The 107,354-nt window shown below is 40.2% G+C and overlaps 2 protein-coding genes across 2 annotated transcripts in view; both read left to right on the top strand.

Annotated features, from left to right (window-relative positions):
- PAPD4 (PAP associated domain containing 4) overlaps positions 1-346 on the top strand; it is a 69,931-nt gene extending 69,585 nt beyond the window's left edge. The window contains exon 13 of the mRNA XM_012664479.1: positions 143-346. Coding sequence (XP_012519933.1) covers positions 143-217 — 75 coding nt within the window. The 3' untranslated portion in view covers positions 218-346. The remainder of the gene's footprint in view (positions 1-142) is intronic.
- A 4,449-nt stretch (positions 347-4,795) lies between these two features.
- Positions 4,796-87,254, top strand: CMYA5 (cardiomyopathy associated 5). Its single transcript, XM_012664525.1, has 13 exons — positions 4,796-5,007; positions 30,863-41,135; positions 46,754-46,849; positions 48,163-48,396; positions 50,035-50,057; positions 55,658-55,776; positions 61,124-61,273; positions 63,805-63,951; positions 65,721-65,868; positions 78,340-78,473; positions 79,707-79,806; positions 81,763-81,936; positions 86,395-87,254. The coding sequence occupies exons 1-13, from the start codon at positions 4,862-4,864 to the stop codon at positions 86,639-86,641; spliced, it is 11,991 nt and encodes a 3,996-aa protein (XP_012519979.1). The 5' UTR covers positions 4,796-4,861; the 3' UTR covers positions 86,642-87,254.
- The last annotated feature ends 20,100 nt before the right edge of the window (positions 87,255-107,354 follow it).

The raw sequence follows: 107,354 nt of genomic DNA, 5'->3' as shown, positions 1-107,354 counted from the left end.
GAAGTAAAAACTCAAAGAAGAAAAAAATTATCCAAAATTTTATCACCCAGAGAGAACCATTGTTAACATTCTTTTAAATTCTTTCAGTCTTCTGTTCTGCATATATTTTAGGTTTTAAGGATGATTTTTCTTTCTCTCCCAGTCATGGCACAGGTTGAAAAACAAACGAGATTTGAACAGTATACTACCTTTAAGAACTGCTATCCTGAAAAGATAACTGGCCTCTATTTCTTAATAATTCTTCCAAGAAATAAGGAATCATAGTTACATTATAATGCATTTTGTTTACCTCCATCATGGTTTCTTTTTCATTGTTCTTCTTGTTTTCATGTTTTATTTTTAAAAAGACATACTTATATAAAGATTGCATATTTTATTATGACATTTCCTAATAAAACCCTTTGATTTAAAATTGTATTTTTGAAAAGGTTTACATTGATGATTAGTAGTATTATGGCATGAATTTTCAGGAGATCAGATAAATATATTTTGAGAAATTACCTGAACAAATAAAAGGTTTTTGATATAACTTCAATTAATTGTATCACATAGTGACAGGTGGAATTTTGGAAAGGATCTAATTCATACATGCTTAAAGTATAACCTATAGTAGATAGTTTTTTGTCTTAGTCTGTTCTAGTAAAGTGAAGATTCAAGTCAGTTATTCAGTTACTTGAAGCAAAATGAAATCTCTTATTTCAGTGAAATCACTGCAGAGTCATGAAATACTGGACAATTGCCTTCAGTCTTCACTTGACTCACTGGGATAGACTGAGGCTTTGGGTGTGTTTGTATTAGCATTTCATTAGTACTTCACATGCTTTTGATGTACTCTTGAGATTGCTTTAAATTTTATATTGAAACAACAATACATTTTGCACTGTAGTAATAGGAGCACTAACTATTACAGCAGTTAGTGAATTGTTTTAAAGAATCAGTTCATTGTAGACATTTTGAATAGATTAAGTCTCCTGTGCTTTATGATAGCTTAGTGCAATGTGCACTTTTGCTTTACTTCCTGTTTCCTGCTCTATTTTCCCTGTGACATGAGACAACAAACTGAAGGTCAGAGTTAGGATTATATCCTGTTTGTAGTATCAGATTTTTTTTCTGTGTACAATTATAGGATTGTAATCTAAACTGGAATTTTTAGGCAGTAAGCCACTATAAAATGTTTTAGATAAGACACAATAAAATTATTATAAATAAAAACTTAGTATTTGTAAAATTATCTTTTTTAGTATTTCTTTTCCACATGAAAGACATAGTGGTGGCTGCTAAAACTACAGTGTTGGTGAAAGTTGTTTCTGACTTATGTAAATATTTGTAAATTGGTCAGTACCTGTAAATTTAAATATAAAAAGTAATCTTGAAAACAGTTTTAACTTTTTCAAAAGGTTTATGTACAACTTCTTTTAGACCTGCTGTAGTACAGTTTGTACCTCTAATGTATTTTTTTTTTTTGCAAACCAATTCAGATGCTAAAACTTTTGCTTTTCTTTGATTTGTAAAAGGTCCACATTTTGATTTTCTTCTTTGTTTAAATTTTTGTATGATGTCAAATGGAATAAAGTTTATATACGGAAATTGTTGAAGTGTTGTTTTTTTCTGTGAAAGTCTTACTTTTGAGATGAGATTGTAGTTATCTAGAACTGAACTGAATCTAATTATTACACTTGATTATTTAGAGATTACAGAGAATCTTGGAATCAAGTTCATTTGTGGTTAAGCCAGCTAACTACGTCAATACTTATTTCTCTGGCCTTACTAGAATGAAGCTTTCCACATAGGTGAATTTTTTAGATTACTGATGTGTAACACTTTTAATGCACTTAAGCTTTTTATATTCATTTTCTTAGAAATTTTCTTAAAATTTATTATACACTCTGCAGTTCTTTATCAGAATATATTGAGTAGAATTACTATTCTAGTGATATTCTGGGTAATCATTATAAACATTAGTCATAGAACTATTCAGTAATGCTGTGCAACTCTCAGGGATGGGTAAGTGTGTGGGGCACTCTGCCACTATAGTATTAGGACATTTCCTAATAAAGCCCCAGAGACTCCTTCACTGCCACTGTTTTCTCAGCTTTCAGTGATCCACCCTTGCTACTGCTTCTTTTCTGCTGTTTTACTGTAACAAATAGATCAAGAAGATACTAAACTTAAATTTAGATTTAATTCTAAATCAGTAGACTAAAGCCTAAAATGCACCTTATGAAGGGCCATATATGTCAGATAAGTGAGCTGTTAACATATGAAAAAATTTTTTAGACATTTAAGTTATTTTCAATCTCAATTATTTAATTGTGTGGTGAATACTAAATTCTTTATTTTCTATTTTGATCTTTTGCTTTTCCTTTTTTTTTTCTTTTTGAGATAGGATTTTGCTTTCTGGCTCTGTCTCTCAGGCTGGAGTGCAGTAACATAATCATAGCTCACTGCAGCCTCGAACTCCTAGGCTCAAGCGATCTTCCTGCCTCAGCCTCCTGAGTAGCTGGGATTACAGGCATGTTGCACCACACCCGATCCAGGTGTGAGCCACCATGTCTGGCCTGTCCATTTCTATATACAGTTGTCCCTCAGTATACATGGGGGATTGGTTCCAGGAGACCCCCAACCCCCATCCCTGCAGATACCAAAATCCACAGATGCTCAGTCCCTTATATAAAATGGTATAGTATTTGCATTTAAAATATACTGCTATGTACTTTAAATCATCTCTAGATTACTTATACCTAATACAGTGTAAATGCTATGTAAATAGTTGTTATACTGTATTGTTTAGGGAATAATGACAAGAAAACAAGTCTATACATGTATAGATGCAACAACCCCCCCTCAAGTATTTTCTGTCCTTTGTTGGTTGAATCCATAGATTCAGAACCCACAGATACAGAGGGCCAACTGTATTTGCATATGTTGTTACTCAAAGTTATGTTAGTTTTAAAAATGTGCAATCTGTACTGCAGTTATAAATTTTGTATTGATTCAAACTAGGATCTTTGCAAATCTTGTAGACTTTAGTGTTCCTAGGAAATTTTGAGTTAAATGGAAGAAATATAGAATGGCTACCTGTAGTTCTGATTAGTGTTTAACAGATTCCCCCAGCTGTGATTGAATTCTTTTTGTCCTATGTGGCAAGGTCATTTGGGATTTATTAATGGAAAAAGCCTAGCTGGTGTTAAGAGAATAAATATTGCTGATGTTAAACCTGGTTTAGTGAACTCTGGAAGGCTGGACTCTGCTGTTTTCACTTCTTATGCCCCACTATCTGATGCTTCTGTACTGTCTGAACTATCTACAATTTGCTCCTTGTAGGCCTGTGCATACGAGCTAGTGTAAGTGGTAAATAATACCCAGCCTACATTCATCATACTTAACAACTCTGTGAATAGGATGTGCTGTAATTAAAAATAGATGTTCACTGTTTTAGCTATAAAATCATTGTCAGGAAATGAAGATCTTTATGTATTGTAAAGATACATTGACTTGTATGTACTCATCAGGTCTGGTGCGGGTCCCTTCAGGGAGCATTCATTATAAGTACCTGCTACATGCTAGGTCATTTGCTAGTTTATAGGCTGGTAAGGGATGGGGGTGGTGGGACAAAGATGAGTAATATAAAATTACAAAATCTGAGGAAAGAGATACAAACACAGTTGGAATATAGGATGATGTGGGAACCCAAAAAAGGGGTACCGAGTTTAACCTGGGGATTTCAGAGAAAGGTGGTAATCTTGAATGATGGGCAGCCAGGTAAATAAAGATGGAAAGAACCTTTCAGGCACAAGGAATTGTGTAAATAGAGACACTGGAGTAATCCGATACGATGTTGGGAAAGACACCAGATGGGTAAAATGTGACCTGTTAGGCAACATTTATCTTCCTAAGGGTATTGGCCTTTGGTCCTTGAGCATGGAAAGTCATTGAGGGATTTTAGGCACCCGTTTGATACGTCCAGGGAAAGTCTGGATATGATCCAGGGAAAATCTGGGGCCTTTGGGCCAAGTTTCAGACAAAACATAGCCTTTGGCTAATGTGGAGAAAACTTCCTCCTTAGGTTTAAGATGAGTGGAGATAAAGTTTCCTGACTGAACAATCAGGGGCCTCTGAGGAAGAGAATACACAATTTATTGACTTACAAATACAAAGGGAGCCAATGCTGAAGTGGTTCAAAGTTGGGCTTTTGAATAGGGCAGACCTAGCTTTGTTTCCCATTGGGTCGCTTTGCTAGCAATGAGACCTTCAGCAAGCTACTGGAGCTCTTCTGAGCCTCAGTTTCCCCACCTAAGAAACAGGCACTACAGTAAAACCTACTGCAGGTACCCGCAGAACTGAGGAGGTAATGAAAGCGAGCTCCTCTGACTGCCTGATACTAGTCAGTGCTCTGCTCAGGATGTAGTTATTGTTTGGTTGGGATAAAGGGCCTATCAAGTAGCTAAGCTCGAAACATAAAACCTGCTACACTCACTGCGGAGGAAAGACTGCGGGGCTAGGGTGCCTTTCCTCCTTTGAATCCCCTGGTGCAGCCGAAGCCCGCGCCCCTTAAAGTGATCTCCAGTTGCCCAAAAGGCCCGCCAGGGATCCGCCAAAACCGGGGCGGGAGAGGCCTGGGGGAAGTTGGCAGACGCGCGGAGAAGAGGAGAAGCTGAGCCCGGGCCCCAGAAGCCGGGTGGCGAAACATTTGACGCCTTCTATTTAAAGTCGCCGCGTTCGCCAGCCCGGGGCGGGAACCCGAGCCGCCCGGCAGGGCAGGGGAGGGCCGGGCAGGCCGGGCCAGAGCAGTCAGAGGGAGAACACCAGGCGCGGCGCGGGCGGCTCGGCTCGGCTCCGGCTCCGGCCCGGGAGAGGCGCGATGGCGAGCAGCGACAGCAACCACGCTACCGAGAGCTTCCTCGGCTCCGACGGGGACGAGGAGGCGACCCGGGGGCTGGAGACCGAGGAGTCGGAGGGCGAGGAGGACGAGACAGCGGCGGAGTCGGAGGAGGAGCCGGACGCCAGGTAGCGCGAGCCCGTCTCCTCGGCCCTCAGCCCAGCGCCGCGCGGGGCCTGGAAGTGCTGCCGGGGGCAGGTGCTCCGCAGGGCAGCCAGCCGCCCCCTTTCTTCTCTGCTTTAGCTTCTCAGCCTCGAGGGTTCATTTCCCTCGAGCTAAGCATTTTGTCTGGAGTGCGCTGCCTTTTTAAAGAACTTGAAGGTGAAGGTGCTTGCTGTCAGCTTGGAGTGACAGGCCCGCCTGCAGCAAAGCTCATCATCCCCGCCCCCCAGCTCCTTGTGACTTGCTGCTCTTGTTTATTCCTGGAGATTAATTTAGGGTCCTGCCTAACCGCACAAATGTGCTGGATCGCTTACGGCTGGCCCAAGGCACCGTAGCAATCTTGAGAGCCTGAGCTAGGGGACGAGAGTGGAGTGCAGGCAGAGTGGGGCCGCCCTGGTACCTTCCGATGAATGGCTGTCTCCTGGGGGCCTGGCTCGGGGCTAGGTTCCTATAATGGGGCCTTATTTTGGCATAAAGGGCCATACATTCTTTGGAGAAAAGAAGCATGAGTTTCAGTGACCCCTGTACTTAAAATCCTGCTTCTTTTTTCATGGTCCCAAATATCAATGTTTCAGTGAAAGGTGAGAATGATGTATCGTCATTCTTTACCCCTTCTTCTTGGTTCTTCCTTGAAAGTTTTACAGTTAAAAGTGGCTCACCCTATGCCACATACAAACAATTAAGTGTTTACATGTCGTCTCATTTTAAACCCTTGCAGCAATGCTATGAGGTCATTGTTCGGTTACAGATGAAGAAACTGAGGCTTCATATAATTTTCTGAGGTTATAAGGCAAGTAAATGTGAGAACCAAGATATGAGCCTCGGTCTGTGAACTCCAGTGCTTTTATAGTGCAGGAAAGCTCATGATATACACATACCAATATTTATGTTGGATCAGAGAACTACTCTTCTGATATATCATTCAGTGACATGAATATGGCATATGGCACCCAGAGGTCTGGGTATGAATCCTATTAGCTGTTGTATCATGGGCACATTCCATCTTCTTTGAGCCCAACTTTCTCACCTGTAAAATAATAGTAATAATTTCTAATTCATAAGGATTGAATAAACTATGAACATGTGTAGGACTGCTTGGCTCTTAGTAGGTTCCCAATAAGTTTTAGTTTCTTATATTCTTTCAGATGAATTATTATCGGCAGCAAAGCTCTACTTTGTGCCCACCATTCATCAATGAGGAGAGAGTGATGATCTCAGTTTTCAATATGAGTAATGATCCTATTCCACTTTGGCTTACCTCTATTCATTCACTAAACATTCATGGAGTGCCTGCTATCCACCATGGACCATGCAAGGTGCTGAGGACACAAAAATTACTAAGAATCTATTACTGACTTCAAAGTGTTGATATTCTAGGTGGAGAAAGAGAAAAACATAATTATGTCATTAGCTATTAGAGAAGCTTTAAGAAAGAAAATGTCTGCATGAAGCACCTCAAAGTAGGGAGAAAGTCCTGGGATCCATACTACCTGGAAGGGTTGGAAAAGTTTTCACCATTGGAGCAGGGTTTTGAATCATAATTTAATGCCCCGGAGGGCTTGTAGTTTATGGATATCAAAAAAGGTTTATTGTTGTTAAAACCTTATACAAGAGCATGATCTGTAAAACCCACAGGATTTTGGAGCTGGGAGAGGCTTTAGAAACATGTATTCCCAACCATCCTTTAACAAAAACATCTATCCCCAACCAATCCTTTAACATACTCAGAAACGGTTAGGGGACATTTGTTCAAAGTTACACAACTGGCCGGGCGCGGTGGCTCACGCCTGTAATCCTAGCTCCCTGGGAGGCCGAGGTGGGCGGATTGTTTGAGCTCAGGAGTTCGAAACCAGCCTGAGCAAGAGCGAGACCCTGTCTCTACTAAAATTAGAAAGAAATAAAAATTAGCTGCGCATGGTGGCACATGCCTGTAGTCCCAGCTATTCGGGAGGCTGAGGCAGAAGGATTGCTTGAGCCCAGGAGTTTGAGGTTGCTGTGAGCTAGGCTGACGCCACGGCACTCTAGCCCGGGCAACACAATGAGACTCTGTCTCAAAAAAAAAAAAAAAAAAAAAGTTACACAACTATTTAGCAGTAGAATTAGGAGTGGAGTAGACCCAAGGTGTCTGGACTCCAATCTAATGTTCATTAATTTAGTCATTCAACAGATATTTATTGCACTCCTGTGCCAGGCACTTCCTAGGCACGAGGGATACAGCAGTGAACAAAACAAAGTCTCTGCCCTACTAAAACTGACTTTCCAGTTTTGGGAGACGAATATATAATATGTCAGGAGGAATAAGTTATATGAGGACAAATAAAACGGAATAAACTGATTTGCTGTTTTGGATAGGGTGGTGAAGAAAGCCCCTCTGAGGTGACACTTGAGCAGAGAGTGAAGGAATGAATGTCCTAGGTGAAGGGAAGGGCATGTGCAAGGCACAGAGGCAGGAATGTGTGGCCTGTTGGAGGAGCACAAGGAGGTCAGGTTGCTGGCGCAGAGCGAGCAAGCGGGACGCTGGTCAGAGCTGAGTTTACGAGAGAGGTGGGTTGCAGATCATGGCCTTTGTAGGCCATGGTAAGGACTTCGAATTTTATTCTGAGTAAAACAGGAAGCCATGTCTATTATACCAGTCAGTATTTAAAGATAAAAACAAGAAAAACATGTCGATCACAGTATTACTTGAAATAATAAGCACCTATCCATTCATATTTTCATTTAACTATAAGAATATTTTTTTGAACACTTACCATGTGCCAAGCACTGTGCTAAATGTTTCAAACTCACGGTTTCCTGCAGGAGAGAGATACGTTATGTAAATAGAACTTGTTACTTTTGTATTTTTCTGACTGTAGACCAAAAAAGCCCAGCTCTTTCAGCCTTTCCCACGGATCCCTTAGAAACTTTTCAGCATTTTTATTTTGGATCATCTTCTGTTGGTCAATTTTAATTTCTTTATTTAAGCTCAGAGGATTTTGGCCACAGCAGTACCCAAAACTTAAAAATCACCTTCAATTGCAGCTTTGCCAGTGCCGATATAACTCTGTCTAAGCTGACAGAATTAAAATTGTTGGTGACATTCACATTGAACTAATCATTGTAGGAAACAAACCTTTTGGAAGGTGAAGGGAGTTTGTAAATGGCTTTTGTTATCAGTACGGAGCACTCTGTGTCCATATATCTATTTATATGGTGTCTCCCACTGATGTGCTTACCTAGGTGTTTTGACAAGTGTGTTATTTGAGCCAGCCCTCTTCTGAGGTCAGTGGAAAGAGCTGGGCATGGGAGGGGTGAGTGCTCAGGATGCCAGAGGCTGAGGGAGGAGAGAAGATAAAACAGGGGCACTCAAAGCCAGAAATTGAAGAGCTATTTAAGTGTTGTCTGCATGGAGATTACATGCCCTTGTTAAGACTTTGATTCAACATACAGGAATACAGCAAGAGTTGGGATTATTTATTTTTTTCTTTAAAACAGCAAACCTACTAAAGTGTAGGACATCTGACTGATAGAATTTTACAAAAAAAAAAAAAAAATCTAAAATTCCCTGTATATTCTGAGCACAGGTTTAAATGAAAGCCTTGACTCCATTCAGACATTATAACCAAATTCCCCTTCCTACCAAGAAAACTTAGAGAATCAGGTACAAGAAACTGGATGTGGTTTGTACAAGAAAATGATCTTTGATTTAGTCCAGCATTATCCAATAGAAATATAATGTGAACCACATATGTAATTTAAAATTTTCTAGTAGCCACATTAAAAAAAGTAAAAAGAAACAGATGAAATTAATTTTAATAATTATTTTATTTAACCTATTATCCAAAGTATTATTTCAACATGTAAGCAGTATAAAATTATTGATATATTTCAACATGTAATCAGCATAAAAATTATTGATATATTTTACATTATTTTGTACTAAGTCTTTGAAATTTGATGTGTGTACTTTTAGCACATATCAGTTCACCCTACCGAGCCACATGTGGCTAGTGGCTACCATATTGGACAGTGCAGGCCTGATAATACCTAGAAATCTGTTGGCGTCTTTGGAATCCAAACTACTCTGTATGCCAGGCCCTGTTCTAGGTACCAGGGGCATAAACATGATTAGATGGCAGTCGTTTCTCTCAAGAAGCTCACAGTCTGGCGAGGGGAAGCAGTTAACTCCAATGTGATGTCATGAGCAGTGCAGTAAGGAATTAACAAAGGAATAGGGAAAAGACATTCTTCCTAAAATGGGATTTAGATTTTTTTAGAGTGACACTGCCGCTGGACAGAAAGGTATTCCAAGGACAAGTCGTGGTTAGGCATTCCTTTAGTTCCTGGTTCCAGCTCTTATGCTACTAACTGCTGCTCTGTCTAAGCTTTATTTTTGTCATCCGGAATCAGGATTTTCCAGAGTCGAGAATATTTGTTGAATGAGTAAGTGAATGATGTGAATAAATGGATAGATGGATGAATGAGTGAGTGAATGTGAAGTCATCCAGACTTCTTCATGAATCAAATTTAGTTGGGATGTTAAGCCTGTTAGGTCAGGTGAGATTTTTAGTGGTTGTTGACCATTCATTTACCAGGGATTGACAATGCCCAGTGACTCTGGAAATACAGTAGCTTGGAGGGGACAGAGATAAGTACTGAAGGATTGTTCAGTTAGGATGTCTGCAGTCATCATCCCCACTTTCCGTGACTTGTCAGAATGCTGCCCCTAGACTGACCCTTGAGCCAGATCATACATGGAAGGATAAGAATAGGCTTTGCTTTTTGCCCAGAGAAAAGTCCTGGATTAAGGCAACTGGAGTGGATTCAATTCCAAAATTTCACATCCTAATCTGCTATGTCCAAAATATGTGGGAAGATTAATTGATGCCACTATTCAGACTACCAAACTCTAAATACTCAAAGCCCTCTCATGGAGCTGTTACTATGTTTTCTTCACTTGAGTATGCTTCTCTTAAAGAAAAATCCACATGCTAAAGAGAAATTTACATTCACTGTTGTACACCACGAATACATACAATTTTTGTCAATTAGAAAAATTTTTAAAAAGAAATTTACATTTACCACAGATTTCCTGATAATGGCTGACTTCACTAAGGCACTTAAAATTATTGATTGTAAATAAACTTAATTTTTTCCATGTAAAGAAATGTATCTACTGTAAGAAAATAAGCTTATTCATTCAACATTATCGTGTAGCCAGGTGACACTACTGTGTGCCAGACAATGGAAACATGGGGTGAACCAAATAGGTAAAGGTCATAATCTTCAGAGTTTGCCTCTGGGGAGGGAAGACTTTAACAAATAATCTCACAAGTAAAATGAATTGGTCCTAGGAGCTGAGGTAGGGGTCTCCTAGGACCCTGGCCCTTCAAGCCCCAGTCCCTGAAGCCTCCTAATTCATTCTCCTTGGAGTTTTCTGTCAGTCTCTAAGTCCTTCTTGTTAGTCCTTCTCCATCTACCTACAGCCTACACAGGCTTCACTGTACTGTGGTGCGCATCTGGCAGGAGAGCCTGGCTGCTGCCAACACTTACCTAGAAGAGACCTTAGATATCATCTCTCTGAGTCTCTTATGCTTCTGACGAGTGAATAAACAGAAGTTCAGAGAAGAAGAGGAAACCAACACTTACTCAAGGAACCTGCAGCCTTCTGGATCCTTGAGTGAATCCAAATTATACAGAATAAAGGGATTTGTTCTGTGAAATTTGGATTTCGTCAAGGGGCTGCACGGGGATCTGAAGGGCCACAGGTTCCCCACCCACCCGGGGAGTTATTTTTACAGTAGCTCTATGCTATAGGCATTGTTTTCATCCTCATTTTATGGAAGAGAAAAATGGAGGCTTAGCGATATTGAGTAATTTACCTAATTTCAAACAGTTGGTAAGCGTGCTAGCTAGGTTCTAATCCTAGTCTAATGGCAGGGCCAGTGCAGGAATGCTCATGAGTTTGGTTTTTATCTCGAGATGATATAACATAATATAATATAACATATATAAAATACACACATCAGGTTTTCTTTTCTTTTCTTTTTTTTTTTTAGGGACAGGGTCTCACTCGGTAGCCCAGGTTGGAGTGCAGTGGCACCATCATAGCTCACTGCAGCCTCCAACTCCTGGGCTTAAGGGGTCCTCCTGCCTCAGCCTCCCCAGTAGCTGGGACTACAGGCACACACTACCATGCCCGGCTTCACGCATCTATTCTTTATTAGCCAATTTCTTTCTTTTTTATTTGAGTAGAATTTTACTATTTTAAAATAATTATTTCAATTTACTTCAAACTTTTTAAAAAGCAACAGCATAGAAGATGCAGAAAATCTACATGGTAGCTAATCTTGACCAGCACTTTAGCTATATTGAGTTTGCTAATGTAGATCTTATGTTTAAAAATAGACATTAGGCAATCCAGTGTGATTGCATTTTCATAAGGCCAAAGATAGTAACACCAAAATAACTTCCTTATATGCTGTTTGGGATCATGTGATAAACCTTCAGTAGGTATTTACCATAATATGTAAAAAATTCAGATCCTCTGTTTAAAAGACAGAATTTATATTAGTTTGTGGTAGCAAACTTTGAAGTTTTTATATCTAGGTTCCCCCCACCCAAGAGGCATGAGGAGAAGGAAGTGAGATAATGTCTTTGGCTCTTAGAGTTTTGGGATCTCCGATAAGGGCTTCAATAAATCCCTTTTCATCCAGCACCATTTTGGCCATAAACCAGGTTATATTGCATTTTTTAAAACCCCACCTGATAGTATTGAAAAGACTTGGATTATCATCCTGGCTCTGCCACTTGCTGGCTGTGTAATTTGGGGCAAATACTTCCCCAAGTCTTTACCATGGCCTTCAAATCCAGCCTGACCTGGCCCCTGCTTACCTCTCTCAGCTTATCTGCTGTGGCTCTGTGTGTTCCCTACACTCCAGCCAGCTGCCTGAGCCTGTCCCTGCATCCGGGCCTTTGTGCTCACTGCCTGCTCTCCCAGTCTGTTTCTCCCCCAAATCCACCATTCACGTTTCAGTGCAAATGTCACTTTCCTAAAAAGGCCTTCCTCAATCACCCTGCCTAATGGGCTTAGTTCACTCCTTTCCTGCCTTTTACCATCACAATATATACAATTTCACATTGCTCTTCATTGCACCTATCACCGTCTGAAATTGTGATTTTTGGTTTATTTATTGTTTCTTGCCACCACTGAGTGTAAACTCCATGAGGGGAGGGGCCTTGCTGCTTCTCTCTTGCATTGCCAACAGCTAGAACACAGTGTCTGGTACACAGTAGGTGCTTAAGAAATGGTTGTTGAATGAATAAGTGCTTGGATTTCACCAAAACTTTTCACCCCCAGGATCTCAGCTCCTTCTCTCTAACACCATTCATATCATCACCCCCCTAACAAATCATCTATCTCTTAGGTGCCAAACTAATAAAGGGCACAGAGAATCAAAACTGAGAATTAGTCATTGAATCCGGCAAAATTAAGTCAATAGGGAGAGATTAATAACTTAAAGAAATGCAGACATCTTTGGGAGGATTAATAGTTTAAACCTATTTAAACCCATCTGCTTTAGGTTGGATTTACTTTTGAACAGATCCTTCCAAATACATGATGTAGGATACTCTTCTGGGAGAAGAGGGCACTAGAAAGGGAAAAATGGAAAGTGGGTGCTTAGAAGAGGAGTGAGAGGGCACCCAAAGCAGACTGAGTGCTACGGTTGGGTCTCAGTCTATCTGCTCACTGGAGAGAGCCTGGGGCATCGCCCAGGAACCTGCAGAAAACAACTGACCCCAAACCCTGGGCCTCAGTCACTGATAACTCCCAGCGGAGTGACATTCTTATTTCCCCAACTCCTTAGAGAATCCGGACTACAGAAAGGGGAGGGGGAGCGTATATAAAGTAAGTAGTGTTGACGTATAAACTGAAATTGCCTGATAACCAAATGTGTAGTTGAATCATCTGATAGAATCAGGACCCCTACTTAATTTCCATACTTGGCTTCTTGGAAGAAAATTCTGTTCCTCGACACCAACCTACGTGGGGAGGGAGATGCAGCCACTGTGGCTGCAGGTCCAAGGCAGAGAGAGGCCTGCTGGCATCAGAAAAATCAGGCCTCATCATCTGAATAGCTTACTGGAATCAGTAGTCTATTTCATCTTAAAGGAAAATGGCAAGAAGTGGCAACAATTTCTTAGAATTTTCTTTCTACTTATTTCTGTTCCAGTTCATACTTGCTGCTCAGCCTGCCAGTTTTCACTTGTCAATCCCGCAAGTTTCTTTAGACTGAGTTTGCATAGTTTAACAGTTGAGAATCGTGAATTCAGATACCCAGACTTTAGTAGCAACACTACCACTGAACAGGTTTCAGTTTGCCAGTAAAGCAGAGTTATGTAAGTTATTTTCTGTAGGTGAGGAGGTGCTGCTGTGGGTTCCAGAATCTTCAGCAATTAGGATTTTGAGTTGCAATAGAAGCTAACTGTGATCAATTTAAGCAGAAAATGACTTAGTGGCTCATAGGATCATGAGAAGGTTGGATAACTAGTCTTTAAAATCCAGGAACAGCTCCTGAAACCATGCCTTAAAACTGGTCTGATGAATCATTACAACTAAATTATAAAAAGACAAGTAACCCAATTTAAAAGGGGGAAAGGATCTGAGTAGACAGTTCTCCACAGAAAATATACAAATGTCCATTGAGCACATGAAAAGATGCTCAACCTCATTAACCATCAGAGAAATGCAAATTAAAACCATCAGATGGGATGGCAATAATTAAAAAGACAATAATAAAAAGTGTTGGTGAGGATGTAGAAAAATGAGAATCCTCATACAGTACTGATGGGAATATAAAATGGTGCGACCACTTTAGAAAACAGTCTGGCAGTTCCTTGAACAGTTAAACACAGAGTTACCATATGACCCAGCAATTCCACTCCTAGGTATATACCCAAGAGAAACGAACACATGGGTCCACATAAAAACTTGTACATGAATGTTCACGGCAAACTATTCATAATATTAATAGCCAAAAATGGAAACAACTCAAACGTTCATAAACTAATGAATAGTTAAAGAAAATGTGGTATATTCATACAATGGAATATTATTTGTCCATAAAAAGGAATGAAGTACTGAGACCTGCTACAACATAGATGAACCTTGAAGACATTATGTTAAGTGAATAAGCCAGACACAAAGGACCACATATTGTATGATTCCATTTATATGAAATGTTTAGAACAGGTGCATCTATAGAGATAGGAAGTAGATTAGTGGTTGCCTAGAGCTGGGAGGGAGATGTGAAGGGCATTGGGAGGTGATACTTAAGGAGTGTGGAATTTCTTTTTGGGGTGAAGAAAGTGGTCTAAAATTGATTGTGTTGGTGGTTGCACAACTCTGTGAAAAGCCATTGAATAGTACACTTTAAATGGGTGCATTGTATAGTATGTGAATTATACTACAATAAAGCAGCTTTTTTTTTTTTAAGTTGTCTAGTGAGGAAACCGTTGCTGTGATATAGGGCAGTAGATGTCGCAATATGTAATGTGCTCAGTAGTGCAGCAGCTGTAACGCAGAGAGAACAAGGAGCTCCACCGTCTGTTTCTTTCATCAGTCTCTCCTAAGTCAGTCTGGAACACGTGGGAAGGTCATGGTTAGGAGAGTATCTACATTGTCACCTCTGGCTCCCCAGGACCCCCAAGGTGGGGAATTCGCCAAATGGGAAGAGAGATCAGTTGCTGGATGGTCAAAAAGGATGTCAGACGTCTACTGAATCAGCACAGGGCACTGGGCTAGGCTTTCTTCAGGTTTTGTTCCCTGATCCTCAGATCATTTAACACAGATGCAGTAGATTTTGTTTTTCCTATGGCTAGACAACACTTTATTTGAAAGTAGAAGAAATTAATGGAATTAGTTAATATTAATGGAACGAGTTAATATTTTCCTAAGACATTTAATTGCAAATACAATATAGAGCAGTGAACAGATACAACCGTATGAGGTTGAAGTAGGTTTTGCATTAAATAATCAGTTGAATCTATTTGCTGTTTATTCTAGCACAGACTTTCCATTTACAATAAACAAACAAATCTTTACCTTTGGTCTTAACATGAGCTGTCCTACATACCTTGGTATCTCTGCTTTGGAGTTTCAAAGCTCTTTTGAAATCCCTTCACTGTTTGCTATTATCAGAAAGTTAGTTCCTTCTAATCCATTTAGTCTGTGTATCCGGGCCAGTCCTCCTTTGGAGAATAGTGCACCAATTCATGGAGTGGGTTACTAGAGGGCTACTATAGATGACCCTGGCCAAGGGAAGACTCAAGTAGTGTCAGATTCTCTTCTCTGGTAACTTGGAAATGGTAACACAGATTCTATTCAGTTAGCTTTAGAAGAGCAGTTTGGGGAACAGATCTCAACTTCTAGGAGATCTATTCAACTTAATTTTGATCTTTTCAGCAACATTTTGTACTAGAGTATTGATTTTTATGTTTGCAAATTATTAAATAGTTCATTTTTCTATTGGTCAAAAAATATTCTAAATGTACATCTGTAAACTGTCCAAAATGTAAAGAAGAAAGTTAGATAAAATTGCTGAGCATAATTTGTTGTCTGATGTGGAATTCAGGGGATAGAAAAGGGCATTTAATGCTAAATAAAAGCTATCTACCAAGGCAGGGAGCCCAGAGTATAGAAGATGGGCAGGGAGGTGACCCAATACATAGGGAAAGGATAGGACCCCTACCAGGGTCTGAATGCTGGATCATACTCAAGTGTGTTTCTAAAACCTTAAAATCTCCACCAAATATAGAGCACCTACAAAGAATGCCTCTGGCTTAGAATTCCGTGAACGTATCCTATTGTCCAAGAGTCTGAAAGCTGTTCGAATTGATCCTATAACCCAGGAGAGGCTCCATCCTTCATCAAAGCAAGTCATGCCAACAACAACCAGAGGGGAGGTTGTATTGCTTTTCCTACCTCTTTCTTTTCATTCTCTGGAATATAGAGACTAAAGAGGGAAAAACTATAAAATACCTTTTCCAAAAGCCAGGAATGGGTTGGGGGTGGTAGCTCACGCCTATAATTCTAGCACTCTGGGAGGCCAAGGTGGGAGGATCACGAGGTCAGAGTTCTAGACCAGTCTGAGCAAGAGTGAGACCCCCGCCCCCCGACCCCGCGTCTCTACTAAAAATAGAAAAAAATTAGCCTGGTATGGTGGCACCTGCCTGTAATCCCAACTACTCTGGAAGCTGAGGCAAGAGAATCACTTGAGCCCAGGAGTTTGAAGTTGCAGTGAGCTAGGCTGACACCATGGCACTCTAGCCCGGTGACAGAGCAAGAATGTCTCAAAAAAAAAAAAAAGAAAAGAAACCAAAAGCCAGGAATGTCTGCCTTTGTTTTTGGTTTATCTCTTAATTTCCTCCGGGAATAATTTTCTGTTACAATGAAACACTAGTAAGTCCAAGACAACTCTGTAGACTATGGGACTAAGGGTGTGATCTGGGGATAGCCATGTTTAGGAGAGAGGGAGGCGGGGAGAGAGAGAGAGAGAAAGAGAGAGAGAATACTTGCAGGGAGGAGAGACAGACCAGAGCCACACTGACACGTCAGAGAGAGAGCTTCTTTGATTCCAGACAGTTTTCCTGTTTCCCCTTCCCTGTGAGGCCTGGACACACCTCTGGCCCTTGGATTCTAAGAAAAATCTCTATTTCCTTAAAATAAATCCCCTCTAAGTAACTTGAGAGAGATTGTTCCTTACCATCAAGAATGTCTTAACCCTTTCTTAACATTTCTAACAATTTTTAAAATATTTCTCCTACAGACCTTGTCTGTATACTTACTTATCCTTCCTCAGGACTAGCCAAAAGAACCCTCTGAAGGTGGAGTCATGCCCCACATGTCCAGAAATGCTTTTTTTCCCACAGTCAGGAATCTTTTGGACATCAATAGCCCCAATACTGAAACCCAAAGCTACCATTACTCCTTGGCCACAACATGCCACCCGAAAAAATTTTAAAAACATGCTTTAGATCTGAAAGAACTTATCTTTCCCACCCATACACCCTGCAAGTATTTTCAACTCTGTTGAACATACAGTTACAGACTTGAAGAGAGATCTGTAATGACCTAATACCAACTTTAGCATATACCATCCAAGAGCTGGTATTGAAAAGGTCTTGCTTGAGCTCAGTTTGACCTCAAGAATCAGCATCCCAGACTTTCTTTGAATCTCTCCCGGAATTGTAAAGGATCTCATACTAGCAGTTCTCCAGACTACCCTGTTGAGAACCACCTGACCTCTTTGAGCCTCACAGACTCTGAAAGACGTAGGTGCTACCACCACCTGCTTCACAGGTGCACGTGGGGTAAAGGAGAATGTGAAGGCAGGAGCAGGGCATGGATGAGTGTCAGTTTCCTCTCCCCTCCCTTCAGTAGAATCTACCAGCACCCCTGACTTGAGCAGGTCTTGGGTTCTTATTGTCATCTCTAGCAATGCTGTTCCCCAGCCACCACTCCTCACCCTGCACCCTTAGTGGAGGGGCACTCCCATATGCAAAAATAACTTCTCGTTTTTTGCTTTAATTTTAAATCAAAATCAGGAGTGAACTCCAATCTGCACTGTACCTCTCTAGTGTCTTTTCTCTGATTTCCTTGGTACAGGTTGTCAGACAATGTTAAAGTTTTTGTAGTATTTGAAATACATTTCAGGATCGCATTAAAATATATTAGTCCTAAAGCCCCGCTGCAATAATTGTCAGCTTTGACCCAGAATAGGGTCAGGGAGGAGGTACCTGCAGCTGCTGAGATGTATAATTGAACAGCTCTCTCAGCAGAACTTCATGAATGGTTCTGGCACTAAAAAGGATTTCCTTTTTCTTTCTATTTGTTTATGGACTGTGTGTAACTTGTCTTTGGAACTCATAATACACACTCCTAGATGTTGACTAAGTGGATGAATAATGAAGGGGTGATACAGGGAAGAATAATTAGAAAACACATCAATTTTGCTTGGTTACACTTTCCTGAGGAAATCATTGTTAAAGAGGTGCCTCCGCCTTAATTATAGGCTTATTAATAAATTAAAGTGGGTTTGTAGAACTTCAGAGTTTGGGCTTCCCAAGGTTAATTCAATGTTGGAAAGGAAAAGGAAGAGAACAAACATATGGAACATTTGTCCTTTGCCAAGAATCGTACGAGGTATTTTGCATGTATCATCTCAACATAGCTGTCTTCTGAAGTAGATGTTAGTCACCCTGTTTAACTGATGACGACTTTCAAGCTCAGGAAAGGAAGGAGAAATAATTTGCTCAAGCACACACAGTCTTTGTCTGTACTGCTGTAACAAAATACCTGAGACTGGGTAATTTATAAAGAACGGAAATTTATTTCTCAGAGTTCCGGAGTCTGGCGAGTCCAAGATCAAGGCACTACAGATTCAGCGTCTGGTGAGGGCTTGTGCCTTCTCGCTCAGTCCTCACATGTCAGGAGGGGCAAAAGGGCCTACGACACTCCCTTCAACCTCTTTGATAAGATCGCCAAGCCCATGCAGGCTCTGTCCTCATGGCTTAATCACCTCCGAAAGGCCCCACATCTTAGTACTACCACATCGGTGATTTAGCTTTAACATATGAATTTTGAGGGACACATTTGGACCATAGCACATAGTGAGTAGGTAGTGAAGCCAGGATTTAAACCCAGGCCTCTCTGAGGTGAAAACTGCTATTTCCATCTCTATCGCGTCAGCTTAGCACTGTCGAATATATTAAGATATAAGATATTAAGATAACGACACATGGTTTCTGCCTCAAGAAACTTATTGCCAAGTAGAACACACATGGTAAATGCTAATTATAATAATATAAAGTAGCATTTAATAAGCATTATGGTAGAATTATCAGAGTACTCTGCCAACAGAGAATTCCAGTAACCCTCAAGTATTGTATTTCATATAAGGGAGTGAGCTCCCCAAGAGCCAGCTCAGTCACACTTCGATTTTCTAAAAACAGCTATCCAGGCTGGGCTCACATGGTACCCAGTGTTGATAAGGGGGTGGGTAGGAATGTGAGGCTCTTGTCCACACTACTGATAGGAATGCAAATTAATCAAACTTTCTGGAGGGAAAATTGGCAATATGTATAAAAAGCCTGAAAAAATTACTTTGCTTTTGACCCTCAAATTCTACTTCCTAAGGTGTAATTCTAAGAAAACCAATGTGCTGAAAGATGTATCTATAAGGATGTTTGTCATAGCATTTTTTTATCATAGCAAAAACTTGGAAATAATCTAAATGTTCAGCAACAGGGTTTTGGGTAAAGAAAATGTTCTATCATGTGATAGAATGCTATGCTAACCATTCTCAAAGTGTGCTTCCCTCTCAGGGCATCCATAAGGTCAAAACTATTTTTATGGTAATACTAAGACATTATTTATAATTGCCACTTTCATTCTCTCATAAGTATGAGAGTATATAAAGTATATAAGAGTATATAGAGTATGAAAAGCTCATTGATTTTTTTTTTCAGATTCTACATTGCAACTAATCTTTAAAAAACGATTACTTTTCAAGTTTTGGTACGATATAAAGAAAATATCCACAGTTTTTGAAAATTACTCTTCCCTTTTCCAACTACATATCTGTGTGAGGCTAGATTTTCTTTACAGACTTTTATTAACAGAACATATCTATATTTTGATGCAGAAGCAGATGTAAGAATTCAGCTGTCTTCTGTGTGCAGAAATACAAAATAATGCCACTCTTTTCACTAAATGTTTTTGTTTGTATGTTTTGGAAAACAGAATTACTTTTTGTAAAATATGTTATTGATGTTGACATATATTAGGTTATTATTGTTATTTTTAGATGAATTAATAAAAATCGAAACATTTCTTATAATTGCTAATACTATAATATCGAAAAATACAACCTATATAAGTGAAAGCTTTTTGAGGTCCTTAATAATTTTTAAGAGTATAAACTGGATTTGAGTCCAAATAATTTGAGAATAGCTGTTGGAAAATAATATTTAATAGCATGAAAAAGTGTTCAGAATATACATACATATTTTAAATTTTTTTGTTTTATCATTTTTGGTTTTTTCAGTTTTTTCTTCTGTGTTTCTTTTTGTTTGTTTTTTAAAAATTTTTTAGAGAATATATTTATAAGTTTAAAAAAGCACATTACAAAATATGATTTATGTAAAAGGAAAAAAAAAGGAACATCTCAGGATAGACCAAGAATGAAGGAAATATACCAATATATTAAAAGTGATCATCTTTGAGTGTTGAGACTGCTAGTTATTTTAATTTTATTTTTTGTGTGTTTCTATTTTTCTGCATACTCTACAGTGAAATTTATATTTGGTAATTTGGAAAAAATCTTTATTTTTAATGATAGGAACTAAAAATCTTGAACTTTCACCTGAGTTCAACTGAGGAACGGAGAAAAATGTTATTAGCAAGGGTTGCCTGTATTGTGCTTTTTAAAACATTTTACTGGATCAAATGCATATCATTTTTTACTGGGTTTTTGGTTTTTTCTCTTTTGTGGGTGATTAATAAGAGAATATTATGGGAAATTCATCTTAATTTTTAAACTCCTAAAAGAGATCTGGGGGTGCTTTAAAATCTTATAAAAATCATTTTGGGGATGCAATGTTTTACAATAATCCCATTTATTCTAACACAGTCCTCCATAAAAGTGAATTAAATTATTGACTCTCTAATTTCAAGATTTTACATGTCAGAAACAGGAAGGCTAGAACAGGCTATTAGCAAGTTATTTCCTAGAATATCAACAGTGATTTAATTTAATCTTTTTGTTTATTTTTCCCTCTGGAATTTTAGAGACTTCCTTTTATGAGTTTGGTTTTACTGTCTGGCTATGTTTTAGGCAAGATACTTCTTTCTTGTTTTTTTTTTTTTTTTTTTCCTGTTGGCGTTTAAGCCTGACAATGGGACCATCAGCTAGTTTCTCTGGATGCTTCTAATCTAGTAAGTTTGTGATAGCCAGGCTGTTGCTGATCTGCTTTCAAACTCACAGGAAGCAGGCACCCTGCCACCAGCCTAACGTTCCAGAATTTGATTAAAGTATAATAGCCACTAAAGGTGGTGCACAAAGAAAAAGAATGTAGAATACCTAGACAATTGCTTGAAAAGTTGAAGAGGAGGGATGCAAAGTTTGGTTGTTGATAAAGATTTTGTCACCAGACTTTGTAAATTGTATTCTTGAGAGATGAATCTTTCAGGCTCTCCAGTGTTAAGGTCACATTGAAGAGGGAAATTAACCATTTCCAAAAAAAGATAGTTTCCAAGAAACCCTTATGGATCATTGGTTTGAGAATAAAGAAAAAATGGAGATTGGGAAATTTTCTAAACATTTTATGTATGCACAAAGGAATACACTTTCTAATACTGCCCTTGTAGAAACCACAAAGTTAATGGTGTTAATGAGTTGTCATCCAGAGCTGATCTAGCAGGAAATATATGAGGATTTGTCAGTAACTATAACATCATGATTAATTTTCCTTGATGAATTATTGGCAGCATTAGTTTGGGACTAGCTTAAAATTCAGTGGAGGAACACTTGGAAATTAAAGAGAAGGTGTGTGGTTGTTGCTTGATCACAGATTTCAGCCTAACCCCCTTCCATCTTGCACTCCCTCTTTGCATACAACAGAGAAGGTTCTCGAAGATGCTTTTCTCCATAGCTGGAGGGTGCCCTCACTGTGCCTCCAGTGGAATCTCTCTGAGGTTTATTCACATAGGCCCAGGAGAGCCAGCCCACTGCCATTCAAGTCTCTCTGCTGGTGCCAGGCAAAAGGGTCCTCTCTCCCACAGCTCCAGGGCTGAGATGCATTTCACCCCTCCCTACTCATCTCAGCAACAACTGATGGAGTGAGGCCTTGGTGTTGGGGTTTTTTTACTTTTCTTAAAAAATGAAAGAGAAAAGAAAAATGTTGCTATACACTGTACTAGGCATATGGAAAAACCCTTATTCCATTTAACAGATGAGCTGGGTTTTATTTTTAAATCCATTATTATTATTTTCAAGGCTACAATGTAAGGGCTTTTTCTCTGTTGCAAACTTAACAAGAAAAATTGCTGGAGGGCCACCAAGGAAATCCGATCAGAGTTCTCCTACTTTTTGGACCAATTAGCCCTCATTCTTCCTGTTGTTACGGAGTTATAATTGTAGTAAAAAAAAAAAAAAAAAAAAAGTGTAACGGCTGAGGAGAAGTCTATCCTGGCTCACTGATTTATTTTAAAAAGATCCCAGCCTGACACATTCTGTTCAGATGAAATGCTCTGTCTCTTAGTTACCACCACCCAACATACACAGGAATTTGACAGCCGAGGCTGGTGGGGTACAGTTTCTGTTCTGCGCTAATACTCAGTAGCTATTGAAGAATTCCAGTGCTAAACAGTTAAGCCTGTGTTTAACTCCTCAGCTGGGAATCCCAGAACATGAATATTCTTATCCTCCATGGTTTTTCCCTTAAATCCTCAGCCAAGGTTGATGTTGCCTGCGATTGAGTCTCTTTTCTCCCTCTTGGGTCTCCCTGTATCAGTGGTTCTCAACGAATACATGTCTCAAGACATTTTTGATTATCACAACTGGAATGGAGTACTAATGGCATCTAGTGGGTAGGAGCCAGGGATGCTATTAAACATCCTCAGCACATAGGACAGTGTCTCTATCACAAAGAATTATCCAGCCCCAAATGTCAATAGTGCCGCCGTTGAGGAACCCCTACCTCCCAAGACCACAGATAATGGAGTTGCCCAAGGTTTGGTCTGAAGCAGTCGCTAAGCTCTGAACCAGACTTGCCACACCATAGTTTATTAATTTTGGTTCTCTGGACCTGGTATCTTTTTGTCCTTAGTTTTTGATAATAGTTGAGGTTTTTTGAGAGGTCTTCCTTGATCACTCTGCATAACATAGTACCCCAACTCATAGCCATCACCCTCTCTCCCATTCACCCTGTCTTATTTTCTTCATAGCGCTTATCGTCTCTCATCCTAGAATGTAAGCAACATGAGATCCAGGACTTTGTTTTATTTGCTGCTGTATCCTCATTGCCTAGAACAGAGTCTGGTATGTGGTAGGGGTTAAATATTTATTGACCAAATCAAATAATGAATCTGAGGGTAAAAGGAAAGAATATATGTGAAGGTATGTGGAAAGCCATTAAGTGATATGCAAATATAACTTATCATTGTTGCTGAAAACCAGACACCTGGTGAGTGTCAGAGCAAGCACTAGAATCCAGGTGTCCTTACTCCTGCTAGCAGGTGGTAACAGAGGCAGCTGTAGAGCTATCATGACTTGAAGCTAAAGTAACCTGACGCATTTCTTTTAAGAATACCAACTTTTATCTTTTTTGCATAATCTAATTCAAATTGTCAACTCTAGTCTTTCTAACTCATAGACACTTTTGCAGTGGATATTAATATTATTTATCACTGACCATGGTAATGTACCTTTAAACTTGGTCTGTGTTGTTTATAGAGCATCTTTCTATGCAGTTCTGGGCTTCTCAAATCTTGTGCAAAAAAGATACACATGTACCTGTGTGCGTCTGAGGGAGACCCACGTGGGATCTGGGCATTGCTGAGTTCTGACAGGCAGATTTCTTTTGGTCTGGTTGGTTCACACATCAGTCTGTGGTGGATACTCACGAGCACGTAGATTATTCATCCTATCTGTTCTTGCTATCAAGTCATGTCCTCTAGGTTGTACCACTAACAGATGGTATATTTATTTATATTGGGATTTGGCAAGTAAAATTACCATTACCCTCTTTTCCTTATCTAAGTTCTGAAACAATTGATAGATAAATCAAAGGAATGATAGAGATCAAAATATCAACTTTATTACTGATGAAACTGACATCAGAAAATGTGGCTTAGGTAGAGGACGACAATGTGCTTTCTAGTACCGAATCTCAGAAATAAACATTTAAATACCCAGTCATGGGCTCTGAAGAGCCACAGGCCTCTCCTTGTATGCCTCACAGCACAACGAACAGAGTAACATGGGGAAGAGCGATAACGAGAAGCTAGACCAGGAGTGTTATTCTAATAGATGTCCTTCTACAGGAGAAGAAACATCTGGAATTAGAAATCAGTGTCACAAATAATTATTTTAAATAAATTGCAATCATGTATTTTAAGAGATCTTACAGATAAAATGCTCCATTAAAAAAACTAAAAAGATGTGAATCTTTATATCACGGAGTTTATTCCAACATTCCTGTGTAGATGATGCAGGGAAATGTTCACATACAACACCTGAGTGTTCTCAAACTCAGCTGGGAGAATGTTGATTATGCCTAGTGTTGCTCTTGTACAGGTGAGGGGTTAGGCAAGCGCCCAGTTTTCTTTGCTGTGGAGCTACCTCCAGTAACAATGTCCAAATACATCCTAGGTTTCAGAAGAATAAAACAAGACAAAGTTAATTTATGTTTCTGTTATAAGTCTATAGCTGAGACCAAATTGATTAATTTGAAATGAACTCTTAAGACCTTGTAAAAATTTGTACCAAACGGTAACCTTGCTGTAAAAGACCATGTTTAACATAGTGCCTTCTTAGTACATAATTTGAGCTCAATAAATACTTGTTGAATGAATGAATCTTGACTTTGGGCTTCAATCTGAAGTCAGTTGAGAAAGTCAATGGTGATTGAGGAAGTCTTGTCCGTTCACCTGAAACAGAAACCTCATGGGAGTAAACACTAATGAATGGAAACTATTAATAGAAATGTACAAAAAGAGAAATACAAGTGCTTTTAAATAATTTTCAGTATGACTATACATAATTGGCTAGAGTAACCAAAACTCACTGTTTTCTCTGTAAAACAGACTGACGCCCCAGACAAGCTGACCACTGTTCTATAATCAGTACTCTCTAATAAGTACTCTTCTTTGTGTTGTATTTTTACTAAGGATCAATTGTGATTGTTCTCCAACCTTTTTGTACTAGCTGTGCTTGTTATTGTTATAACATGATTTAATTAAATGTTGCTTAAGCTGATGAAATACTAGTACAAAAATAAAAGAGTTGTTGTTCCCATGAAAACAAAGTTGAATGCTTTGGGAAGATTTCATAAGAGGAGAGCCTCTAAAAGAAACACTAAAAGACACGATCCCTGCTCGCGGGAAGTGTACCGTCTTGTAGAGGAGCTAAGATTTACATACAAATAACTCGAATGTAAGATGGTAAATACCAAAGGAGAATATTACATTAGGATTCCAGAGATTCAGAGGGAGAAAATTACCTTTGGCTTGCAGCATCAGTGACAGCTACATGGAGCAGTTGATATATGAGCTGGTCTCTAAAGAAATACGAGGCAAAATGTACAGAGATGATTCATTCCAAATGAAGAGAAAGATATAAGCAAAGGCATGAAGGGTAAAGCCTATGTTTGGCTGGATCATAGAATTCATGAAGGGGAAAATAACTAGGTTTCAAATAATAGAGGGCCCTAACTTCCAGGCTTCTGAATTATCTGGTCGTTAATATTTATCCTTTCCATCTGCAATGAACTTGAGTGTTCTTAGTATAGCTACAAAATGAACCCTTTCTGTTATGGCATAATAATGCTGTATAATAATTTTTTTCATTCATGGTTTCATGAATTTTTTTCTTAACTCCCTAATGGCTAACAAGCTCTTTTTAATGTAAGTTGTTTTATACTACTTTTGTTTGGCAATGTGTATGATTTTTTTTCTGCTAAAGACATGGATATTAAATGAATTCTTGGTGAAATATTAATTGTAGAATTAGTGATTATATTTTTAAGAAGTCAGTTTTTTTAAGACTTATAAAATGCTAGCATTTTGTTTTATAAGATCACAAGTTTGCTGGGTCTTTTATGCTTTAAAACTATATTTCAGAGTTTGTAATATAAGCAGGGTCATATGTGTAATATGATCCCATTGTTATAACAATTGATATTTAATGCATTAAAAAAGATTTAGTTGGAAAAATATCCTACCCATTACCTTCTTTTGTTTTATACACTTCCTGTTAGTGTACTGTGATTGCTTGAGACAGAATAAGACCTCATTCAAATCCAAGGTATTATTCATAATTATATTCCTATCAAGAACTTTAATGGTACTTTAACTGCTGATCAGAGGAAGGAACTACTAGTTCCTAGAATACAAATTTTGAGTTTCGCAGAAACAAAGTGTGGTATAGTCATGTGCTGCATAATGATGTTTCATGTTTTGGTCAATGACAGCCCCATATATGACAGTGGTCCCATAAGATTATAGTACCATATTTTTACTGTACTTTTTCTATGTTTGGATATGTTTAGATATACAAATACTTACCATTGTGTTGCAGCTGCCTGCAGTATTCAGTGCAGTGACATGCTGTGTAGGTTAGTAGCCTAGGAGCAATAAGCTATACCATGTAGCCTAGGTGTGCAGCAGGCTACACCATCGAGGTTTGTGTAAGTGCACTCTGTGATGTTTGCACAAGGCTGAAATCGCCTAAGGATGCATTTCTCCGAATGTATCCCTGTCGTTAAGTGACTTGTGACTGGAGTTACAAATCTTAACCTTCAGATAATAGTTTGAGGACCCATTTCACTTCTTCAGAGTATAGGGTTGTTTTTTTTTTAAAGGAAAGAATGAGAGTGTCAATTCAAAACAAAGATACTCGGCTGGGCACAGTGGCTCACGCCTGTAATCCTAGCACTCTGGGAGGCAGAGGCAGGTGGATCGCTCAAGGTCAGGAGTTCGAGACCAGCCTGAGCAAGAGTGAGACCCCGTCTCTACTAAAAATAAAAAGAAATTATCTGGACAACTAAAAAATATATATATAGAAAAAATTAGCCAGCCATGGTGGCGCATGTCTGTAGTCCCAGCTACTCGGGAGGCTGAGGCAGGAGGATCGCTTGAGCCCAGGATTTTGAGGTTGCTGTGAGCTAGGCTGACACCATGGCACTCTAGCCAGGGCAACAGAGCCAGATTCTGTCTCAAAAAGAAAAAAAAAAAACAAAAATACTCATGATGAAATATGGGAAATTATTATTTTGGTAACTCCACTTTGATGGCTAGCCATTTTCCTCTTTAGAAATTTCAGTTTATACATATGTATTCCCTCTCTCATCTTTTCTTATAAAATGAGAAATACTTTCTCTGAAAGCAGACTCTGAGAAAGAAAAAAAGCAACAAAAACAAAAAAAAAATGAGATATATTATAAAGCCACAGGGCTCTTTCCACTCATGATTCTAAATAACTTAATTTTTAATAAGATGCTGGTCTCTGACCAAAGATGAAATGAAGAGAGAGAGAGAGAGAGAGAGAGAGAGAGAGAGAGAGAGAGAGAGAGAAGGTGTACCCAGGAAGAGTGATCATGGCCTACACAAGGAACACAGGGATTTTTGGCATGGTCATCATATTGTAGGACCTGATCCTTCAATTTGTAATGTCAGAAATTACGTTTTTTCAGCACATTTAATGAAATCTATCTCTTGAGAACTGATTTATACTAATACAACTCACAAAAAATAAATTTAGAAAATAAAATGTGCCTCCTAAGTCATTAGATTTATTGCACTGCATTCCTATAGATAAATCTACATGGGAAGCCAAGTAATACTGAGAAGGCTGCTTTGCGAGAATGCAGTCTGAGGGGGGTGGGTGAGATGATCTCCATAGCCAATATCATTTAACTATAAAATGCTGATACATGCATAGATGAGAACGCTTGCGTTCCTCAGTAAGAAGCAGTCCTGGAAGCATTTCTGAACCCTATAGGGACCATTTCCCTTCTGTTAATACATTGCTTCTTTAGACTGAGTATAATATGGCTATGGCTTAACACATGCTAATACTGTATAGCCATTCTCTGGTTCCTATTGGCTCTGTCTTTCGACTTTGGGTCTCTCAGTGAGCCAGACTGTTTATTCATACACACATTTTGCATATCCTGTGAACTTTTCCTGGAATGACCTCCCTGTCCTCACACCATCTTCTCTCCTCATCCATTTGGCAGGCTCCTCTATTTTTTCTTCTATGAACCACTCAAGGATCTTTCCTCTGTGAAGTCTTCTATTCTTTATTCTGTTCTCATTGTATCTTGCCTATCTTCTGTAATAGTATTTTTCACACTGTATTAAAATGTTTAGTTCTGTCTCCCTATTAGATTTTGCATTTCTTAGAATGTTCTGGCTTATTGTTTAGATACTAGGAATACAAAGTATAATAAAAGTTTTACTTTCACTCAGTAGAAGTTTATTAAATGAAGAAATAAATGAGTGAATGAATAAGCAAATGATTGATTGAGTGAATCCACCGTAGTAGGGCTCTACCTTCTCATAACTGCCGTTTCAGCACTCTCCTCAGCACTCATGAACTCATTCTAGCTGGTAATGAAAACTTCTATGGTCGGGCACATTGAATTTACAGTCAATAATTAACTCTAAATTGAATTTATAATTGAATTTTATAATGCTACTACAATCATGGGCATTCAAAATGCTGACTTCCCAGATGCATGTCATAACCTCAATTTTTAATTTCATCCTATTTCTGTTAAGTGACACGGAAGAGAGAAGAAGTAGTATGAGTTGAAAATTCTGTGAAATAACTTTAATTAGGTATGTAAAAGAGCTTGAAAAAACTGTTTAAAGTAAGATTCAGTTCAGGACCAAGCTAGAGTATTAATTCCTAGTTAAGTTCAGTAGTTTAATACCAAAGCAAGTAAGTAAGAGCAGAGTTTCTGGGGAAATGGACAAACTACTTTTTCCCACTGCTTCCCAACCCTTTTCACCCATGGCAGGTGTAGAAAATAATATTTATTGTGGGGCGAATGTATGAAGCTGTTTGCTACTGCAGGCTAGTTGCGCTGGGGCTCTGGCTGCCCCAGGCTCCACCTAGCTGTGCTGAGAGGTAAGGACATCAGGATCTCAGGACAACCATAACCCCTCTGCAGTAGATTTCTGGGGAGACTGTGAAGTTTAACCAAGGGGAGCAGAATGTACCCTCAAGGACTTATGGTCCTGGTTCTCAGCCAGCCTAACAAACCAGGAAGGCCCTCGAGCAAGAACGGTGTGTGTTATTTAAGTTTCAGAGCCAGGATTGTTCAGACCGGTGATTTCAACCCTGGATACATGTTGGGGTCACCTGTAAGCTTTTAAAACATGAAAATGTAGCAATGCCCAGAGTCTACCCTGGTACAATTAAATCAGAATCTCTGTGGAGAAGGGTATGGGGTGGTACTAGTATTTTTAAAAAACTCTCCACAGATGCTTTTAAGTGTTCCAGAGTTAAGAATCACTGATGCAAGCAGAGTCTGATGATTAAAAAAAAAAAAAAAAAAGAGAATCAGTAAGGGACCTAAATTCTGTGTATTTTTTTAAAAAGTGCCTTAATTTAATACTTATGCTTAGTGGTTTTAATGTAGAGAGTTTTTTGTTTTTATTGTTGTAGAAAGGTATAAATCAATAGTTTGGATTTATCTCAAATTGTAACTATATTCTTGGAGTAAATAGCCCTTGGAGTTTTAATCTTGAACTTCGTGTTTATGAAGTGTTGGCAAACATGAGTGCTGAATGGATCAGGAATGGTAATGGGGAGGTTTTTACTAAGCCTTGAGGCGTAGATAGAATTGAAATGTGCAGAAGACGTGGAGTGTGGTGGAGGCTGAGCATTCTAAATGGAGGAACAACATCAGCACAGGTGAAGAGGAGGTAAAAGAAAATTCCAGAGAAGAAGAGTGCTACAGAGTGTGAGACGGGCCCAATGGCAACTAAAGGGGCCGCCAAAGCCAGCCATCGCAGAGAGGCCATGAGAGCAGTTCCTGGAGACAGCCTCTCCAACACCTGCAGCAATTGAAAATGACCATGCCCAGCCTCCTTTGATCTCTAGTCCAAGGACTGCGTGGAAGGCCTGATTACAAATAACATTTGTAGGGCACTAACTCCATGCCAGGCACTTTTCCTAGGCATTTCATATGAATTAATTTAATCCTCACAGCAACCCCATGGGACGGATAGTTTCTATTATTATTCCTGTTTTATGAGGAATAATATGAGGAAAGTGAAGCGCAGTAGGCTGACATCCTTTGTGATCTCTCTATGTTCAATGACCTTTCCCCCCTTTTTCTTGCTTCGGGTTTCCCTTGTTCCTTTTCCCGGTTATTGATTTTTTTATTTAAACCGGAATTTTCCTTTTTGGGGTTGGCTTGGGGTTGGTTCTTTGGAATTATTTTCAATTGGATTGGGGTACTTAGGGTTTTTGACTTTTTTTTTTCCCCTTTTAGTTTTAGGGATTTTCTTGGGTTTTTAAGGCGGGGGTTGGCTTGTTGAGTTTTTCGTTAAGGTTGGCTTGGAAGGTTGGGCGGGTTGGTTTGGGGCCGGGGAGGGGAGGGGTTGCTTTTGTTCCCGGTTGGCCGGTTGGGGGGTTATTGGCTTTGTTTTGGGGGGGAGTTGTTGGCAGGTTGGTGGGGTGGTTATGGGGGGGACCGGGGGGACCCCGGTCACTAGAGCGAGCATGAGTGACTGCTGAGCCCGAGGGGAGCAGGAAGGCAATACTGATGAGGGAAAGTGATGAATTTAACTTTAGCTTTTTTGAGTTTGTGGGATATTGAGTCATTCCAGTGGGATGTGTCACTGTATTCGGTACCCTGACTTCAATTTTTAAACTTCATTTGATATATATCCCTCTTTTTGATGTGGATGGAAATACTGATGTCTATGTTTTAATTTCACATTAATCTTTTACCTGGTAAAAATATATTTACTTATTACTCTAATTAATAATATTATGTTATTATTATAATATAATATATAATTATTAATATTATTATTTACTGTAGGTTATCAGACCAGGATGAAGAGGGCAAGACCAAGCAGGAGTGTATCATATCTGACCCCTCCTTTTCCATGGTGACAGTTCAACGGGAAGATAGTGGAATAACCTGGGAGACCAATTCAAATAGATCTTCTACTCCTTGGGCCTCGGAAGAAAGTCAGACTTCTGGTGTGTGTAGTCCTGAAGGGTCAACTGTGAATTCTCCTCCAGGAAATGTTTCCTTTATAGTGGATGAAGTTAAAAAGGCTCGGAAAAGAACTCACAAGGCAAAGCGTGGCTCGCCATCGTTGCGTCGGAAAGCCAACAAAAAAAGAAATTCTTTTGAATCCCAAGATGTTCCAGCAAACAAAAAAGACAATCCTTTAATTTCAGAAAGCCAGGAAGTAAACATTGAGAAAGAGAAGTCATACACTGGCATTTATGATAAAACAAGAAAAAAGAAGCCCACTTCAAATACACCTCCTATTACTGGGGCAATTTACAAAGAACACAAGCCATTAGTGTTAAGGCCAGTCTACATAGGAACAGTACAATATAAAATTAAGATGTTTAATTCAGTTAAAGAAGAATTAATTCCTCTACAATTTTATGGAACATTGCCAAAGGGTTATGTAATTAAAGAAATACATTATAGAAAAGGGAAAGATGCATCTATTAGCTTAGAGCCAGATTTGGGCAATTATGATTCTAACGCAGTTTCCAAAACAGGCAAATCAGTAGCCCAAAGCATAGAAGATGAAAAAGTAAAAGAGCTTGCCCCACCCTGGAGAAGTACACTCTTCACAGGATCAAAGTCCCTGACCTCATTATTCAGTCATGAAGATCAAAAGAAAACTGACGTTGATTCCTTCTTAAATACCACGTCTGCATCAGAGTGCACAGTTTCCTCTTATTCAAGTAATGACACGGAAGAACAAGAAACACAGCTCAGGCCTCCACAGTTAGTGCCACAACAGCCAGACAATGAAGCAAAAACCCATGAAATGGAGCCTTCCCCTCTGTCACCTGATACATCTGCAACAGTGTTCCTGGAAACAGCAAAGGAAGAATTTGAACTTGCTTCACACGCAGACATAACTCCAGAGAATGACTTTTCAGTCTCACCGTCTTTAGTTGATGAAATAAAGAAGGAAGATGTATATTCTCCTGACCGTTCCATTTCACTGGAGGCAGAGAAGGATTTTCTGGAGACAGATTCACCAGGTCTGGCAGCATCTACTCAGGAAGGTTTTGGCCCAGACAACGAACAGCTAGACCTGACTTCGCTAGAAAGGACAGAACCAGTCTCTGAACAACTGACCCCTCCTCATCCTAATGTCAAAGGAGAGAAGGAAGAAAATGTGCTTGAGCCATCCATGTCTCTTTCTGAATCTCTGTTGTTAGAAGAGCCAGAGAAAGTAGAAGTAGAAACTTCCCTACCAATAGCTGCTACTCCTGAACCTGAAGATTCTAATTTAACAGAAGAAGAGATCATAGAACTTGAATCCCCAGAAAGTCCGTTAGTTTCTGAGAAGCCCTTCCTACCACGTTTGTCTCCTGAAGTGGAGCACAAAGAAGAGGAACCTGTTCTGCCACTGCTGACATCAACCTCTGAACGTGGCACTTTGTCTGAGGAAGAAAGAGAGGAAAATGAGTCTGTTTCTACTGATTCTGCTTTTGTATCAGAGTATTCAGTACTGCAGGATTTGAACCATGAACTAGAGGAGCGAGAAGTTGAGCCAGTTTCTCCATCCAGTGTAAAAACTGTAGCTGAACATGTAGTTTCATCAGAAGAGGAGAATGAGGAATTTGAGCCCCCTTGCCCAGCTGTGGCCTCTGCATCTGAGCACTCTCTCTCACCATCTACAACTGAGAAGACTTTGGAATGCCAGTCTCCACCGTTTTCAACAGTTATACCAGAACACGTGGTCCTGTCAGGAGATGAGCGCTCAGACAGTGGGCGTTACATGCCAGAGTCCACATCTGCTTCCGAATATTCAGTCCCATCACATGCAGCAAAAGAGTTGCTGAAGGAAACAATTGACTATAAGACCCCACTAAAATCAAAAGGTGTTTCTGAGCACATGATTCTCTCGGAAGAGAAGGAAGACACTGGATCATATTCTCCAGCTGTGGCCTCTGAATCTGAACACTCTGTCTCACCATCCACAACTGAGAAGCCTTTGGAATGCCAGGCTCCACTGTTTTCAACAGTTACACCAGAACACGTGGTCCTGTCAGGAGATGAGTCCTCGGAAAGTGGGCGTTACACGCCAGAGTCCACATCTGCTTCCGAATATTCAGTCCCCTCCCCTGCAGCAAAAGAGTCGCTGAAGGAAACAATTGACTATAAGACCCCACTAAAACCAAAAGGTGTTTCTGAGCACATGATACTGTCAAAAGAAGAGAAGAAAGACATTGGACCATATGCTGTGACCTCTGCATCTGAACACTCTTTCCTGCCACACACGACTGAGATAACTTCTGAATGCCAGGCCCCACCACTTTCCGCCACCCCATCTGAACATGCGTTATTGGAAGAAGAGACGGTGGAAATGGAACGGTGCACACCCACTTCCACATCTGCTTCTGAATTTTCAGTACCACCATATGCAACACCAGAGTCACAGGACGAAGAAATTGTCCACAATTTCCCTCTAAATCTAAAAGGTGCCTTGTCACCCATGAATTTATCAGAAGAAGATCAAGAAGACATTGGACCTTTTTCTCCAGATTCTGCATTTGTGTCAGAATTCTCATTTCCATCCTATGCAACTCAGGAAGCAGAGAAAAGAGAATTTGAGTGTGATTCTCCAATATGTTTAACATCACCGTCTGAACACGCTATCTTGTCAGATGAAGATACTGAAGAAACTGAACTTTTTTCTCCAGACTCAGCCTCACAAGTTTCAGTCTCACCATTTAGAGTCCCAGAAACAGAGAAAAACGAAACTGAGCTGGATTCATCATTAACTGAAGTGTCTGCTTCAGAATATTCCTGCTTTTCAGAAACAGACGAGGAACAAATTGGATCAACAGCTGCTACACCTGTACCTGAGCATTTCAGTTCATCACAGAAGCAAAAAGCTGAACTTTTCCCTTTGATGTCTGCACTAGAAGACTTGAGTCTTCCACCTTCAGGAAATAAATCAGAGAAAGCAGAAAATGAGCCAGATGTTCAAACAACCTCAACATCTGTATCTGAATATCTCATTTTGACACACAAGCAGAAAATTCAAGCATCTTTGGAGCCTGAATCTGAAGACTTGATTTCGCCATATTTAAAGAGTGAATCGGAGAAGGTAGAAACTAAGACTAGTCCATCGGTAGCTGCAACACCTGCTTCTTTACTTGCACAGTCATCCATGGCAAAGGAAGAAACCAAACCTGTTTTGCCTGCATCTCAGTATTCAGTTTCACCTGATTCAATCCATGCAATTAAGAAAGAACAGGAACCTAAATCATCGCTTACTCTAAAAGCTGCAGATGAACAGATGGCTTTGTCAAAAGTCAGGAAGGAAGAAATTGTGCCCGATTCTCAAGAAGCTACAGCACATGCATCACAGGATCAAAAAATGAAGCCTCAGCCTCCAAATGTTCCAGGGTCTGGGATGGAATATTCAGTTATGCCTGAATTGGTAGATGAGCCAAAGAAGGATGTCAAACCCAATTTAGCTCCAAATGTGACTTCTGAACAAGAACAGAGAATCTTGTCCAAGAATGAGCCTGAAGTAATAGTACCATTTTCACCTCTAAAGAAAACATCTTTATCTGAACCTGAGGTTTTATCAGTAGTGGAAACGGAAGTGAAACATGATTCTGAAATAATGACTCCACCTAGAGTGCTTCATTCAGCTTCCTCAGGAGTGGCAAAGGAAGTCGAGCATGGTCCACCTGCACCAGCATTTTCGGCTTTGTCAGAAGAAGTAAACAGAGAAACTGAACCCAGTTCCTCAACAACCACAACATCTATAACTAAGCTGGATTCAAGCTTATCCAAATTGGTAAAAGAAGAAATCCCAACAGATTCATCTCTTGCCACCCCTGTAGATCGTCCAGTCTTAACAAAAGTAGGAAAGGGTGAATTAGGAAGTGGTTTGCTACCACTGGTAACATCTGAAGATGATCATTCAGTTCTTAAAGAAGAAGAAAAGGTAGAAATTAAAGATACTTCTCTCGTTGAAACTTCTCCATTCAAACTTTTAGCTTGGTCAGAAGCAGAAAAGGAGGTTAAACTTGATTCACCTCTAAGTGTCTCCTCTGTATCAGAGCATTCTATTTTTTCAAAGGTAGAAACCGAAGAAGTTAAACCTGAGTTGCCAATAACCAAAGCATCATTTTCTCAGCATTCAGATGTATCTGAGGAAGCAAAGGTAGAAGACAAACAAGGTCTTTCATTTTCTACAGTCTCTGACTCTGAATGTTTGGTTTTATCACAGAAAAAGAACTTAGTGTCTGCCTCAGAGGCGTCAGGGCCTGAACGTGTACTTTCATTCAACCTAAGTGGTGAGATAAAGAAAGAAGAAACTAAATTTCCTTTATCGCAAAATGTGTCTCCTGCACCCAAACATATACTTCCAAAAAGCAAAGATGAGGAAATAGCAAGTTCTTCTGATTTTGAAAATTTAGTGTCAGGAGATTTAGCCCCGGCATTACTGACCCTCAGTGATCATAAGAACAAACAGGCAATGGAGGCATCTCCTATAGCTCAGGGAGATTTCTTGCCAGAAAAACGAGATCTTGGTCTGGTAGAGCTCTCACTGGAGCCTGAGAAGAAAGACGAGCTACACCAACTATCAGAATTACCAAAGGCTGAATCAGAATTCACTAATGGTTTAGGTAGACAAAGTGGATCCATAGGTATCAAACAAGTAAAATCTCCCATAATTGAAACAGGGGATTCTGTTTTAGAAAAGGACCTAGCTGAGCTTAGGAGTAGAGAAGGAAAAGAAGAAAATAGGGAACTTCATGTACCTACTACAGTGCCTGCAATTTCAGAGATTTCAGTATGCCTTGGGGAGGAAACTCAGAATGAAGAAATTAAACTTTTCTCTCCTAAGGTAGTTAGCCTAAGGTCAAAAGAAGCACCTACCTCTCTAATTGAAGGAGACAACCCAGAAGAACTTCAGCCATCTAATTTTTCTTTAAAAGGATTATCAGAAGAGTTGAACCATTCAACTGACTTTAAAAAAGGGGAAAGTCAAGAAATAGGCCCATTACTACCAACAAGAAACTTGAAGACACAAGTGATGGAAGATATTGGAACTAAACTAAATGAAGAAACAGGCCACCCAAATTCAGCCTGTGTATTCCAGAGTATAACACAACCATCAAAGATCAGTTCTTCTGACCTCCTTGAGGAATGGAAAACTGAAAAAGCACTTCATTCAGATCAAGCTATTAAATTACCTGACATAAGCACCTCTTTTGCAGATAAACAAGATCTAGGTATTAAACAAGTTTTGTTTATGAAAGAGAATTTGCCTTTGGAACAATCAAAATCGTTTATGACAACCAAGCCTGCAGATGTTAAAGAAACAAAAATGAAAGAGTCTTTTATTTCTCCAAAGGATGAAAACTGGATGTTGGAAAAGCCAGAAAATTTGGCCAGTCAACATGAAGAAAGAATACTAGGAACTATGGAGTCGGATTCCTCTGGCAGCAATGATCTGATGACAGGGCAGCCTAAGGCTGCTGTGTTGGACAAGGACCATGCCTATGAAATCAGAAAGCAGGTTCTGCCACATTCTGCTGAAGAACTTCATTTGCCATTACAAGAACCAGGATCTACTCTTGATACTTCCAGTGGTACTGTAGAGACCTTATTAAGTAAAACCTATTCTTTTGAAGAAGTAAAGCTGGCCCAAGAACCAACATCTTTAGTTCTAGCTGGACAGGTAGAGAGAAACATAGCAGAGGAGAAGCAGATCCATTCTTTCGTGGGGAGTGAATGTGTGAGATTGGAGAAATCAAACACAGAGTTTTCCAGGCCTTGCAAAGAAGAGAGCCAGAAAGAAATCAAACTACCTCCTGAAAGAATCCTCCAGAAACCAGTGTCTGGCCCATCAGTAGAGCAGGTGAAGTCAGAAACTATCCCCTCTCCTGTCAAAACAGCCCATTTCCTGGAAGAAATTGTAGAACCTTCACTGGGCAATGAAGAAGCAGCACACTGGAGCACATCTCCTTTACCTGGAGAGAAGCCATTAGAAGAATCAAAAATGGTTCCATCAAAGGTTGTAGATGATAACGGTGAGGGAGGGAAACCAGCACCGGAAGTGAAAATGCCCACACAAAGAGAACCCCTCTCCTCAATTCTAACAGGTCAAGAAGCTCACCCCCCAGAGTCAGCTGAAGAGACACAAAAGCTGCCTGAGCAGCCGAAGGTGGTTAAGCCAGACCTTCCTGAGGAAAAGAGAAAGAAAGGAATTTCATCTTTCAGATCATGGATGTCCAGTTTGTTTTTTGGATCAAGCACTCCAGATAACAAAATTGCTGAAAAAGAAGATTTAGAAACTCAGCCAAGTTCACCTGTAGAAAAAGCGGTGACTGTGATAGAGCCTAAAGGCACAATTCCCACTGATTTTAATGCCACTAAGAAAGCAGCTGATCCTTCATTACCAGGAGTAAAACTGAAAACTGCTGACGAATCCAGAGGTACTTTAGATAAATCTGGTGAAGGTCAAGACTTTAAAGCACAATCCACATTGTTATCAAAAGTAGAAGTTTCACAACGGCTGAAATCTGATTCTGAGGTGTCTAGTGAAGATTATGGGAAGAAAGAAATCCCAGACTATTCAGAGGAAATGAGCATAAAATCAATAGTTACTTCTGCTGATGGTGAGGAACATCTTGGAACTCAACCTTTTTCACCCGCTGGTGAGAACTTAGTTGTGGAAGAAGCCAAAAATGTTGCTCCTCTTAATGCTACAGAAAGTAAAAGAGTCCAGAAGCCAGCAATTGCTCCTCCATCTACATGGAATATTTCTATTCTTCAGGCAGAGCCAAGAAGTGATCAAAAAGAAAAATCACTCCTTTCATTCGATGTAGTGGATAAGGTGCCACAACAGCCCGAATCAGCTTCATCTGTCTTCACAAGTAAAAATATCATGAAGGAATCAGAGAAACCAGAGTCAATAATTTTGCCAGTAAAGGAATCAAAAGGCAGTTTAATTGATCTTGGTGAAGACAGACTAAAGAAAGAAATGCTAAAACCTATTTCCTTGAAAATTTCTGAAGAGGAAATAAAACTTAGGTCTGTTAGCCCAAGTGAGGAGAAAGATAACTTGGAAACCAGATCGGATATCTTGGCAGAAAAGAAGGTGCTGGAAGAAAAACAAGACACTGTGGCCCCATCAGAGCTTAGAGATAATAATGAAGTAGGGAAGGCACAAATTACACTTGGATCTAGACCTACCGAATTAGAAGAATCAAAAGCTGCTGCTATGCTGCAGCAAGTCTGTCAAAATGAAGACCACAGAGAAAGATCCAAAATCACTGTCAGTTCTGAAGAGGAGAAAGGAGAAGAAAAAGAAAAGCAGGCACATGTGTTTTCAGAAGAAGAGAAGAAGCAGGAACATCAGCCTTATTCTGTGAATGTGTCCAGGTTTATGGCTAAAGAATTAGATGTTTCTTTAGGTCATTCTTTGGGTGAAACTCAACCATTTTCATTAGTTAAAGCTACATCAATTATTGAAAAATCAGAAACCAATCTCTCAAAGGCTCACTCAGAGATCAGAGAAACAAAGGCAGTAGGAACCCAACCATATCCATTAGAAGAAAATAAAGTTTCGGTGGAGAAAACCAAGACTTTCCTTCCAGTGGATCTCTCTTGTCGTGATGAAATAGATAACCACTCTTTATCTCAGGAAGGAAACCTGGCATTAGAAAAGTCACACAAGGATATGCTAGGTCCCAGTGAAGAAAAGGGACAGTTCAAAGTGTCAGAGCTATCCAAAGGTGGTTTAATAGATACCACAAAAGAAAGTATGAAGCAAGGAACTCCATCTAAAGAATCAGAAAGGAGTTTAGATCATCGTTTTGATGAAACAAACAACTTAGAAACACCACCATATTTGCTGTCATCTGTAAAACCACAAACTATTGGTTCAGGAGCTTCTCCAGAAATTAATACAACCAAGAAACAAGAAATACCATGGTCAGAACTGACTCCAGATAGGCATACAGTCCATACTATTCAAACATCTAAAGATCACACATCTGATATGCCTAAACAATCTGTTATTGTTTCAAAGCGGCACTTGGAGGCTGGTAAAGATACCCATGTAAGTGAACCACTCTCTTCAGCAAGAAGCAACTATGCTGAATTTATAACTAATGCATCAGCAATCCATGCTGATAAAATGGTTTCTACTAAGGAAATGTCCAAGGAGCCTGAAGACACATATACAAAAGATGAAGAATTTACAGTCACTAGTAAGCCAGCTGGACTTTCAGAAGATCAGAAGAGTGCCTTTAGTATCATTTCCGAAGGCTGTGAGATATTAAATATTCATGCTCCTGCCTTTATTTTTTCAGCTGATCAGGAAGAAAGTGAACAAATGCAAGATAAGTTAGAATATTTGGAAGAGAAAGCCTCATTTAAAACCTTATCACCCCATGATTATAGAGAGGCAGTTGCTTGCCATAAAATAGTAAAGAGCAAGTTGGAAGATTCTGATGAAAAAGTTGTGTCATTGAAAGAAAATAAAGAAGAAGAAACTCATAAGACAAAAGAGATAGCCACAGATTCTGAAACTGGTCATTTAGCTTTTATTCAGCCCACAATTCCCAGTGAAGAGGATTATTTTGAAAAATATACTTTGATTGATTATAACATTTCCCCAGACCCAGAAAAACAGAAAGCTCCACAGAAATTAAATGTTGAAGAGAAACTCTCAAAGGAAGTTCCAAAAGAAATTATCTCTTTCCCAGAAAGTTTGGAGGAACATGCCCTAGAACGTGAATATGATTTGGTGAAATTAGATGAACGTTTTTATGGACCAGAAAAGGACCACAGCAAAGAGTCTTATCCAGAGACTCAAAAGTCTTTTGTTATCCAAAAATCAGCTGACAGAAATGCTTCAAAGGGCATAAATAGAGATGTGGACTCAAAGTCACCTGGGATGCCTTTATTTGAGGCAGAGGAAGGAATTTTATCACGAACCCCAATATTTCCTACTACTGCTAAAGCCATTAATCCAGAACTTCTGGAGGAGCCACCTGCACTTGCATTTTTATATAAGGATCTGTATGAAGAAGCAGTTGGAGACAAAAAGAAGGAAGGGGAGACAGCTTCTGAAGGTGACAGTGTGAATTCTGAGGCATCATTTCCAAGCAGAAATTCTGACACTGATGATGGAACAGGAATATATTTTGAGAAGTACATACTCAAAGATGACATTCTCCATGACACATCTGTAACTCAAAAGGACCAAGGCCAAGGTCTGGAAGAAAGAGTTGGTAAGGATGATTCATACCAACCAATAGCTGCAGAAGGGGAAATTTGGGGGAGGTTTGGAACTACTTTGGGGGAGAAGAGTCTGGAAGACGAACAGAAAGCAGTGCACAGGGAAGGAGAATCAGTAGGCCACATGGAGACCCTTGGTAATGTGGCGACGCAGAAGAAAGTTCCTATCACTGAGGAAGTCAGAGTGGTTACCCAGAAGATAAGTTATGCCGTTCCATTTGAAGACACCCATCATGTTCTGGAGCCCATAGATGAAGCAAGCAGTCAAGGTAACCAAGCAGGAAATGCAAGTCCAGAGGTCAATCTGAATGTCCCAGTACAAGTGTCCTTCCCAGAGGAAGAATTTGCATCTGGTGCAACTTATGTTCAAGAAACACCACAAGAAGAACCTAAGATCGTGGTCCCACTTGAGCCAAGTGAAGAGAGGCTCCGCAATAGCCCTGTTCAGGATGAGTATGAATTTGCCGAATCTGCAAATTATGAAGTGGTTACTCAAGACATTTTACCAGAAGAACTATATTCAGAATCCACACCTGAAGATGTGTCATCTCAAAGAAAGGAATCCTTTGAACACACCAGTGAAAATGAATTCATGAGCGAAGCGGAACAAAGTCCATCTGCTGAACAGAGAGAGTTGGGCAGAGGGAGGAAAGAACATGATCACTTACCATCAGAGTTAGTAACTGAAAAGGCACAAATGGAACTGAAAAAGTCCCAGATTGACACATATTGCTACACCTGCAAAAGCCCAATTTCTGCTACTGACAAGGCGTTTGGCACCCATGAAGACCATGAGGTTTCAACACTTGACACAGCTATAAGTGCTGTAAAGGTAAATAGATTTAAAAACATACAAATAATAATACATATACATTTAATTTGCTTTCACGTTTGCTGAATTTTAAAAATGACCAATACTTGATACATTTGTCTTTAAGCAGAACAGTTAGTCTAAAAGCAAACTAAGATTACTTCTGCAAGAATTTATTTAAGATCAATTCAACAAACTCATTGAGTACAGCTGGCCCTCGGTTATCTGCAAATTCTGCATTCTTGGAACCAACCAACTCTAGATAGAAAATATTTTGGGGGAAAAACCATAAAAATTACAATACAGCAATAAAGATAATACAAATAAAAATACAGCATAACACTATTTACATTATATTAGGTATTATAAGTAATCTAGAGATGATTTAAAGTATAGAGGAGTATATGTGTAGGTTATATGCAAATACTACGTCATTTTATGTCGGGGACTTGAGAATCCATGGATTTTGGTATCTGCTGGAGTCCTGGAACCAGTCTCCTGCAGATACTGAGGATGACTGTATACACTATGTGCCAGGCATTTTGCTAGGTTCTGGGGATACCAAGATAAATAACACAGGGTCACTGCCTTTGAGGAGCTTGTCGTCTTATGGCAATAACCCTTAACATTATCAAAAATGCCAAATAACTTGAAATAAATAAAAATATCTTTGAGCATAAAGCACAATTTATTTTCTGTCTACAATATCATCCTTTAAAAATACACATTTACATTACATTGAGAAATTTTATTGCAAGTTATATATAAATACTTAAGATGTATTAAATTCTGATTTTCTCTATATTTCCTTTTTATTTATAAAATTTATGTTAGAAATGGGAAATCTTTACATACTTTCTGGCTATGTCTATAGGACCCTAATGTTCCAGATAAAAAGTTAATCATGACATATATACTTATGTAAGTGATTATAAATACTCCACTTCCCCAGAGGTGCTATTGGAAATCAGCATTTAGACTTTGAGACTCACATCTACCTTTCAATAGCCTTCTAACTGGTCTCCCCATTCTTGTCTCCTCTATCCATTCTCCATAGAGCAGCTGGAATTATCTTTTTTAAGAATAATTTTTATTTCCAGATATTAGAGAGTGCAAGTGTTCTTGTTGCATGGATGAATTGTATGATGTTGAAATCAGGTCTTTCAGTGTGCCTGTCACCAGAACAGTGTGCATTGTACCTGATAAGTAAGTTTTTATTCCTCACCGTGCTCTGGCCCTCTCCCCTTCTTTGTTTCCAAAGTCTTTCATACCACTTTATGATCATGTGTAATCATCGTTTAGCTCCCACTTATTAGTGAAAAAATGCGGTGTTTCTTTTTGTATTTCTAAGATACTTCACTTAGGATAATGGTCTCCAGTTCCTCCCACATTGCTGCAAATGACATTATTTCGTTGCTTTCTGTGGCTGAGTAGTACTCCATGGTGTGCGTGTGCATGTGTGGATATCCAGACTGATATCTGGATATCAGTCCTTTGTGTATAGTTTGTGAATGTTTTCTCCCATTCTGTAGGTTGTCTATTCACTCTGTTGATTATTTCCTTTGCTGTGCGGAAACTTTTTATTTGATTAAATCCCATTTGTTTATTTTTGCTGTTGCTATATTTGCCTTTGGGATCTTAGTCATAAATGTATAAAAGAGTTTTTCCTACATTTTCTTCTAGAATTTTTATGGTTTTGTGCCTTACATTTAAGTCTTTAATCCATCTAGAATTAGTTTTTGTATATGGTGAGGGATAGTGATCCTGTTTCATTCTTCTGCATGTGGCTATCCAATTTTCCCAGCACCATTTACTGAATAGGGCTTCCTTTCCCCAGTGTATGTTGTTGTCTGGTCTGTTGAAGATCAGTTGATTGTAGGTAGATGGTTTTATATCTGGGTTCTCTGTTCTGTTCCATTTGTCTATATCTCTATTTTTGTGCCAGTTATATGCTGTTTTGGTTACTATAGCCTTGTAGTATAATTTGACATCAGGTAATGTGATGCTTCCAGATTTTTTCTTTTTACTTAAGATTCCTTTGGCTATTCAGGCTCTTTTTTAGTTCCAAATGAAACTGAGGATTATTTTTTCTAGATCTGAGAAGTATGACACTGGTAATTTGATGGGGATTGTGTTGAATCTGTAAATCACTTTGGGTAGTACGGACACTTTAATGATGTTGATTCTACCAATCCATGAGCAGGGGATGCTTTTCAATTTGTTTGTGTCATCTATGATTTCTTTCATCAGTGTTCTTTAGCAAATTTTTTATTCATTTCCTGAATTATTTTTCTGGTATCTTTCAGTTGGTTTTCCATTTTCTCTTGGAGCTCATTGCACTTCCTTATAATCCACATTTAGAATTCTTTATCTGTCATTTTAGTATTTTCATTTTGGTTGGGATCCATTGCTAGAGAGATGGTGTGCTCCTTTGGGGTAGGGGGTCCTTTCACTCTGATTTTTCATACTCCTAGAGTTCTTACACTGATTCCTTTCATTTGGAGCAGGTGTTGGTTTTGGATTTTCTTTTGTTTAGATGGGACTTTTTTCCCCCTGACTCTTAAGGGTGTATGTGTAGCATATGTTGGGTAAGGACCTTTGTCTTTGCTTGTGGCTACTTTGATGGGGGTCAAGGTTCTGGATGGATACCTTGGTTATAGATATCCTTAGTGTGGTGGTTTCCTCAAGTGCTACTTATTTGTAGGCTGTAGCAATGCTGTACTATGTGCATGAGCAAATTCCCTGTCTCTTGTTGACAAGGGGAGATGGAGGTCTTTGAAATCCTTTCTCTTTCCCCAGCCCTATGGTATTCTTAACAGAATGAATTATATTGGGATACCCAGTTTATTTATTTATTTTTTTAAGGCAAGCACGACAATGAGATTGTCTGCAGTCTGCCAGAGCTATCAGGGGAAGAAAAACAAACACCTTCGCCCTCCCTTTCCATGGGGCTCCAAATTCCTCAGGGGTTGATATCTGTCAAAATCTTGCTCCTTCTTGTTCTGCTCCACAACTTCTTCCCATGGAATCTCCGGTAGATTCTGGCACTTTTCCTTCAGCATTACACCTAGACTATGTTTTCTTTCCATCTAAAAGTTTTCCTTCTTTCTGAGATGATCTGGTGACCAATGTCTCTAATCAGCCATCTTGCCTCCCCTCTTGGATTATCTTAAAATTAGCAAATAACAAGAATTGAGCACCTACTCTGTGCCAGTCACTGTGTTAAGTTCTTTACATACAGAATATCTTATATTAAATACTTTTTAAAACAACCCTGACACTGTCATCAATTTGCAGATAATGAAATCAGCTCAGAGTGTTTAAGTGATTTTAAGTGCTGGAAAGCTGAACTGGAATGGGTACATAGGTCTGTCTGCTACCAGAGCTCATGCTCTTGATTGTGTATCCATATTGCTAGGCTCAGTGCCTTGCTAATAGTAGTGATTTTCAATAAGATCATTCAATTACATCACTGTTAAATAATTATCAGACTCATTTTGATTCAATAGGATAACATATTAGAATTCTGGCATTTTTTCCCTACCAAATTAATACTTCTCAATTTGTCTGATATTGGTTCTATTTCTCCAGGGTGAAATTTTGTAGAAACTTTACTTGTTAAAGTTTGAGGCTAGGGAGTGGGGCAGCTTCTTTTGTAAAATCTCAGACATCAGATGCATCAGCTCCAGTGGAAGTGTGCCCCATTCTGTGGTGACACTTGGTTTTGTTAACTAACAACTACTGTCAGCAGAAAGAACACCGAATTTTTTTTGGCCTTCTTAATTATGTTTTACCTCCATGAGATTTAGAAATTAAAAAATAATTGCCTAAATATTGTCAGTTTAAAACAAATTTCATAAATAGGGAGATATGATGTCTCCTGCCTTAAAATCAGTCTGTCACCTGAGCCAGAGTACAGTGGTGTGATCATAGCTCACTGTGGCCTCAAACTCCTGGGCTTAAGTGATCTTCCCACCTCAGCCTCCCAAGTAGCTGAGACTACAGGTGCACACCACCACACCTGGCTAACTTTTTTTTCATGTTTTTAGAGACAGGGTTTTGCTATGTTGCCCGGGCTGGTCTCAAACTCCTGGCCTCAAGGGATCTTCCCACCTCAGATTCCCCAGTTGCTATGATTACAGAATTGAGCCACTGCAGTGGCTTAAAATCATTTTAAAGTTTTTTATTCTTGATTTTCTCTAAACAGTATGAGAAGGAGAAAGTGGAAACTCAGTTGACTAAAGCCAAGCGATTTTGCTTCATTTCATTAAGTCAGCTGTGAAGATTAAGAGTTGGTTGGCAACTCTTAAAATAAAAATCAATTGAAAGAAGTTGTAAATTGAGAATTCTCTAACATCTTCTGGGTAGGCATTTGTGTCTGTTCAGGAGCTGATGGCTGCGTTTGTAGACTATCCAAGTCCTTGTGTCTCCTCCCCAGTCTATCCCTATTGTGTACTTATCTTTTGTCTGTTATTTTCTTCATTCACTCACTCCCTCCTTCGTTCTCAATGTTTATTGATCTCCTGTGTCAGGAGCTGTGTTAATCATTGGGAATGGGGGAAAAAAAGACAGATGGACTTATAGATCCCCCATATCAGTACAAGGAGGTGGGAGAACAATGTTCTGAGAAACTCACCTTTGGGGAGTGAAATGGTGGGCTGGGAAGGGGAGTGTTAGGGAAAGTGTCTCTAAAAGGTGAAACTAGGTTGAGCCTTAAATGAGATAGAGCTCTTCTAGCAGTTTAGGGTGGAGACAGGGGATACCATATGAAAAGGCACACAGGTGAGAAAGAGTCTAAGGAAAATATCCAGGTTGTGTGACTGGAGACTGAGGGCTTTGGTAAGGGCCATAGAGGGAAGTAGAGGCCAGATCCCAAGCAAGCTTCCGTCAGTGTAATATCTTCATTATTCTGTATATAGTCAATCAGGCAGCTGAAGGTCTCTTATTCTCTTTTGTTATTTTTTAACTTTAGCAGGATTGACTGCTGCTAGGTTTATAGCTATGACTAAAGTAGATACTATCCTTTCCCATCACCCCATAAAGTTTCTATTTGACTGTCACCCCTTGAGTATTTTAACCCCTTGAGGGTCATTATAACTTTTAGATCCCTTTGGTGGGTGGTTTCTATCATTTGGTATGCTGGACTTCTGGCCTGGTGGCACTCTGATCACCTTCCCAGAGTCAGGTCTTCCCGGCACACCTGAGGCCATTGGCACGAATGTGAAGAAACTACTCAGATACATTGGGCCAGTTTTGCAAAAAGGCCCCTCTCTCAGAAAGTATAAAAATCCAGGCCAAACTAAGGAGAAAGCATTCAAATCCATAGTTTGTTAAAACAAGTATGCTTTGAGGTCATCAATTTACCAACAAGTCCTTTCTTTTGCATGAGAAGATAAACTGCCTTTTTTATTGTTGCTTTGGGGTTCTCACTCAAAGCCTCCTAATTGTTTATCATACAGAATTATCTACAGTTAATTTAGATGAAGCGGCAAAGAAAATTTCAAGATTGATTTGTTAGTGGATATAATATAGTACATCTCTATCAAACATGCTAAATTTATAAGGAAATTGGAACTCACTGGGTTGAAATTCTTTTCCCATATGTCATGTACTAAGGATATCTTAATTCTTTTCTTCAGGTTCAATTAGCAGAATTTCTAGAAAATTTACAAGAGAAGTCCTTGAGGATTGAAGCCTTTGTTAGTGAGATAGAATCCTTTTTTAAGACCATTGAGGTAAGTTAACATATCCATTTTGCTTTAACCTGGTTTGTTCACAGCATCACAAGTAAATGACTCTCAGCTAAAAGGATCTGATTTGAGTTTTGTTGTGTGCATGTGTTGTTTGCCATTGTTGGTTTTGTTCCATTCCAAGTGAGGATCCTTAAAGTCTTCCCTCTGTGTGTAGTGAGACTACTATCTGCCTAAGGATAAAAGAATTGCCCTTAAAAACAGACATGCATTTATTGAGCACTTACTATACTAGGCCAGATGCTTTATGTGCTTTACCTAATTTAGTCTTCACAACAATATGTGATATGTATAATTATCATCATCCCCATGTTATAGATAAGAAACTTGAGTCTTAAAATACATTGCTCCTCTTTCCTGCCTCTCACGGGGTTAGCTCTGCAGGAAAACTCTAAGTCACTGCCTGATGTCCCATGCCCAGGGCCAGTGAGTGCCTCTCATGCTATAATACAACTGTCTTTGATGAGTTCATACTCTCCTGCTGCTGGCTCCTGCCCTCTCCACAATGAAGGGCGGGGAGAGTGATGCTCCATCCTCCACAGAGATGGCCAGGCACATTCACCTGTCAATCACAAGTGGCAGGGGGCCCAAGGCCACTGCAGAAGGATGCTGCACAGTTTCCCTATTGCTCCACATCCTGGTTTGCTTGTGGGAGTTCTGCTTATGTCCTGTTGTAGCTCAATTAACACCTGTTAATTATTTATAATGTCCCCTCCCCCAAGTGTCCTTTTTAGACAGTAAATTATGTCACTTTATCCCTAGCACTGGTGAGGATAGCCAGGCATCTGGGTGTGTCCAGATGGGCAGTAAAGTTTCTCCCACCGTGGTAGAAGCTGTGGCCTCACTGGAGAACGTTTGGGAACGTAGCCCCCTTTTCAGTACCCGGCTGCTCCGTCCCTCACACTGGGGTTTCAGTGGAGTCCCATCTCCACTACCTGGAGGCCAGTGGTCCTCACTGTGATGCCATTTTCGAGTTTCATCATGTGGGGATGCAGATGGGCAAGACTTTCATACAAACATCTCTTTTTTGTTTGTTTGTTTCTTTCTTTGTATTTCGGTAGCTAAAACCTTCTTGATGATATGCTTACAGTAAATTTTATTGCTAAGCTAATTATGGCAAAGCGGGTTGGTAGGTTGGAAATTTAGACTGTGTATGTGATGTCTGATTCTCTGATAAGAATACAGGAGGTTGATTCTTTAAAAGGTTGGTGTTTCACAAAAAAAGAAAAAAAAGCATACTCTTCTTGTTTCATTCAGAAGTGGGGTGGGTTTTTTTGTGTGTGTTTGTTTGTTTTCAGGAAAACTGTAGCAAAAATGAGAAAAGGCTAGAAGAACAGAATGAGGAAATGATGAAGAAGGTTTTGGCACAATATGATGAGAAAGCCCAGAGCTTTGAGGAAGTGAAGAAGAAGAAGATGGAGTTCCTGCATGAGCAGATGGTCCACTTTCTGCAGAGCATGGACACTGCCAAGGACACCCTGGAGACCATCGTGCGAGAAGCAGAGGAGCTCGACGAGGCCGTCTTCCTGACTGTAAGTGCCAAGTGAAGTGGGCCCAAACACCTTGCACCCACTCTGGCACGTCTACTTTTAAAATTTCATCTTTCAATAGTCCTTAAGATTATTTCTATTTCTGTGTGGGGTTTATATCATTCTGGCATTTAAAAATTATTTGGGCATGCCTGATGCCTGTAGAAAAGACCCAGCAAATCCTGAAAGCCTAATGCTCAGATCCGGCTGAAGGATGCTTGGAGTGAGGCCACAGTGTCATCATTCCATCTGTCACACAAGATTGGTCACCTTCTAAGGGGGAGAGAAAGCAGCCTTAAAACCTTACTCCAGCCACACTTTCCCTCTGGGGGCCAGCCCTGTCTTCTGGTGCCTGGTGTCCTCGTGCTGACCCCTAGGCCTGTCCTCTCCACTCCCTGAAGTGACCTCACAGATGGACCATTCCCCCTGAGCCTCGACAAGTAGCTGAGAGTAACATTTTGGTATGTGGTACCTCTCTCAGGTCATAAATATGTTGATGTTTTTACAAGGGCTTCCTGGGGACAGGATTCCTTAAGTCAAGCAAGTAACTTGTGGATAGGGGAATTCCCTTGGATGCTCCTCAAATTGTACCACAGAGATAGCTCTTTGCTCCCCATAATTCCATAGAACCTTCAGTAAGATGCTGGCTCTCTGAGGAGCTGGAATTCAGCTGGAGTAATGGAGATGTTTTCCTGAGGGTGGTCCCAAGCCTGATTGTCACATGGGAAAGGCTCCATGTTATGATGACTGGGGACCTCCCTTTCAAAGTTCCCCATCCTCCTAACCCTCAAGTAAACTTTGGAGAGAGAGCAAGGCAAAAGGAGGCAATGCTAGTCTTTGGTTTACTACTGGGGACACCTCCAGCCAGGGCAAATCTGAGCGAAGTGGATGTGGCCGTCCTCACAGGAGAACTGAACTCATTAGCTTGCTTTATATATAACTAAAGCAAACCTTTAATATTTTTTAAATTAGACACCTCTTATGAAGTATAACATTAAAAAAGTGCTTTGTGTTCGCAGAGAAACTTACCTTTGATTGATAGGAATAAGAATAAATTTCCTTCTCTCTAGAAGAACAAATGAATTTCTAAAAAAAAAAAAAAAAAAAAGGTGGTTTTTTTCTGCTTATAATAGTAATATATATTCATTTTAGAAAAATTGGAAAATATAGATAAGCACAGAGAAAATATCACTCAGATAACTGCTGATTACATTTTTGATATATATCGCACATTGAACAAATTTAAGTCATTTTCCTTGCTTCAGAGAATTCTATTCTGGAAGCTAAGCCCTTTGCTAATGAATAGAGAGTAGAGCATGAGCACCTCACTGCCAGCCTCGTTGATCATAGAGAGCAGAGCCTGGCTGCAGACTAAAGCCCCCTCCATCCCTGTCCAGACCACCCCCCAGCCCCAACTTCTGAGCCTAATTTTCTTGCCACCTGGGGGGAAACCACCAAAGAGAAACAGCATCAGGGAAGTTGATGGATAATGATTTTCAAACACGGGTAATCTTAATGCTCTTGGTTGGTTTTTCTTTTTGTTGTTAATTAGTTTCTCTCTCTCTCTCTCTCTCTCTCTCTCTCACTCTCTCTCCCCTCTCTCTCCCTCTCTACCTCTTGCTCCTCCTACCCCCCCATAAGTCGTTTGAGGAAATCAATGAAAGGTATATAAAACATGGCACAATGTAGTAATGGCTGAGAATAGCATGACTGGATGCTTTATTTTTAATATTTTGATGCTTTATAGAAAATGAGCTGCCAATTAAAAAATACATTTAGTGAGCTACTGTATTTTCCCTTTCAGACACAGTGCTTTTAAAAGCTAAATGACAGCTTCGAAAGAAAATTGCATGTGCTTTAGTTAAATAACAATTATCATAATGTAGATTTTTAACTGCTGCCTTGAGATGTATTCTGTATTTTCTGCCTAATCTAGACCATCTTTCCTGCTGCTGCATATAGAACATTTTATGAGATACTTAGACTTACTGATTAAATCATTCACATCTGCCTTCAGTAGTTTTATGACTTATGTAATCTTAATAGGATGTTCTCTCATTTTTTAAATTTATTTTTCATTTATTTTTTAAATAGGAGGGGTGCTCAGTTTCCTTGTTTTGTTTTTGTTGAGACAGAGTCTCACTCTGCCATCTTGGGTTGAGTGCAGTGGTGTCATTGTAGCTCACTGCAACCTCCAACTCCTGGACTCTAAGCGATCCTTCTGCCTCAGCCTCCCAAAGCTGGGACTACAGGTCAGGGCTGCAATGCCCAGCTGGGTTTTTAAAATTTCTTTTTGGTAGAGATGTCTTACTCTTGTTCAGGCTAGTCTCGAACTCCTGAGCTTAAGCGATCCTCCCACCTTGGCCTCCCAGAATGCTAGGATTACAGGCATGAGCCATTGTGCCCAGCCAGATGTTCTCTCATTTTCTCTTGAAAAGATAGCCATGCATTTTTCTTCTCTTTCTGCTCAGCTAAGCTAAGTGAATCTTCTTTTTTTGATTTGTTTTGTGGTTGTTTTTAACCTCAGTCTAAGAGAACTCTTCATTCTTTCAAATGGCAAAACGCTCAACAAGAAATTAGAAAATGTTGTCTATAAAAACATACAACACCAGATTTATGTTTATCTTTTGCAGTATCTGATGTTGAAATTCTCATACAGATCTGACAACTTTTCTCTTTTGCCCCGTAGCAAGATGTGGGATCTTTCCTCCTGGCTGAGCTTAATATTTTGTCATTTTAATGTAATTTTAAATGTAAATTTCTAAATTGTAAATATTATCTTCAGTTTACTTCCATGCCAATTCAAATTGTGATATAGCATAGAGTAAAATCAGAAATTTGTATCTGTGATGTATTAAAATATGGAAAAATGGATTTGGATTAGAAACATTTTTTTAGATAGTTGAAACCACACAGATGAATCCTATCTGCCTATAAAAAATTCTATTCAGCAGAATATTGCCAGTAAGTTTTATGAAAATAATTTGTATATTAATATTAGCATTAATCACTAAGTGACACTGTTATAAATAGAATTCCCCCGGGGAGCTTTAAAAAATGCTGATGCCTGAATCTTATCTCCTGAGATTCTGATTGAATTGATCTGGGGTGTAGCTGGGCATTTTTAAAGCTTCCTAGACACAGGTGATTCTCATGCACAGCCAGAGTTGAAAATTCTGGTTTATAACAATCTGTCCTCTGGCCCAGTGGTTCCCCAAACTGGCTGTGCCTAAATCACCTGTGTAACTTGTTTAACCAGAGATCCTGGGGCCGCAACCCAGATCCACTACATCAGAATTTCTGGGACAGGACTAAGCATCTGTTACCAGTTGCCACAGATGAGTCTAAGACACGCCAGTCAGGTCTGGAAGCCAATACCCAGGCCTTATTCCCAGTTTCCTTTATTTTAAAAAAATTATACATTTTTTCTAAATATTATTGACATTTATTTTTATCCAAAATTATATGGATTTATAGTGCCATTCTAGATACACTGGACAGTGTAGATGTATATTTGCTTATTTATATTTTATCCATTCTTGGAAGATACTGATTGGTACCAAAATTTGGTGAATGAAAATTTGCATATACATTTCCCTTAAAAAATGTAACAGGACGTTTGTTTTTACTTTTCTAACCATTAGAATATTGCTAATATAAATTGACATCTATTTAATACTAAATACCATCTCTTTGGTTTTGTGCTTAAACTTGTTCATCTGTGTGTCATTTTAATTAATTTCTATTTCATTGTCCAATCGACAATAAATTAATCTTTGCTAAAGCTGCATGTCACCTGAAGGAGAGTACACTTGGGATAGCCATTATTTTTCTGTAAAGAAGAAAGTCAACAAAGTTCTGGGATTTGGTGAAGAAATAAGAGCAATTAAAGAAAGCCCTCTTAAATGTGTGCATGTCCAAATACACACACACACACACACACACACACACACACACACACACGATGAAACTTGATTGTTTCACTATAGCCCTCCATGTTCTCAAGAAAACTTCTGCCCCAAAGTCTCAATGTCATGAGTGTTCCTTTCTATAAGAAGTGCTAATCATCTGCACTTGACTCTTGAACAACGTGGATTTGAAATGTATAGATCCACATGAATATTTTTTCAATAAATATATTGGAAAATTTTTGGAGATTTGTGACATTTGAAAAAACTTGAAGATGAACCGTGTAGCCTAGAAATACTGAAAAAATTAAGAAAAAGGTATGTTATGAATGCATAAAATATATGTAGATACTAGTCTATTTTATCACTTACTACCATAGAATATATACAAATCTACATAAAAAGTTAAAATTTATTAAAACTTATGCACACAAACATGACCGTTCTGTGGCACCATTCGTAGTCAAGAGAAACGTAAGCAAATGTAAAGATGAAGTATTACATCATAACTGCATAAATTAACTGTACTATTGCAATAATTTCCTAGCCACCTCCTGTTGCTCTGGAGTTCAAGTGTTGTGACTCTCGCTTAACACTCTTTGTGACGTTAATGATCTCTGAGTGAGTGGTTCATCTCTCCAGTAAATTGCATATCAAAGTAAAAAATGATCTCTTGTGGTTCTTGCATATTTTTTCATCGTGTTTAGTGCAGCCGTAAACCTTGAATAACACCATGGGAACCCTACGAAGTGCCACTAGCCATGTTGGAAGTGCTCCCAAGAAGCAGGCTATTCATCTTGTAAACAGATGATATAAACTAATGATATCGATAAAATTGCACAGTACTGTAAATGTATTTTCCTTACGATTTTCTTAACAACATTTTCTTTTCTCTAGCTTATTTTAAGAATACAATATACAATATTAATACATATAACATACAAAATATGTGTTAACCAACTGTTTATGTTATCAGTAAGGCTTCTTGTCAACAGTAGGCTACTAGTATTTAAGTTTTGGGGAGTCAAAAGTTATGCATGGTTTTTGACTGTGTGAGAGATTGGTTCCCCTAACCCCCAAGTTGTTCAAGGGTCAACTGTAGTTTGTTTTACCTTGTTACTGTTTCTCTCTCCCTTCATGTTATATCTCCAAAGGCAGGGCTTGTATATTAAATGAATTTTTCACAACACTAAAAATGCTTAAATTAAGGAATGCTGTCAAGCATATTTAGACTCAACATTTGCATATCTTGAAAAACACATTTGCTTAGAAAATGCTGTTCTGTTAAGGGGATTCATTTTTTTACTCCATTTTGTTCTTTTGTGTTATTATAATGAAAAAGAGTCACAGCCATTGTAGGACCTCCTTATAAAAAGATGTCATATGCTGATGTTAAAATTGAACAGGTCAGTGCATAAGGGAAAATTCAAATATTTTGCCGGTGGTATCTGCAACCAGAGCTTTTGTGCTACAAAAAGTCCTACATCTAGTCAGTGATATGTACTGAGAGGGCTTACTGTGTGTATGGGTCACCATTTTTTGTTAATTCTATCATTTCCATCCTTTGTATCCCCAAAGCCTTAATTTAGGCTCATGTTGCCTTCCCTCACCTAGACTATTGTGGGGTCCTCCACTAACCTCACGGCCTCTCTGACCTCTTGCTCTGATCCTTCCTCAGACATTTGCCAGGATATGCTTCTAAATTTCCCTTTTATAACAATTCTTTGGCTCTCTCTGCCTTAAAAGATAAACTTGAAACTCCCAGTGGGTATGAAAGGCTCTTCCCAGTCAAGCCATAAACCACTTTTCTATTTCATTCCTATCTGCCTCTGTTTCCCAACCCTCCCCTGGTACCCACTGGCCCTCGAGTGTGCCATACTCGTTCACACCTCCATGCCTTTGCTCATGCTGATCTACCTGCAACACTCTTACCTACTCCCTTTTCTGCCTAGGAAACTCCTATTCATTCTTTAGGACCCAGACCCAACAACACCTCCTCTTTGAAACCTCTACTGGAACCATCTCCCCTAAATCAAATGATAGTCAATTTTATTATTTCTAACAGCTGGAAGCATACAAGGCGCTCTTTAAATATTTCGGCTATATTTTATAATATTTTTCCTTCATACTTACCAAAAATCCATATTGCTGAGATCCTGATATGCTCACCCAAATAAAACTATTGGCCTCTCATTCATTCAAAATATATTTATTAAATGGCCACCATGTGCCAAGTAATGCATTACAATACAGTAGTGAACAAAACCACATTGTTTTTTGAGTGTAAGTTGTATTCTGGTGAAGTAGATGGACGAAAACCAAATAGGTCGTGGTAAGTTTGAGGAAGGGCTAGAGGGGCAGGCCGTGCTGCCTTAGTAGCGTCCTCTCCGAGGAGCTGACACTTGAACAGAGATCTAAGTTAAGCAAAGGAAGGAGCCACGCAAGTATCTGGAAAAACAAAGTTCCAACAGCAAGCAGGATGGATCTGTTCTGGGAAGACCAAAAGTCCATCCATGGTAATGAAGCCTACACTGTGCCTTGAGGTTAACTTCGCTGCTGAAAGAAAATGCCAGCCCTGTGTGAGGGAGGGCACAGAGGAACACTCCTGATTCACTCTGAGGCCTCTCATGCTAAAGATAAATTCTTTTGCAAACTCTTCTTTTCCTCTTACCCCTTCAGAGTTAACCTGGTTTTGTTTGTTTGTTTAAATCCGGATTTCACCTGGATACAAACGCTAAGACTTAGCAGCAGCTGGCGATCCACCTAAGAGGGCCTTGAGTCTATAAAAGCTATTATTAGTTTGTAAGCTGTGGCTTGGTTAGTCTTTTAAGAATGGCAGGCTTTACCCTCTTTCACTGCTGTGTCTTCAGTACCTGGTACAGTGCCTGGCACATAGTAGGCAAATAATATTTTTTGAATGACAAATAACTAGAAGCTTAATATTGAGGTTTGAGAACAACAAGGACATCCTACAGTGCATAAGTTTCTAGATGGACTCTGAACGTTTATATCCTTTGGGAAATAAAGAAAATTATCATTAAAATGAAGTAATTTTTAGGACTAACTGTATAGATAGATTTGAGACCATATAATTGGATAGCATCTTTTCTAATTAGAGGATATAGGCATGAACTTTCTAATATTACCAGTTGCCTAAGACCCTAGTAATAAAGAGATTTTAGACATATGTTTTCAGATTTTGAGACTGTTTATATCATTTTTGGATATAATAAGAGGCTCTGCCTTATAAAAACCACCACTACCAACACCAGCTTCATTTTTGAAGAACTGTTTTTCACTTTCCTTCTGAATGTTAATAATTTCTTGACTTATGTAGAGATCTATCCTCCTATTAGGTTGCTTTCTGCAATGGAGAGCACTGCTTCTTTAGAAAACATGCCTGCTGCATTTTCCCTTTTTGAACATTATGATGACGGCTCGGCAAGAAGTGACCAGATGTTGAAACAAGTGGCTGGTAAGCATTTTAACATATTAATTACCTTGATGAAATATGGCATTTTTTGCTTGTTTGTTTTGTAGAGATTTTGAATGTAAGGACATAGAACTGGAAAAAGCGAAGCGTTGGTTGTAAAATTTTAAAGCTAGACTCTGAAATAAAGCATGAGACTAGCATCCCATTTCAGCGATTGACTGCATTTCTATCTGAGGCTTTCCGACTGTGCTGGGAGACTGAGGAGGTGGGAAGAAGCAGCCAAGGAACCAAAGGGTCTCCTCATTTTGTTTGCTTTTAAAAATAGAATTTCTCTCCCTCTCTTCAAGAATTGTTTACTTCCTACCAGCAGCCAGGTATGGAAGAGAAAAGAAGTCAAATATTTTCATATGTGTCGAACAGATTTTTCCTTATGAGCAGTTTTCCCCTCTTCAGTTCTCCCCCCGCCCCGCTTTTTTTTTTTTTGAACTAAACAGATGAGCTTGGAGAACTAACAGCTCAGCATCATGGTCTGTCGCCAGGAGCCTCCCACTTAGCTGTCAGAGCATCCTGCTGGCTCTTCACAATATTTTTTAATGTGCTATTTTAACAAACAGGACAATGAAACTGATTTAGATTTCTCAAAGCTGCTGTGTTTCAGTGAAGTGATCGAGTTTTACTTACTGTACAATGTGCTCAGATGTCCTCCTCAGAAGATGCTATACATTCTTCTAAAACCACCTTCCAGGTGGTAGCTACCAGGGAGGGTGAGGTGGAACACTTGAGCCCAGGAGTTCAAATCCAGCCTGGGCCACATAGTGAGACCCTGTCTCTAAACAAACAAACAAACAAACAAACCCAAAAACCAAAAACACAAAAAGATGGCTGTTGTGTTTAAATTGACAATTAACTTTCATTCTTGCAGGAAGAGTTCTAGTTCAGTAACTAGTAAAAGACTACTGTCTCTCTAAAAAGACAAAAAGCCAAAACAAAACAACACACAAAAACCCCCCACCAACTCTCTTTAAAGCGAAAAATTCAGCCATTTATCCTCTTTTCTCTAGAAATGTCTCAAAACAAAAGGATGCTTTCTTGTAATGTCTTTAAGAGGCACTAGACCAGAGCAAAGTCTGATTGACAGAGCTGGTCTTTCGCTTTTTAGAGATTCATTATATGCTGTTGTTTGTTTAGAAAGATATACTTTTGCATACCTGATGGGCAACGGGAGAACATTTTATGTATTTTAGAGGTCACAGAGTTAAATTGTCACGAAGTGTTAATGATTAACTCAGTGCATATGACAGTCCCAGTGGTCTGAAGCCCCCATAAGGGAGACTGATTTCTGAGTGATAAATGCTGCTTGGTGTGTCTGCTTCACAGAACTGGAGCCAAAGTGTTGACTTGCTGCTAAATAGTTTTGGTTCATTTTGTGACCAGTGACACCGCTGATCTCTGAAGTTCTCACCTGGTGCCTGAAAGGTTCAACTAATGACCCCCTACTTAAACTAAGCAGATATAATGAGGAAAGGATGTGAGTTTTCCAAAGAGAAATAGCAGCCCCTACCATTTACTCCACACTTAGAGGATGCCTGACCCTTGGAGACTGTTAAGCATATTAAATTATCTAATCTCACAACGGCAGGTTTTTTGTCATTTCCATTTAATAGGTGAGTAAAAGAGGAACAGAAAGATGTCATGTTGCTCGAGACCACACAGCTGGTTGGGGGGTGGGGTGGGTAGCGGGATGGGAGGGGGAGTTTGGCTTCAGAGTCTTTGCACTTGAACCGCTGCCCTGCAGAGAGGCAAAGCACTTCCCCTGGGTTAGTGATTCCTTCGACCCTGGCTCCTGGGGATTTTTTAAAAATACACATAACTTCAAAGTCACCACCTTGCCCATTTTTAAGTGTATAGTCCAAGGGCATTAAGCACATTCACACTGCTGTACAACTATCACCACCATCCCTCTCCGGAACTCATTCTCTTGCAAAACTGAAACTCTATGTCCATTAAACACTAACTCTCCATTTCCCCCACTTCCTCCAGCCCCTGGCGGCCACCATTCTACTTTCTGTTTCTATGAATTCGATTATTCTAGGTACCGCATATAAGTGGAATCATACAGTATTTATCTTTTTGTGACTGGCTGATTTCACTTAGCATAATATCCTCAAGGTTCATCCATATGGTAGGTAGCCCGCGTCAGAATTTTCTTCCTTTTTAAGGCTGAATAATATTTCATTGTATGCATGTAACACATTTGCTTATCTATTCATCCACGAATGGACACCTGCGTTGTTTCCACCTTTTGGCTATTGTGAATAATGCTGCTCTTTTTGAAAGCCAGGTTGTGTGCAAATCTATATTTGGCCACAGATTCTGAAGTCCAAGTTGATTAGTGCTTAATTCCCCGAGTGTGACCGCTCTTTATGGGTACACTTCATTAGGCAGAGGGAGTCTGTGGGGTTATTCTTCTGCCCAGTTCCTTAGCCTCTGGTGATGAAACCCTAAACTTCCATTTTGTATTTTTTGGCATCACGCTTACTCAACTACAGAAGCGTACACAGAATTACTAACATATAAAATCTGAGTCTTTGATGTTCTTCTGCCATAAAGGGATCATAAATCCAGCTATATTATTATTAGATGTAATCTAATAATAATATTATTAGGGAATATAGGGAATAATAAAGGGAATATTCTTATTCCCTTTTTCATTTTAGAATTCTTTGAAAAGTCAAAATATTTCCTGTTTTTGAAAAAAGATGTTTTAGCTTTAATGTTTTGGGGGGCAGGAGCACATTAGGAACAAAATTATTTCTAACCTACATGCTTTACTTAATTCTCTACAACTACTTTATCCTTAAAATTAGGTGACTTTTTGGGTCAGTTATCAGTTTTTAAGCTTTTAAGTTCATTTACTCAGGAGAGGAAGAGAAATGTGAAAGATGTTACCATTTTTGAAAAGCAGATATAGCTCAATGCATAATTCATAGAAAAAAGGGGCGGGAGCATTTTCATTGTTCATGCCTCAAGGAGTTCTCCAACACTCTTCAAAAATGATCGACAAGGGTTGAAACATTCTGCTTGGCTCATCAATAAACCCGGGTACCATGAAAATTTACTGACCTACATTTATCTGGATGGATTCCCTTAGAATGTGACACCGATTTCCTGCAGAAGTCAAACACCAAAATCAAAGACAGAATCAGGGTCTCCGAACCATGATCAGTCCTGGGAGGTGCTCTGACAGGCAGGCTTCTGCCTTACCCTGCAGCCCTCTCCACAGGTCTTACCTGTGCCTCTGTGACTGCCTAGATGATGGGTTCCTAGTTCAAACCTCACCTCCAGGAGTTTCCTGCCCCTCCCCTTCATTTTCTGTGCTCCTGCTAAGGCCATTGCGCTTTCTGAATGTTAGCACTGGTCACCTCTCAGGCACTTTGCTCAGTACTTGATATACATTATCTTGCTTCCTGTAACCACCCTGGGAGGTAATGCTGTTATCACTGTTTTCTCATTTTAAAGATGGCGACACTGAGGCTAGGGTAACACAGCTAGTAAGTGGGGGATCTGGCCTTTACCCTTGGGCCAGCACCTCTGCACTGAAGCCCACAAACTTGACCCTTCTGTCCTGCTTCTCATTTTTCTTCACTGTGTATTTCTTCAGCTCTTTATTGCTATTGAAATCTTCTTAATATGTCTCTTTTTGTTCCATTCTTTAGACCTATTTATATTTTTCTCATTTTTACCTTCTTGCTGAACTGACCTTTATTTTCTTTTCTTTTGGTGGCTACGTTTAATAAAGTTATCTCATAAAATTTGGCCCATATTATTTCAGTAAGCTTTTCTCTTAGGAAATTGTTGACTTGGAAAAAAAAATAGCCACCAAAAAAATAAATTTAAAAGCATAATGTCTTTTCAACTATGGGAATAACCTTTTCCTCCATTTGTAAAATATGTTCAATGACTTTGTGTCATAAATTTTGGAGGTGAATTGCATAGGAGCTTGATTTGTGGTATTATATATACCATTAATATTCAATATGCATAATTATAAACTTTAAAAATCTCTAGGAAGACAAGTGAGAATATTATTGCCTTTAAAATTCATAACAACAGAGTTATACTAGAAGTCTAAAACACACTGAATCAGTTAATAGGCAACTTTTTCTGCTATGTTGTTTATATATTTGTTTTATTTTTTAAAAAATCTGTAGATATAGCCATGTTGGAAAGAGAAAATGGGATAGTGGTTTCAGAAAGTATATTTTGAAAGGCCAAGGCAGGAGGATTGCTTGACGCCAGGAGTTCAAGACCACACTGAGAAAATACATTGAGACCCTGTCTCTACAAAACATAGAAAAAATCGGGCATGGTGGCACACACCTGTAGTCCCAGCTGTTTGGGAGGCTGAGGAAGGAGGATCACTTGAGCCCAGGAGTTTGAGGTTGCAGTGAGCTGTGATGATGCCACAGCACTCCAGCCCAGGCAACAGAGTGAAATCCTTTCTCTGAAAAAAAAAAAAAAAGAGGTATTTTGATATTTTACTCATGCTAGTATTTTTCAGCCTTGAAAAGTATAGCAACTATATCTAAAACAGGTGTCATTTGTCTCTATTATGAATATAGACTCTACCTTGATATAGAACAATACAACCTTGGTTATCTAGCAAAGCATACTTTTTATTTTGAAGGAAAAACCGAGAGTCATTTGATGCATCCTCTAACCTATATATAATGTTTATTGCTCTAAATATAGGACTACAAAAGGATATTATTAAGTGATCCCATTTTTGGATTCGTTTTGTTTATTTCTGTGTGTACTCTATGTGCACATATACAAATGCATAGAGAACATTCTGGAGGGGTACACACTCAACTGATAGTGATTGCATCCAAGGAGCATAATTGGAGCTCAGCTGGGAACAAGGGAGCCATCCTACTTTTACTGCATGTATTTCTGTGTTGTTTGAATTGTTTTTTTTTTTTTGAGACAAAGTCTCACTCTGTCGCCCTGGCCAGAGTGCCATGGCATCAGCCTAGCTCACAGCAACCCAAACTCCTGGGCTCAAGCGATCCTCCTGCCTCAGCCTCCTGAGTAGCCAGGACTACAGGCATGCGCCACCATGCCCGGCTAATTTTTTCTATATAGTTTTAGTTGTCTGATTAATTTCTTTCTATTTTTAGTAGAGACGGGGTCTCTCTCTTGCTCAGGCTGGTCTCGAACTCCTGAGCTCAAACAATCCGCCCACCTCGGCCTCCCAGAGTGCTAGGATTACAGGCGTGAGCCACCGCGCCCGGCCTGTTTGAATTGTTTTTAACAAGCATACATAAATTTTGTCCAAAAAAGGGAATACAAATAGCATTAGTTGTAACAAATCTTGTTTATATTGCAGTTCCCCAGCCTCCTAGATTAGAACCTCAGGAACCGAATTCTGCCACTAGCACAACGATTGCAGTTTACTGGAGCATGAACAAGGAAGATGTCATTGACTCATTTCAGGTTTACTGCTTGGAGGAGCCACAGGATGACCAAGAAGTAAATGGTAGGATTGCGAACGCAAATGCAAATGCATGTGTGTATTTAGGCATCTTAATGTGAAATATTTAAACAGATACCTATATGACTCTTTCCACAAAGCATTTATAGCCACTTACAAAACAACAACAAAAACCCAACAACCATATAATAAAATCATAAGACAGAAGCAAAATTTGGAGATCAGGATGAAGGAAAACAAAAATGCATAAATATCATCTTAATAGTCGACATTAATATTGTAACTGAGATTCACCTTTGGCTTTGAGCTCTCGGGATAACAGGAACAATTAAGTGGCTCTCATTTTCAGAAAGGAGGTAACATACCAGAGTTTCAAGGAAAACAAAGTTTTAGTCAGTATTGAAGTCTAAAAAAAGTGTAAGGTGTCCCACTTTGTAGGGGAGAAACAAGCTGTATACAGGACAGTGTGCTCCACAATGCTTTGAATGCAAATGAAGTGTGGACGTCATGGTTGGCAGTTTCTGAGGTCTACCTTTGATGAAAGCCACAAACAAACTATAAGTTTCATTCCACGTTCCCAATTCTCAAGGCATGGGCTTAGGTATGGCGTAGTCTTCTGGTGTCCCAGATTAATGTGTGGATAGAAGTGAAAGTGCTTAGCAGGGTGTATGGGTGGCATGTTTTATAGAGGAGCCTCTGTAAATATCTGTGCTCAGTAGGACTTCTAGTAAGACATATGCCAGGCAGTTTGAGGTTGTACTTCCTGATGAGTCAGAGCTGGGAGTGCTGCCGCTCTGCGTTGCTTGCTGAAGACAGACCCACATACTTTGGAGAGCAGATGATTATGTGGCAGGATCGACATCCTATTACAAAACTCAGGCGCCCAATTTATAATCAGGAATGAGTGGTAATATATTTTACCATTACTAATATTTAAGGCTTTTGAAATGTCATTTGATAATTAATTTAGGAAAAAGTTAAAAAAAGCAACTGTAGGCATAGTGTAAAGTTGGCTAGGTTTGTCTATCAAGACTCCTATTTTATTCAAGACCTACTTCCATATGCTTGTCACAACACAACAGAATAAATGTTACTATCCCCCTCTGCAAATGAGAAAACTGATGCGAGGTTAAGTAATTTGCCCAAGGCCACACAACTTGTGCACGACAGGGGCAGATTCAAACAAAGATCTTTCAGACTCCAAATATTATGTTTTTGTTTGTCTCTATGTTTGTTTTGTTATGCCACACTTCAGCTCCATCTTTATCCAGCTGTTTCATGAAACCCCATGGCTCTCCAAGACTGCTCTTAACAAGTCGTTATTGCCTGAAGTACATTTTTTATGTGTTTCACCTCCACCCTTTCACCCCCATACTCCACCCCAAACACTTCTCTCTGTCCTGTGTCTCACTGGTTCTCTGGTGCTGTTGACAGCTAATCTGATGATCCATTCTGTGATATTGTGCCTTGTGTAATAGGGTCCCCAGTAATACATATTATATGCCTTGCTAAAGGGAATGTCAGGGTAATAGGACCTCAAAGGAAGGATTTCAGTGAAAACTGCAGTCACAGTTGCTGGCTATGGGAGAAATGTTTTTCAGTGTATGAGTCCTTATGACATTCTTTTAACTGAGCTTTCTGTCCAGAAAGTATAGCTCATTGGAAAAGAGAGAGGCAGTTAGAGAGATCTGCTGAGTTGAAGAGCTCCTAAATATCTTTTAAAGAAACAATCTGGGTTCTTAACTGGAGGAGTTTTGAAGATGTGACATTTAAGAGTAATAAGGGAGAATAACTGAAATTACCATAGGCTAACTTAAAAAAGAAAACCATTCTTTTTAAAGGAGAGAAAATTTTGGTAGGAATAATCAGATTGGCCCAAAGGGGCAGGTGTTCACAAGGGTACTGAGTAATATTTAGTATAAAAATATTGAAAGCAAAATGATTGAAGAAACTTTAAAAGCAAAATGTCTTGATTGAACAAAGTTACATCTTAGAATAGCTTATGACCTATCAAAGTTTTTAAAGTATTTCTATAAATTGTGGAATTCTCTAGTTGAAAGAATTCTGGAATTTATTAGAAGGAACCAGGATTTAAAACTTGGAAAGTCACACTGAATACAAAAATAGTTTACTAATCTGTAAAGATGCTTTGTAAGTTTAAAACATTTTTTTTTTTATGATACACACTTCTAAAATATTGGCATTTGTTCTTAAGATTTTCTTGAGACTGTTATTACTGAGATTTAAGCTAACATATACTGTATGCAATTTTAATATTTGCTATTGAAATAAGTTACTTTAATTGTGGTATATGAAGCTCAGAATCTTACTAATATGCTATTATATTCTGATAAGTGTTCACAAGTAATACTATGTCATTCTAAATATCTCCTTTCAGAATGCTATCGCTTTCTTATGTTTTCTAAAGAGCTACTTATTACACAATGGTATCTGTAAGGTTATCAGTTTGAGTTTTCCACTGGGGAAAAAATCATAGACTACTTTTTCCAATAACTATATAACTTTCACTTAACTTTGGAAGACACCTTAGAGTTTATGATTGTGTTTTATGCTAGAGTTGGTAGAAGAATACAGAGTGACAGTGAAGGAAAGCTACTGCATTTTCGAAGATTTAGAACCTGACCGATGCTATCAAGTGTGGGTTATGGCCGTGAACTTCACTGGATGCAGCCTGCCCAGTGAAAGGGCAATTTTTAGAACAGGTAAGGAGATGCTAAGGGGGTGTTAGGAGGCATTACTCAATTCTTCAGACTCTTGAGATCGACCAATAATTATTTATTAGGCACCTACCATGTTTTGGGTATTGTCCAAAATGCTGCGTATACGATGATTAATGACTGGGTTCCTGTTCTTAAGAAGCTCGTAGTCAAGAGGGGGACATAGAAGAACAGAAGATCATAGAAAATGTGTGGTAAGGGCCATGATCTAGATATGCACAGGTTACTATGAGAGCACCCCAGGGGGGTACCCAAGGCAGCCTGCGGTGGGGCAGGATTAGGAATGCTTTCCTAGTTCTGAAGCCTGCATGAAAAGTTTTAGAGGATCAGGAGGAAGTAATGTGTTAAAGCAGCATATTCCACTTGAAGAAGACATATGACCAGAGGCATCGAGGTAAGAAACAGTGTGGAGTGTGCAGACACTATGCAAAGTTTGGTATTATTTCTTAGACTTAAAAACAAAGAGAGGAGGCTGGGCTCAGTGGCTCACGCCTGTAATCCCAGCACTCTGGGAGGCTGTAGTGGGAGGATCACTTGAGCTCAAGAGTTTGAGATCAGCCTAAGCAAGAGCGAAACCCAGTTTCTACTAAAAATAGAAAAAATTAGCCGGCGAGGTGGTGCGTGCCTGTAGTCCCAGCTACTTGGGAGGCTGAGGCAGGAGGATCACTGGAGCCCAGGAGTTTGAGGTTGCTGTGAGCTATGATGACACCATTGCATTCTAGCCAGGGGATCAGAGTGAGACTCTGTCTCAAAAAAAAACAAGAAACAAAAAATAACACTCTCCCCCCCCAAAAAAAAACAAAGAGAGAAAAGACAAAGGATAAGAAAGGCTAGCATATAGAGTCTGTGTTTGCAAGGTAAGAAACTTGGGCTGTGCCATATGGGTGCAGGGAGCCCCAGAAAGATTTTTAGCAATGGTATTCAACTGGGAATGTATTCATGTGATGAAATCTTTTCACAGGGGGCTGGAGGAGGAGGTGTGGCATAAACCAAGCCTGCATTGCCTTCAAGATAATTACACCTGCCTCAGGGGAAAGAATAGCTTCCTCCCACTCTTCATCCTTTCCGCTTACCTTTTTTTATTTTTCTTGAGACAGGATCTCACTCTGTTGCCCAGGTTGGAGTGCAATGGCATCATCATAGTTCACTGCACCCTCAAACTCCTGGGCAAGTGATCCTCCTGCCTTAGCCTACTGAGTAGCTGGTACTATAGGCATGTGCCACCATTCAAGGCTAATTTTTCTATTTTTTTTTTTTTCGTAGAGACAAGGTCTCACTATGTTGCCCAGGCTGGTCTCAAACTCCTGGCCTCAAGCAGTCCTCCTGCCTTGGCCTTCCAAAGTGCTGGGATTACAGGCATGAGCCACTGTACCCGGCTTCCTCTTGCCTTTTACAAGTCATTATTGAGCACCTACTGAGGGGCAAGATCATGGCTACCTTTTGTGTAAAGGGAGAGGGGCAAGAATCTTTATTTTTATTTGCTTTTATATGTAGAAAGATTCTGTGGGATTTATGGGAAGCTAATGTTAGAGTCTGTTTGGGGATGGGTGAGAACTGGGCAATTTGGAAGGCAGAGGAGGGAGAGGAGGGGGAGAGACTTCACTATACAAACTTTGATCCCTTTTGAGTTCTCAACCCAGAATAAACTTTCTGATACAAAAATTAAATATAAAATCATGCCCAAGCAGTCCTCCCAGGTCCCAGGAAGCAGAGCTGGCATTTGCTCCACGATTGACTTGGTTCTCTCTCTGCAGCACCCTCCACCCCTGTGATCCGCGCTGAGGACTGTACCGTGTGTTGGAACACAGCCACCATCCGATGGCGGCCTGCCAACCCAGAGGCAACGGAGACCTACACTCTGGAGTACTGCAGACAGCACTCTCCAGAGGGCGAGGGCCTCAGGTGAGGGTCCCTTTTCACAGAGTGATCACCCAGAGCTCCAGGAACTGAGCTCAGGGCCCTAAACTAACTTCTGAGCGTATGCTCACCCGGGGAGAAAAGCATCCTAAAATCCTGCTTAGCTAATTAAGCTGTTGACTTGATTTGCGGCTCCATCACTTTTCATCAATGTACTCCAAGCTTGTAATAAAACACATGTTACAATGCAGAATAATAACTCCCTTGTAAGAAAAATGTATGTGAATTTTAATGATAGAACATTCTTTGAGGTATATTTAACTTCAGTCATTAGACAGGATTTATGCATATTTTATGCACTTTTTTACTAGCTATATCAGAATAGACACCACCTAACTCAGGAAACTAATAGTGAGCTTGTGTATAATGTAAAACTGAATGTCTCCATGATATATTGGTACCATGAAGGAGCTAATCACCTATATATTATCACAGAGACATACCTGCCTCTCTGAAAGCATGAAGAATCTAAAGAGATTCTTCTAGGAAAAAAGAAATGTGAAGCTCTCTCACTAAAATAATGACACTAACATTTATCAATAAAGGGCCATGCATCCGCTAGGCATTTGGCAAATGTTAACTCATCTACTGAGGTGGTATTTTCTTAACCTCCCATCTTCTGGCTATAGAGCAACTTCATATCCCATGGTAAATATTCAGATCATTATTATTGATATTTGTATTTTGACAGAGACATTTTTAGTTTTTCTTTTTAACTAAGTTTACTCAGATAAACTATTTTGGTAGGATATGGAACTTAGGAATAATGGTGTAAAATTAGACAGCTTTTTATAATAATAAAGTATATTATTTAAGCTCTTGAATATGTTCATGATCAACAACTATTTAGTTATGATGTGAGGTTTCATATGACTGAGAAATAATTATAGTTTCTTTCAGGTTGAAGACAGGCTTCACAAAATAATGATCAAAGGATGAATTAATATTGGGCAGGGTGTGTTTGGGTGGGATGTAGGCATTTCAGCAGAAGTGTGAACATAGTAATTGTATAAGAAACAGCATCTCTATTAATGTGCCAACCGCCAGAAGGCAGACTTCAGTAATTAGCAAACAGCTGAGATGAACTCTGGCCAGGACAGAGAGAGAGAATAGTTGACTTTCACTGAGCATTTACTATGTGCCAGTCACTGTCTCAAGTGCTTTAGGTATGTTTCCTCATTTAATCCTCGCAAGAACTCTAAGAGAAAACGGACACTTTGAGGCTACTCGGCTAGTGAGTGGCAATCATGATTCAAACCTCATTCTGTCAGACTTCAAAGTCCAAGCTGCTAACCCCTGTCTTATGTCACTCAGGGAGGTCCTGGACCTTACCTGCGAAAGCCCCTTGGTGCTATGAGAACACTATATCAGGAGTGCCTGGATCCCAGGGCAATCTCTCCCCACCCCATTCTCTACCATCAGCAAGGAAAACCCAGTTCTCTCTGAGGCAAGATCAGACTGCTAAAGCTCTGAAATGACTCACTTCTGTTACAGCATCAGTCCCCAGTTGGCATTTGCAGAAATCATATCAGCACAGTTGGGTATTTAAATCATCAGAAATCTGGAAACCCTGAGACCTAGTAACCATCCCACTGAGGAAATTGTGATGTCATCTTGTAAATGTGGCTACAGGGAGAGGGGAAAGGAGGGATGGCATCCACTGAGGTGTAGGAAGTGATTTCCATTAAATCAGACTCATAGAGGTTAAGTAATCTGGCCAACGTGTTCAATAGTGGAGTGAGCATTTGGAGTCAGGCTTCCAACCCATGTCTGTTTTATTCTTTCCAATAGTTTTAAAACTGCTATCATTAACAGATTGCGTTAACATACCTCAACAGCCTGGCAACGGGGGGTTACTGTGCATCTTTAGTTTCCTTTGTCTCATGAAAAGCACAGATATCAAGAGAGAATGCAATATCATTCATATTCCCTTTGATTAATGTTTTTCTTTCCCTGATCATCTGGGGCCCTTAAAACTAAAAAAAGAAAACAAGAAAATACAAGGGTCCATTTGATTTCAACGATGCAGTCCAAACAAGTCCTTCTATCAAAACCAAAGAAACCAATGACAGTTCCATTTGTGGGAAAAAAATGGCTGTCCACCAATTTCATTAAGACCAAAGCCAAGCTTATTAAAACTTAAGGCTTGTCATTAGTTTACTCTATTTGATATTTTGACAGTGGATTCATTTTTATTTTTCTTGTTGCGGGAGAGCTGGATAAGCAGAGGTTTATAGTGGTCATAGAACAATACAAAAGATTCTTTGTTATTGAGTGGACATAGTCCAGCAAGTTTAGGAGTGAAGGGAAATTGCTCATTCGGAGCCCTGTTAATAGTTTGAAGCTGTGTTGGAGATGGGGCTGTTTTCCAATTAGGTGCTAAAAGACCCCTCAGTGCCAGGATGTGAAAAGGTATGTTCAGTCCACAGCCCAAGGCTGACTCTCTAGCTTCTGAATCCCTGCTGAGTCTGACAATAGATAATTTTTTGAAGTGAGCAAAATTTTCTTGGCCACAAATTATTACCCTGTTCACTTGCTAAGTCTATTGCTGACACACCACATCAGAGCCATCCTTCATTGGTATGAGCCTCAGTGTCTTATACCCTAGGCTGGCATCAATAGACTGTGGAGTAATTCATCCTTAATCTCAGAGACCCAGGACTGTAAAACTCATTTGTATCTCTTCGGTTCTCCAATTTGAAAGTTAAGGAGGGAAGGGAAATTCTGCTTTTTGAGAGTGGCCATGTGTCATAGGTCTTTTGACTATCTGGTTCTGACAACCAACTTTAAAACATTTCTTACAGGATTTGGTGTTTCAAAACTTTATGAAACATTAACTATTTAACTACAGCCTATATAGCTCAATCTCTAAGATGTTGGCTATGGATAACCAGTGTAATGGTAGCGTTGATAAAAAAACCTCAAAATTTTATTACCTCTAGTCAACAAATGCAAACAATCCCTTCTTTTTTCTATTGTATTAGAACCACATTCTTCACTTTGGTTTTTTGCACAGCAATGGATAATTAAACTTACTTTGTCTCTTGCAAAGAGCCAAGAGTTGTCGTCTCACTCCCTCAATGGATCACTATGTAAGGTGGAGCCTCAGTGCCTGGGACAGTGCCTGCCATATTGTAGCTACTCAAGACATATGTGATACCTGAATGGGTTAATATCAATTAGCATCAAGCACATAATAAGAAAAATTAGGCCAGCTTTCAGGATAATCTCTTATTCAAAATGGGAAAAAGTAAATCATGCCAACAAAGTAAAGAAGGATGGGTGAATGAGTTAATTTTAGTGCTTGGGTACTTAACCAGGAGATAGGACTAGTCTAATCTGTGGGCTACAAACCTTTCCATGGATCACGCATAGGGAAGGGCATTTATAATCTTGTTTATCCATTGATTATATAACCCTTACGTAGGTTCTGTGTTCCATGCAAAAACCCTATAGTACTAAATGAGATCCAAAAATCAATCCAGAGGTCACTGAAGGGGAGCGAGTGGGATCAAAGATTATTTCTTTGTGGTAGCTCAGTTTGACTGAGCCTAGACCATAAACTGGGAGGATGAGGAACTTATCTATGTAGATACTCCACAAACATCTGTTTAATGAACGAGTGAATGAATGAATGAATGAAGGAGATTAGACAATCTCCTTCTGCCCTTCCCCACTTCAAGTCATCTAACTGGCTGGAATCTGTAGCAAAAGAGAGAAGGAACAAGAACTAAATGAATTCACATCTCTTTCCCACACCCAATCCCTGAAAAAAATAGGCAGCCTTAAAAGCTCTGGTTTGGTGTAGGAAGAGAAGTTGAAATGGAAAAAAAAGGGAGAAAAGGATGAATAATATTAAATCACACACACACACACACACACACACACACACACACACACACACACACAGAGGGCATCGATTGTCCTCTAGATTGGGGATTCTAATTTTGGTTGCCAGAACAGAACATCCATCTTCACACCTGTATTCATTCTCCCAGTATGATGATAACCTCTAGCTTTTCCAATTTGAGACCAAAGGTGCTGGTTGAACTCTTAAGGCGGATGTTTGAATAAAATGAACCTACTTTGCCCTCAAGTTTCCTGATGCAGTGTCTGAAATAGCTGAGCGATTGCCTCCATTCCATAATCCTCACAGAAAACCTATTTGCATATTTTTGCGTGTGGGCACTGAGGCTCAGTCCCGGCAGTCGGCCCCTGTTGGGATTGGGGTGGGCGGGAGTGACAATCCCCGGCTTGTGTGTGGGGGCTGAGGGAGCTCCTACTCACCCTCTTCCTGTTTTTCTTTGAATGCTCGCCTCAGGTTGGGTGGGCTCAAAACACTTTCAAAAATTTTCCACCGCTCTGCTGTTTCCTCAGCTGTTCTGTCTCTCCTGTGTGGAGAGAAGTCAGCAGAAGTGTGGGTGGAGGAGGGAAAACTGAGAGAAATATAGTACAGGGATTAGCTGTGTGGGCCGTGCAGAGAGAAGCCGTGTATTGAATGACAAGTCTGTGAGACTCAATACGCCACAAAGTAGTTGGGAGTGAGCTTCCTGCTCCCTGGCCCTGGCAGAGGCTGTGGAGTAGGGAGACCCTCCCTGGGCTGCCCTCCAGGATGCGCATTCCCAGGGGAGGGTGAGCTCTGGGTGCGGGGCCTGTGAGCTCACGTTCCCCCTGCTTCTAGCTTCTGGGGCCACACCTGGTGAAGCAGGAACAGAATTGCCTGTCATTGGTGGGTGTTCCAGCTGGGATCGCCCACTGCTCTACCTGTAAAGTAAAATAAGGACAAATCAGGGTGAGTTTCTTAATGAACTTAGTGCCTAAGCAGGAGTGAGGAATCCCAGCATTTTTTTCTTTTTTTTCCAAACTTTCTTACTAAGCTCTGAGATAGGTCATGACTGACCAGCGGTCAACAGCAAGTCATTGGACCTTCTCTGCAACCTGTGGGTAAAGGAGACAGTTATTCCTGCTCCTTGCTTGCTTCATAGGGTGACAGGAGGGCCACCGACATGATTGGGTTGAAATTTGTTGAGTAATTAAGAGCTAATTGCCAACAGTTATGTGGTATTATTTTCTTGATCCAGTTGTAATATCCCTCTGCTGGAGCCTTTGGGAGAGTGAGTTATGTGAAGAGGATTTTTACCCCCCAACACTCTTGGCATTCAGCTTTTTAGAAATGAAATCTTCCTTTTCAAATGACCCTAATTTGACTTTGATCATTTAAAAACTTCCCTCCGCCTCCTGGTTGTACAGTAAAACCTCAGTCAATTGAAACCCAACATGTTCCTTTACTTCTGACTTATGTCAAGTATCAAAAAAGTATTCAAGTTGTTCATAATAAAAGACCCAGATATAATAGAACCAGTACAACAGCCCTATAAGAACAAGAGCCAAATAGCACAGGGCTGAGGAGACCCTATCAGAAAGTGCGGGTTAAGAACCGCACCTCAACGGAACATGAAATTTAAATCTGAACTTTCTGGCAGCTAATGTGAAAACAGGAGAGAGGGGGAGGGAGCAAGAGGAAGAAAGAGATTACATAACTCATCTCCTTTTTAAAAAGAAGCACAACATTTCACTAAGAGAGACAATTATATTTCTTGACATTCAGCTCTAAGATGAATTTTTCATGTAGATCTTTATATAAGGGCTATTTGAACAAGATAATAGTGATTGTCTTTAAGAGCAGTTTTACAAAAGATGCAAAAACATTCCCAATGTAACCATTTTTTTAAACGGGATCTGAAAGCATAATGTTAAATCACCATTCTGCACTGGCCGTTCTGGGGGGACCTCAAGCAATTGTCCACATATGTGGCCATGGTGTGGTAAATGAGGGCTTAGAGAATCCGGGAGAATAAATGTTACTAAGCTCCTGGGATTCTCTGCCTGAAATATAAATGGTATCGTTCAGGCTTTTGCGGGGAACTAGAGAGAAAATGGAAATCCAGGAGCTTTCTGCTGGAACCTTTGGCTTATGGGGATTTTATAAGAGCTTCTAGTCATAGGAAAGCCTATGTCCCATGGTTGTCAACATTTGGCCTCCATGTTATTTTTCTACACTCTTATGAACTAAGAGTGATATTTTGTTAACATCGGGTCTCATAAGATCCTCATTTATCAAAAGAAAAATAATCCTGTTCAAAAATTTTTATTCACCAAGTTTTTAAAAAAGGAAAAGCAGAACTTTCTTCTTAATCCTGATTTAACCAAAATTTTTCATCTGAAACAAAAAGTTCCATGTTTACAGTTAATTATGGTTTTATAAATGGCTTCAAACAGCCATGGCTATTTAGTTAGTTTTCTTGTATTTAATGTTGCTTACATTCTCATGTAATTTTCTTTTTTCCTATTTTTCCTTCTCATCCCTTCTCACTGCACATTATCTTATGATTGTGTTTCCCTGGCCTAAATCATCATAAAAATCAACTGGAATGCTTATTAAACATTTAGATTGAAAGGCCCCTCAAGAGATTCCAGTTTGGAAGGTCTAATATGCCCAGGCAGGTTTGGGAAACACTGTCTTACTAGCTAGTCCCACAGGGCCCAGCCATGTGCTCTGTTCACAGTTCACATTAAACAGTTTGACTGATGGCTGAATGTTGGTGCCGCCAATGTGGATGCCAGTAAGAGCCAACTGTGTTTTTAAAAACAATTCCTACTTAGCCATCTGTTGTGCGCTGCAGTGACGGCACCATCAATAGGCTGCTTCCAGGAGTCAGGGCACTGGACTCCTCCATGTGGTTTGTATACAGGTGCCCCTCCCCTGGGGAGGAAGCATGCTTAGATCCAGGTGTTAGACATGCTGATGCAGAGAACAGCCACTCCCTGTAACTGCCAGCCCCTCAAGTTACCTTGAGCAGGTGCATATTCCTTCTTTCCATCCCACACAAGTTACTGAATTATCAAATTCCTGGAGAAGCTACCTTACAGTGTTCAAACTAACGTGCCCTTTTGAAATTCTGCAAACACATTCAACCAACTCCTGAACTCCGGAACTGGTAATATAGTTCTTAAAAGTAAATTAATTAATTTACTTTAAAGTAATTAATTATTTAATTAATTTTGGATAGAGAATATGTACTTATGGTACAAATTCAAAAGACACAAAAGGAAGTACAGTGGAAATTAAGTCTCCTTTATACCTATATTTTACCTACTCAAATCTCTCCCCCAGAAACAATTACCATTACCTGATTCATATTTATCCTTTCAGATAGATTCTGTGCTTATACCAAGCATCTATAGTTTTTCAACTAATGGTAGCATGCTATATATGTTTCCACCACCTTGTTTTTCTTGCTTACAAATATGCCTTGGTGAGCATCCCATATCAATACATATGGAACTTCCTCAATTTTAAAAAACAATTTCATTGTATTGTGGTTTAAGAATACAATTTAACTTATTTACCAGTTGGGAAGCATTTAAGTTGTTTCCATTCTCTTGCTATCACAAACAATGCTGCAGTAAACAACCCTGTGCATATATCATTTCACACACATGCAAATATATTTGTAGATTAAATTCTTAGAAGTAGAATGACTGGTCAAAAGGTGTCTTCATTGTGAATTTTGACGGATATTTCCAAAGAGTCTCCATAGAGGTTGTAGCTGCTCACTCTCTGGCTAGCAGGGTGTAAGAGTGCTTGGTTCCTCATACCCTTGCCTATACCTGGTGTGATAAAACTTTTGACCTTCCACAATTTAGTAGGTAGGAAATGGAATCTTATTGTAGTTTAACTGTGCATTTCTACTATTAGGTTGAACATCTTTTCATATGTTTCAGAGCGATGTATAGTACTTCTTTTTCTATAAACTATTCATTTCCTTTACCAATTTTTTTTTCCGTTGGATTGTGGTGGTTTTATCTTATTGATTTGTAGAGGCTCTTTTTTTTTTAAAGGAAGTTAGCTCTCATGTGTGATATGAGTTGCAAATCTTTTTTTGATATTTTTGCCATGCATATTTTTAAATGATAATTTAGTTGAATGTATCAATCTCCTTTGAAAATAGCTTTTAAATTTTTGTGTCATATTTCAAAATGTACCTCCCTCCCAAGAGTGTGTGTGTTCCCATGTTTTTTTTTTGTAGTAGCCAATATGGTAATTTAATTTTTTAAAACTATTTTATCATCTGGAATTTATTTCAGTAGAAAGTGTGAAGTAGGGAATCCAATTCTATTTTTTTTTTTTTTTTAGCATGGCTATCCAGCTGTCCCAACAAGAACACCCAGCATTTTCCCTTCTGATCTGAAATGCTTCCATCATTATATACTCAACAGACTGGATGTTTAGCTCTATTCCTGGCCTTTATAATCTGGTCCATTGATCCATCTATATATGCCCCAGGATCACACCGTTTTTATTATCATAGCTCTATAATTTAGAATTCCTGATAGATTAGGTTGCCCTTTCATGACTTTTTTTTTTTTTTTTGCTATTTGCTAGTTTGTATTTTATACGATCTTTAGAATCAGCTCACATAGCCTCCTCCACAGGCCTGCCCCTGATGATTTGTTGTTTTCAGAGAACATGTTAAATTTATAGATTGAGAGAGAATTGAAATTTTTGTGATGATGCATTTTCCTGTTTAAGAACTGATGTGCCTTTCCCTTTATTCAAGTCTTTTGTGTTTTCTCTCAATAGAAATCTTAAAAAATGTTCTTCCTGTGAATCTTATACTTTTTTAATGTTTGTCGCTATTCTAAATAAGACTTTTCAGCTGGGCATGGTGGCTCACGCCTGTAATCCCAGCACTTTGGGAGGTCAAGGCAGGAAATCACTTGAAGCCAGGAGTTTAAGACCAGCCTGGGCAACATTAGCAAGACTCCTTTTCTAAAAAAAAAAAAAAAATTAGCCGGACATGGTGGCGCATGCCTGTAGTCCCAGCTATTCAGGAGGCTGAGGCAGATAGATCACTTGAGCCCAGGAGTTTGAGGTTGCTGTGAGCTAGGCTGACGCCACGGCACTCACTCAAGCCCGGGCAACACAGTGAGACTCTGTCTCAAAAAAAAAAAAACAATCTTTCATTTTATTTTCTATCTAGTTGTTATTTATATATGAAGACTTTTGATCTTTTTGTGTGAGGTTCATATTTAGCCATTTTACTGAATTCTCTGATTTTGTAAGCATTCAGCTGATTTTCTTGGGTTTTCTAGATAAACAATCATATCATCTACGAATGGTAATAATTTTACCTCCTACCTCCCCAGTTTTTTTAACCTCATGTTTCTCTTTGACTTAATGTGAATGCTTTTAGTATTTTCCCCTTAAACATTATGTTTCTGTTGATTTTTTACTTTGTAAAGATCCTTTTCAATTCTCACTTAAAATGATTCTTGCCCTGTTGTCCATGGTTATTCGTGGCAAACTTTCCAATCACTCCTTGCAAAAGCTGAAGACTGGAAGGACACAAGCTGGAAAGGCCTCCCTTACATCGGACAGTCATCAGCCTCCTGAGTCCTTCCTCTCATTTGCCCTCTGAAACAACAGAGAAGGAGACCAACCAGTCTCCCATTCGCATGGCAGCCCTGCGGACTCCTGAGGAGACAATGAGTCTGCCTCTCAGTCGTTTCTCTCTGCTTCACAGTATTGGAGCTAACAAATGAGCAGGCTGAGGCCTTTGAAGACCTGCTGGGCACAGAGCTCTGTGCTACGTTCCGACTCCACACGTGCTTATGCTCCACCAGCAATCCGCTGATTTGCCAATGCGTCGGGGTTTCTAGGTGCTGTTTCTTGCCCTCACATCTCGGAAGCTGCCCACCTAAAGCCATCCCTTTCCACTGCACTGTGGCTCTTGTAGGGAAAATCCCATGCTTGTGACCCAAAGTGAGACCATGTGAGTCAAATTTCCTACTGACTTTTGAATTTTATTATTGGCTCTAGACTTCTAATCGTAGTCACGGCAGTCGTATTATTTACTGGTCTAAAATCCCTTCTTAACTGAGCACCAATAACCTACTGTGGTTTCATTTGTTATTGGACCACTTAAGTTCATTTTGGATACTCTAAGAACTTGAATTTTTCTGCAAACTATGCAATGTTTGTTATAAGTCATGTGGATTTAATTGCAATCATGACAGGTTTTTGATTTTTAAATAAATCATAACCTCCGGAAAGGTGCCATTCTTTAGACTCAAATTCCAAAATTCTTGGAGTTTTCCTTTGGCTAAAAAGCAGGGACAGCTGACATGGAGACTTTGGAGACATCTAACTGGAGTCAGAATAAATAGACATGGAAACGAACCATTTGTTCTGATCTTTTTCATTTTGTTCTTGAGGCTTGACCATAAGATGGCAACTTTTAAACAATAAAACACCACCACATGTGGTATTACTTTTGTTTTCATGCCTGGGCGTTGTGCGTGTCTGTCAAATCTGCATAACCTGTTTAATGCACTGACAGCAGGACTGATCCCATATTTTGACTTCAGTACCACATTAACCTTTATTCTTTAAACGGGTAATGAGACATAGCGTGCAGTTGACTATATATATGGAATTTCCTCCTTGACAGACTTCATAAATCTTGAGGGCAAACACTTACCTATAAAAACAGCATCCTTGGTATTTAACAACCGTATTGTTACAAAATGAAGCCAGTATGTTCTATCTAGTCTCTAGAGCAAAAACTTCCTCACCAATCTTTGTCACTTTCCCCTCAGGCTTGAGGATAACAGGGCCTGGGCATAGGATAAGTGATCAATAAATATGTATTTAATGAGTGAATGAAGTCTAAAATTCAGTTCAGGCTGAGTGTGCTTATTGAGACAATCATTTTATCACTAATTATAATTAATGTACATTTAAAATATTTCTTCGGTCATCAGTTCAGATAAGATAAGCAATACATCTACCCTAGAATAATATTTTAGATACTAGTCAGGAATTACATTCTCAGTCATAGGGCATGTTTTTTCATTAATTAACTGGAGCATAATTAGTTGTCAGTGGACATGTGGTTCAATTTCATTGATCTATTCTCAGTGCATCTAAAGATAGTCCTCTCCTGAGGGTCTCGTCAGGTGACAGGTTCTGAAATAACAGCCAATATGATCCGAGGTGTTCAGACTGACCTTTTCCAGATCCAGGCACTAAACAGCAGATGCACAAATAGATCCAAGCTGCTCCCCTCCCCACTTCCTTCTAAGGAACACACTGTGAGTTCTGTACTTTTAGACCTGGAGTGGAGGTGGGGTGGTTATTCTGCCTTTAAGTTCTAAATTAGTTTGTTTCCTGAGTCAATGATCCTTTTTCCTTTTTCTGGTTCTTCATGCTATTCTCTAAAGCAGGTATTGAGAAGTGAAATAACTGAGCAAAAGTAGAAATAACATGAAAAAAAATCCATCTGTGGATGAACAGTGACCACTCTTGGATTCTAATGCTTTTGTGGTGTATTCATTAATAGTGAAACAAAACAAACAAATAAAAACCCCTGCTTCTCTGAGAATGAACCTGAAGGCTATTGTGCTATTATTTCCGTTGACCGTTATGCACTGCATGCTCCCAGAGGCAGGACTCTGGCTCTCCAGCACCGGTGTTAGGAATTCTTTCATCAGCAAGAAGCCTAACTTGTAACTCTCTCCACCGCCTCTCCCAAGGGAGGCTTACAGAAAGAGCACTTGAATGCTTTTTTTTTTTTTTTTTTGGTATCGTTGCTCTAGGCCATGATATCAAGCAGATTAAAGAGAATGAAAAAGAAGCACAAAACTATTCCAGCTCATTGGCAAATCCAGAGAGCTCCGTCTTCAAATCCAGCGAGTCCATTTGCATTTAACTGGTTGGGTTGTTACAGTGTCCTTGCCAAGCCCACTGCCAGTGAGATACCACTACTAGCACTTTTCTTTTAATTTAAATAGGTGATTTAGAAACCGCAACTTTAAGGATTTTTTTTTGGCACTTAGAATTCTCTTTTCTTGCCAGGATCAAGTTGCTTTAAAGATATTGTCTTCTTTAAGATACTCAGTTTCTGTTAACTTTGGTAGCTTTGGCATGATGATCATGTAGGAAATCATTACCCTAAGTTTTCCATACTTTGGATCTATTAATGAGATAATTAGGGTACTTTGTATTTTAGATTGATTTAATATCATCTTAATCCAAAAGTGCCCTCTCAGCCAAAAATTGATAAAGAAAATAATATATTCTTGGAGATTCATTAACCACAAAATCAGTTTGTTTTCTGAATTAAAAAAAAAGTATCTGATTCTGTTTCAAAGACTATTCTGGAAGGCACACACTGGACAAAATTTGACAAAAATAGAAATGATCTGATAAAGTAATTTTAGTGGACAATGGCCATTTTGCAGAATCTGGCTTGCTAATTCCAGTGGTCATAAAAAGAGAATAAAATAAGTTATTTGTTGTTAATAACATATATTCATTCACTACAGAATTGAAATATGAGTCATTTAGCAGATGGCCTTATTTTAAAATTATTATTTTCACTTTGTATTTAGATCTTTCTCTGGAATCAAAGGACTCCAGCTGAAAGTTAACCTCCAACCCAATGATAATTACTTTTTCTACGTGAGAGCCATCAATGCATTTGGGACAAGTGAACAGAGTGAAGCTGCCCTCATCTCCACCAGAGGTACTTTTCCTTTGTAGAGAGAAGCTATTTCCAAGTATTGCCTGCCCTTCTGACACCCAGAGAAGACATCTTAAAGGGCAACTTCATAAAGCCCCCCAACCTGCTGTCAGTGCTAGCTTTTTGTCATTGGGACCCAAGATTGGTCAAAGGTCAAGATGTTTCTTTCATTTCTCTGCTTTAAAGGTTCTCGACCTTGGCTACCCATTAGCAATCAGTCAGGGTGCTTAAAAGATACTGATGTCCTGGTCCCACTCCCAAAGATCTGGAGTTGGACTTGGACATTTGTGTTTTTAGAAATCTCCCAAGATGATTCTTGTTTGATAATTTGTGAGTATATTTTGTGTGTGTGTGTGGTGGGTTGGGGGTATTCCTATTCTATTACACTGTGAACTCTATGAATGGGTTTCCAGTCTTGTTCTTCTGTTTATTCTTGGTGCTTGACACATAGTTTGTGCCAATTAATGTTTGTTGAATGAATGACTGAAAGAGTAATTCAAGGAAGTGATAGAACTGCTCAATGACATTTTGGGGAAAATGCCCAGATGATGCCAACAAAAAATGTTTGACTATTCTCCATTTTTGTGAAAGGAAGTGAGGAATGGAAAGGTCATCATTTTATTATCTTATCCTAGACCCAGAGATAGCACAATATGTGATTTGCTTAACCAGCAAAAACTTGTGCACCTGTCTCATTTGTGATGCAGTTAGGGCCAGTCTGATGATTAGGAAGAGCAGATGTGAGAGCTGCTTGCCCAGAAATGTTCTCTCCATACTTCCAACATCGTGCCTGTACCTCCAATTATTAAAGCCTCTCCTTTAGGCTATATCAGTGCATCCCCAAATTTTAATGCACACACAGGTCTCCTGAGGATATTGTTAAAATACAGATTCTGAGTTGGTAGGTCTGGGGTGGGGCCTGAGATTCTGTCTTTCTAACTAGTTTCCAGGTGATGTAGAAGCTGCTGGTCCAAGGAGCACACTTTGCATAGCAGAGTGAGCGCTAGTACAGGACACACCTGTGAGCACATACCAGCAGCCCCATGAAAACCAGCCACTGGCATCCAGGAATGCCTCATCACGAGTGAGATTTTCAGCTATGGATCTGAAAACACTGAGTGGGGGGATTTTGATGTCAGGGGAGAGGGAGACTAAGATCTGAAATGTGGGGCCTGGCCCGGGGACAGCACTGGACATCATGGCAATGTTATAATCCTATTTTCTTAACTGCAATAGGAACCAGATTTCTCTTGTTGAGAGAAACAGCTCATCCTGCCCTACAGATTTCCTCCAATGGGACGGTGATCAGCTTCACCGAGAGGAGAAGGCTGACAGAGTAAGTAGAAGCAGAAAGCCCAAGTGGACTAATGCCCCGGCGGTAGAGTCTTAGGTTGCCTCGGTGTGGCGTCAGCTGAGCATATTCTTAGCTTAATGGACAGGCCTGGACGTGGCATTGCCTATAAGTGTGTGCACCCACGCAGTGCAGTTGTGGTTCGTTGTGAGGGGAAAGTGGCAGCCATGGTTCATAACTTGGAGCAAGTGTCAATATTTTTATTGAAAAGACAAGCCCAGATAGATGGTTTTGCTTAAAACATTGGAGGTTTTAAGGTATTATCTCTGGTTCAGTTTTTAAAAAAAGGGCCCAGTAATTTGTCTATTACTTTCAATAGCAAACAGGATTTTGTATCAACCCTCTTGAAAAGGAATAGAGGAGAAGGACATTTTATTGTGTTCCTGGTTCTGGCCACAGAATCTTGTCCCCATAGCAGCTTCCCCCAAAAGGAAGCATCAAAGCAAAGAAGAGCCAGAGGCTGAGGATGGGTTCGGGGGGCTGCCCTACAACTTGCCTGCAAAGTCTCGTGGTCATTTGAGGCTCAAAGTGGCCAAATGGGAGAAAGCACGTGAAGCCCACGCTGCTGACGGTGCTGATGTGCACTAAGCCGGCCAGCGGAGACCTGCACCGCTTTCCTGTTGGGTCACTACTTGCCTATCTGTGGCCCGACTCAGGTGTTACAGCTTCTAGAAATGGTCGCACCTTCTCCAGGCCCTGGCACCCTTTGGTCTTATCTGTGTAAAAGGATGGAAAACTCATGGGGCCGTTTGTCAGCCAGTCAATCATGAATAATTCTCTGTCTTATGCATCTGCGAATCCCCAGAGTCTGGCATGGGGCCTGGGCATTGTAGATGCTAAAAGTATACAAATGAGTGAATTCAGGGGGAAAAAAAGAGTTAAGAAATAGGTTGAGCTTTTCTCTCTTTTGGATTTCTCAAAAAATTAAAAAGAAAAGTAGACTGGAGATGGGTTAGAGTTCATAGATAATAACTAATGATAACTGTAATGTATTTTATAGAATTTTATTTATTATTAACCAGAAAATTAGGCCATAAATATCAGGCAGCTGGGCTTTGCTCCAGAGAGTGAGGGCTTGTCAGTAGCCACCTCTCTGAAATGAGGTTGTTGGGTAAAGACATGAGGAAGTGAAATACATTTCCTTGCATTAATCATTTTCTCATCTGTTAAAGGGGAGAGGAAGAGGGTGCTGACTGAATATTAAGGCTGCTTAAATTAAAAATGCTTCCTTGCTGTCTCAGCCATTTCCAAGCAAAACTGAGCAATTCATGCAAACAAGGTCACCCATCAGCAGCTGAAAGTACTTTGGTTCATTTTACTGAGCCTCTTGTAAAAATAGCTAAGGTGAGACAAAAAAGAGACTTTTAACCAACCTCTCAGGGGCACCTACTACAACTCAAAGACGCCACAGTCATGCAGACTGTTGACCACAAGTGTCTACGAAGCACACTAAACATACCTGGTTAATTCCACACTCTGCTCTGCTCAGGCCTCACCAACTGTCTTACCGTTTAAAAGGTGTTTTGTTTGCCGTGCCCAGGAAGGTCAGCAGGCTCTAGAACTCACTGTTAAAGAAGATTTTGGTGATTCCTTTTTTGCAAGTGTTGGAAAAAAGCTCTGCAAGTCGTATTCCCCACCTGCCTCCCTTGTATTTCCTCTCTCTCCCTAAAAGCAGAGACTGTGCCATTTCTTTTTGTCCTGCCATTATTCTAGTTATTTCCTGGTTCCCACTTCCTTTAAGAGGTGCAATGTGCAATATATGCATGTTGTGTGTGACAGGGAAAATACAGCAAATGCGTGTTGAGAGTTTGGGGAACTCTGAGGCAGTTTCCAAGGATAGAATCCTGCCCAAACTGTGTATGAGTTTACGAATGCTGATGTTCATGAGATAAAGGCTGGCGATTTCTGTGCCAAGCTTGATCTGATCGACTTTGCCTGCAGGATCCCATCGGTGCTGGGCGAGGAGCTGCCTGCCTGTGGCCAGCATTACTGGGAAACCACAGTCACAGACTGCCCAGCTTATCGACTCGGCATCTGCTCCAGCTCGGCTGTGCAGGCCGGGACCCTGGGACAAGGGGACACTTCGTGGTACATGCACTGCTCTGAGCCACAGAGGTAAGCCGGAGCCCTGCCCCTTCCCTCCTAATCAAAATGTCTGCATGGGTGTTTAGGGTCTCTGAGGGACCTAATAAATAGCATCCCACATCTCTTCCCTTAGTTCTGAGCCAACTAAGAAAGAAAACAAGAGTCGAGTATACGGAGACAAAACTCTTACACTTATTACTGAGAAAGCTAACTTTAGAGAATGTGGATCATACCTAAGAGCAAGAGTGTTTCTTATATTGAACTCTATTGTTAGGCAGGTTTACCCACCCAGAGCCCTGGCCAGGCCAGCTTCCCTGCCCTGCAGGGCAGAGGTGGTCTCTGGGGAAGCAGGGAAGGATTGTGTGTCTCTCCAGTCAGCTTATGAGCAAGAAACAGGGAAGAGGGAGGGCTGCTGGGCTGTGCATGGCCAGTTTTTCCTTCGAACCTCACCCCAGGGTGCAGAGAGATCACAGGGTAATGCTGAGAGGGCTCCCTGGCAGAGAAGGAATCAACAGAGTAAGGAGGAAGTGGACATTCCACACCTCCCCTGCATTGGTCTGTATCGGGGGTTGGCAAACTGCAGCCTATAGGCCAAACGTGACCCGCTGCCTGTTTTTGTACATAAAGTTTTATGGAACGCAGTCATGCTCGTTTGTTTATGTATGGTCTATGGCTACTTTTGCACTATAGTGGCAGAGCTGACAGAGACCAAATGGCCTCCGAATCTTAAGATATTTACTATCTGCCCCTTTACAGAAAAAGTTTGCCAAGCTCTGGTCTGTATTACTCGTACTGTTTGGTTGGTGGATGTGTAAATGCCATTATCTCATGTTAGTCTCAGAGAGATCAGACAAGCTTGTTATAATCTGAATATGCCCACAGGATGGTTTAATAGAAAGAGCAGTGGCCTGGGAGCCAGGAACCTAATTTTAGTCCTGGCTCCTTCCTTGCATCGCCACCTGTTGCTATTCACCCTAAGTTGGTTAACCCTTTGAGCAACCTCGCATGCATCATCTGTCTCAGCAGGGGACAGTAATCCCTGGCCTTTCGGGGTTGTGAGGATCACATGAAATCAGGTACAAGGAAGAGGTTTGAAATTGTAAAGTGTCACACAAATGTGAGGCATTATTCAAATGAAATGCTTTAAAAAGAAGCCTTCAATGCCTGCAAGTTCCCAGAAAAGGCCCACAGATTGGGATTTGCATATCTCTGGCTGCACACTTCTCCCTGCATCCTACTTGACAGTTTGCTTCTCTGAGATGGTTCATAAGGACACCATCTCCAAGCACTATTTAAAGTCACATTCCATCAAGTCAGAGCGATTATGATTAATTGATATTCAACACTGTGCAACGCTTAAGGACCCAGCCCCTGCCCAGAGTTTCAAATCACTCAAACTCAGAGTTTAGGGTTAGTAGATTTAGGGTTGAAACTAGGTATTAATTTCACGAAAACATCCTTGCCTATTCAAATCCTTAAAAATCCAAACCAAGGACTAACTTCCAATAGCACATTTCTAGACTCTAGAAAATAGAATTGTATATTTTGTTGACAAGGTCAACGGACAACTTTGGTCTTTGGCTCTTCCAGGCTCTGAGCAGGCTCCATGGATGCTAGGAGAAAGGGTGTGTCAACCTGTGTAGTCACAGCAGAGGGAGGTCAGGTCCCAAGTGCCTCATTTCTTATCTTGGGGACTTCATGTGGAGCACCCGGGCTCTGGGACGCTGGGAGAACTGCTGTGGCAGCCCCTTGTGTCCTTCACTCTTTCTGGCTTAATGATTTTAACCAACCTGTGTTACTCTTGATTCTGCTTACACAGAATCTGAGCTTTAAGCTGTTGCTGTTATGAAGGACACGGTCTGTCTCAGGAAGAAAATGAGCTGGCTTTCTTCCTGTCCCTCCTCACGTTGCCGTCCTAGTTCAAGGCTGCCTCACCTGCTTTGCAGTTTCACCAGCAGCCCCCCTGCCTGTAGGCTCCCTTCGGGTCTTTCCCCACCCCAAGCTATCCCACACGTCCAAACTGAAAAATATTTCTAAAACATCACTTTGATCATATCCCTTCCTTTTCTGCTCAAAAATCTACAAGTATGGACAGCAGTACCAGAACTTGGGGGACCACGTGCAGGGCACAGTGAGGAGGGGAAGCCAGAAAGAACGAGGCCAGGCCGGGGTGAGGAGCCCTGAGGGGTGTGGCCACCAGCGAGGGTGTGGGCTGAGTCTGGGTCAGCTGTGAGATTCAAGGGGGTGGGGTCCTCAGTCTGCCTGGGGGAGGGGGCCACAGAAAGGCAGTTCCAGGGTCACCCAGGTGTTCATAGTCAGGCTTCTGGATGATGCTTGTTTGAACAGGGACCATCAGTCCCGAGGGCAGGCAGGTAAAAGCTGGGCAGGGAGCCAGGCCCCAGGCTAACGGGCTGGGTTTCAGGCCAGACGCGTGTTAATGGATGCATTGGTGTGCTCAGTTGGAAATGGAGGCAAAAGTGGAGCTGGGCACATTCCCCGTCCTGCAGAACTGGTGGAGCCAAGGCATCAGGGAATGTCTTTCCCTCTGTGGCCTCCATGGTGGGGATTAGCTCAAGGACTAACCAGCACTGGGCCATTGGGGCCTGGGGACCAGGGACCTTCCAAGTGGGGGAGAGGAAATAGCTCATTTGGTCATCAAGGACCCTCCAGACCAGCACTGCAATAGAACATTCTACAAAAATAGCAAAATGATGTCACAAGTGGCTATTAAACACTTGAAATATGGCTAGGAGGACTGAAACACTGAATTTTAAATTTTATTTAATTTTAAATTTATTTAATTAATTTTAAGTGGCCACATGTGGCTAGTCACTACTGTATTTGACAGGGCAGGTCTAGAGCTTGGCTCCTGGCTTGCTTATCTATGTAATATCCTAAAAGTCACTCTCATGTCCCGTCCAAGCCCATCAGGCAGGTGGTGATGTTCTCTGCCATGTACAGGCCATTCAGCCACCTCATCATGGTGGCTGATGTGTCCTTGCTGCATGGATCTCTGTCTCCTTCCTTTCCACCTATTCAAGCCCTGCCCATTCTTTCTGGCTGAGTTTGAGCCCATCTGCTCCCAAAGCCTTCTGTAAGGGCCCAGCCCACCCTGCTGCTCCCCGTCATTGCTGCCTGAAACATTTATCTGCCCTGCAGTTTCCAGAACTTCATAATGTCTTGGCATCTCTCTCCTTAGCAAGGCAGTAGAGAGGTTCTTCATCATCCCCTAAGTCTCGCTTAGCTCCCCATCACCGTGAGCCTCTGTCCTCACATGCGAGTTTCTTTCTACAGTGAAGTTGCCTAGTTGCCAGCCTCTAAGTCTCTGACCTTGAGCTTCTGGGCCTTAAAACAGACATTGCAGGTATTAAAGGTCCTCAGTCCCTCCTGCCAGACCTGTCATTGACTCAGATTCTTAGGCCTTGAACTGCCCTGGTGTCTCTGTGCTCCCAGTCCTCTGACCCACTCATTCACAAACCTTTCTCTCATCACTTTCCTTCTCTTCCATCTCTCATTCCTTCCCTTCCCCTACTTTCAGGGCCCCACACTCAGTTTCTAAGATTACTGGGAGAAAACCCCAAACTTGTGTTACTTTTTTACACAGAGCAATTTAGCTTTTCTGGTCAGCAATTTCTCCCTCCTTGCCTGGCCTTGAACCTTTTCCCTTCATGACCGAAGCCCGTTTGTTAAATGTGGTTGGTAAGCACTTGAACAGTCTGTGTCCTGAGATACATTCTCAGCCCTCGTCCACGGTTTTCTCTTCCTGCTCTGTACAGTATGGGATCCCAGAGCACAGGGACAGTGCTCTGTAGTCCCTCACCTTCCCTGAGTGCTTAGTCCAGTGCTGGACATGCCTAGAAAGTAGTTGTTGAATTGAATTTGTTTGACTTGGAGAGAGGAATCGAAGGCAACCCCTCTGGCCGCGAGGCTGCGGTGAACATTGGACGAAAAGGAAAGTTGGTTTAGGGCAAGGAGGAGCAGAAACAAAGGATGAAGTTGGCAAAAATAATGAAATCTTTCTTAAACTTCATAAAGGTCCTTATGTAAGTTAGCTATAAATTTTTTAAACTGTAAAATTAATACATGGTATGGAAGGCAAGCCTGTGGTACTTTTTTAAATACATGGCAGCCTCAAAGGAGTTTTATTCAAAAGAATGACACACCATGAATGCGGTAGTTAAAACATGTGGGCAGCTGGGAAGGAATTAGAATGTGGAGAAAAATCACAAGGGAGGCATATGTTGGTTATTCTGGGACTGCCTCCTAATGCAGAAGGAGCAAAATGATTAAAAATGCTCATCTGTTGGGATGAGCTATGCATTTTAGCACCTAGACGGGATCTGGTTACAGTATTTGGGACAACACCGTTGCAGCTCGTTATTGTGAATTGAAGTTAATAACTGAAAAATTGGTTATTCCCAAGTGATTTTCCTTATCAAGTTCTTCAAGATTTCCAAAGTTTTTTCCCCCCATCTTGTTTCATTTCAGGTACACATTTTTCTACAGTGGCATCACGAGTGATGTTCACGTGACGGAGCGGCCGGCCAGAGTGGGCATTCTGCTGGACTACAACCACCAGAGGCTGCTGTTCATAAATGCCGAGAGTGGACAGTTGCTCTTCATCATCAGGCACAGGTTTAATGAGAGTGTTCACCCTGCCTTCGCCCTGGAGAAACCTGGGAAATGTACTCTGCACCTGGGGATAGAGCCCCCGGATTCTGCAAGGCACAAGTGATCCTTGGCTTTCAGAGTTTGCAAGAGCAATATTTAAATTTTGGGGAGGGGGGGCTGTTGTTCTTTCCCTCCGGTGCTATACATTATTCAAAACGTCTCCCACACATTCGCACTAATGATAGCTATGTGCACAGCAGTTAGCACCTGAGCACAGCCCAGAAGAAAACTTTGACTTTTCGAGCAGTGTGTGAGTAAAGAGGATGAAGACAACCACAGCTCTTTGGTTTATATGCGTTTGAGTTCTTTCCTAAACTAAGAGGTCTTACACTTGACTTGGGAACCAAAATAGAGAAATAGACTTCCACCTGTTTTGTTGGTCAAAGAAACCCTCTGATGGACAGGTTGGAGCGAAGGGAAGGTCGTGCTGGTCAGGCATCTCCTCTGACAAAGAGACATGGACATTTGCCACAAGAAAAATGTCCCCTTTGCTAAAGGATGATGAATCCTAATCATTAGAGAAAGTGTTTTAACTGAGCTAAATTTATACTGTACTCTTTTGTAATAATGTATACTGTAGAACATGAGCCTCTTTTCCCTGAAATTTTAAATGTAGAAAAGCGCTAGATATTAGAAATTTCCATTTCGTTAAATAAATGGTTAGAGTCTATAAAACCAAACATGTTATGTGAACTTATTGCATGTAATGTACTAGTCTGGCGTCTCAGGAGCAGGACAAACTGCAGAGTAAATACCCAGCACACTTCAGTGAGTTGTGTTGCTATTGGTTTTTATGCAAGAATTTTACACACACACATGCATATATATATATATATATATATATATATATATATTTATTTATTTATATATATATTTTAAAATCTAAATACTCTCAGCCATAGTTATAGTCAACTCTCAGAAGCTGCAAATCTCTTTTTACTAAAATAAAATGGTTGGTCATTTTTAGATACTGTATTGATGCCTGTAATGCCAGCTACTCAGTAGGCTGAGGTGGGAGGATCACTTGAGCCCCAGAGTTTAAGAACAACATGGACAACATAGCAAGGTCTTATCTCTACAAAAAAATTTTTTAAAAATTACCTGGGTATGGTGGTGCGCTTGAGCCCAAGAGTTTGAGCCTGCAGTGAGTTGTGATCACTCACACCACTGTACTCCAGCTTGGATGACAGAGTGAGATCCTGTCTTAATTAAAAAAAAAAAAAATTGTATTGAGATCTTTTGAAATCTTCCTAAAATGTGTACAAAGTTGATAAATGTATATTGAGGTGATTGCTCATTTCCTGTAAGGTAAATACTTTGATCATAGTTTTTTTTAAAAAACTTTCCTTAAAACATTATGCATTCAGTTATTTTCCTCAGTTGAGAAATAATGTCCTACTTTTTGGGTATATTCTAAAGTCTATTGTTTGCAGCTAGAAAGTCCAAACTGGATCTGTAACGGCTTTAACAGAGCCCTTTGAAAGCCATCACCCTGCTTTGCAATTAGAGAAGTTGCTGGCAAGGTGGAGTCTTTGTGAGGCTGGAGAAGTAACTTGCGGCTTTGTGGAGAATGTTATCTTCACTTTTTCAAATCTTGAACATGTTGTGATCAGGTTCTGACTGATCGGCCACCGACAGTCATTATTACTTTTTTTTCCCTTGGTGCGAAAGTATAACAGCATGAATTTTAGAATTCGTTTCAGTTTGGGTTCCTCCAGAAGCAGACTAACTTAAAGACGTAGTGCTGTTGTGTCCACAGGAGCTGACTCCAGGAGGAACACTCGAGGAAGTGGGGAAGGTGAGACAGGAAGGGGAAGCCAATAAAGGACGTGTTTCATGAGTGGGTTATTAGTGCCGTGGGCACCTGGCTCACTTGTGCTGGGGCCCCTCTGGAAACCACACGGAACATGCCAGAGACTGGCGCTGACCCACTCCTGCCCAAGCCCTGTTGGTTGAGGGTTGCCTGGGGGACGTTCTCTGCAAGCTCCCCTGGTCCTGAGCAAGCCCTCAGAGAGAGTTTTTGGGAAACACAGATACCTGGCACAGGGCTTGTCAGTGAGTCAAAACCGTCCAAGGCAGCTGCCGGTGCCCTCTGTCCGCTGGAGGTGGATGGGGCAGGTAGCTGTGCCTGCCATCGTGCTGGAAGCCGCTCTGCCGTGAAGGAGAAAGCCTCTGTTACGGGAAGAATGAGGCTTGAATCTTGACTGAGCCCTTGCAAGATGATTGCTTTGGGAAGCTCAGATTCTTGAGTTGTAAACATCAGGTTAAGTAAGCATGTGAAGTGGCACAGTATTTTGTAGTTTATAAAATATCATGACAAGGGACCCCAGAGATCCTCTAAGTCCAACTACATCCCCAGTGAGTGGCCCTCCTGTCTCCGATGCTGTGGCAAGTGGATGGTGAAAGGTAGGACGGTGGAGTCAGGAGATCCATGTGTTAGCTGCCTCTGTCTGTCGAGTGATAGGAGATTTCTTGCTTGGTCTTTCAGGGATTATTCTAGCGCAGACAAGTAGAGCTAAATTAATGCTGTTGTCCCACATTATCAAGAGTTATTTACCCTTTGGCCGTTCTTCTCTGATTTCCACTTTCTCTTCACACAACACAGACCCTCGGAAGGAGGAAAGGAAATCAACAAATTTTGGTCAAAATTGCTCCTCTGGAAATCTGTCAGTGGTGTTTGTTAGGTTCCTTTTTTTTTTTTTTTCTTTTCTTTTTTTAATTGAGACAGAGTCTTGTTCTGTTATCCAGGCTGGAGCGCAGTGGTGTAATCATAGCTCACTGCAGCCTTGAACTCTTGGGCTCAAGTGATCCTCCTGCCTCAGCCTCCCAAAGTGCTGGGATTATAGGCGTGAGCCACCACGCCCAGCCTAAGTTTAATAACATGCACAGCACATGCATTCTCTCTTTTAATCCTCATTAGAACCATGCACAGTAAAATTTGTTGCCATTTTATAGATGAGGAAACCAGTCTCAGAGCAGTTAAAATAACTGTTCACAGTCACAGCTAGCAGGTGGCAGAGCATGGATTTACGTACAGCTCAAATCCTGAGCTAAGAATAAAATGATTATATTTTGTTTCATTCTTTATTGTAGATCATTTTCCTACATATATGTAGTGTGTGAGAATTACATGTGTGTGTACACACATATGCATGTATATACATACACATACACATACATTCTCTTCTCCCTTCTGTTTTGTTGTTGGTGCTGCCATAACTCATGGAAGACATGGGGTTACCTTGCCTTTTTCTTCAATACCAGTGATCTTCGTTCATTTATGCCCAGCATTATTTGCACATGGTTCTTTGAGAGTTCGAAAGAGTCTGTAACATTCTATTTGTGGAGAAAAAACTTTACATATATGAAATCAAAATGCTGCTTCTAAGAGGTATGGGGTCAAAATAAAGGAGTTTGTGGGAAAAAGAAAAAGAAATGAGTATTAACACTGCAGTCCTTCTCTGTTTGCATACATTCCTGGCAAACTTTGTCAAAGTTAAAAATATTTTTCTATTGCAACAAACCGAAACATGTTCCTGGTTTTTTTGGAGGTGCTTCCTTAATGTCCAAGAGAACTGAAGTTTTGTACTTCCTCACACCCAGTTACAAAGACGTGTGCTTTAAGGACCAAACACTAACTCTCTCCCACTGGAAGCATCCTTCACACCTCACGGGCCATTATCTGAAGTCCCTTCTCATCCTCACTGCATTAATTACCCATTAATAATGCCAAGTGTTCAATTGCTAAAGAACCCGCAGGACTCAAACAGTTTGTATTCACGGAACAGCTTTATTACTGGCAGAGGATACAGGACAGCCACGCAGGAGAGGCATTCGAAGGCATTCTTTGTGTCTCAAGTGCAGGCTTCTTCATCCTCCCACCGTGGGTTTGCACAGTACACAGGGGCTCCAGGCCTCAAACTGCCCGGTGCATATGTGAAGCACTTTGATACCAGGAAGCTCAAATTTTGTTCATGGTGGTGGTGGTGGTGGTGAGCGTCTCATAGTGAGCTGGTCACATGGGCACGTTCTAGTGATGTCACTAACCCTTACCGTCGAAACTCACCTCCCCAGCCCTGACAGGCGCCAACGATTATTACTAAAACAAGTGCAAGTCGTAAATCTAATGATTACTGCTAAACAATGTTGACAGGCTGATACATCCTGCTCTGAAACAACTGTTGAATCCATGGTTATAGAATGCCACTTACTTTCAGTTAATAGATTCCGTGGCGTTGTCCAAGGGTCACTAACTCTATAGATATGTGTGTGGCCAATTACGATCAGCTGAAATGAACCCCTGCTAGGCATTTACTATTGTGCATTCCTGAGCCCAGCTGCTAAGAATACTATCAGAATCAAAACATCACATGCACCCCATAAATATATATGATATATGTTATGTACACAGAATAATTAAAAATAAAAAATTTAAGAAAAAAGATTAAAGGCAAAAAAAAAAAAGAATACCATTAGTAAGAGCTGAGTGCCTGTGCTGCCACAGCCATCCCCTTTAGTCCCCTGATATGGGGGCTGTTAGGGCTGAGGGGTGATGCCAGGCACCTCCCTGAGCTGAATTAAGTTGCACCTGACTTCTGGCCCCTTCGCAGTGCTCAGAAGGGAACATATACTCTGGGCTGTTTCTGGAGTAGGAGATAACAGCTCTCATTTTCCTTTACTACCCTCAAAGTGTAAGTGGCTGTGCCTCTCTTTTCTGTGCCTCTGTTTTGGTCATAAGTGAACTTCCTTTCTATGCTGAGTTTGTTTTTCCAGTTGATAGCAGTAATTTCAGATCCCCAAGTAATACATGAACTTAAGAATAGTTTGAGGGTTGGAGAATGAATAATGTTTAACTTGGAACTTAGGGAAGGCTATAAGAGGCCTTCGAAGATTTGAAGAACTGTTACATGGTTACATGGAAGCATGGAAGGTATCAGGCTCTTTTTTTTTGAAACAGGGTCTCACTCTGTCACCCAGACTAGAGTGCAGTGGCATCATCATAGCTCACTGCAACCTCAGATTCCTGGGCTCAAGGGATCCTCCTGCCTCAGCCTCCCAGGTAGCTGGGTCTACAGGTACATGCCACCACACCTGGCTAATTTTTATTCATTTACTTTTTTTGTAGAGACGGGGGTCTTGCTATGTTGCTCAGGCTGGTCTTCAACTCCTGGTCTCAAGCGTTGTCCTGCCTCAGCCTCCCAAAGTGCTGGGATTACAGGTGCAAGCTACCACGCCCTGCCAGGAAATCAGGCTTATTTTGATTTTTGTATTAGGACCAGTGGGTAGTAGTACCATCAGTGGGTAGAAGTTGAGGAAGTCGGTTCAAGAGAAGGAAGAACACCCTGTCAGTGACAGTTGGCTAAGGGGCAAGCTGCTTAGCAGGTTATGAGCACTCAGAGTTAGACAGAATGATCAACTGTCTGGAATATCAATGATCAGATTCTGCTTTGTGTTCTAGATAAGTGGTTTTTAAACTGTGTTTCTGGGGTAGTGAGATTCCACAGAGGTGCCTGAGGGCCAGCATGGGATCCAATGGGAAGGCCAAACCCCTATCCTATCTCATCATGGTAGCTCAATTTTTATCTGTTTTACACATTGGGTTCCATAGAATAATTTATTTGATAAAAATATTTCTATGGTTAAATAATGTTTGAAAACTAGATAACCACTGAAATTCAAGTCTGAATGTTGTGACCCAGGGTCACATCTGAAAGTGTCTAAGTCTTTCTTTCCTTCAGGGTCCCCTTTCCTTTACTATCCAAATACTGATATAATGTTGATTTCAAGGAATTCTGTTTCCTATCCCAAATTTCAAAGAATTCCTATAGGTGATTACGTTTTCCTGGTTAACACCTCCGACCTCCTGCTTCCAAATGCTCCTCCTTCTCCTCTAGCTGTCTCATCACAACTTAATGCTCCCCTAGTCCCATTCGGTCTGCACCATCCCCAAACATGGACACAGTGCACCTTTGATTCCTTAAGGCAGCGCTTACACAAAGCTGCCATCGTTAGGGTTACCATGGCTTTTGTTGAAGACTTGGGGTTAATGAGGGCAAGTTTTCATAGAACACGAACCATAAAGCTGAATGTAAAACATCCAACATTTCGAGGAGAACCCTCTGATCTCTTCTTCAGCCCTATTTCCTGCCATACTGAACAGAATAACCTGTCCATTTTACCTTATTCTTTAAATTTTTAGCTTGTGCTCAAGCTTTGGTTTTCAGTGGAACTAAAAAACATCAAAACGTGAAAATCTCTCCTACCAATATAAACATCTTTTATAAGTGTACGAGAGCAATTTGCCCTCCTTATCTCTGCCTCTCCTACCCTGCCCCAGTGCCAGGCCTCTCTTTGCAGAACTAAAAGGCCCAGTGAAGTAATTCCCCAAACCAAAGAACATTCCTCTGCCTAAGATGAATCTGGCCATTACCTCTGAAAATGGTTGTAGAATCCCCTTAGCATCTCCCCTTTTGTGGTTTTCTGTAGAACTAGCTAATCATTTAAAATCCTTTCTCAACCTAACTGGAGCTCCTACCCTTCGTGTTGGGCTGCCCCAATACCATGAAGGACTTTACTCCTCAAAGGACTTCAAGGAGAAATGACACCCTTCTAGAGTCAACATGCTATTTGAAGATTTTATAACTTAGGGGTAAGTGGGTGAAATAATTAAGAAAAAGGAAAAACGGGGGTGGAGAAGCACCATTCATTCATTCAGCACATACTTACTGGTACTTACTGCGGGGTGGGCAGCATGTAGGCCCTGGAGAGATAGCAGTCATTAAGTCAGACAAAATCCCTGCTCTCAAGGAGCCTATATTCCAGTGGAGGAAGACAGACAATAAACACGTGTATAGCATGTCAGTGGGGAATAAGAACTATGAAGACAGGTTGAGAGAATGAAGGGTAACAGAAGGTAGGGGCTGCTCTATGTTAGGTATGATGGGAAAGTATCTCTGATAAGACGGTGTTTGAATGAAGACTAAATGAAGTGAGGCAGCAAGCACGTGGACGTGGGTGAGGGACGATATCTCTCGTAGAAGGAAGAGAAAGCATAGAGGTCTTGAGGCAGCAGGATGGGGGCATCAGAGGAAAAGTGAGAGCCCGAGGGTACGATGGAGTGAACGAGGGGAGAGACGGGTAGCAGATAGAGTCAGAGTAGCCAGGGACCAGTTTGTAATGGCCTTGAAAGCCAAGGAAGAACTTAGGTTATATTCTGAGTGAGTTGGCAAGAAGTGACAGGTCTGAGGGGTAGACGCAATGGCAGTCAAAGAACTGGCTTTTCACATGTTTGGGTATCATGTTTTTTAACATCAAACAGGATGGTTCACAAAGGCCCCCTGAGCTGGCCTTTGCCAGTTCTCAGCTCCTACAGAGAAGAGCCAAAATGGCCCGGTGTACGTGGGAGAGAAGAAAAGGCATTCTTTGTCTCATTCTCGGCTCTGTCCAAGAACCCCGTGACCCTGCTCGCTTCCTGCTTCTAGGGGAGCTCACTGCGGACTGGTCACCATTAGGACCCGCCTAGTGCCGAACTGTGGGGAAAAAACTGCTATTGTACCTGGGCTGACTGTGGGCTGAACTGAGTCTGCTTGCCCTCTATGAAAAGTTGACAACCACCAAAGACGGAGAAAGACAAGCATATTTGAAGGAAACGTTTCATATCTTTTTAACTGCATGATTTTGCAGTTACAGGGAAGATGAGATAATGATGTCATCCAGGGAGGCTTTCTGGCCAAATAGGGCCTCATATGTGTGTATCTATGTGTGCATGTGAGTGTATCTGTGCATATTTCACGTGTGTGTGTAAGTATGTGTGACTGTGTGTATATGTGTGCGCGCTTATGTTTCAGGTGGGAGGGCGGGCAGAGGTAGAATTATCACTACAATTCAGGGCTGTTTTCCCATTGAAGATCCAGAAACTGGATTTGGTAGCACTCTTATTTTTTTGAGATGAGATCTCGTTATGTTGCCTAGGCTGGTCCTGAACTCCTGGGCACAAGCAGGAGTCTCCCGTCTCAGTCTCCCAAAGTGCTGGGATTACAGGTGTGGTCCACTGCAACCAGCTTGGTAGAGTTCTTAAAGGTTGTCAGGTCCATAGTACTCACCCATATTAATCAAGCCCACAAGAGACTAATTATTCAGAATGCCAATTGCTTAATTTATAGTGAGAGGTCACACTGTCAAAGGAGCTAGAGAGCACTTTTCTGCTGGTCAGAGGATTCTCTCTCTAGGCCCCTGAGCTCCCAGGCCTGCAGGCATCCACCATACTTGGGGCTGGACTGCACACACCGCCTGAGGCTGCCTACCTCTCAAATTCCACACACTCAGGAGAATTGACATGTATTCACACAGGAAGCCCCATGACAGTCAAAAGGTTGGTGATCTAGGCAAGGTATGTGGATGATGTTAATAGCCAGCACTATCGAACTGCGGTGGCCAGCCATGGGGCCCAAATAGTTGGGTTTGCTGGTCCAAGTACTTCCTTCCTGCATCAGCACTAGGCTTCCCTGATAAATCCTTATATGGAGGGAGGGGTTCCTGTCTATTCAGTCCAACTTACATTCACAATTTTGTCTTTTTTAAAAAGGGTACCTGAAGACCATTTCCTTGCGGGGCACGGTGGCTCACGCCTGTGATTCTAACACTCTGGGAGGCCGAGGCGGGTGGATTTTTTGAGCTCAGGGGTTCGAGACCAGCCTGAGCGAGAGCAAGACCCCGTCTCTACTAAAAAAAAAAGAATAAATTATCTGGACAACTAAAAATATATAGAAAAAATTAGCTGGGCATGGTGGCATGTGCCTGTAGTCCCAGCTACGCGGGAGGCTGAGGCAGTAGGATTGCTTGAGCCCAGGAGTGTGAGGTTGCTGTGAGCCAGGCTGACGCCACGACACTCACTCTAGCCAGGGCAACAGAATGAGACTCTGTCTCAAAAAAAAAAAAAAAAAGACCATTTCCCAGACTTTAGTTTTCTTCTATTACTTAGTGAATACTTGATTAGATTTCTGGGCCCTGTCCTTCCTGCTTTTGATGTGGAAAATACTGTGCCTGTTATGGTGACCCTTGTGGAGGACAGAACATCATTTATCATGTGAAGATCCTGCTAATTTAATACTCAGATGAAAACCGTGCTTGCAAGTTCTTATGTCACATCTCACTGTCTCTCCCATGGATTGACTGCAAGTAGGAGGAGGACACTATTATTCAAGGATTTGTTGTAATTGATGAGAAAAAGAGGCTCAGAACACCAATGCTGGAGTCACGGAGATCTAGGTTCAGACGTGGTTCTGCTTCTTTATATCTGTGTGGCTTTAGACAAACTGTTTAGCCTCTCTTAGAGTCCTCATTCTAAAGTAGGAATAATACTTGTTATGATTTGAATGTGTCCCCCAAAGTTTATCTGTTGAAAACTTAATCCCCAATAGAATAGTGTTGAGAGGTGGGACATTTAAGAGGTAATTAGGTCGTGAGGGCTCTGCCATCATGAATGGATTAATGTCATTACTGTGGGAGTGGGTTTATTTTAAAGCGAGTTCATTCCCCTCTTGCTCTGTCTCATGAGTTCTCTTGCTCTTTTGCCTTCTGACGTGGGAGGATGCAGCAAGAAGGCCCTCAACAGATACAGCCTCTCCATCTTGGACTCCCCAACCTCCAGAACTGTAAGCCAAATACATTTCTGTTCATTATAAATTACCTAGTCTCAGGCATTCTGTTATAGCAACACAGAGTGGACTAGGACAGGTTGTTCATTCATTCAGACAACAAATGTTTATCAATTATTAATACTAAGGTGCCAGGCACTGCAGTAGGTACTAGAGATACAGGAGTGACCAAAACCAACAAAGATTCCTTCCCTGTGGAAGTTTGTGTTCTATTGAGAAGAAGAACATACAATAAAGGAGATAAATGAGTAAGTTGTTTAATGTCAGAAAGTGATATATGCTATAAAGAAAAATAAAGTAGGGAAGGGTGGTTGTGAGAAGTAAATGAAAAAATTGATGTATGTGAAATTGTTAACAGAGTGCCTGGAATAAAACAACAGCAAAAATTTTAGCTGTTATTATTAATTCAGCTACAATTATAGCACTTAGTGTACCTCTCAGTGTACCCCCTCCTTTTTTGTTTGGACACACATACACATTTTTTAAAATGCAAATAGAAATGGACATTTTCTCACATCGACGAGCATAGATTCACATCACTATTTTAATGCCCAGTTGTAGTCCACTGAAAAAATGGACCTTCAACTCCTCAGCTGGTCACTTACTGCTATCCAACTGACACCCAAGTTTTCATTTCTATAAAAATGCTTTAGTTTTAAAGGCACCAACTTCACTATTTGGTCTAGAGTTTATCTTGGATGTGTCATGGGAAAGTATATGTTGTTTCCATATTTACTATGAACCCTAATCAGTTTTTATAAACCCAGCTGGGAAGACTGAATAGAACTCTTTCGTGAGGCAAGCTTGGTATGTAATCATATTTAATGATACTCAACTTAAATATATTTTTAACATCTCCAATTTCAGGACACCATACTGGTTCCTGGTGGGAACCAAGATAAGTCAGATGTCATCCCCACCTCCAAGGAGACCATGACAGGCACGCATGTATCCATAATATGGCATATAGGTCAGAATAATCATGGCGTTTCCAAGTAGGGAGAGAACACATCAGTTAGGCGTGACCGTGAAATGTTGAGAAGAGGACAGGACATTTGGGACATGCTTTGTTGCATATGTAGAATTGTAATACGTGGTTATAAGGATCAGGGAAGTCTAGACAGAGGCAACAGTATGAAGCAGGAGATGGGTTGGGAAACCACCCAATTGGACACAGGGAACATGTGAGGAAGTAGTGGGCAACCAACCTGGAAGGTACCTTGAGCCCACATGGTAATAGTTATTAGGATAACAGGTGGGAGTGTTTTTCCTTAGTACAGTACATAATGGGGCGTTATTAAAGATCTTTGACCTATGAATAAAGAGGATGGAATAGGAGAGATTATAGATGTGGGTTGCCAACTAGCAGCATAAATATGTGGTTATGGAATTCTGAAGTGGAATATTGACAAAGGGAAGGGAAAGCAGGGACTGGACTCCGGAGTATTATGATACAGGATCTATAGGCTATAAGGGGAGATAAAAAGTGAAGAGTCACAAGTTGCCCAGGCTTTAGAACCTCGGCTCTTAGGAGCATGACCGCACTGCTAGCAGAAGAGGCAACAAAGAACACATGGCTGGCTGGTGGGGAGAGGCTGAATTTGGGGTCATCCACATGGAGCTGTCCATCAAATCTCAAGCCATGAGAGAGCTCAAGACCAGAGGTACATATTTGGGAGTTTTCTGCATTGAAAGATTCCCTTATCAGCTTTGTGAACTTGGGGGAAAGTTACTTAACCTTTTTGTACCTCAGTTTCTTCATCTGTAAAATTGAAACAATAATAGACCTACCCATCTAACTCTTAGGGCTGTTGTCAGGAATAAATTATTTAATACACACCAGGCACTTAGGGCAGTGTCTGGCATGTGATAAGTATTCAATAAATGTTAGCTTTATGCAGCGGCATGTTGATTAAGCAATACTTCTTAGCTATAGTCCTAAAAGACATTTTATTTTTGTCTCCTGTGTCCTTTTAAGTTTCTTCAGGGGAGAAGTTCTAAATAAAAATCAGGCAGAGAAACTCGGGAGGATTTAGGTGGCCTTTCTCAGAAGAAATGTCTGAACAGAGGCCTGATGGCTGAGTGAAAGTTCGCCAGATTGAGGGGAGTGGGTTCCAGGGGGAGGGGAGAAGAGTGCTCCTGATAGACAGTAAAGGGGGAGTAAGGCATAGCCCGACGCCTTATGGGGACTAGAGGTAGATCAGGATGGCTGTGGGGGTGTCTGTGGACGTGGCTCTGACTGGGAGAAGGCTGTGGGGGTGTCTGTGGGGGTGGGTGACTGGTGTGAGGCTTTTTCTTTGAATATGTCAGGTTTAGCACAGGGCCTCACACAAAGTTGGCAGGAAATAAATATTGTTGAAAGTGAAATCTAAAAATTATACAGGTTTTTGGTTCTTCTTTAACACAATTTCCCTTCTCACAATTTAAAATCATCATGCATCAACTTCCTACTTCTCTTCACTGGAAAATTCTAGGGCCATCTTCAAATGGTTCTTGGATTGTAAGTCAGAGGGAGATAACTCTCTCTGTGGGTTCTTCAAGGAGAAGCTGCCATGGAATTTGTTTGTTGGTGACCAAGTTTTCTCAGATAGTGAGGCAAGTGAAGGACTGAAGCCTCAGGATCGAGCATTATCATTCAGATAGGGTGAAGAAACTCAACTCTGTTTAAAGCACAGGCTATTTCAAAGGTTATTTTCTTAAGAAAGAATGTTGATCAATTGTATCTTTCAGGACATCAACTCTGTGTTGAAATATAATTTATACTGCTCTTCACTTTGTCTTCTTTCAGTGAATTAAACTATAACCAAGCTGATTTCTTGATTTGCATTTCTCCTTAATTATTCTGAGCTCAGCTCTACCCTGCCGAGCTCCAGAAAATGGATAAAATATGCATTTGAGTGTCGAACAGCAGCGGCAGACACCTACACGCCAAACCCTGGCTGTGTGGGACGCTGCCATTTTCCCCAAGTCGTTTTAGGACAGAAACACCTCTGCTCCCAAAGAGTGCTGTTTAGGGGCCCACACATAAGGTCTCTCTATGCAGCTTATATTAACGATATGAAAATCAGGGAGCAGTACATTGTGCTATACTCTCCATGAATACGACCAGGGCTATTTTTCTGCCCCCATAGGCATAGGAAGGATTCTCCAATTATTCAGCCCAACAGGAAACTCTGTAAATTACCTCTATAGGACTTGAAATTCAAAATCAGAGAATGATTTTGCTGTATTGCCATTGAATTAGCAGAGCTTTCTTTTAAAAATAACATTAATGTATATCTTTGTGGAGCATTTGGAAACTGTAGAAAATTATGACTAAATAAAAAGTATCCTCCATTCCACAGCCTTAAACTCAGTTGGCATACTCTTTGGCTTTTAGTTTTTTGCCTTCTCCCTTCCCATAATGCAGATGCGATGTGTAAAAGTGTCACAGGCGTCTTGCAACCTTGAAGATGGAATTCACACGCCGAGCATGAAGGAGCCTGGGTGCTCAATGACATTGTTGAAACACCATTCTGGTTCTCTGCTGCCTCCCTCTAAACATTTTTTGTTTGAGTTAAATAAACCTCTTTCATTTTAAGCCATTAAAATGGCTTTTTAATGAAATATAACATACATTCAGAAAAGTGTATCACAAGTTTACAGCATGACAAATTTTTTTCATAGCTAATATATGTGTGGACAGTTCTCAAAGTAAGAAAAAGAACATTATCATCGCTAGAGGTGACTCCCTGTCACTTCCACTTCTGAAAGTAGCCAGTAGCTGAAAGTAACCATAGATTAGTTTTGCCTGTTTTTGAGCTTTACATGAACTGAATGATACAATTTTTCCTTTCTGTCTGGTTTCTTTTGCTCAACATTATATTTGTGAGATTTATTCTTGCTATTGTGTATAGCATTATTTTTCCTTCTCATTGCTATATAGTAGTGTAATTTATGAATATATCACAATTTATTTATTCATTGTGCTATTGATGGACATTTGAGTTTTTTCCAGTTTGGGGTTGTTTACAAGTAGTACTGCTATGACAATTCTTGTATAAATCTTTTAGTGAATATATATACATTTCCTGTTAGTAAATAACTTCTGTTGGCATGCATGTTAGGTACTGCCAAAGAGTACCACTTGGTACTATTGGTCTATTTCATTTTCACCATTCTAATGGGGATGTAGTGGTATCACATTGTGGTTTAAATTTGCATTTCTCTGATGGTTATAGAAGTTGAACACCTTTGCATATGTTTACTGTCCATTTGTATATCTTCTTAAGAAATTTCCTGTTCAAATATTTGGCCTTTTTTCCATTATGTTATGTCTTTTTTGGGGTATGATTTTTGTAAATATTCTGAATATGAGTCTTTTTTTAGATATACATTTTGCAAATATCTTCCCCTCTTTCCGTAGCTTAATTTTTCACTATCTTAATGGTTTTTTTTTAGTAAAATTCAATTTATCTTTTTTCTTCATGTTCAATTTAAGAGTTTTTCTTACCCTAAGGTGATGAAAATATTTTCATATGTTTCCTTTTAAATGCTTTATTTTGCTTTCACATTTAGGTTTATATATAAATACATATATATGTATATATACTTATGTAAGTGATATATGTAAAATATAAATAATTTAATTTTTTTGTATATAGTGTGAGGTAGGGGTCAAAATGCATTTTTTTCCTCATAAAAAAAGGGATCTGGCCCTGTTGATGAAAGGCCACCCCTTCTCCAATACACCACAATGTTATCTGTGTCACAAATGCTTCAGCCATTCAAAGTGGTTTTTGTTGTTGATAGCAGCCAGAGATCACATTTGGTGTATGTGTATGTGGACAAGTATATATACACATATATTCTCCTTCATGTCCTTAAATACTTTTTAGGAATGTAGTTTTTAATGTATGCTTAATAGTACATAGTGGTGATGTACCATCATTTATTTAACCAATATTCTGATGCTGGACATTTAAGTTGTTTCCAACTTTTGGTTATTAGTGATTCAAAAATCAATATCCTTGTCCATAAATATTTTCACACACATCTTATTTTTTTAGTATGTTCCTAGAAATGGAATTATGGGTTAAAAGGTACAAAATTTTAAAGGCTTTTGATGGATACTGCCAAATCAGCATAGAGTTAAATCCTACCTGAAAAAACATGTGGCGAATGTGCGTTTAAAGCATCTAATTCTGTGGTCAAAAAGCCAATAATATTATTTTTAAAATACAAATATATTTAACTGTTTTCAATAAACTTCACTGAATTTTAATACTATTTACCTTCCTACTGAAAATGGAACTCAGCAGATTGGAAATTACTTGACCTAAATGTGAGATTGGCTGTCCAGGGATATAATAAAAACGTCAATATAAAAGCCTGCCTATTTATTTCTTGTACTTGAAGATAGGAATAGAAACATTGGAGGCAGGTAGTTCTTACATTAAACACATTATTTCTGCCTTCTCTTTTAGTTCATAGATTCTTTTTTTGCTTTCTTTTGCTATTGTCATCTTCTCAAAGTGATTGTCATACAATTATTCTTTTCTCTTCACTCCCTAAATATTGAATACAAGCCTGAGTCTTAGCAAATGACTCTCTCTTAAGGGTACAAAGTTTACGTTGAGTCAAGAAAGTTAATATGAGACTTTGAATTTTGGAATTATAATGAGGTCATCTCTTAGCAACTAAGCTTAAAGCTAATGTCATGCTTAGTTTGAAATTTTATGTTAAATTGGCTTTGGTCAATCAATGCTAAGTTGAAAAAATAAGAGAGAATGTGTGGGATGTTTTTGCTCCATGATGATAAATGTTGGGACTGCTCAGGGATATTGCTGTGGACAATGGGATGTAGAATTCAATCAATCTGGCATAGTGCCAGCTGCTTTCCAGAATGAGGAGAAAGTTGACAGTTGGCTGAAGAAAGGCTTTGCAGAGAAAGTGTCATTAGAGTTGACCTTCAGGAAGAGGTCCAGCGTTGTCATAGGCAGTCCTGGGTTGGTTACTATAGAAAATGCAGAGATCACTGGATCAGAACACTTAGGCAAAAAGCACAAGTGGGCGCTCCTGAGGAAGCAGCACACAAACTGCCCCAAATCAAGGAGGAGTCGTCCAGCCTATTCTGAGCTTAATCCCAGTATGTATATAGAGTCTCGTAAACCAAGACAGGTACATGTATAGGAGAGGGGAAGTGAGGGGAAGTTCCCCTGGCTTTCAGTCTTGCTGAGCATTCTGAGTCTGATTTTTCTGGGGTGCACTGGCTCAGGTTGAAACAGCAGCACATCCCAACTTCTTCCTACCTGCCAGAGCCACCTGCGTCAATTGTACTGGGTTCTTGACACCGGGGCTACTCAAGCAGGAGCCTGTTGGAGGTAAGGAGCAGAGACACAGCGCTGCCCTGTTGTACCTTCCCCTCTGCATTGGTGGGTGGGACCGTATAGTGACTGCTTGTCCAGACTGTGGCCTGGCTAAATGGGGTCATATCTAGTCACTTGCCCAGGGTGGGGCCAAGACATAGTCAGGTCCAGCCTTCTTGTGTTACACGGGACATGCCCACCCTGTTGGTCCAGTCCCACTGCTTTTGATTCCAGTGATACAGACAAGAGCTAATTGGTTTCATTTTAAGTAGACTGAAAAAAGAAAAATCCCTGTTTCTTTAGTTAAGATAGGCTATACTTTATACTTTAAGTTTAGATTTAGGTTTAGATAGGTTTATACTTTAACAACAAAACCGTGGACAGCTCAATAGCTTACAGATCAAAGGTTTATTTCTTGCCTTTGCTATATGTTCATTTTGGGCTGGCTGTGGCTCTGTCCCATGTCATCTTCACTCCAGGACGTAGGCTGATGGAGCGGGCTCTATGGAACATTGCTATCTATTGCAAATTGGTGGGGGGACTCATTGGCTGTTAACACTTTTGCCTGGAAGTGATACAAGGCTCTTCTGCTCTGATTCCACTGGCCAAAGTAAGCCGTAGGCCAAGTCTGCCATCAGTGAGTGGAGAAGGATAATCCTGACCCAGGCAGCATGCATGGAATATTTGTGAAAAATAATACAGTAGACCACACTTAGTCACCAGAGGTTTAGAGATAATCTCTATGCTAAAGACCCTTAGGCCCAAGGTTCTCAGACTTTTAGTGCATCAGAATTACCTGGAGGGCTTCTTAAAGCACAGATTGCTGGGCCCCACCCCTAGAATTTCTGATTCAGTAGGGCTGGGACGTGTCCTGAGAAGTCCCATTGCTAATAAGTTCCCAAGTAACACTGCGCTGTGCCTGGTGGGGAGACCACACTTTGAGAACTGCTGCCTTAGGCTCTTGGGGCCCCTAAAGTAAGCACCTCATGCGTGCCCTGGAGCACAGCTGTCTCAGGTAGGAGAGACCTTCTTTGCCGTTTTCCTTGCTGGCAGGTTTCTCTCATCAAACACTATTTTAACCAAGGGCTACCAGCTATTTGTTTCCAAAGATGCTGAGAAAAGAACTCTCTGGTGTTCGATTTCTAAACATAGAATGTCCTGGAGGGGGTCTGGAGCTGAGCAATGGCGGTGTCACATCAAAAATGTCCCAGGCAGGAGCCAAGACTCCAGCCTCCTGCTGAGGGAGTGAGCCTGGAAGGAGAAGGATGCGGCTGCTTCTTCAGAAGTGGCATCAGGTTCACAGGCTGTGTGTGCGTGCGTGTGCCTGAGAGAGAGAGAGAGAGAGAGAGAGAGAGAGAGAGAGAGAGGAAGCAAGCAGCCTCTTGGTGGTTGGTGCACAGGATATAAAGGAGGGGAGGGTCTGGGGGAAGTAATTCTGAGACCTAGTGACCCCATCGTGGTACAAATTGACTATAAGTGGCTTTTAATTTTTCTTACACCAAAATGTCCTTTAGGAAAAATGAAAATGTTCTTTTGGCTCAGGGACAGACAGGCAGACCAATAAAGTGGAGTCAAGTGCCCAGAAATTGATCCAATATGGAAACCTAAAATATGATAGAAGTAGCATTGATGTCAGAGAGAAAAGGATGGCCTATACAATAAATGGTACTAGGACATTTATCTATCTGGGAAAAAAAATAGGTCCTACAAAGTTTTCACTTATACTTAATACAAGCAAGAACACTTTATAAGCACAATTCAGCCACCCAAATCAGAAATTAATATTAATATGCTACTATCATCTCATTCTCAGACCCTCATTCAAGTTTCATTGATTGTCCCAATAATGTCATTTATAGCACAAGTGTACAGTTCTGAAAGCCTTCCTCAATCTAGAACAATTCCTCAATCTCTTCTTAACTTTGATAATCTTGACTCTATTGAAATTTATAAGAAAGTTATTTTGTAGAGTCATTTTGTATTTTTTTTTGATAGGAATATTTCAATGCTGTATCTTCCTGAGGCATTCTATAACGTGGCACATGATTTTGATTTTGTTCCATTATTGATGTTAACTTTGATCATTTGATTAAGATCAGACACCATTTTAAACCCACCTATCTGATAAACATGGAAAAGTCTGATAATGCCAAATATTTGCAAGGATATGGAGCCAGAGGAGCTGCTTTTTTGCTGATGGGAGTGTAAATTGATAGAACTTTAGAGAGTAATTTGGCAATCTCTAGTAAATTTGAAAATGTGCGTACTCTATAACCAGCAATTCTACTCCTGGGTACTTCCTCAGAGAAACTAGTGCACATGTACCAAGGAGACATGTGTAAGAATATTCACAGAAAACAACCTAAGTGTCCATCAGCAGGACAATGATAGATAAATGATGGGATTGTTGTGCAATGGAACATTGTACATTACTGAAAAGGAAAGAAACAGAGCAACGAGGGCTGACAATCAATGTCTGACCCTTGAAAAATAAAAATATTAGGCAAAAACGTCTAGAAGGATACATACTGAGTGATTCCATTTACATAATGTTAAAAATCATACAATACTAAACAATGTATTCTAGAGATATGTATCTAGTACAGCTATGAAGAAAGCCAGGAGACAATAAACACGAATTCAGGATAGTGATATACTCCGGGAAAGAGGGAGGGGAATGGGACTGCAAAGAGTTTATTGGGACTTCAACTGTTATTTTATTCTTTATACCTTATACATAAATTGTAAATCTTCCTTCATTTGCGTAAAATATTTCTTAATATTATTTTAAAATAAAACTCATTTCATACGTTAAGTTTTCTGACTTAGCAGTGGGCCAATGGACGTTTCTGCTGGTCTTAGAGCTAGCATTTGGAAACCACGTCCTAGCTCACAATGACGGCACAGAATCATGTCCCCCCCACCCCAACCCCAACACTATGTTTTCGTCACTACTTAGCCTGGTCATTTATCCTGGTTTGTCCATGATAGTCTTTGTGTATATCTGTTGCCCAGCCTAATTTCAAGAGTGTTCTGGTTTGGAAGATAAATGATAACAAGTTCTACCTGCATATATGTGACACCTTTATCCTTAGGAGTTCAGAGTGCTTTGAGAACTCACAGACCTCATCCATTTTATAAATAATGGGAAAACATCCCTGAGAGAACAAGCGGTTCAACTTGGTCCAGCAGTTGGCTGGTCCCCAAACTAGGGCTGTATCTTGGGTCTCCTGATTTCCTCCAAGTGTTCTGTTCTTGTGCTACCTCTACCTTAACCGAGTCTTAGAGTAGATCTGGAAAATGCTGAGCCTGCAAACAGGAGTGATTGCATTAACATCATCGATTCTCATGTCTAGAACAAGATTTAGGGAGATGGCCTTTTGAGAGTACACAGCAGATTGCTGGGAGGCTGGCAGCAATTCAACATGACAAGTGAGGCTTATTTTTTGATTTGTAATATCCCTGGGTTATAATTCATCGAATGATAAGTCTTTGGCCTATGAACCTTATGCAAAAGATATCATCTGCCACAATGACCTAAAAATCCACCAAACCACAAAAAATTCCTCTTGTGTGAGGAGCTTAGTCCGCTTCACTCAATATTCTGTCTTTGGCAGCAGTCACCGTCATAAGGGTGTCTTTGTCCTTCATGGCATCTGTGGGGATAAGGGGTGAGGATGGAAGGAGCAACAGTCTCAAGCTCCCCTTAGTAACGAAGAATGTGTTAATACTAATCCAGGCCCCTGAAGTACTTGTAGTGTTAGCCTGGGTGTAAAGCATTCTCTTGGATGACGGATATGCTTATTACCCTGACCTGATCACTATGCCTTATATGTATTAAAATGCTATGATGTACCCCATGAATACATACAATTATTATTTGTCAATTAAAAATAAAACTTAAGAAAGAAAAATATAAAATGGCATAATAAACAAACAAAAAAAGAATTCTCTTAGTTTACTATCAACTATGTAATACATGGTGATTCTTTCATTTCTCCAAAGGATCACCCAGTAGAAACTTCAACTTCCCACTGTTGTTTGTTTGTGGTTTCATTTTTTTTTTTTTTGCATTTTTATAGTGTCATTGAGGTATAATTGACATACAATAAACTGTACATACTTAAAGTGTACAGTTTGATGAGTTTTGTCGTATATATATATTTGTAAAACCGTCACAATTAAGATAGTGAACATATCCATCACCCTAATGGTTTCCTCGTGTCTCTTTGTAATCAATCCACACTCCCTACACAACCCTGACCACAAGAAACCACTGATCTAATTTCTATTGCTACAGATTAGTCTGTATTCTCTAGAATTTAATGTAGAAGGAATTTTAATATATACTCTTTTTTGTCTAGCTTCTTTCACTCAGCCTGAGTATTTTGAGATCCATCCTGGTGTTGTGTGTATCAGTACTTCATCCCATTTGAAGCTCAGCAGTATTTCATTGTGTGGATATACTATAATTAGTTTATTCAACCATCGATGTGCATTGAGGTTGCTTCTAGCTTTGGACTATTACAAATAAATCTGCTATAAATATTCATGTATAAATCTATGCATAGACAGATGCTTTCATTTCTCTTAGGTAAATATCTAGGAGTAGAATATCTGAATCATGTGATAGGTGCATGTTTACAGTTTTAAGACAATTGTCAAATTTTCCAAAGTGGTTGAACTATTTTAGGTTCTCACCAGCAGTATATGGGAATTCTAGTTTTTCCACATTCTGACCAACATTTAGCCTGGTCAGGTTTTTTTTGTTTTT

This window comes from Propithecus coquereli, unplaced genomic scaffold, assembly GCF_000956105.1.
Source record: "Propithecus coquereli isolate 6110/MARCELLA unplaced genomic scaffold, Pcoq_1.0 Scaffold9, whole genome shotgun sequence".
Classification (NCBI taxonomy): domain Eukaryota; kingdom Metazoa; phylum Chordata; class Mammalia; order Primates; family Indriidae; genus Propithecus; species Propithecus coquereli.
The sequence above is the reverse complement of the archived record's forward strand: the minus strand, read 5'-3'. Positions and strand labels throughout refer to the sequence as shown.

Bases quoted from the DNA above. Each gene is read 5' to 3' on its own strand.
- CMYA5 (XM_012664525.1), top strand. From the start codon at position 4,862: ATGGCGAGCAGCGACAGCAACCACGCTACCGAGAGCTTCCTCGGCTCC. The intron at 79,807-81,762 runs GTAAGTAGAAGC...CTTTGCCTGCAG, and splicing joins GAGAGGAGAAGGCTGACAGA to GATCCCATCGGTGCTGGGCG. The intron at 81,937-86,394 runs GTAAGCCGGAGC...GTTTCATTTCAG, and splicing joins CACTGCTCTGAGCCACAGAG to GTACACATTTTTCTACAGTG.